Here is a 144,179-nt window from a genome sequence, read left to right as displayed (position 1 = left end):
ATATGGACCTGCACATGAACCCAGGACTTCCAGAGTGACTACAAGGGCTACTCTGATGGCCTCCTGTTCTGAGCCACAGGGACATAACAGGCTCCACACCACCTGCACTAGCACCCAGATCCAGCTGGAGAATGCCCCTAACCCCCAAATAGTGCCCATCAGGTCAGAACCCTTGGTGGGGCCTCGCAGAGGCTGAAGTGATGTTTTAGAGGTTCTTTGAGAGCACAAACAAGCCCATTGGAGCCAAATCATTGTTACTCGCACAGCTTGGCAACACAAAGTTCCATCAGCCCAACCCTAGTGATGACAGCAGGATCTTTGTGGTGCCTCGGCAACTGCCTCCAAATGTTCTTCTACTCATTGCAGCCCCCTCCAATGTGAACAGGACTCTGCTCTGGACTGAGAAGATATATTTTCAGCAAGACTAACCTGGTCTCTGTATCTGACCCATGATCCATTGCGGTCAGCCTGTACTTATTACTTTCATCTGGTCTTGCGCGGTTAGATAACTGCATTTGGCGCTTTGTGCTTTTTGGTGCTATTTTACACTTATTTAAACAATATCCTAAGCCAAATTACATACAATTTCTGTAAGTACTGTCGACACAATGATTTTCTTGATCTTTGTCTTTAATTTTCATAACTTTATGTGTCCAGCCAACATGTGTTTCGTCATTAGAGGAGTTCTCCACAACTTCTTCAGTGCTAAAAAATGTAATAAAACTACTTTCACGTATATTACAGATATAACACCAAATTCAGATAACCTATGTGTTAGTGGAATACATTTACATCTGTGAAATTAACTCAAAATGATATGTGTGATAGGTAGAAACCTATGCAATAAACATTGTACTTCCTTATATAATGGTTTATCTATATAATACCCTTCACTTACAATCCTCATTAAATATTTGCATGTTGATCTTATTTAATATGATTAATATATCCTAGTATCTAAGAGCATGGTGCAATCCTGAATGTATATCTATCTATCTATCTATATATATATATATATATATATATATATATATATATATATATATATTATCTACTGGCGGTCGCCAGTAGATAGTTATAGTTAGGACCTATTTTCCATAGGAAATCGGCAACATTCTATTTGGAATACCGTTAGCGCCGGTTGACGAATCCTCGCGAAATTTTCCAAACTTTTGGCCAGCTCCGCTCTGCTCCTACCCTAAAAGTTTTGCGGTGATCCGTGAAGCGGGGGCCGAGAAAAAAGGGGGGTCCCAAAACGCGTTTTCCCCATGCAATTTCCCATAGGATCTGTTGTCGCAGCTACAGCCCGAACCGCTGAACGGAATGACACCAAATTTGGCACAGAGGTAGTCCTCAGTTCGGACTCGTGCCTTTTGCATATATGGTGTGAATCTGTTCAGTAGTTCCTGAGAAAATTAGGGTAAAAATGTTAGTGATTTCTATGGCCGCGGAGGATCCGCGGACCGTACCCGCACCGTAAGCGCACCCTCCCTGAACCGAGCACGCACCCTCCCCGAATCGAGCGCGCACCTTCCCGATCGCGCGCTGAATGCTAATTGGCTGTCGAGTGTCTCTCTACATTCGAAACCAGGAACTGTTGGCGGCCATTTTCTGCCTCGGTAGAAGCGAGGCTGAAGATGCAAGGGGAATAAGTGTGTAAAACATATAAAGGGGGCAGAGTGGAAATACTTTGACCCTCTAGAGGTGCTTAGGGGGTCCCAGAAGGACCCCTTGGTGCCCCCTTTTTAAAAAAAAAAAAAACACAGGGAAATGCGCGCACGGTGCGCACATCCTATCGCGTTGGATGCACGGCATCTCTCGCGGTGGGTGCGCGGATCCACGGCAACGTTTTTTGAAAAACGACAAGAAATCATTGGTTGTATGACAACTTTCTACACTGAAAGGTAGGCTGTATATTTCTGTTTTTTAAAGGTATGATTGTTATTGGTTAACAAAAACAGATTGTAAGGAACATTATATATGATAAGCTGATATGTTGAAAAGTCAAGCACACTTGCTGTCTTGTGTAGGAACATTGTGTACTGAACTTGTGACCTGTGAGCTCAGTGCAGTGTTCCATGACCTGTTTCTATGGTAACAGGCAGAAGGCAGATTGGGGCAAGGGTTGAAAGGTATTTCAGTTGGAAAGGGTTGAAATGTTTAACCAATAGAAATGTGTGTTTGCTTTTGAGTTTATGTGCAAAGGATTGTGATTTGATGTTTACATGTATATGTGTGGAAAATAGATGAAGAAATGTGTTTTGGTATAGTGCAAGGGATAGTGTTGTTTGTCTAGAATCACACAGTGAGTCTGTGTGCATTTGGGAACCACTGTGACAGAAGCATTTGGTAACATCGTGTATTTGCTGACAGATAACTGTTTTAACTTGTCATGTTGTGAAGTTTTAGTAGCATTAGAAGACAGTTATGGCTTATGATTTCATTAAATGAGCCAGGCTTTGACACAAAAGTGCAGTCCTGGAATATGTAGATTGTGTGCAGTTCCCTTACCACTTGCACTGTAGTGAATAAGTTTTGGTAAACTCATAGGGATAGTGGTGCTTGTCTAGAATCACACTGTGAGTTAGCGTGTATTTGGGATCACTGTGAAAAAAGCATTTGGTAACATCATGTATTTGCTGACAGATAACTGTTTTAAAACCTGTCATGTTGTGAAGTTTTAGTAGGATTAGAATCCAGTCTTTGCTTATGCATTGATTAAATGAGTCATGCTTTGACACTGATGTGGTGTACTTAAATATGTAGATTGTGTGCAGTACCATTAACTCTTCCAGAGTAGTAAATGAGTTTTGGTAAACTCCTAGGATAGTGTTGCTTGTCTAAAATCACACTGTGAGTCTGTGTGCATTTGGGTAAGGATTGTGAGAGAAGCATTTGGTAACATCGTGTATTTGCTGACATATACCTGTTTTAAAACCGGTCATGTTGTGAAGTTTTAGTAGCATTAGAAGCCAGTCTTTGCTTATGCTTTTATTATATGAGTCAGGCTTTGACATAAAAGTGCAGTCCTGAAATATGAAGATTGTGTGCAGTTCGCTTACCACTTCCATAGTAGTGAATGATTTTAGGTAAACTCCTTGGTATAGTGGTTGTTGTCTAGAATCACACTGTGAGTCTGTGTGCATTTGAGAACCACTGTGAGAGAAGCTAGTCTTTGCTTATGCATTGACAAAATGAGTCAGGGTTTGACACTAAGGTGCAGTACCATGTACTATTCTGTTCACTGTGGCAGAACTGAAAATTTAAAAGTTTTACCTAAGCACTGTCCTAGAAGTAGTCTGATTATTTAGTCAGTTTCTAAGTACCAAATAGACTGCTTCAAATGTCTATGCAGTATGGAAATATCCTTTCGCTTTTTGCTTGCTCGGGAGAAAATATCGCGCGAACTTGCGCACGTGGTCGCAATGGGCGCAGCCATCTTGTTTTTCACTCTATTGCATGGTTCTGGGGCCTGATTTTGAATCCTCCCAAAATCTTTTCAATCCTTTGTTTATAGCCACTTTTTTTGGATCTTTATTACTTATTATTTCTCTAACTATTTTCCTGCCTCTATATTTTTGGTTTTTGTCTACTTTATTTTTGTTTTTTAGCTACTTTTTCTCTTTCTATTGCCTGCTATTTATTTCCTTTACTCCTTTATTTATTTTACCTTTTCTTTCCCGCCCCATCCCCAGAACCATGTCCAAGGGTAGGGCTGTTTGCCGGAGCAGCCAGAGCCGCGACCGCCTTCCTTGCGGAAGGCGGCGCCCACAAGGGGTGCAGGCAGGGCCTTATTTGGGGAAGTGGAGTTGGCTGCACTAATTTTCTTTGTGCAGCGCCACCTCCCCTCAACCCTGGCAGCAGGTGGCAGGCCTGGGTCCGGGTACGGCCTCCGGGAGCGTCGGCAGCGGTGGCGGAAGGTGCTCCGGGCAGTGTCACGCTTCTCTGGTGGTACAAAAGGGGGTGGTGATGGACGGAGTATCAGAACCAATCAAACGCTTCTCTGGTGTTCGGCGCACCCAGGCGCAGCTGACCCACCGGTGGTCCGACATCTTGGACCGTGAGCAGGACCTGCTGGACCTGCTGGGAGTGGAGGTCCCGGGGCTTGGTGAGTACCTATTTAATTATTACTACTTTGTGTCTGTTCTTCTGCTCTGTGTTATATATTGCGAATATCTTTTTTTTCTTCCAACCAGCTAGAATGTTGCTGCTTACATTCCAGGTTAATTACGTTTAAAAGTCTGTGATTTTTTTGACACAGGTGCTCTTCTGCGCTACTACTAATCTTACTTGTTTGCAGCTTTGCGTTTGCGCTTGCTTAGCGTGATTCTTTACTAGTTTATTTGAGAGAAAATAAGTTACGTAATGCTACAGTGACTCTAGTCCACTCCTTACTTTGTCCTGTCACTAATAGATGGGGCGGATTGATACTTCGGTTTAGGTACTTTGTATGAGCTTCTAATTTGTTAGTGGTATGCGTGATGCCCCCTCACTCAGTTACGTGACGTGCTGGTAGTACGGCTGTCTTTATTAGAACCTTTTCTAGTTTGTTCAATCAGTGGTGGTAGGCTTAGCAGTTACTTAGCACTAGCAGATCAGCATCAATCAATCAAACCCAAATTTGGTGTATACAAAACATTTAGTCATGTTCATGTGTCCTCCATTATTTGACCATATGCATTGTTGAGGAATACAGTGGAAATGCATACTTAATGTACAATTGGCATGCCTGGAATAGGTGGGCTAGGTTGGGTGGTACGTTGTACTTAGGCTTAGTTGTAACTTGGTATTCTGGAATCAGAATGGAAGACTGGATTACTGTTGATAAATAATAACTTAAGTAGTCGAACTGCGAATCCCCCGATATTACTTGTTGACCAGATGAGATCGGTCAATTTAGTTATTGCAATTGTTGTTTACATAAGTGTTTTTTGACCGTTGTTGAAAAATATTGTATTTGTTTGACACCATCCATCAATGTTTGTCTCTTTCTTATATCTTTCCTGTTCATCAGCACCCAGGGGCAGACCAACAGGGATTGGGCAGTCAGCGGGACACACAGAACACCACCAGGAGGACACCGCTGAGGGCTCCTCTGCTGGCCCCAGTAAGTCTTCTTGTTTTTAATAATATTTCTTATTCCATAACTTTTACTGCCCCATATTTTTCATGAACTATTGTTTGTTTCCAAATGCTATTTTTTTACCAACAATTATCCTTCGATCTGTACGGTTTCAAAAATCTTATCCCTGCCTCCGCTATGATGAATCTGAGTACTACTACTACTACATACTATCAGTCTGTCTGTACTGTAGTAGCTAGTCTTGCCCAGTTGGCCAGTGCCACTCTTTGTGAAAGGTTGTAATATAAAACTCATATTCTCCAGTAGCTCGAGCCATTGAGTCCAATCCGTTGGGTCGTTGTCTTGTACTACTTTTACTCTTATAGATCTTGAGGCTTTGAAAATTCACAGCAGCAGCCCTACCAGATTTATTACTATTTTGATATGATACCCTATAGTACATACTACTGTTGTAGGGATCTTGCACATACACAGACATTTGCACCAGAAAATAGGATGTTGGTGATGGTAGGTTGGACCTTCCTTGCACACCTCAATCAGAAATTCCGCACCCACCACAATTCCACTGCTTGACTATAGTACTGTCTTGTCATAACTATTAGGTCTCGGAACCCTCCCCCCAAGATACCCAACAAGTAGACAACCCAGAACATAACACACCCAACCTCTCAGTCGTGGAAGCAATTCACATGCACACCCTTACTTTAATTTGCTCACTTGTGTAAGTTAGTCCACACCAAATACCACCAAGTCTATGTAAGCTCAAAATGTTTATTTCAATTTGAGAAGGTCTGTACACTGTTTTCTTATAAATGCAGCACCAACCGGAAAATCAATAACATTAAAACAATGTACATTGCTACACTTATACAGTTGGGAATTAAATCATGATAACTGAACAGTGGTGGAAGGCAGCACCACCATCCCATAGCAATTTAGTTTATATAAATTCATAAATGAAGATGTGAGTGAAGGGACCCCTCACCTTAGAAGAACCTAGTACTGGTAGTTGTTGCATCATTCAGAAGCTCTGGTTCGTAGAAGGGAATCTTGCGTCTGTAATGCGAAAAATGAAATGGTGTGCGTTAGTATATTGCAACTTGCAAGCATTTCTCAGCCGTGCCAAAAAGTGTAGCATTTATTGATAAGCAATATGGACTAACAGTAACAGTAGTACACCAGTACTTCCTAAAAAAGTGGCTTGTTAATGTTTGTTGACCGCTTGTACGCAGCGCGTAGACTAGACAGTAGCAGTGTGAGGCAGGTCATGTGGGCTCAAAGGTGTCTTAAGCTGCAAGGTAAAGGTAACGTCAAATGTGCAAAAATAAACGACACAAAGGTAAAATGGTAGCATGGCTAGGGCTAATTAAGCAAAGGCTACAATGATCATATATAACTATTAGTGTCTACTCTACAACTACCTGATTTGTACTAGTGATGTATGTTAGTATTAACTAATTTTTCAACCTTGCTACTGATCAATAGGGGGGAGGTGTATATGACACCTAATAAATGTGTAATGTTTTCTAGGCGCACTACCGACCACCATTGCCAGGGCCAGCGAACAAGGCGACGCGGAGGGCGAGGATGCGGCAGTTGCTGCCGATACCGACGATGGAGCGGTAGGGGGAGTGGCAGCACCAGTGGCAGGCGGTGGTAAGTTAGATTCATAATCCTTAACTATTGTTGAACTTGACAGTACACTCACTGCAAGGGTGTACTGTATGTATATGTATAATGTACAGTTGTGATGACTTAGGGCCCCATTAGGATGGTGGGCGTATTGCCCCCGCCGGGCCGGCTGGAATTCACTGCCGACACCGCAGGGGCAAACCTCCCGCCATCCCTGTAGAAAATATTCAGACCCCCCACATGTCGACCAGGCGGAAAAGGGTTCAATATGCCAGTGGTGTCTCTCTGAAGACACCGCCAGCAATATAATCTGCATTTTGGAATGCCTTTGCGTAGCGGCATTGCCGTCCGCCACGGAAAGTCATGCAGACATTGCAGAGTATGCTTGGGTGCCCCCATGGAGGGTACCTACCTATGCTGTGGTACCCCCCCGCCTTTCAAAGCAAAACGTGACAGGCTCCGTGCGGGGCCCGTCATGTTGTGCTTGGAAAAGCAGCACAACATTTTAGCATTGCTTTCAGCAAAGCCAACCAGAATGTAAAAAAAAAACCAGGATGCACCCTCCACTGTGCCGGGCGCATCATCCTAATGAATTGTCCCCACGGGACCCCCACCCTTTTTAGCATGAGGATGGCGGGCGGACAAAGTCCGCCCGCTATCCGATGTCGTAAGTAAGTATGAGTTGTTGGGGACGTTTGAAGAGTGAACTAGAAGACTAGAATTCCCTTTAATTGGCATAGGAGCCGGAGTATTGAGTAACCAATGGCCTCATCTATCTGATTTCAACTCAGCTTTGAAAGTTTTATGGAGAAGACGAGCACCTGGTGCACTGTTCAACTAAAAAGTGAAAGACGGGTGGAAGGAAGAAGGACGGGCGACATTTAAAATGTTATGTACTACTGTGCTACTCTACCATGCCACTATGTGTATAAATAATTACCTTGTCCTACTGTTTTTCTAAGAGTATATTTTACAATTTTTGTTGTTTTTTTCTTTTTGCTACACAGCTACTCCGAAACAAAATCGGAAGGAGTTGGCTGCCAAGGCACGGCGCCGGAAGCTGGAGGCAATCCAGCGAGAATACCGGTGGCTGGTGGTCTTAGCCGAGGAGGAGGAGGAGACTGCGGCTGCAATTGTTGAAGCCTCCTCCCGTGGCCCGGGCCCCAGCCACCACCCTCCAGCGGTACGGCGCCACCGTCTGGCGACTGCCCGCCGCCACCGTTCCATCTCCGGTGCCCCCCTCACTGTGGCTGCAACTGCCGCACCCTTAGACGCCGCGTCGCCCGTTTAGAGGGCGAGATGCGCCAGATGCGTGTCCTCCTGGAGTCCTGCCCCACCACTTAGTCCCTGTCATCCTGTTCTGCCCCTTTTTTAATTCTTGTTTGGGTGGGTGGGAGCTAACTTGTTTGGGCGTTACGGACTTCTATGGACATTGGTTGGGGTTAGGGAGGGGGGTGGGTCAGCGTTTGTGGGTTTAAAAAGGTGATCATACTCATTGCGCAGATTGAGTGAGTCCCCTTCCTGTATTGAATTAAAAGCAATGGGTCACCAAGCTGCAGGAGAAGTACCAATTTCTTATTTGCAAGAAGGGGGAAATTAGTGTGTTCTGTAGAAAGTTGATTAGTGGCAGTGCACAATTACATAAATTCATGCACAACAAACACAACAAAATCTAAATCATTCAGTCTGCGACTCTGCGTCCAATGCATGGCATCAATCATTACCTGTTCCTTCTCATCTTAAGTTAACGGGCCGTCTATTTCGCCATCATCATGATGGACGGTGCTGTTGTGTCAATCATACTCATTGCGCAGATTGAGTGAGTCCCCTTCCTGTATTGAATTAAAAGCAATGGGTCACCAAGCTGCAGGAGAAGTACCAATTTCTTATTTGCAAGAAGGGGGAAATTAGTGTGTTCTGTAGAAAGTTGATTAGTGGCAGTGCACAATTACATAAATTCATGCACAACAAACACAACAACATCTAAATCATTCAGTCTGCGACTCTGCGTCCAATGCATGGCATCAATCATTACCTGTTCCATCTTATTTTCAGTTAATGGCCAGTCTCTCTCGGCTCTGAAAGGAGGATAGCTATAGTAGTCATCTGATTCATGGTCCACTTCTTTTGGAAGGACTAGGAAAGTTTGAATTTGTTGTTACCATCATCCAATCATCATTCATGAGGGAAATGGAATTGAGCAGGAGATTCAGTATGATGGAGCGGAGGAGCTGGATTCGGAGGACTGTACTGTCAAATAGCAGACACCTGAAACTTGTATATTAAATTAGAAGATTAGAAGACGGTGGTAATGGATTTGTTGTGATTCACAAGTTTATAACCGGAACGACAGACACATAAACAAAGGGGGAAAAAAGGGAGGAAGACAGTAAGTGCAAGCCTAATTGTCAGGGAAGTATAGCTCGTCCTCAAACTCTGGGGGTTCAGCCAGTAGTAGGTAATCATCTGACACAATACTTCCGTCACCTGAGCCGCTCTCCTCATCTTCCTCCGTTGATTCATGTATTGTTTAATTCGGTGGTATGAAGTGCTGATTCATTTTGATCATTGTTAACCTCTCCACGTTTTTTGGAGATAGACTGGTCCTTCTCAATGTTATAATGGAACCAGCAGCACTGAAAACACGTTTGGAAGAGACACTTGCGACAGGGCAAGCCAGATAGCTTATCGCCAGCCTGCTGAGCTGTGGCCATTCAGACCTTTTCCTATACCAATACTGTAATGGGTTTTGATCAACATACACCTCTGTTGGGTCGTCCAGATAGGCCTGGACCATCCGCTCAATGTTCAGGGTTGCTGCTGGGAAGCTTTTGTGCTGTTTTTTTTGTGCATCAGCACTGTGCTTACAATAGCCCATCTTTACATACCAATCCTGTAATGATAATGATTGTACTCGGCCTAATGATCCAGTTATTGTTTCTGTAGTCGATAGTGATGGTGAGTGTTGTGATTGTGAGCCAACCGCACTGCCCTCAGCCGATGAAGTTGCACTTGATTCTGCATGGCCTGCTTCAGTATCAGTACTTGTTGTGGGTTGATCTTGCGGGCTTTTAATTAGCAGCCATTCGTTTTCCAACTTACTGGCTGCTTCAGCTATACAACTTTTGTAGCGGGCAACATCATTGTCGGAAAAAGCATGGAATGTCTTCAGTAGTCCCAATTTTGCACGTGGATCCAGAATTGTGGCACACATGTAATGTTCTTGTGACAAAATTTTGTTTTGTAACCTTACATTTTCAGTTAAGCGCCGGGATAAGCTCTCCACCAAGTCATGGGCTTGCCTTCTGTCCTCTACACCTTTGTATGATTCAGACACATTATTCAGCTCATACTCTAGCATTTGCAATAAAGGGATAGCTTGGCCCATTGTACAGTCCTCCTTGCTGACTTCACGTGTGAAGACCTCAAAAGGAGAAAGCATCTCAGTCAGGCATTTAATTAGGCTCCATTGCTCCATGTCAAGGTTCATACCTTTAACAGTAGCACTAGCATCCCCTCTTCTTTTCCAGACATATTCATGGAGTGACATGTGCTGTTCGTACAGACGATCAAGCATGTAATACGTTGAGTTCCAACGAGTTGCCACCTCCTGGATGAGTGCCTTGACTGGCATCCTAAGTTCACGTTGGATGATCCTCAGCTGCTTCCGAGCTTTAAAAGAAGGGCTGAAATAAGTGCATATTCTTCGGCAGATGGCCAGTAAATTGCTGACTATGGGTTCTTTTTTCAGAAAGTCTAGAACTATAATGTTTATGCAGTGCGCCAAACACGGAACCCTGAAATAGGAACCAAGTTCCATGGCCTTAAGTACATTACTGCCATTGTCTGTGGCAACAAAACCAATACGAAGCCCTCTGGGCCGCAGCCATCCCAAAACCTTGGTGCGAAACTTGTGTAAAATGTTTTCAGCCGTATGAGATTTCTCCATGGCGAACATGGCTACAGTTGCATGTTTCCGAGTACCTTCAAAAATCGCGGCTGTGTCAACAACACCTCGTGCAGATAGTTTATCTTTAACCCTAACAAAAGAGATCCAGTGTGCAGTGATGCACATGTAATCTGTGGCTTGGCAACTTCTCCACATGTCTGTTGTCAGGTGGATATTGTGCACAGCACTCTTCTGCAAAGCTTGTCCAACCAATTCCAGCACATCATGATGTAGTGCGGGAACAGCAATTCTTGCGAAATAGGACCGGCTGGGAACTTTCCATTTCGGGCAGATGGCAGACACAAATTCAAGGAAACCCACCCCTTCCACAAATGAAAAAGGAAGAAGGTCCAACGCTAACATTTTAGCCAGCTTCGCATTGTACAATCGTGCCGTTGGGTGGTTGCGTTGGAACTGCCCCTCCAACCTAAACATGCTCTCAATGGTAGGCTGGCTTACTTTCCTTAGTGGTACTGTTTTCATTAACCCACTACGGCTCAACGACACAGATTGTCTCATTGAGGTACTCGCCGGTCACCTTGGTGTCTCACCCAGACTCTGAGTATGGCTCTTACTGCGGTGCCACTCTGATGTTACTGAGGAGGATGTGGGCGTTACCACCACTGCACTACTGGGGACAGGGCTAGAAATGCCTCCCTCTTCTTCACCTGCCACCGCAATAATATCACTCTCTGATTCATCCTGACCAACTTCAATGGGTTGACTTTTTCTACTTTCTTTTAACTTAAGTAGGTGATCCTCCCACACGATAGTGTGGTGTATTCTGAGATGACTTGCTTGTCCTCCGGTACCATAATTTGTACCAAGCTCACCACGCCGAACACCTTTCCGACAAATTGAGCATATAGCAACGTTCTCCTCCTTGGCGCTAACAGAAAAGAAGTCCCAAACTGGGGAGGAGAACTTTCTGGCACTGCTGGATGTGCCACTTTCAACACCAGATGAACTTGAGGGGGTGTTTGAAAATGTGTGACCCTGTGCACCTACACTGTGACTTTTACTACCACTACCTACTGAGATGGTTGAGCTTGATGTAGGTCCCTGCCGGACCTTGGAAAATATGGCAGCTGGAGGTAGTGGTGGTGTAACCTGTGTTGGTGAGATCCGTGCTACATCCCGCTCAGTAGCAGCCTTTCTGGATAGGGTGAGAATGTTGGTCTCCAATCCCTTTGGGGCGGAAGTAATGTGTGTGATGACTGGCTCGTCTTCATCAACATCATCACCCCCCTCTTCTACATCTAACCTCCATAACTCTAAGTTTTTCTGGGACCTTCCTTTTCAGAAGCATTGTCTTGTGGCGTATATCACTCTCAGACCGAGCTGGTGGGACCCAAGTGTCATCACGATCATCAGAAGCGGGGCTTGAAGAAGAAGATGATGGACTAAGCCTCCTTTTCCTTGCTGGTGGTCTTGAAGACAATAGATCTTCTGAAACAGTGGTTTGACTTTGCTCCACTTTGTCTGCAGGAAGCTCGATTTCCTGAAATGCCCCTACGTCAGGAGCAACAACTACTATGGTGGGCTGTTGCGGCAGCTGCTGCTGTTCTTGCTGCGGTGGCTGCTGCTGTTCTTGTTGCAGCGGCTGCTGCTGTTCTTGTTGCGGCGGCTGCTGCTGTTCTTGTTGTGGCGGCTGCTGCTTTTCTTGTTGCGCGTCTGCACACTGATCTGCTGAGTTTGCGCCTGCGTTGAACTTGATTGTGTACTACTTTGCGGTAATGACATTTCTCCAACATCGCTGCTCGTTAGTAGACTGGCTACCTCTGCGACACTAAAGCCCTTGGGCCTAGGTTGGTGGGGTTGGACTGCTGTGCTGCTCCCAGCTTGGTTCCCGGACAACGCTTTGGTGCCAAAAAATACATTGGCCGGCACACCACCAGTCGTGGTTAATGGCACTTCCTTATTCTGTTCCTTCTTCTCACCGGCAACTTTCTTGGTACTGGACCTGGTACCTTTCTTTGGGGCCATCTTCTTCAGATGTCAGGCAGGATGCAGATGCACAACAAGTTCTGGTCACACGTGGACGGGATGCGCAGCAGGACTTCTGTCTGGCTGGCAGTACAACGGGTAGCCGGGTGATGCTGATGACACCTCCTACTCTGTCTTTTGTGCACCTAAAAGCAAATAAGACAGGAGAAGAACATCAGTGAAATGTTGCATTTGTTGTTGTGGTTCAGTTACTTAGTACTGTACTAGTGCAAACAAAAGATAGTCTAGCCATTTATGACTTTTTTTTTTAACTAGAGCTATGTTATACTACTGTGTACAGCCACACACTACACTCTCAGGAAGGATAGGAAAGTTAATAATAACCACCAAAATAAAAATGTAATGAAAGTGGGGTGGACCATTAAATTATTTGAGCATCTCAGCATCCATGGAGCTGCTGCTGGCAAAGGAGGTGGATGGATGGAAGCAGTAAGCCAAATAGCCAATAGGAAAACCATGCAGGACACTAATAACTCACAGTCCAAACACCAAAAAAGGCCACCACCCACATGGACACTCACAAATCACAAACAAGCCGGGGGCCTGGGAAACACCAGGAGCTGACAAAAGGCCTATAAAAGCCAGGTAAAGGATGCATGCTAAAGCACACTGCTCTGCCTTTTTAATGCAACAAAATGTAAATACGAACATTCACAGGCCCCAAAAAGCTCTGCAGGGTGAATGCATTGCACACCAACACACCAGTGACCAGACACATACAAAAAAAGCATGTCTTTAAGACAACCAACATCAGGAAGGCCACCCCCAAAAAACACACTTCCCCAACTCAATCCAATGCCATCCATGCCCTAAATGATGTCTAAATTCAACAGATCACACAGAAAACACTTGATTAATAAAGCTGTGGCTACCTGCTCTGATCCTAGTGGATGAAAAAGCAGGCCTGTTGGCAGACAAGGCCAGGCAAGCTTGCAGGCCTAGGCTTCAAAATGGCCACCAGCCACATAGCCAGGCCCAACAACATCGCAAAGGCCACCCCCAAAAAACACACTTCCCCAACTCAATACAATGCCATCCATGCCCTAAATGATGTCTAAATTCAACAGATCACACAGAAAACACTTGATCAATAAAGCTGTGGCTACCTGCTCTGATCCTAGTGGATGAAAAAGCAGGCCTGTTGGCAGACAAGGCCAGGCAAGCTTGCAGGCCTAGGCTTCAAAATGGCCACCAGCCACATGGCCAGGCCCAGCAACATCACAAAGGCCACCCCCAAAAAACACACTTCCCCAACTCAATCCAATCTCATCCATGCCCTAAATGATGTCTAAATTCAACAGATCACACAGAAAACACTTGGTTAATAAAGCTGTGGCTACCTGCTCTGATCCTAGTGGATGAAAAAGCAGGCCTGTTGGCAGACAAGGCCAGGCAAGCTTGCAGGCCCAGGCTTCAAAATGGCCACCAGCCACATGGCCAGGCCCAACAACATCACAAAGGCCACCCCCAAAAAACACACATCCCCAACTCAATCCAATGCCATCCATGTCCTAAATGATGTCTAAATTCAACAGATCACACAGAAAACACTTGATTAATAAAGCTGTGGCTACCTGCTCTGATCCTAGTGGATGAAAAAGCAGGCCTGTTGGCAGACAAGGCCAGGAAAGCTTGCAGGCCTAGGCTTCAAAATGGCCACCAGCCACATGGCCAGGCCCAACAACATCAATCAATCAATCAATCACAGCATTTATATAGCACACTACTCACCCGGAGGGTCTCAAGGCGCTGGGGGAGGGGGGTCCGCTACCTGCTCTGATCCTAGTGGATGAAAAAAGCAGGCCTGTTGGCAGACAAGGCCAGACAAGCTTGCAGGCCTAGGCTTCAAAATGGCCACCAGCCACATGGCCAGGCCCAACAACATCACAAAGGCCACCCCCAAAAAACACACTTCCCCAACTCAATCCAATGCCATCCATGCCCTCAATGATGTCTAAATTCAACAGATCACACAGAAAACACTTGATTAATAAAGCTGTGGCTACCTGCTCTGATCCTAGTGGATGAAAAAGCAGGCCTGTTGGCATACAAGGCCAGGCAAGCTTGCAGGCCTAGGCTTCAAAATGGCCACCAGCCACATGGCCAGGCCCAACAACATCACAAAGACCACCCCAAAAAAACACACTTCCCCAACTCAATCCAATGCCATCCATGCCCTAAATGTGCTTGAAAATGAAATACATTCAAAAAACAACAAAAGGAACAGTTGCTTCATCATGCACACACCCATGAGGCCATGCCCATGGCTAGCTCGGGCCTACTACTACTACCCACAAAATTAAATTTAAAAAAAAGGAATGATGATAATTAATTATCAAAAATAAATTGTAGTTACAACAACTGCAATGCCCACAATCAAACAGACACAACAACCACTGACTTGTAAAATATCCTATTCCAAAAATCCTCAAATCCAATTGCAATGATGCAGCAGACAAAAAGAGTGATCTTTCCAGCTCCAAATCCAAAGGCAGAATGAGCAGGAGATGGACAAAGCACTGGGAGGAGCCTGCTGGACAGGAACAGGAAGTTGGAGATTCTGTGTCACTTCCTCCCTCTCTCCACCTTTTAAAAAAAGGACTCCTTGCACAAAAAAGGACAGCCAAATGTCAATGTAAGGAGTTGTTTTCATCCAAAATCAGCACTTGCAGAAGATTTCATGCTGCTAGAGCTGATATTGCTCTCCAAATTGAAAATTTTACATGTTCGAGTTCTCGAGCTTCACATTACTTCCGCCGGCGTGTCGAAAATGACATGATCGCGTTCTCTTTGTCCCTGTCGCGTTGGATATGACGTGTTCGGGGTTTCTTTCTCCTGTTCGCGTTCGATTAGACGTGCCCGCGTCCTCACCCTCTCGCTCGCGATGTAGAATGACGTGTTCGAGATCTCAATCTTCTCATACTCATGCGGTGCATGATCGCGAGAAGAAAGACGTGATCGTGCGACAAATGACGTGATCGCGTGACAAATGACGTTAATGTGGCTGCGAACTGTCGCGAGACAGCGCAAAATGGCTACCAACAATCCAACATCTCGTGGAGAACGCGACCGGGTCGGGAAAACTTGTCGGCGAACGCGGGGATTCAGGTAAGGCGATCGCGCGCATGCGAGAATGTATTTTTTTTAGAGCGCGAGCAAGAAACAAATTATCGCTAAGCTGCGGAATGCAGAAATTTTGACATTTTCACGCTTTCCGCGGAACGCGAAAATGCCAAAATATCGCAATTTCCGCGAACGGAATGGAATTTTGGCCCAGGCCTAGCCAAAACCCAAACACTTATAAATTCACCAAGACACTCTCTTTCCAGTACTCTAATGATTCAGTCACTGCCTAAGTATTCATGCAAACCCCTATTCACTATGCATACAGTCCTCTAAGCACCTACACACTTGTCTTTCACACCTTCAATTCCCCAGTCAGTATCCGTTCACTTCCAGCAAACAACCTGTCACTCCATTTGCACTCCTCTAGTGACCCATTCAGCATCATGTACTAATCCATTCACTGCGCCAAACCCTAATAAATTCACCCAGGCACTCTCCTTGCAGTACTCTAATCATTCAGTCAGTACCCAAGTACTCATCCAGTGACCCAGGCCTTAGTATATGGACTGCTTCAAACCCTTATCCACTATGCATGCAGTCCTCTAACCACCTACACAATTGTCTTTCTCACCTTCAATTCCCTAGTCAGTATCCATACACTTCCAGGAAATACCCTGTCACTCCCTTTGCAGTCCTCTAGTGACCCATTCAGCACCATGTACTACTCCATTCACTGTGCTAAAACCCAAACACTTACAAATTCACCAAGATACTATCTTTGCAGTACTTTAATCTTTCAGTCAGTGCCTAAGTATTCATACACTTAGCAGGCCTTAGCACATGGACTGCTTCAAACCCCTATGCGCTATGCACGCAGTCTTCTAACCACCTAGACACTTGTCTTTCACACTTTCAATTTGCTAGTCAGTATCCATACATTCCAGCACTTGTGACTGCCTCTGCACCCCTCTAGTGACCCATTCAGTACCAAGTACTAATCCATTCCCTGTGCGAAAAGCCTAGCACTTATAAATTCACCTGGGCACTTTCCTTGCTGTACTCTAATCATTCAGTCAGTACCCAAGTAGTCATGCAGTGAGCCAGGCCTTAGCACATGGACTGTTTTAAATGCCTATGCAGTATGGATGCAGTCTTCTAATCACCGATATAGTTGTGTTTCACACCTTCAATTCCCTAGTTAGTATTCATACTCTTCTAGCAAACACCCTGTCACTCACCCCGTGTGTCTCCTTATAGTACTGTAATCATTTAGTCAGTTAGCATGTAGTCTTTTAGTGAGGTAGGCTTTAGAGCATGAACTGCTTCAAAGTAGTATGCACTATGCATGTAGTGTTTTAACGATCGTCACACTTGTGGTTCAGGGCTATAGTTTCTTAGTCAGTTTTTATATCAAATGTGTTTGTACAGTAATGGAATAGTATACATTTGAAAGTTATTAATGTACATTTATTTGTGATTCTTTTTTACAGATACAGAACAGGAGTGTTTCTCATCTGTTTGCACTCTTCTCGTGCAAGATTGTTTGGATGAAGGGTCCTTAGGTGTTTCATCATACTTGCTGTGCCGCACAAGTATTTTTTGTTAGGATCCCCTCATAACAGAACTCTTTGGCAAATCTTGCGAATGAAGAAGGTGGCATTGGTCTTTGGTTGCCCCTTGGAAAAAGTTAAAAATTTCTTCACCACTGAAGAAAAACGTTGTGTGCGTGGGGCCTTCTGCAAAAAAAATTCCTCAGATTCGGTAAATATTTTAAAGCGGCAACATTTACAGTTTTTGTAAGTTAAACTTATAAAATTTTGTTAGTTGTATACATTTTATATATCTGTGATTTGTTTCTTGTGGTATTTTGTTGAGAATACCATGTTGTTTTTTTTTTTAACAATCTTTTTGATTTTCCAGGTCTGTCATCGACATCCGTGGTTCCCACAGGAGTGTTCCGCCTTGTTGTTTTGTATTATTGTTGTTACATTGTGTTTATTAGTTTATTGTTTATATTTATGTTAATAAATAAATAAAGTTTGAAAATAGTTTATCGTTTATATATTTATTATTATAAAAACTAAAGTTTGAAAAAAAAAATGTATAATGTTTTTGGTTGTTCTCTTAACTGCTGTGTGGCTCTTTCTTGTTCTTATTACTGTTATTTGATGGAGAAGGAGATTTTTTAGACTAAGTTTACACTTAGCTCTAACTTTTTTCAACCAAAAATGGCTTCAGGGCAGCAGGCATCACCTGCTTCACCTCATACTTCTGAGGATGAATTTTTGGCGGAGGCACCACCCAAAAAACGTTTTTCTTCAGAGGTGTGGAAATTTTTTACTTTTCCCGAGGGGCAGAATAAGACCAATGCCACCTTGGTCACGTGCAAGATTTGCAAAAGAGTCCTGTCGCAAGGGGATCCTAACAAGAAATACTTTTGCGGCACAGCAAGTATGCTGAAGCACATGAGGACCCTTCATCCGAACAATCTTGCACGAGAAGAGTGCTGACGGATGAGAAACACTCCTGCTCCTGCGCCATCCACCTCATCGCAGCCGAGCACATCAAGAGTGCATCCATCAGCCCAAACCTTGGACACCCGTCGTCAATTTCAATTTTTAAAAGTGCTCTGCACTAAGTGCAATGCGACTTTGTGCTATGGTGAGCAGTCGATCAATCTGATCTGCCGCCGCCAAGAAAGTCACATTTGATAGTTTTTTTTGTTTTTTTTTATTGTTCTCTGAAGCTCATTGTTTGTTTTCTCCTGTTTTTTTTTTTTTTTTTTTTTCAGCAAAACCAAAAAAAAAAAAAATTTGTTCAGAAAACCCCCAAAAAATTATAAAAGAAAAAAGAAGAAAAAAAAAAGTTCTTGTAAGAACTAACTTTCCTGGTTTAAAAAAAGGGCTACATTTCTTTGTTAGTGTTAGTTTAGATGAATGTATGTGAAGTACGTAATTGACTGAATGAATGCATTAGTAGCGTATGGTGAATGTATAAGTGCAGAAGTATGAGGAAGTGCTGCAGCATCACACAGTAACCTCTTTAACTGCAGTGTGCTGTAGTACTTCCGAAGCACAGAGATGCAACATATGTACATAAATATGTTGCAAATCTATGCTTCTGTCAGCACGGCTGCTTAAACTGCAGCCATGTGGTGACACAGGCACCCTTGCACCATAGTGCAAGGATATCTGTATCATGTGCTGTTTGTTTTTCTGCAGGAAGACACACCTTCCTGCACAAAAACAATGAGAAAATGCATTTTTCTCCTTCAATGTATGCTGAACATTTCAGCATGCATTGAAGATATAAAAATGTGGAGAAATGAAAACAATTCTCCTTGTTGTGCTTTCCTACACCAATTTTAGAATGGTGCACCATTCACACACATATCGAGATTTATGATTTCTGATAAATCTAGACATGTGTCTTGTTCTATGAGTATTCAGTGCAATCATGCACAACAACACTTATAGAACACCCTTTCAAAACAAAGTGGTCTGCATGATGAGGTTGTATTTACATGGAGTATAAAAAGTGCACAGAGTGCCTTTTCCTCTCTTTGTAAATATGAAAGAGTATCTTACACAATAACTATGTTCCAAAAAGTGACATATTTCCGTTTTTAAAATTCCTTGCGAATGATAAAAGGTAAGCACAGAGTTTTGTCTGCAAAGATGTTCAAAGAAGAACGATTGAAATAATTGCGGTACTTCAATAGCTAAAATAGGAAACATTATGAACCCCTCAAATCTCTTTTTTTGCAGGTCACATGATATCTGATTATGGTCAGATTTCAAAACTACATAGGTATAAACAGAGTGTTTTTAGAAACATGTTTCCACTTTGTAGCTTCTTGCAGACCTCCTTATTCTGCATATTGAGACTTAGTTAAACTAACCTTCACAGTAATTGGAATAGAAAATGGTACACATTTTTTTCACATTTTCATTCCAATCTAAATTCTTAAAAATTGCTTATTTTAAAATTTGGATCTGTGAAAGAAAAGGAAAAAAAATTATAACATGTAAGAATACATTTTTTACAACACAGCATAATTTCCACAAAGTAATTTTTTTGCCTTTTTTGCTGTTCTCAGAATATATTATAGTTCACTAAAAATAGTGATTTCAATCGTACTGATCACTTAAGAGCGAGCAAAAAAAAAACAATCACAAAGATTGTTAAAAAAACAACAACATGCTATTCTCAACAAAATACCACAAGATACAAATCACAGATATATAAAATGCTTACAGCTAACAAAATTTTATAAGTTTAACAAAAACTGTAAATGTTGTCGCTTTTAAATATTCACCAAATCTAAGGATGAAGTTTTGGAGGACGCACCACGCCCACAACGTTTTCCTTCAGTGAAGTGGATATTTTCTACTTTTCTCGAGGGGCAAACAAAGACCCATGCCACCTTTGTCACGCGCAAGATTTTCAAAAGAGTTACGTTACGAGGGGATCCTCACAAAAAAGACTCGAGCGGCACAGCAAGTATGATAAAACACCGAAGGACCCTTCATCCGAACAATCTTGCGTGAGAAGAGTGCAAACAGATGAGAAACACTCCTGTTCTGTACCTGTAAAAAAGAGTCACAAATAAATGTATATTAATAACTTTCAAATTTATACTATTCCATTACTGTACAAACACTTTTTATATAAATACTGACTAAGAAACTATATCCCTGAACCACAAGTGTGACGATGGTTAAAACACTACATGCATAGTGCATACTACTTTGAAGCAGTTCATGCCCTAAAGCCTACCTCACTAAAACACTACATGCTAACTGACTAAATGATTACAGTACTATAAGGAGACACACTGGGTGAGTGACAGGGTGTTTGCTAGAAGTGTATGAATACTAACTAGGGAGATGAAGGTGTAAAACACAACTGTGTAGGTGATTAGAGGCCTGCATGCATAGTGAATAGGCATTTAAAGCAGTCCATGTGGTAAGGCCTGGCTCACTGCATGACTACTTGGGTACTGACTGAATGATTAGAGTACAGCAAGGAGAGTGCCTAGGTGAATTTTTAAGTGGTAGGCTTTTCGCACAGGGAATGGATTAGTACTTGGTACTGGATGGGTCACTAGAGGAGTGCACAGGCAGTGACGGGATGTTTGCTGGACTGTACGGATACTGACAAGGGAATTGAAAGAGTGAAAGACAAGTGTCTAGGTGGTTAGAAGACTGCATAAATAGTGGATAGTGGTTTGAAGCAGTGCATGTGCTAACGCCTGGCTCAGTGCATGAATACTTAGGCACTGACTGAATGATTAGAGTACTGCAAAGATAGTATCTTAGTGAATTTATAAGTGTTTGAGTTTTCGCACAGTGAATGGATTAGTACATAATGATGAATGGGTCACTAGAGGACTGCAAAGGGAGTTACAGGGTGTTTCCTGGAAGTGTATGGATACTGACTAGCGAATTGAAAATGTGAAAGACAAGTGTATAGTATGTTAGAAGACTGCATGCATACTGCATAGACATTTGAAACAATCTATGTGATAATGTATGGTTCACAACATGAGGACTTGGAAACTGACTAAATCATCAGACTACTACTAGGTTAGTGCCTGGGTAAAACTTTAAATTTTCAGTTCTGGCACAGTGAATAGAATAGTACATGGTACTGCACTTTAGTGTCAAACCTTGACTTATTTTATCAATGCATAAGCAAAGAATAGCTTCTAAAGCTACTAAAACTTGACAACATGACCGATTTTAAAACAGTTATCTGTCATCAAATACACTATGTTACCAAATGCTTCTCTCACAATCCTTACCCAAATGTACACAGACTCACAGTGTGATTTTAGACAAGCAACACTATCCCTAGCAGTTTACCAAAACTCATTCATTAGTCTAGAAGAGGTAATGGTACTGCACACAATCTACATATTTCAGAACGGCACTTTTCTGTCAAAGCCTGACTCATTTAATCAAAGCATAAGTCATAACTGTCTTCTAATGCTACTAAAACTTGACAACATGACAGGTTTTAAAACAGTTATCTGTCAGCAAATACATGATGTTACCAAATGCTTCTCTCACAGTGATCCCAAATACACACTAACTCACAGTGTGATTCTAGACAAGCACCACTATCCCTAGCAGTTTACCAAAACTCATTCACTACAGTGCAGGTGGTAAGGGAACTGCACACAATCTACATATTTTAGTTCTGCACTTTAGTGTCAAAGCAAGAATCATTTTATCAATGCATAACCAAAGACTGGCTTCTAATGCTACTAAAACCTGACAACATGACTGGTTTTAAAAGAGTTATCTGCTAAAAAATACACAATATTACCAAATGCTTCTCTCACAGTGGTTCCCAAATGCACACAGACTCGCAGTGTGATTCTAGACAACAACCACTATACCTAGGACTTTACCAAAAATCATTCACTACTGTGGAACTGATAAGAGAACTGCACACAATCTACAGTACTGCACTTTTCTGTCAAAGCCTGACACATTTAATAAAAGCATAAGAAAAAACTGGCTTCTAATTCTACTAAAACTTGACAACATGACAGGTTTAAAAAAAGATATCTGTCAGAAAATACACAATGTTCCCAAATGCTTCTCTCACAGTGATCCCAAATACACACTAACTCACAGTATGATTCTAGACAAGCACCACTATCCCTAGAAGTTTACCAAAACTCTTTTACTACAGTGCAAGTGGTAAGGGAACTGCACACAATCCACATATTTCAGGACTGCACTTGTGTGTCAAAACCTAACTCATTTAATCAAAGCATAAGCAAAAACTGCCTTCTAATGCTACTAAAACTTGACAACAAGACAGATTTTAAAACATTTATCTGTCAGCAAATAAACAATGTTACCAAATGCTTCTCTCACAGTGGTTCCCAAATGCACACATACTCATTGTGTGATTCTAGACAAACAACACTATCCCTTGCACTATACCAAAACATATTTCTTCATCTAGAAGAAGTACTACATTTTAGTATAGAAACATAGCATAACTCATTTCACAAATTCATAAACAATGACTGGTTTCTAATTCTACCAAAATATAAAAAATGCACAGTTATCTGTCTGCAAACACATGAAAAACACAAATGCTTATCACAGAATGGTTTCTACAATAAGATTGTAGAGAAAAAAAAGTACTCCCTACACTTTAGCAGGAGAAAAACATTAGTCTGATTAAAATCAAAATAGTCTACATACATCCCCTCACAATTAAATAACTCATCTTTCAAGTTGTTTTGTAGATTAAGAAGTATATCAGTCACTCACCATATTTTCTTTTACAGAATCTCTGCACTGTGCACCTCTCAGCAAAAACAAAGAATGGAAAAGTTTCCCTTTCATTTTCCACACATATACACGTAAACATCAAATCACAATCCTTCACACATAAAGTCAAAAGCAAACACACATTTCTATTGGTTAAACATTTCAACCCTTTCCAACTGAAATACATTTCAACCCTTCCCCCAATCTGCCTTCTGCCTGTTACCATAGACACAGGTCATGGAACACTGCACTGAGCGCACAGGTCAGAAGTTCTGCTCACAATGTTGCTAAACAAGAGAGGAAGTGTGCTTCACTTTTCAACATATCAGATTATCATATATAATGTTCCTTACAATCTGTTTTTGTTAACCAATAAGAATCATACCTTTAAAAAACAGAAATATACACCCTACCTTTCAGTGCACAAAGTAGTCATATAACCAATGATTTCTTGTCTTTTTAAAAAAAAAAAATCAGTGGATCCGCACACCCAACGCGGTAGGATGCGCGCACCGTGCCCGCATTTCGCCGTTTTTTATTTTTAAAAGGGGGCGCCAGGGGGTCCTTCTGGGACCCCCTAAGCACCTCTAGAGGGTCAGAGTATTTCTACTCTGCCCCCTTTATATGTTTTACACACTTTTTCCCCTTGCTTCTTCAGCCTCGCTTCTACCGAGGCTGAAAATGGCTGCCAACAGTTCCTGGTTTCGAATGTAGACAGACACTCGACAGCCAATTAGCATTCAGCGCGTGATCGGGAGGGTGCGCGCTCGGTTCGGGGAGGTTGCGCCTACGGTGCGGGTAGGGTCCACGGATCCTCCCTGGCCATAGATATTTAAGTAATTTTAACTCTAATTTTCTCAGGAACTACTGAACGGATTCACACTAGGGGTGGGCGGAATTTGCGAAAGCGACTTTCTCAAATTCTCCGCAAACACGCGGAAATATCGCGAAGATGCAGAAGTTTTTTTCCCGCCCGTTCGCGGTATTTTGTGCGTGTTCGCGGCTCGCCAACTTACCCATGCGGTTGCTTGCGGGCGCGGCCATCTTGTTTTCACTCTTCTCGCGGTGCATGAATGTGAGACGAAAGACGTGATTGCGCGACGCATGATGTTACTGCGGGCGCGAACTGTCGCGAGACATCGCAAATGGCTACCAACAATCCAACATCTCGTGGAGAACGCGACCGGATCGGGAAAACTTGTCGGCGAACGCGGGGATTCAGGTAAGGCAATCGCGCGCGCGCGAGAATGTATTATTTTATAGCGCGAGCAAGAACCAAATTATCGCTAAGCTGCGGAATGCGGAAATTTTGACTTTTTCGCGCTCTCCGCGGAACGCGAAAATGTCAAATTATCGCAATTTCCGCGAGCGGAACGGAAATTTAGCCCAGGCCTAATTCACACCATTTATGCAAAAGGCACGAGTCTGAACTGAGGACTACCTCTTTGCCAAAATTGGTGTCATTCCGTTCAGCGGTTCAGGCTGTAGCTGCGACAACAGATCCTATGGGAAATTGCATGGGGAAAACGCATTTTGGGACCCCCTTTTTTCTCGGCCCCCGCTTGACGAATCACCACAAAACTTTCAGGGTAGGAGCGGAGCGGAGCTGGCCAAAAGTTTGGAAAATTTCGCGAGGATTCGTCAACCGGCACCAGACTTATTGGGAATAGAATGTTGCGGATTTCCTATGGATAATAGGTCCTAAGTATAACTATCTACTGGCGACCGCCAGTAGATAATATATATATATATATATATATATATATTATCAACTGGCGGTCGCCAGTAGATAGTGATAGTTAGGACCGAGTTCCGATAGGTAATCTGAAAATTCTATTTTGAATAACTTTGGTGCCGGTTGACTTATCTTCGTGCAATTTTCAAAACTAATGGGGCGCTCCGCTCAGCTCCTACCCTGAAAGTCTCGGGGTGATTCGTCAAGCGGGGGCTGAGAAAAAAGGGGGGTCCCAAAACGCGCTTTCCCCATGCATTTTCCCATAGGACCTTTAGTCGAAGGTACAGCTCGAACGTCTGAACAGAATTACTTGAAAATTGGGAAAGAGGTAGTCCTCAGGTCAGGCATGTGCCTTTTTGCATATATGGTGTCAATCTGTTCAGTAGTTCCTGAGAAAATCAAAAGTAAAATCACATATATATCTGGGCGGATCCTAACTACACATCTCATCGTGAGATCTGTTTGGCTGTCAGCACTTCATCCAAGAAGTGTTGGCAGCCATCTTGAGACCAATATACATGATAGCACCTCATTAAAAAGCATTGCAGTTAATAGAAGGTTTTAAGACTTTAGTTACATTATAAATCATTTTTTGATGGTACCATACTCATTTTAGGTATTGTGGTGTGTTCTAAGGTGATTTTACCATGTGAAAAAGCCTTCTGCTGTGATATCATGAATCATGTTTGAGAGAAAACTATTTCCTCATGCTTTTCCCACAGAGGTTTGGAAGGTGATCTATAAGCTAAACTGAGAGCATATGTTCTGTAAATTCACATTATCTTTCTCAGTCACGTGAGAATGAAGTCTGACATTCTCAATAAAACATGTACATCCAACAAGGGCAGAGACTGTCAGTTGATTCCTTTGTGTTCTACTGCAGCTTCCCAGAGTGTTCTAAAGAACAACTAGAGCGCTAACAGTCCTACTTATGACAAACGTATGGCACAACTGAAGCCATCTTGGTTGGAATAAAGTGGTAACTCTTAAAACATTTATTTTAAAAAGGAACAAAATGAGGGGGTTCATTTTGCCATAGAAAGTATGATTAGTGCTGCAGAAAGAAAAATTAGGGCACATTTTGAGTGACTTCTCAAATCCTCTTCTATTTCATTAAAAAATTTTGACATGCAGACTGAAACATGCACTTTCAATACCAGCAGCAGACTTCCCTGGTGAGCAGAAGCTTTACTACAGTGATCTAATGAGCAACTAGAGTGCTAACATTCAGAATTTTTGGCAAATGTGTGAAACATCTGAATGCCTTCTTGATGGAACCAAAGTAAAAAACTGAAAGTATTTCCTACTGAGGAGACTGCAGTAAATGAGGAAATTAGGAAACTTCATAACAAATAAATCTCCCAAGATGGCCACCAGAGACAAAAGAGCCCAAATGTAGCCCAAATATCACCCAGATGTAGCCCAAGTATAGCCCAATGACAGAATGTCCCAGAGTGTTCTAACGAACAACTAGAGCACTAACAGTCTTACTTATGACAAAAGTATGGCGCACCTGAAGCCATCTTGATTGTAATAAAGTGGTAACACTTAAAACATTTAATTTACAAAGGAACAAAATGAGGGGGTTCATTTTGCCATAGAAATGATGATTAGTTCTGCAGAAAAAAAAATTAGGGCACATTTTGACTTCTCAAATCCTCTTCTATTTCATAAACAAATTCTGACATGCAGACTGACACATGCACTTTGAATACCAGCAGCAGACTTCCCTGGTGAGCAGTAGTTTTACTACAGTGATCTAATGAGCAACTAGAGGGCTAACATTCAGAATTTATGTCAAATGTGTGACACATCTGAATGCCTTCTTGATGGAAACAAAATAAAAAACTGAATGTATTCCCACTGAGGAGACTGCAGTAAATGAGGAAATTAGGAAACTTCATAACAAATAAATCTCCCAAGATGGCCACCAGAGACAAAAGAGCCCAAATGTAGCCCAAATATCACCCAGATGTAGCCCAAGTATAGCCCGATGACAGAATGTCCCAGAGTGTTCTTAAGAACAACTAGAGCGCTTACTGTCTTACTTATGACAAAAGTATGGCGCACCTGAAGCCATCTTGATTGGAATAAACTGGTAATACTTAAAACTTCATAACAAATAAATCTCCCAAGATGGCCACCAGAGACAAAAGAGCCCAAATGCAGCACAAATATCACCCAGATGTAGCCCACATGTAGCCCAATGACAAAAGTGTGCAAAACACTTATTTTTTGTGTATTTGCAGTTTTATATAGTGCAGACTAGTCAGGTATTGGAGTGCTTTACATGAGCATGAGTTTGGTTGTAGCCATGGGGAGATTAAGTGATTTGACCAGAATCACAGAATGTTGAGATGAAGCAGAAACTCGAACCTGGTTCCCCAGTTGCAAAGTCTGCAGCTCTGGAAGTAACACCACATCCTCTCCCCTAGGTGCAACATTTAATCAAGTGGTCAACTGGATAAAAAAAATAAAGACTCCAAATAATTTAAAAGTTCTTTGTCGCTATTTGAAAACTCAGAAAATATGTCCTCATTTTTGTTTTTAAGAGCACTAACCATAATTTTGATGCAAATAAGACCCTCTCATATATGTAATTTCTAAAGGAAATACTCTAGGTATTACAGTTTTGATTACATCATGATGACGTCAGGCGTTCCACACTTTTGTAATAAATATAGAATGTTAGCAATCTAGTTGTTCATTGGGATACTGTTGAGAGGCAGAGGCCAGGGGCACGGACTCTGAAAATTGAAGGCAGGTAGGAGAGTGCAGAGGCAACAATTTTACCACACTGGGCAGGCAGGAAGGGCAGTGGCAGCACAACAGACTATGGAGGGCAGTGGATAGGGGGGCAGGGGCAACAAACCAACAATACAGGACTGACAAGAGAGGCTGTGGCAATATAATAGACCATTGTGTGCAGAAGGAAGAGGCAGTGGTAGTACAACCATACATGCCAACAGACCCGTTTCAGCCAGGAAACGTCCAATGTTTTTAAGCTCAAATGGGCTTTATTTGATCCGTCTCCTGTCTACAATCTCCTCTTTTTCAATGTAACTCAAAGGGGAAAATCAATACCCCAGTTTTTTTCAAAATCTCCCTCTTACCAAGTTCAAAATGTTCGCAAGTATGGTACATTGGATCATCGTAGGCAGGAGGAGTTGGGGTAGGGACATGGACTCGGATAACAGAGGACAGGAGGGACATGGAGAGTCGCACCAAACTGACCCTACAGGGCAGGCATCAGGGTTTGCAGCAGCACAATACACCACACAGCGCATGCGGGACGGGAGTGCAGCACAACAATCCATAGAAAGCAATAGGGAGGGGACAGGACCATGCAAATGGACAACAGAGAACAGAGGCAATGGTAGCTAGCTGACCATAATGGACAGACAGGAGAGAAAGCTGCAGCATAACAGACCATAAATGGCGGAGGGACGGATCAGGGGCATTACAATGGAACAGACAAGCCAGGAGGGAGGGAATAGGGGTCTGCACATGGAAACAGAGGGCTGGGGGCAAGGGGGCATGGCAGGTGCAGCAAGATGACCATGGAGGTCAGGCAGGATGGGCACTAGAAACAAGACACACCATGGAGAGCAACAATGAGACTATGATGGCATACACAAAGACCATGGAGGGAAGGTGGGAGGGGGTCAGGGGCAGCTAGCTGACCACACAGGGAAGGTGGGAGGGGCCATGGCAGCACAGAAGACCATGCATGGCAAGCGGGAGGGTTAGTGGCAGCACAATGGCTATGATGGGCAGGAAGGAGGGTGCAGGGGCATGCGCAAAGGACCATGGAGGATAGAAGGGAGGGTCAGGACCTCGCACAGACAAGAGAGTTCAGGGGAAAGGGCTTCTCAACAGACCGCGCAGGGCAGGCAGGAGGAGCAGTTGCAGCTCAACAGACCAGGGAGGGCAGAAGGGTGTGGCAGTAAAATGGACCTTGGAGGACAGGAGGAAGGGGATAGGGGCATGGCATGCGGACAGGCAGGGTGGACGTGGCAGGGACAAGTTACAGTCATCTGACAATGCTAGGCAGGTGGGAGGGGAGTGGCAGCTCAACAGAACACTCAGAGTAGATAGGAGTGGCAGGTCCATGGTACATGGTGGGCAAAAAGGATGGAGCAGGGGCATGCACAAAGACATCGGAGGGTCGGGGGATGGAGAATAGGGGCGGCAAGCTAAGCACAGAGGCTAAGCAGGAGGTCAATGATGGGCCATAGAATTGGGCAATGGAGGGCAGGTGGAGTGGACTGGTACATCATGCTAAATGGAGGGCAGTGGCAGCACATCAGACCATGCATGGCAGGAGGGAGGAGCCTAGTCCATGGATTCAGACAACAGAGGATAGGGAGGAGGTGAATGGGGCAGCAAGCTAACTGTTCAGAGAAGGTGGGTATTAGGAACTTTATTGTTTTTAAAATGCGTGTCTGTGCGAACTACTTAAAATATGAACAAGTATGCAGCATAATCTCACTTTTATTCAGAAAGAAGAGGATGTTTGTGACTGTGACTCTGGGCTCACTTGGCAGAAACACCCCCTCACCCTCCACCCCCCATCGCAAAATGTGATGCCAGTGAAAAGGGTAGGTGGACGCAGTGTTATATAGAACATAGTCCTGAGAGCACGATTGAAAATGAAAACTAGATATAGAATATGGTATAAACTATGCACCAAAAAGTGTGATATAAGATGAACCGGGGCTTGAAATATAAGATGCAATACATTGTGCACAATGACAGATTCATTGGAGAGCGCGAGATAGCACAGGCACTAGCGTGTGCTATGCAATATGCGCCTTGGAGTGTAATATGCACAGGGCAGTGTTGTGTAACCTAACTAGTCTCTAAAGTTGTAATATAAAATATGTGCTGGGGAGTGTAACGTTGCATATGCACTGTGACAAAGATATGGATCCCAGATTGTAATATGTATGGCATAGCGCTGTGCTTTATAACATAGGCATCGAGGAAGGCACGTTAGATGGGGCAATATAACCCGTGCGAAGGCAAGTGTGGCATGACATATTCACGGGGTGGTGTTACAGTGCACATGGGCTAGAGAGTGTCATAGCAAACGCACTAGCTGGTGGAATACAACACAGAGGTGTGAGGCACTCGGCGGGCACTGGTGGGTGTAACACAGCATTGGGCTCAGCCCGGAGCACGCTGTGACTCTCAAGTGATATTCATCTCCTTTCCAGAGAGTAAAATAAAAAGTATTACACATCCGGTGGTGGATGTGTAATTTATTAACCGTGAGGGGGGTTTCTTGCATAGTTTGGTCGAATTTTTGTCGAATCCCCTTTAAATGGCATGTATATTAAATGTGCCCGTCAATTGCTATCCATGTTTGTATAAATAAACAACAAGGGTGTCTACTTGGAGAGTACCCACCGGCGGGGGCGCCGGGATTAGGCACGGTTGGGCGTCAGACACGTCAGAGCTTTACTAGCGGTGTAAATACATTCCATGTGGATTCATTCTATGCATAGTCGCCTTTTAATGAATATCACGCAAATCGTCATGGTGATAGGTACATATGGTTTGTCCAGCATGTCCTAGGTGTTTCTCTGAATATATATATTTTTTAAATAATAAAAGACAAAGGCCGGCCCCGGGGGATGGGGTCCCCGGGGCCATAAGTGGCCTGAGGAGGGGGGCCATGCAGCCCCCTCCTAAAGAGTTTAAAAAAAAGGCCATGACCCGGGGGTTGGGGTCCCCGGGGCCGATTAAGACCTTGGGAGGGCCAAATTATTTTTTTTCAACAAAAAAAATTAGGGTGCAGACCCTGGGGGATGGGGTCCCCAAGGTCAGTAAATTAGACAAAGAAGGGGGGCCACACAGCCCTCCTTCTTAAAAAATAAAATAAATAAAAGACCGGCATCACACCGGAGGCCACGCCCCCTCCTTGCAGCACTCTGCAAAGGCACCCCCTGGCCAGTTGTAAGTTGGGGAATTAATTCCCCTTCATATTGAGGGTCCCTGAGGGCCAACTAGCCCAACAGGTATCTCCAGTATGCGCCAGGGAGCTGTGTTGCAGACAAGTGTTCTGAGGCCACGCCCCTTTTTACTCCTCTATGCAACGCAGCTCTGTGGCGCTTACTGTAGGTACCTAGTGGGCTAGTTTGACCCTAGGGACCCTAAGGATTCAAGGGGACTTAATCTCTCAATTTAGAACGGCCACAGGGCGCGTTTACAAAGTGGTGAAGGGAGGGGACGGGGCCTGAGGTGACGTGTGCAAACACGCCCTGTGGCGCGTTTTAAGTTGGGGAAATAATTCTCTTTCAATCCTGAGGGACCCTGGGGGCCAACTAGCCCACCAGGTGCTTCCAGTAAGCGCCACTGCGCTGCGTTGCAGAGAGGTGGTCTAGGCCGTGCCCCTTTTTACATCTCTCTGCAACGCAGCTCTGTGGTGCTTACTGGAGGTACCTAGTGGTCTAGTTGGACCCTAGGGACCCTCAGGATTCAAGGGGACTTAATCTCCCAACTTAAAACAGCCACAGGGCGTGTTTACACAGTGGGGAAGTGAGGGGACGGGCCTGAGGTGACGTGTGCAAACACGCCCTGTGGCGCGTTTTAAGAGGTAGTTTTAATCCCCTGCCCTATTATATACTAGGGGCTTACAGAGGAGGTCATGCTGATCACATGGTGATCCCAACGCATAGTGTTTTCTAGTGTATGTAGGTGGTTTCTCTGTATTCTGAGTGTCATTTAACATAGCACTGGCTCTAGGACTGGTTAGTCAGAATCAGTTACCACCAGTATCCGTCTGAAAAAGTTGAGGGTACAGGATGATTTTGCAACAAGGCTTCTTTCTGCTCTTCTGTTTGTTCTTTCTGCACGTTATCCTTCTTCCTGCACTTTTCTTCGTCTTTGAGGACTTCTGTTGCTTCTTTCTGCATTTCTTTTTTTCTTTCCGTGCGTTTTTTCTTCTTTCTTCACATGTCCTATCTCTGTAGGCATAGTTAGAAATTAGCATTTAAAAAACATTTGAAATTCACTGAAAAAACCATAGGTTTTAGGCACGTTATAGTTAGAAATTAGCATTTAAAAAACCTTAGAAATTCACTGAAAAAACCAAAGGTTTCAGGGGCGTTATAGTTAGCTGGAGTTTTCACTCGTACAAAACCATTGAAATTCCCCCGTTATAGTTAGTTCAGCTAACTATAATTCGCGCGCCCGCAATGCACTGCTGATGACGTCACATATTACATCACTCATGACATGGTCAGTGACATCACTCATGACATCACTGATGACATCTCAAATGACATCACTGATGACATCATCCTTGTGATAGTGTGGCAGACCTCCTCTTCCCCTAATATAGCCTTTGATACACACATTCAAAAATAGAAACTAAAATTTTCAAAACAATTGACATACCAATATCAGTTACAACAACCTATTCAGTAATTCTAAGATCCACATACACATCCACTCATTCACCAACAATCCTATACAGTCACTCATACATGTACTCACTCATCATATGTACTCATACACCTATACATCCTGTTACACAATGCCACTCATCCATAAAGTTACTCACACACATAGTCACTCATGCTAATAAAGAATAAAACATCCATTTACTTGCATATACAGTTTACACACACCACCACACTTACTTCTACAGAAACTTACACATACTTAGTCTTTTAAACAATCACTCATAGAAACACATACTTATTCATACAGGAACTCTTTCAATCTCTCACTCTCACATATACTCACTTATATACACCAATAGTCACATATACTATTTTAAAACATATGTAGTTACTCATACAGACACTATTGAGACAGTCATTCACTCACTAACACACCCATGCACACACTCATCCACCCATACAGTCCTGCACACATGCTGTCTTCAACACATACAAACAGTGAGTCACTCATTCATACACCTATGCACTACGTAATACCCCCACCGAACCATACAGACACTCAGACACTCATACTGATACTCAAAAAACCAACTAATAACCTATATAGACACTCATGTAGCTACTCACCAACCCATGCAGCCACTTATACACAAAGTGAGAGACTGATACAGATATTTACATATTTAAACATTACTCACTAAGCCATGTATTCACTAAGATACACTTAATCAGTCAGTTATACAATAAATTTTTCAAAAACAAATCATCCATTTAGACACTTATATACCCATTTATTCTTCCATCGACCTTGAGATATACATATATAAAACATATGTAATTTTCAGAAAAACACACATTCACTGGATGATGTTATCAGTGATGTCATCAGTGCTGTCATTTGAGATGTCATTAGTGATGTCATGAGTGATGTCACTGACCATGTCATGAGTGATGTAATATGTTACGTCATCAGCAGTGCATTGCGGGCACGCGAGTTATAGTTAGCTGAACTAACTATAACGGGGGAATTTCAATGATTTTGTACGAGTAAAAGTCCAGCTAACTATAACGCCCCTGAAACCTATGGTTTTTTCAGTGAATTTCAAAGGTTTTTTAAATGCTAATTTCTAACTATGCCTACAGAGATAGGACATGTGAAGCAAGAAGAAAAAACGCACAGAAAGAAAAAAAAGAAATGCAGAAAGAAGCAACAGAAGTCCTCAAAGACGAAGAAAAGTGCAGGAAGAAGGATAACGTGCAGAAAGAACAAACAGAAGAACAGAAAGAAGCCTTGTTGCAAAATCGTCCTGTACCCTCAACTTTTTCAGACGGATACTGGTGGTAACTGAGTCTGATTAACCAGTCTAGAGCCAGTGCTATGTTAAAAGAAACTCAGAATACAGTGAAAACGCCTACATACACTATAGAACACTATGCGTTGGGGTCCCCCTGTGATCAGCATGACCTCCTCTGTAAGCCCCTAGTATATAATAGGGCAGGGGATTAAAACTACCTCTCAAAACGCGCCACAGGACGTGTTTGCACACCTCACCTCAGGACCCGTCCCCTCACTTCCTCACTGTGTAAACACGCCCTGTGGCCATTTTAAGTTGGGAGATTAAGTCCCCTTGATTCCTGAGGATCCCTAGGGTCCAACTAGACCACTAGGTACCTCCAGTAAGCGCCACAGAGCTGCGTTGCAGAGAGATGTAAAATGGGGCACAGCCTAGACCACCTCTCTGCAACGCAGAGCAGTGGCGCTTACTGGAAGCACCTGGTGGGCTAGTCGGCCCCCTGGGTCCCTCAGGATTGAAAGGGAATTATTTCCCCAACTTAAAACGCGCCACAGGACATGTTTGCAAACGTCACCTCAGGCCCAGTCCCCTCCCTTCACCACTGTGTTAACGCGCCCTGTGGCCATTCTAAGTTGAGAGATTAAGTCCCCTTGAATCCTAAGGGTCCCTAGGGTCAAACTAGCCCACTAGGTACCTCCAGTAAGCGCCACAGAGCTGCGTTGCATAGAGGTGTAAAAAGGGGTGTGGCCTCAGAACACCTGTCTGCAACGCAGCTCCCTGGAGCATACTGGAGATACCTGTTGGGCTAGTTGGCCCTCAGGGACCCTCAGTATTGAAGGGGAATTGATTCCCCAACTTACAACTGGCCAGGGGGCGCGTTTGCAGAGTGCTGCAAGGAGGGGGCATGGCCTCCGGCGCGATGCCAGTCTTTTATTTATTTATTTATTTTAAGAAGGAGGGCTGTGTGGCCCCCCTTCTTTTTTTATATTACTGGCCCTGGGGACCCCATCCCCCAGGGCCTGCACCCTAATTTGTTTGGTCGAAAAAAATTAATTTGGCCTTCCCAAGGCCTTAATCGGCCCCTGGGATCCCAACCCTTGGATCATGGCCTTTTTTTGATTTTTAATTCTTTAGGAGGGGGCTGCGTTGCCCCCCTCCTCAGGCCACTTATGGCCCCGGGGACCCCATCCCCCGGGGCCGGCCTTTGTCTTTTATTATTTAAAAAAAATATATATTCAGAGAAACACCTAGGACATGCTGGACAAACCATATGTACCTATCACCATGATGATTTGCGTGATATTCATTAAAAGGCGACTATGCATAGAATGAATCCACATGGAATGTATTTACACCGCTAGTGAAGCTCTGACGTGTCTGACGCCCAACCGTGCCTAATCCCGGCGCCCCCGCCGGTGGGTACTCTCCAAGTAGACACCCTTGTCGTTTATTTATACAAACATGGGTAGCTATTGACGGGCACATTTAATATACACGCACACCAAGCCATTCAAAGGGGACTCGACAAAAATTCGATCAAACTATGCAAGAAACCCCCTCACGGTTAATAAAACACACATCCACCGCCGGATGTGTAATACTTTTTATCTTACTCTCTGGAAAGGAGACAAACCTCACTTGAGAGTCACAGCGTGCTCCTGGCTGAGCCCAATGCTGTGTTACACCCACCAGTGCCCGCCGAGTGCCTCACACCTCTGTGTTGTATTCCACCAGCTAGTGCGTATGCTATGACACTCTCTAGACCATGTGCACTGTAACACCACCCTGTGAATATGTCATGCCACACTTGCCTTAGCACGGGTTATATTGCCCCATCTAACGTGCCTTCCTCGATGCCTATGTTATAATGCACAGCGCTATGCCATACATATTACAATCTGGGATCCATATCTTTGTCACAGTGCATATGCAACGTTACACTCCCCAGCACATATTTTATATTACAACTTTAGAGACTAGTTAGGTTACACAACACTGCCCTGTGCATATTACACTCCAAGACGCATATCGCATAGTACGCGCTAGTGCCTGTGCTATCTCGCACTCTCCAATGAATCTGTCATTGCGCACAATGTATTGCATATTATATTTCACGCCCCAGTTCATCTTATATCACACTTTTTGGTGCATAGTTTATACCACATACCATGTCTAATTTTCATTTTCAATCGTGCTCTCAGGACTATGTTCTATATAACACTGCATCCACCTACCCTTTTCATGGGCATTACATTTTGCGATGGGGGGTGGGGGGTCAAGGGGAGTTTCTGCCAAGTGAGCCCTGAGTCACAGTCACAAACGTCCTCTTCTTCCTGAATAAAAGTGAGATTATGCTGCATACTTGTTCACATTTTAAGTAGTTCGCACAGACACACATTTTAAAAACAATAAAGTTCCTAATACCCACCTTCTCTGAACAGTTAGATTGCTGCCCCATCCACCTCCTCCCTATCCTCTGTTGTCTGAATCCATGGACTAGCCTACTCCCTCCTGCCATGCATGGTTTGATGTGCTGCCACTGCCCGTCATTTAGCATGATGTACCAGTCCACTCCTCCTGCCCTCCATTACACAATTCTATGGCCCATCATTGACCTCCTACTTAGCCTCTGTGCTTAGATTGCTGCCCCTATTCTCCTTCCCCCTGCCCTCCGATGTCTTTGTGAATGCCCCTGCTCCATCCTTTTTGCCCACCATGTTCCATGGACCTGCCACTCCTATCTACTCTGAGTGTTCTGTTGAGCTGCCACTCCCCTCCCACCTGCCTAGCATTGTCAGATGACTGTAACCTGTCCCTGCCACCTCCACCCTGCCTATCCACATGCCATGCCCCTATCCCCTTCCTCCTGTCCTCCATGGTCCATTTTACTGCCACACCCTTCTGCCCTCCCTGGTCTGTTGTGCTGCAACTGCTCCTCCTGCCTGCCCCGCGTGGTCTGTTGTGAGGCCCCTTCCCCTGAACTCTCTTGTCTGTGCCCAGGTCATGACCCGCCCTTCTATCCTCCATGGTCCTTTGTGCATGCCCCTGCACCCTCCTTCTTGCCCATCATAGCCATTGTGCTGTCACTAACCCTCCCGCTTGCCATGCATGGTCTTCTGTGCTACCATGGCCCCTCCCACCTTCCCTGTGTGGTCAGCTAGCTGCCCCTGACCCCTCCCACATTCCCTCCATGGTCTGTGTGTATGCCATCATAGTCTCACTGTTGCTCTCCATGGTGTGTCTTGTTTTTAGTGCCCATCCTGCCTGACCTCCATGGTCATCTTGCTGCTCCTGCCCTGCCCCCTTGCCCCCAGCCCTCTGTTTCCATGTGCAGACCCCTATTCCCTCCCTCCTGGCTTGTCTGTTCCATTGTAATGCCCCTGATCCGTCCCTCCTGCCCTTTTTGGTCTGTTATGCTGCAGCTTTCTCTCCTGTCTGTCCATTATGGTCAGCTAGCTACCATTGCCTCTTTCCCCTCAGTTCTCTGTTGTCCATGTGCATGGTCCTGTCCCCTCCCTATTGCTTTCTATGGATTGTTGTGCTGCACTCCAGTCCCGCATGCGCTGTGTGGTATATTGTGCTGCTGCAAACCCTGATGCCTGCCCTGTAGGGTCAGTTTGGTGCACCTCTCCATGTCCCTCCTGTCCTCTGTTATCCCAGGCCAAGTCCCTACCCCAATTCCTCCTGCCTACCATGATCCAATGTACCATACTTGCGAACATTTTGAACATGGTAAGAGGGAGATTTTGAAAAAAAACTGGGGTATTGATTTCCCCCTTTGAGTTACATTGAAAAAGAGGAGATTGTAGACAGGAAACAGATCGAATAAAGCCCATTTGAGCTTAAAAACATTGGACGTTTCCTGGCTGAAACGGGTCTGTTGGCATGTATGGTTGTACTACCACTGCCTCTTCCTTCTGCCCACAATGGACTATTATATTGCCACATCCTCTCTTGCCAGTCCTGTATTGTTGGTTTGTTGCCCCTGCCCCCATTTCCACTGCCCTCCATAGTCTGTTGTGCTGCCACTGCCCTTCCTGCCTGCCCAGTGTGGTCAAATTGTTGCATCTGCACTCTCCTACCTGCCTTCAATTTTCAGAGTCCGTGCCCCTGGCCTCTGCCTCTCAACAGTATCCCAATGAACAACTAGATTGCTAACATTCTATATTGATTACAAAAGTGTGGAACGCCTGACATCATCTTGATGTAATCAAAACTGTAATACCTAGAGTATTTCCTTTAGAAATTACATATTTGAGAGGGTCTTATTTGCATCAAAATTATGGTTAGTGCTCTAAAAAACTAAAATGAGGACATATTTTCTGAGTTTTCAAATAGCGACAAAGAACTTTTCAATTATTTGTAATCTTTATGTTTTTTATCCAGTTGACCACATGACTAAATGTTGCACCTAGGGGAGAGGATGTGGTGTTACTTCCAGAGCTGCAGACTTTGCAACTGGGGAACCAGGTTGGAGTTTCTGCTTCAGCTCAACATTCTGTGATTCTGGTCAAATCACTTAATCTCCCCATGGCTACAACCAAAATGAATTTGATCTTGTGTGATGTCACCAATGTCATGTAAAGCACTCCAATACCTGACTAGTCTGCCCTATATAAAACTGCAAATACACAAAAAAGAAGTGTTTTGCACACTTCTGTCATTGGGCTATACTTGGGCTACATCTGGGTGATATTTGGGCTACATTTGGGCTCTTTTGTCTCTGGTGGCCATCTTGGGAGATTTATTTGTTATGAAGTTTCCTAATTTTCTCATTTACTGCAGTCTCCTCAGTGGGATTACTTTCAGTTTTTTATTTTGGTTCCATCAAGAAGGCATTCAGATGTGTCACACATTTGCCATAAATTCTGAATGTTAGCACTCTAGTTCCTCATTAGATCACTGTAGTAAAACTACTGCTCACCACGGAAGTCTGCTGCTGGTATTCAAAGTGCATGTTTCAGTCTGCATGTCAGACTTTTTTTATGAAATAGAAGAGGATTTGAGAAGTCAAAATGTGCCCTAATTTTTCTTTCTGCAGAACTAATCATAATTTCTATGGCAAAATGAACCCCCTCATTTTGTTCCTTTGTAAATTAAATGTTTTAAGTGTTACCACTTTATTCCAATCAAGATGGCTTCAGGTGTGCCATACTTTTGTCATAAGTAAGACTGTTAGCGCTCCAGTTGTTCGTTAGAACACTCTGGGACATTCTGTCATTGGGTTATACTTGGGCTACATCTGGGTGATATTTGGGCTACATTTGGGCTCATTTGTCTCTGGTGGCCATCTTGGGAGATTTATTTGTTATGAAGTTTACTAATTTCCTCATTTACTGCAGTCTCTTCAGTGGGATTACTTTCAGTTTTTTATTTTGGTTCCATCAAGAAGGCATTCAGATGTGTCACACATTTGCCATAAATTCTGAATGTTAGCACTCTAGTTCCTCATTAGATCACTGTAGTAAAACTACTGCTCACCACGGAAGTCTGCTGCTGGTATTCAAAGTGCATGTTTCAGTCTGCATGTCAGAATTTTTTTATGAAATAGAAGAGGATTTGAGAAGTCAAAATGTGCCCTAATTTTTCTTTCTGCAGAACTAATCATAATTTCTATGGCAAAATGAACCCCCTCATTTTGTTCCTTTGTAAATTAAATGTTTTAAGTGTTACCACTTTATTCCAATCAAGATGGCTTCAGGTGTGCCATACTTTTGTCATAAGTAAGACTGTTAGCGCTCCAGTTGTTCGTTAGAACACTCTGGGACATTCTGTCATTGGGTTATACTTGGGCTACATCTGGGTGATATTTGGGCTACATTTGGGCTCATTTGTCTCTGGTGGCCATCTTGGGAGATTTATTTGTTATGAAGTTTCCTAATTTCCTCATTTACTGCAGTCTCCTCAGTAGGAAATACTTTCAGTTTTTACTTTGGTTCCATCAAGAAGGCATTCAGATGTGTCACACATTTGCCATAAATTCTGAATGTAAGCAGTCTAGTTGCTCATTAGATCACTGAAGTAAAGCTACTGCTCTCCAGGGAAGTCTGCTGCTGGTATTGAAAGTGCATGTTTCAGTCTGCATGTCAGAATTTTGTAATGAAATAGAAGAGGACTTGAGAAGTCACTCAAAATGTGCCCTAATTTTTCTTTCTGCAGCACTTATCATACTTTCTATGGCAAAATGAACCCCCTCATTTTGTTCCTTTTTAAATGAAATGTTTTAAGAGTTACCACTGTATTCCAACCAAGATGGCTTCAGGTGTGCCATACGTTTGTCATAAGTAGGACTGTTAGCGCTCTGGTGTTCTTTAGAACACTCTGGGAAGCTGCAGTAGAACACAAAGGAATCAATTGACAGTCTCTGCCCTTGTTGGATGCACATGTTTTACTGACAATGTCAGACTTCATTCTCACATGACTGAGAAAGATAATGTGAATTTACATAAAATATGCTCTCAGTTTAGCTTATAGATCACCTTCCAAACCTCTGTGGGAAAAGCATGAGAAAATAGTTTTCTCTCAAACATGATTCATGATATCACAGCGGAAGGCTTTTTCACATGGTAAAATCACCTTAGAACACACCACAATTCCTAAAATGAGTATCGTACCATCAACAAATTATTTATAATGTAACTAAAGTCTTAAAACCTTCTATTAACTGCAATGCTTTTTAATGAGGTGCTATTGGTGCAGATCGGATCTTCCGAATCCCCTCTACTTCCACGGACGGAGTGATTTCACAGTCACACATGCACACACACATCACACGCTGGTGGGGCCCATTACACCAACATTCAAACCTAAACCACCTTATCCGTGCCTTGCATAGGGGAAACACTTTTCAATATACCTAACCAATCTGCATTTACCTTGAGGTCAATGCGACCAACTAGTTGCTTATAAATCTAGCGAGAACATTTCACACAATATGCAAATAAATTCAATAATCATGACAAGAAATAACCACCCGAGACAGAAATTCAAACAGAATGTTCATTCATCTAAAATTGTAGGAAAAGCCAATTAAATGCAAATTCATTTCTCTCATATTTACCTATTCTGTCTAAATGTCAGATCCTAAGTCAGAACCGGTCCTCAGTAGAAGAAACAGAGTTTTCTGCAGTCATGTAGAGTCACCGTCCTCTCCGTCAGCATAGGGACCTTGGATCATCCGCTCGGGAAGAAGTGGCGCTAGACCTCTCTAGCCTACTATTATTTATACTAAAATTTACATTTTATAAAGTTACAATTCTTTGTTCAGAACGGATGAATGGCGGAAATATTGTCATCTTGGTACATTTTTGATATTGTGCGAGATCTTCTCACACATAGATAGTCCCAAATAATGAATAGAAAAATTGAATGTTCATGACTAATTTCGATACATCTACGGATGTCTCTACTGGGTAAATTTGTATTAAATGGTGGGATCATTATAAGTTCATGAAGTCAATATTTCAAATTTGCAACATCTCCATCTTCCAGGGGTACTTGGCAGATTTCCTGGACTTGTCATCATGCTCATGGCTTTTCAGTTCATCGGAGGTGCAAGGTCACAGGCAGTGCGAAGTCTTTTTGTAAAATTTCCATCTACTCGAATGCAGGCTGCGGGTGGCAGCTATCTTGCAGTAGGCCACATTAGTCAACTTAAGTAAAAATAAACATAAAACAGAATTACTGCACGGAAATGGTTATACAGTGTTATTCCCCTGCTAATACCCTTATGTGTGTGTATTTATCTAGCCATTTTCGACATCAAAAAGCCATTAATGCATATTAATTTAAGCGCAAACACAATAACATCACATAAGCAACATCAATTTCTGTCAGTTTGCTCACCAACTTAATTCACTTATTATTTTAGCCATGCAATAGCATTCCCACGTGTAATTCTCTTGTTAATAAGGTTGGTTAGACAACATTTGACAAACTTTTAATAATTAATAATTAATCATTAGTACTTTTAATTATAACATGCAAAAATGAAACAGGTATTCGGCTTTAAAGTAAAAACCCTGCTCCATCAATCCCCCCTTTGGTGATATCTGATCACCACAAAAATCAAAAACCACAAAAATCAATTTAGTTTCCCCTTTTGGAAGAATTCAAAATATCTTCTTGTTCATGTTTTTAAACCCTTGTTTCCATCTCATCTTCCTTTTTAGTTTCTATATACATGCTTTCTCTTAGCTCTTCTAAATCTATTTCTTGTGGATCTCTTTCTGGTTTCTTTTGTCTCCTTTTAACAATTTCTTTCGTATTTTTCTTTTTATTTCTTCTATATCTACAACACATACATCCTAATCTAAGGATCAATAATGCAACAATCACACAGGTTAATGGAAATAATATCTTACCAAAAATGGTACTACCTATTTTAGCTATAAAATTCTTAATAGCAATCATCTTATTAGCCATTCTAGTCCAGATACTTTCAGCTTCCAGTGGTACTAATTCTTCATGCAAATCAGTAATATTTTTGATATAAACCTTTAGATCTTTACTTTCGTCAGGAATGTAAGTGCAACAATGTTGAACTTTCAGCCTTCCACAGACTCCACCCTCTTTTGCCAAAAGAATGTCAAGGGCAAGTCGATTTTGCATTGCCATAGCACGCAAAGCAACCATTTCTGTATTAATCAAAAGAAAGCCTCCAGCGGTGCTTGTTGACAAGCGATCCACCACTGTTGACAGCTTCCGAATGCCAAATCCATTTAAAGAAATTCCTACTGCTGGAATTAAAGCTCCAAAAATATCTCCTACAATTTCTGTCCATGTTTCTCTTCTATAGCGTGTTAAAAAATTAGTTTGTTCAGCATCATCTACTCTATCCATGTGAAAAATCTTTGAAAAGACCAGGCCAACATAACATGTACCAAACCAATGGTCATGCAAACGGTAATAAGCCTTGTTCCCACAAATATAATACACTCCTGGGAAAACTGGATCTTCTCCTCCTCTAAATCCCCATCCGGTTGCAATAAAGTATGTATCATGGCACTCACTAGTCCCTATGAAATAATAATCATACTGGGATCTCTTCCTGGTAATGCACAGTTTTCCTTTCTGTGGGGCATCTATAGCCATAGTTGGACTGGCTCCATTTTTCAACTCCTTTTCTTTCTCAATATCCCACATTGTGTCACTCATTTTATGCCCTTCTGCGTTCTTGTGCATGTTCAATCTTCTTCTCTCAACCATGTCTAGAAAATTCTTCTCTTCTCCTTTCAAACTGCAAGTTAAATTATTTCTAAAAACATATTCTAATGTTAATTCTTTGGTTTCTAAAAAAATCTCACCTAAAGTGTTAGCTTCTTTTGCAGGATTCAGTGCTTTATTCATAGGCAACTGCCCAAGAATATTATCTACATTAGACATATTATAATCTAATTTCCCTAACTGGTAAAATATACTAATCAGCACACTACAGGAAATTCCATAAGTAGCCGGAAGATGATGATAAGTCACTCCTTCCGAAACAGAGGCAGGTAATTGCATGCAGACGTAGCAATCCCTTACTTCCATTGTCTTTACGTACTCATACAACAATTTAGAAAAAACATTGCTAGAAAAATCATTAATTGACCTATCCTTATGTATATGTATATTGCGAGTTCTAGTTGGTACTATTTTCTGAGAACTTTTCCCTATATTAGTTTTGTTCTCAGTATGACCTTCTAAAGTGTCTATAGTGACTCTAAATGAAATCAGTAGAGCAAGCATGCTCCAAAGCAGCATTAATAAACCTGTACAGCAGCAGCATATCTTGCACCATCTTTTCAGAAAGGTACATCTACTTTTATTATTCTCAGTGTAAGCCATTTTGTTAATTTGACCGTGTCTTTTGACTTAGCCTCTTCTACTCCTCTACTGAACTTTTAAGGGCAGCAAGTACCCAACAGATTTTTACAATCTACTAGTTTTAATATTACTTCTTCTTCTCTTCTCCAAGTGATTTTCCTTGGATTTACTCAATTTGGATTTTCATCACTTTTCACTGTCTCTTCATCATCATCATCAAACTGTATCAGGTCCTGAACATCCGTCTCTTCTCCAATATCTGACAAGATAACTCTCAGGATTCCCACAGCTTCTTCTTCAGCAACCTCCTTCAGCAAAGCCTCTTCTGGACTTTCTTGGCTGCCCGCCTCTTCTCCTTGTTCAGGCAGTGCCACATACGTCCATACCGGTGACTTGTACCTCTGGTTTGGTTTCCTTATTCTTTTAGTTCTTTCAGGTATTTTTATTTCTTCTTCTTTAGTTGGATTTTGACTCGACACTTTGTTCACTTGTTCAGCTTTTGAAGAGTTAACTCGTGTCAGTCTATACCTCAGTCTCTTTATCTTATTCGGCCAAAGATCTCCTTTAGCATTTCTCTTTTGTTTTCCTTCTTTATTGTTTCTTTCTCCAAGCCAAGTTCTCTTTCTCAGAACTCGTCCTCCATGTATCTCATTGTCACTTTCATCAGACTCTGTTTCAGTTGCCTCTTGTCCATCAACAGCTTTCTTTTCTCCAACAACTTCCTTTTCTCCAACAGTCTCTTTTTCCACCAATTGTGATTTCCCTACTTCTGTCCCTCCTCGGGTCTCCGACACGCAATCTTCTTGCTGTCTACTTGTCCCTTCACCTAGCTTGTTGTTGATGTTCCCTACACCTCCTCAGGGTTTTTCCGCAATCTGTCCCTCTCTGTCTTTGTCTGTCCCTTCTTCTTCAATATTTATCTCAGGTGGAACTTGTCCAATTTCCCCATGTGATTCAGGTGTCTCTTCTGTTGGAATGTTCTTTTCTTTTCTTTCTTTCTTTTTGTGTTGGTCACTGTCAATTGGGACCTCAGGTAATTCTTCTGAGTCTGTACTTGCTTCTGCAGTTTGCACTGTTCTCTTCAGAACCTCTTCAGGTGGGATGAAAATTTCTCTTGATTCACTTTCCCCACTTTCAGGATTCTTTTTCCTTCTTACTGCCTCACTGTCTGCATCATCACTGGAATCTGATTCTTCAAAGTATTCTTTTCCAGTACCATCTCTTGGATTTGGAACTCTCAGTGTGTGACTTGCATGTATCCAATTTTTCACTCCAGCACACTTCACAGCAGTCGTTGTGGTCAAGATGACTTGTCTTGGCCTTCCCCACCTTGGAACCAGGCAATTCCTTCTTCTGTGGACTTTTATTCTTACCCAGTCCCCTGGGCTCAGATCATGGGCTGGTTTCTTTTCAAGTGTGGTGGCGTCTTCTCCAACCTGGTGAAACACAGAATGAACTGCGTCAGCCAGGCCTTTGCAGTAATCCAAAATCATGTCATCAGTTATAGTCATCAGCTTGTACACTGGTACAAATGCATGTCTCATAGCACGTCCCATGATAATTTCAAGTGGACTCAAACCTGTTGTTCTGTCTGGAGTAGACCTAATGGTCATCAGGACTAGAGGCAAGACATCGGGCCATTTCATTCCTGTGGATAAGCACATTTTGCCAATTCTGTTTTTGATGGTACCATTCATTTGTTCAACCACACCAGAAGCCTCTGGTCGGTAAGCACAATGTAGCTTCTGCTGTACACTCAATGCTTCACAAATTAGACCCATGATTTCATTATAAAAATGTCCTCCTCTGTCTGATTCAATGGTTACTGGGAACCCGTACCTTGGGATGAACTCTCTTAACAGTAATTTGGCCACTGTTATCCCATCATTTCTTCTTGTCGGGTATGCCTCCACCCACCTGGAGAACAAACAGACCACCACCAGGACATACCTCAATCTGTTGACTGGGGGCATGTCAATGAAGTCTATCTGCATTCTTGTGAAGGGTCCTCCTTCCCTGCCTATTGTTCCTAGGCTCACCACTGTTTTTTTTCCAGGATTGAATTGCTGACATATCAGACATCTCTGGCAGAGACTTTCAGCTATCAGTCTGAACTTTGGACTGTACCAGGTCTGCTTAAATGCTCTTATCATAGCATCCCTTCCCAGGTGTCCTTGGCCATGATACATCCTTGCCATTGTTGATAGCATGCTATTTGGCATGACTGGTCTTCCATCCCTATAGACCCACACATGATCCTTTTCTCTAGGTGTACAACCTGCTTTCACCCAATCTCTCATTTCTTCATCTCCTGCCTCATCCTGCAGCTGTTTTACTTCCTCCCATGTTCCCACCTCATTAGTAAACATTAAGGAACAAGAAGACATTTCTCGCTCTTTACTCCTGTTAATCGAATGATTGTTTCTTGCACAGTATTGTGCTATGTCATTGGCAAACTTGTTTCCCACAGTTACAAAATCATCACCATGACCATGAGCAGCACATTTTACAACTGCTAGTTCTTTAGGCAGCTGTATCGCCTCTAGCAGTTTTCCAACCACTTCAGCATTCTTTATAGGAGTCCCACTTGAGGTCAGGAAACCTCTTTGTAGCCATAGCTGGCCAAAATCATGGACAACTCCGAAGCCATACTGGCTGTCAGTCATCACAGTCACTCTCACACTCCTCCCAATCTTGCATGCTTTTGTCAGTGCCACCAATTCTGCCACCTGAGCGGATTTAACTCCTTTCAAGGGTGATGCTTCCACAACTTCTGAGACTTTACACACAGCATATGCAGCACTCAATACTCCTTCATCTGTTCTCAGAAAAGATCCATCCACAAACAACACATGATCACTTTCAGGCAGTGGCAGATCTCTTATGTCTGGCCTTGGCTTTGTACAGTAATCAAGTACATCCAGGCAGTCATGATCAACGTCATTTCTCACTCCCACACATTCAGCATCAGGCAACAGTGTCGCTGGATTCACATTCACGCATCTTTCCAGGCTTACATTGGTTGCACCAAGAATGACTTTCTCATATTTAGTCAGCCGACTATGAGACATGAACTGTGTCCGGCTCCTTGTTAAAAGGATTGCCACATCATGAGGTATGAATACCCTTACAGGATATCCCATTATGATTCCTTCACTTTGTTCCAGACTTTTGCAGGTAGCAGCTACTGCTTTCAGGCAACCTGGCAAACTCACAGCTACTGGGTCAAGAGTTGCTGAGAAATAGGCAATTGGCCTCCTCAGACGTCCATGTTTCTGGATTAACACTGAAAGTGCACATCCATTTCTCTCACTACAATACAGCTAAAATTCCTTTTCATAAAAAGGCATTCCTAGGGCAGGAGCTTCACATAGTCTGTCTTTTAACTCTCTGAATGCAGCCATTTCATCTGGATTTAGTTCTAATGGGTCTTTCACCTCACTTTTGGTCAAGTTAATCAATGGTTTGGCAATCAGGGAAAAGTTACTTATCCACTGACGACAGTAACCCACCATTCCCAGGAACATTCTCACCTCTCTTTGTGTCATTGGGGCTCTCATTCCTCTAATGATTTTGATCCTGTCAATGGTCACTTTTCTCAGGCCTTTCTCAATATTGTGTCCCAGATACTGGACTTCCTTCTTACAGAACTGCAATTTTGCTGGAGATACTTTTAATCCTCCATCTGCCAAGTGATTCAGTAATGCAATGGTGTCTACTTCACAAGCTTCACGTGTTTTTGATGCCACAAGTAGGTCATCAATATACTGGACCAAGACTGAATTTTCAGGCATTTTCAGACTTTCCAGAGATTTCTTTAGCAATTGATTAAATATTGAAGGGCTCTCTGTATACCCCTGTGGAATTCGGCACCATGCCAAAATCCGTTCTCCAAATCTAAAAGAAAATATTGGCTGGCTGTCATGATGCAATGGGATTGAAAAGAAAGCATGACACAAATCAATCACCGTATACCATTCTGCATCATGGGGAATCTGATACAAAATCACTGATGGATTTGGTACAATAGGACAACATGGTACAACAATCTTGTTAATTTTTCTCAAATCATGTACTATTCTGAACTTTCCATTAGGTTTCTTCAGTCCCATTATTGGTGAATTACATGGGCTGCTCAATATTTCTCTTAACACCCCCTGCTGAATCATCTTCTCAATTATGGGTGTTATTCCTTCAACTATTTCAGGTGTCAATCTGTATTGCGGTATGTTTGGGTAAACCACTCCTTCTTTTACAGTAATCTTTACTGGATCTACATTTCTCATCAGACCCACATCTTCTCCAGTAAAATCCCAAACTGCTGCTTTCACTGTCTGTTTTAATTCTGGGGGCAATGCATCTGGGTTAAATATTGCATATGTTCCCAAAGCCTCACATTCTCTGTTATCCATGGTCATTCTGTATAGAACATCCTCATCTGGTGTTTCAAAAGTTATTCCATCTGGAGTACAGAAAATAGTGCAATTCATCTTGCATAGCAGGTCCCTGCCTAGCAAGTTCACAGGACTTGTGTCACACACCACGAATCGGTGCATGTCTGAAAATTTCCCTATTCTAACCCTTACTGGTTCAGTAAGTAGTGTTTTGATCTGTGTGTTGGACACACCAACTACTTGGATTGCTTCGTCCGAGAGAGGAAGGTTCTTTATATCAGCTGACCTGACAGTCGATCTCGTGGCTCCTGTGTCAACTAAAAAGGTAACACTTTCACCATTAATTTTCCCATCTACAAAAGGCCCTGCCTGGTCTATTTCTAGAGTTGCGCCAAGTACGCACTCCTCCTCCTCTCTTCGGCACCGTCAGAAGTCTCCCTCGGAGTCACTTCCCTCATTTTTCAGCCAGTAATGAGAAACAGCGCTTGCGCGTTTTGGTTTGATGACCTGCTCTTCATCGTAGAACCCTGATTCTTGGCTGTACTTCCCGGGATCCTTTTCTCTGTGGCAAGGGTGGTTTTGGCACCTGATTCTGCTGTTTAGCAGCCTTCTGCTGTGGCTGATGCTGACCACACCCTTCACTCTGCACCTGTGAATTCAATGATAGATTGTCATCATTAGTAGACGGTGGATTCTTACACTCGAATTTCCAGTGCCCTAATTTTCCACAGTTGTGACATGGGAACTTCTTTTTGGCCTCTTCTATGTTCCCTTTCCCTTTTCCTGGACCAAACTTGGGTTTATTTCCTGGGTTATTTGCTTTTTCAACCAATTGAGCTTCTTGTCTTTCTGCGACTTTCACCTGTGCCCACATTGCCTTTTCTTTTAACTTCCTCTGCTTTGCCTCAATCTCATCACTGAAGTATTTTGCATGTCTCAGAATCTCATCAATTTTCTTACTCTGCCAGTCTACGGTGTGCTGCCTTATCATGTCACTGATTTCCGGCCGCAAACCGTACACAAATCTATATACAAAATGGCTCAGATCCTTGTCACCCAGGTGTTCATCTCCACTGAACTGCTTAAAAGCTAGTATCAGTCTTTCATAGTAAGCATGGGCTGATTCTTTCAATTCTTGGTGTGTTCGATCTATTTTAACCCAGTCTGTTTCCTTGGGGGGTACTTTATTTTTCTAGAAGGCCATAACCTGCTCATATTTCTTCATTACCTCCGGATCTGGAGCTCCTGTTTTTGGATCTCTTGGGTATTCCTTAGTGGGCCAGTCTATGACTATTTTACATTCTGCCCACAGGTCTGCTGGTACAATTATATCAAACAGACTATTCAGGTCAATCCACAGCACTTTTGACAGCTTTACAAATCTGTCGACCTGTCTGTACCACTCAACGAGCTTTTCCCTTAGTCGAGGGAAATCATTTGTAAATGATAAAATATCCTGTCTGGTCCATGGAACATGTACGTACCCACCTCCTGGAATCTCTCTCATAGGGTAAGCTGTTACTGCCTTTTCTTTTTCTTTCAGAGTGAATGTCGAGTAAGTTCTATCTGCCCCATCCTCTCGCTTCCGGTACCATCTGTCTTTCCATTTGTCTACCTCTCCCCATTTCTTCAGCAAAGCAATCATTTCCTTAATCTGTCCTGTTCGGCCTGCATTGTTTAGATTCTCAATATCTTTATCTGTAAAATCCACTCGGTAAGGCTTTTGTAAAGCTTTTACCTAGTCCATGTCAATTCCCAATTCACTGGCTATTCCTTTCAACCTGTCATGTATATTCTTTGCTCTCCATGTGATGCTTTTGCACAGGAAGAGGATCTCCCCTTCCTGATAATTCTTCAGCGTTTCTGTAGGGAGTGTTCCTACAATCATCTCCTCCATTTCCATACGTAGCCTAGCTACATCAATTCCCTGTGATTCTCTTTCTTTCTTCTGCAAAGCCTTCAGCCAATCATTCAAATCTTCAGCAGTTATTCCCACAGATTTTTCTGCACCCCCTGGTTCTGTCATTCTTTGTGGTTCTAAGATCGATCCTCTGTTCCCTTCCACACATCCAGAATTCAAACTTGAGTTAGTCTGCACACTCAATTCTCCTCCACATAGGGTATGTCTCCACTGATTTTCTCCTGTTCTCCACTGGGTTTCTCCTGCTCTCATTTCTACTTGTTCCGGAGGAACAATCAATCTATTGCCCACATATGGTACCGTCAAACCACTTTCACCCGTCCTCTGCTTGTCAAAAATCGGCATAACCGGGCCTATTGTCACAGGCACTATCACTGCCTCAAGATTTTTAGTCAGCTCTCTGATTTTCTCTGTCAGTTCAAAAGTAGTTCTTGCTAGTTCTCCGGTCTTTTCATCCTCAAGTTCATTCTCCCTTTCTATCTCTCTATCTCTCTCTCTTTCTCTCTCTCTTTCTCTCTCTCTTTCTCTCTCTCTATCTCTCTCTTTTTCCCTTTCTCTATCTCTCTCTCTCTCTCTTTCCGCCAGAGAACAACTGCTTTTCAACCCAGGGTTGGTACCTTCTGTCTTAATAATCCGCAGGGTGTCTCTCATTGGGGTCACCGCTGTTCCTACCTCTGGTTCTCGTCTATACGGAGGTGGTCTTTTATAGAGCATGTCCTCCAAGACATCAACATCAGACTCATTTGCCCCATATCTCCTGGGTTCTACATTATGTTCTTTCTCTGTACACTTTCTCCCTCCTGATTATTCTGCAGTTCTTACAGGATATAATCCCTCGGTCATACTGGCATCACGCCACCTTCTCATCCGGTCATGATGGGTTTCGCGATCATACTTTCGCCCAAACATGTACCTATAGCTACCCCCACCTCTCTGCTTTTCTCGTTCATGCATTTCATCTTCCCATTCAGTCAGTGCCTCAAACTGTGTTGGCCTAGGCCGAGGCTCTAGATTCATCATCTGCTCCCATAAGTTCCTCAGTATGGCCAGATTAAATGAGCCATGTTCCGGGAACGCTAATACTCCATCGTCTTTGGTATACTTCACCCAGTTATCTAACCAAATACAGGTATGATACCCATACTTCGCAACCATGAAGGATGCCGGGGTTCTTATCGGGGGCAGTAACTGTCCTTCCCTAGTCACAATATCTTTATCCTTGTCGAACCAGTGCTTTACTTTACTAAGCAAGGATTTCTTCTTCTTTTCCTCAGCGTGGTAATACATCTTTCTTATTTTCCACAAGCTGTTTGCTCTTTCTACAACGGTACGATCTCTTGTCCAATTGCAGCACGACTCACACTAACGCACCAATCCTGGAGCGTCTACGTCACTGACTCAGTCTGCGAATCCCAGCGCGACTCACACTAACGCACCAATCCTGGAGCGTCTACGTCACCCTGTAGGTCTCCCAATCCTTGCGCGGCGTACACTAGCACACCAATCACCGTGCTTCCACTGTTCTAACCCACTGTCCAATCACAGCGCGGTCTTCCTGACGTCAGCAGTCGCTGCAGTCGCTTCTGCTCCTGTCTCCTGTCCTTCTCGTCTACCCCTCCTTTACAAGACTACTCGGTAGACTTTGTTTCAACTTCTACGAGTCTGTTAGTTACAACATATAAACATCACCATTGTCTACTTCGCTAGCCACAGAATAGCAAGGACCTTTCCCACGAGAATTCTGCCTTTCCCGAGAGGAGCGCTTACCTCTGCCCTACTACAGAATCGTTACTTCCGTTGATAAAGTAGCACATTCCTCTACTTTACCCTTCTAACAAGCACCAATTAACTGTTTTTCTCCGGAATGCTCCTAAGAGTTTCACAATTAACTAAAATGCCTTCTCATTCACGCACTTTCACACCAGAAAATGTAGTACATTCACACAGAATTGTGTCTTTCCCGAGAACAGCGAACAGTCTGTCCTACTACAGAATTATATCACACATTAACAAAGCAGCGCTTACCTCTGCTCTGTCCTTCTAACAAGCTCAGAGAATACCTATTACCTTCCTAGTGATAAGCTTTAACGGAATACCATACGGGTCCCTGGGACCTAAGTCCAGAACTTCACAGATAACCTTCGCTACCATATACACTTCTCTCACACAGAAAATACGTTTCTAATGGTAACACCCGACGATGCTACCGAGTCGAACCCAGACAATGCGACGCGCAACTTCTATTGTCACACGTTTTCCCCTGCCTGCATACAGGGTCAACAATTCCGCCTATTCCAAGAGCAGCACTTCCCTCTGCCCTACTACGGAACTGTCACCGACTCCCTACGTCCCAGAAGCCGTTCACAATACATAAAACTCAACACAACTTTAACATACAGTGTTAGTACAAATCTTAATCAATATTCAACAAGCCTATATACACGCAATTTCGCTAGACCAAGACAATAGTTAACCATCATTCTGCTACCAAGAAACTGGTGCAGATCAGATCTTCCGAATCCCCTCTACTTCCACGGACGGAGTGATTTCACAGTCACACACGCACACACACATCACACGCTGGTGGGGCCCATTACACCAACATTCAAACCTAAACCACCTTATCCGTGCCTTGCATAGGGGAATCACTTTTCAATATACCTAACCAATCTGCATATACCTTGAGGTCAATGCGACCAACTAGTTGCTTATAAATCTAGCGAGAACATTTCACACAATATGCAAATAAATTCAATAATCATGACAAGAAATAACCACCCGAGACAGAAATTCAAACAGAATGTTCATTTATCTAAAATTGTAGGAAAAGCCAATTAAATGCAAATTCATTTCTCTCATATTTACCTATTCTGTCTAAATGTCAGATCCTAAGTCAGAACCGGTCCTCAGTAGAAGAAACAGAGTTTTCTGCAGTCATGTAGAGTCACCGTCCTCTCCGTCAGCATAGGGACCTCGGATCATCAGCTCGGGAAGAAGTGGCGCTAGACCTCTCTAGCCTACTATTATTTATACTAAAATTTACATTTTATAAAGTTACAATTCTTTGTTCAGAACGGATGAATGGCGGAAATAATGTCATCTTGGTACATTTTTGATATTGTGCGAGATCTTCTCACACATAGATAGTCCCAAATAATGAATAGAAAAATTGAATATTCATGACTAATTTCGATACATCTACGGATGTCTCTACTGGGTAAATTTGTATCAAATGGTGGGATCATTATAAGTTCATGAAGTCAATATTTCAAATTTGCAACATCTCCATCTTCCAGGGGTACTTGGCAGATTTCCTGGACTTGTCATCATGCTCATGGCTTTTCAGTTCATCGGAGGTGCAAGGTCACAGACAGTGCGAAGTCTTTTTGTAAAATTTCCATCTACTCGAATGCAGGCTGCGGGTGGCAGCCATCTTGCAGTAGGCCACATTAGTCAACTTAAGTAAAAATAAACATAAAACAGAATTACTGCACGGAAATGATTATACAGTGTTATTCCCCTGCTAATACCCTTATGTGTGTGTATTTATCTAGCCATTTGCGACATCAAAAAGCCATTAATGCATATTAATTTAAGCGCAAACACAATAACATCACATAAGCAACACCAATTTCTGTCAGTTTGCTCACCAACTTAATTCACTTATTATTTTAGCCATGCAATAGCATTCCCACGTGTAATTCTCTTGTTAATAAGGTTGGTTAGACAACATTTGACAAACTTTTAATAATTAATAATTAATCATTAGTACTTTTAATTATAACATGCGAAAATGAAACAGGTATTCGGCTTTAAAGTAAAAACCCTGCTCCATCACTATCATGTATATTGTTCCCAAGATGGCTGCCAACACTTCTTTGATGAAGTGCTGACAGCCAATCAGATCTCACGATGAGATGTGTGGTTAGGGTCTGCCCAGATATATATGTGATTTTACTTTTGATTTTCTCAGGAACTACTGAACGGATTTACACCATTTAAGCAAAAGTCTTGAGTCTGAACTGAGGACTACCACTTTGCCAAATTTGGTGTAATTCCGTTCAGCACTTCGGGCTGTACCTTCGACTAAAGGTCCTATGGGAAAATGCATGGGGAAAACGCATTTTGGGACCCCACTTTTTTCTCAGCCCCCGCTTGACGAATCACTCCAAGACTTTCAGGGTAGGAGCTGAGCGGAGCGCCCCATTAGTTTTGAAAATTTCACGAAGATAAGTCAACCGGCGCCAAAGTTATTCAAAATAACATTTTCAGATTTCCTATGGGAACTCGGTCCTAACTATAACTATCTACTGGCCACCGCCAGTAGATAATATATATATATTTATTCCCACGAGGCACACAAAGCTGGTTCAAAGTAGGGTGGTTATGCTGCAAAATAGCGCACCGCCAGTAACTGCGGACGCATACTGAATGCGGCATGGTTCCTTTCCAGCCTCGAAAATAGGACTGTTTTGGGAGCAACACTGGAAGTAAAATGGGACCTGCCCTTTATACAGCAACAAACCTTGCCACAACCCACTGGAGGTTCATTATTTTAATCAATCACAGACCACGAGTCCCAGCATGCAACAACAACACACCCATTGGGGCAAGAAATCACATAAAATGCATTTGTTTCCTTGTGGTCAGTGTACAAGTATAAAAATTACACCAGAGCTACGTACCAACCCCAGACATCTGGAAATGCATGCCGCAGCGGTGCACAGAGGCGTCATGCCTCACCAAAACCTATTGGAAAAACCTTTAAAAAAGACCCCTTTATAATTATATTAGTATAGTAGGAAACTACATATCTTAAACAAACCTATAAAATGTAATACCGGTTTAAGTTCTGAAAAAACCACAACGGAGTTGCAAAGTCATCGCGCTGGGTGTGCGACAGGTATGCGACGCCCTTATTGGAAAAAATAATAATAATAATTCATATTATAAAGGGGCATTAGTCTGATATTTTCTTCAACAATTAAGGTCTCAATATAAGTGCAGGCTATAACAGTAATTCTTTGACAGCTCAACATTTTGGCGCTTCAAAAGCGGTGAACACACTACATGGTCGCAACGGATTCACACTGGCTTCCAAAACGTTGTTTTTCCCTCACCACTCCAGTGAGTGCATTCAATCAAACATGGATTATTGCAAGAATTATTTGAATAGCCATTGTGTTCCCAAAAGGCATTTAAGTTTATTTACATGACAGACTATTGAATTGCAGGTGCGTTCCTAATTTATGTTACACTGTCGTTAAGTATGAACATTCCTCACCGTTTGTGAAATGACTAGTGACACACAACATACCTTATTAAAATGGCACAGTGACTATGTAGAGCCATGTTGCTGTATTCTGGTATGTGAGGGTACCAGGACACTCACTTTACCTGAGATGTGCTTGCATTGAAGCTAGCAGTTTCTCCACAGCTTAAAGCAGGAAGTGGACTGCATTTTTAAAGACCATTACTTGCTCTTTATGCGGCCTGGGCCTTCTTTTGAAGCTGGACATTACCATTTTCAGCATCAAATTCTCAACGTATGCTCTCTCCCAATGCAGTTACTCTTCTTTAATGGACAATAAGAGGATGAAAGTACAGCTGTATCCATATTGGTAGCTGTGATCAGATTGCAGGGGCTAAGTACAGTATCCCAGTTTTAGCTTTTACTGTTAAGTACTAGGTGATAAGCTGTTTTATTTTTTAAGATATTAGCAGTGCAAGCAGCCTTGTTAGCCAAGATATAAGGAAGTGAGGTAATTTGACCGGCTTCTAAAATGGAGAACCAGGAAATAGAAGGAAGTAAGGCCCCTGGGTTTACTGTCTCAACGTTGGCCGCCATCCCTGAAATTCTTAGGTTCTAATAATTATTTTGTGTTGCCAGTGTTTGCAGGAAGCACACGCTATAGCTGAACTATTTTAGTTGATTAAGTGCCTGGAACCATTGACTCTTAGAAATGCCATTGAATTATATTTAATCTCATGACAGCTTGGTTTGAAGATGCACATCAGAGGAGGAGCACTCCTCCTGGGAGTCAGGTTTGACGCCTTTAACTCTGCAGTGACGCAGACAGAACCTAACAGACGAGCAGCCCCTGAGAGTTATTTTCACAGCATCTCTGTCTGCACAGGTCTCCATCTGTTCAGCAGTCACGGGAGTGAGGCTCTCAGTAGCTCTGACTGCAGCAGGCTGAATTTGGTCATCAACCCCTGAAAGTGAAGTTCTCAGCCCCTCTGTTTGCGCTAGGCTCCATCAGCAGCACCTAGGAGTGCTGCGAAAATTGCGCAAATACTGTACAACCCACTACAGGGCTAGGCCTTCCTTCTCTATGGTAGAATAAGTGCTTTCCGCTCCCCGAAGTGCTCTAGAGGCAAAAGCAATGGTCTCCTCCCTATTGTCAGATCTTTTTTGCATAAGAACAACACCAAGACTCGTATCAGTGGTAACAATGCAGTGATCATTGATATTAAATAACTTAAGTGGTTGTGCTTGCACAATTGCTTCTTTCAACAACTTAAAGTCACAAGAACATTGGTCTGACCATACATACTTCACATTCTGTCTTAGGAGCTCACGCTAAAACACTGTCTTGTCCGAGAAATTAGCCACAAATTTTGTGTAATACTCCACAAGCCCTAGAAAGGAACAACCCGATCTTTACGAAAGACGGGGTAACCCAATCTGGTCAAGGACCTGGGTAATGTATATTACAAAAAACAGTGGTCCTGGACCTATATTTTGAATGAATTAATCAAATCACTTGGTATTTTATGGTTCAGTTAACCATAACATTAAATGAATTAATACAGCAAAAAGGAAGAAAAACGACCTGGAAAGGAAATCATCATGTGTTTATTCAATGATATATTGGAAAAAAGCCATCCATGTTATATTTAATCAAATGAATTAATCAAAAGGAGGTTGCACCAGAAGAGAATGTGCGGTGAAAAGGAGAGGGTGCTCAAGTGTAAGGAAATCAGAGGAAAGAATACTTCAACATATTATCTAGAATTTAATATGTCAGGGCAAGGAAGCGCGGTTGCAAGTCACCGTCTTAGCTGGTCTGTCCCAATGTCATTCATATAATCTTTGACTTTTTGTTCAAACACAGAAATCAATTCTGATTCAGCACATGGAAGAGGATATTTCGGGTACAGACTGAATTCAAAGGGGGCGTCGACGTTTCGATCCGACTTTCGACCATAAGGGAAATTAAACAGCCTCGGTCTTGCGGATCTTCATCAGGACTTGGCCTGGGCAACCTAAAAGGCAATTGGCGCCGATTAGTAGGTCGTTGCATTAAAACGGGTATTAAAATCAATAAAAGGTTTTCAGGGGCTCACCTATCAGTTATAGGCGATTTGCAAATTCATGGTTCATACTTGGAGTCCAATAGAATGAATATAGTCAACCTTAAAAGACAAATGTGATCAATGTAGGATCAGTTAATTAACCTTCTAACTACTAAATCAGGATACAGAGAATTTATTACCTTCACAGTTAATGTCCAAAAGTGAACCACCAGAGGCTTCAAGGGACGATTACAGCCAACTGTGTAAACAAAGAGGGAGCTTGATTGTAGCCTCTGTGTATGTTGAATGGTATGATTTAATAACGTTACTAAGTGGGATTACAGTAAGCGCACTACCACAGCGACCCATTATATATAGTAGCAATGGAGTCTAAAGCTGGAAGGGGGCCGTATAACTCATAGCGTTCGGCATTAGTTGAAAACAGCGCTCAGAGGGTGACGGAATGTCAATTAAGGCCGGTGTACTACGTCTCACAGCGGTAGAAATGTATCGGATGCAAGTGAGAACTGAGCGCATTAATGAGGTTTCGCGTATCACGGCCGCGTCTATAATAATAATCCTCGCGATGAGCTGGGGAGGGTCTGGGAGTCTTTGAATAACTTACTGTTCAATTGTAAAGTTAAGCGGTCAACTGGGGTTCCGTTGATTGTTTGGTAAAGAGCGCCTCGTCAGTACGCGGTCGTCACTGTGGAGGCAGGCTCGAATGAAAGCGGGAGGAGAACGATGTGCACGTTAATTATAACGTTACCGGCAGCGTCAGGCAGTACGTGACCGGTGTGGGTGTAGGAAGGGAGGAAAGACTCCCGAAAGGATAGCGAATGACACAGCAAAAGACAGTAAGATATATACAATTGCATACAAACTTAATAGCAGTGTTATAACAGCACAAACCATGTTATAATTATGAGAGACCTGAGCAAAGAATATTAGATAGACCTCACAAGGAGGTATGGCAAAACCACAGTATTACAATTACATGAGGGCCATAAGAATGGAATATTTAAAAAACAGAATATTTAAAAAAAACAGACAACAATTCAATTAATGGTAGACACCAGAGCCCTAATGTCTAAACCGGTCAGATGTAGTGTAAGGGGATACAATTAAATTAGTAATTCGGGAGCATTGAGACCTGTCTACTGATCTCCTCAAATTCGTTAAGGCCTCGGGTTACTGTATTAAGAGAGTGTATCCATTTGCACTCGCGTTTATTGAGTGTTATACTGAAATCTCCCCCTCTGGGGTTGGGGCTAACTTTTTCTATGACCCACCATTGAAGACTGTTGGCCGCATGGTCGAATAGTGTAAAATGCTCCACTAAGGGGGCACCCTGTACTTTACAGCGAATACGGCTACAGTGTTGTAGTATACGGCACTTGACTTTTTGTATTGTTTGCCCAACATAGATGAACCCGCAAGGGCATTGGATAGCATAAATCACCCCGCTCGTATTACAATTACTGTGTTCCTTTAAGCTGTACGTGCACCCATTGTATGTGAAATCAGTCATTTCTTTGGACATAGAGCAGGCCTTACAAGTACCACACTTATGATGACCATGGATGGGTGGGAGACCCCATAGAGTTGTCTGTGCATCGATCCTGGGAGTATCTAACATGGATTTAACCACATTGTCCCTAATATTTTTGGCTTTTTTGAAAGCATGTAGGGGGAGTGGTATGTTTTTTAACTCATCGGAAACCAGATGCCAATGTTTGTTGATTACCTTCTTAATGGCGTTACTCTTTGTATTAAAGGTAGTGACACAAACCAGGCGTTCGTCATTATTCTCCATTCTGACCTTTGGGCTCAGCAGAAGGTCCCTAGGGTTGTGCCATGCCCGTTTGCGTGCCTTTTTAAGTAATCTGACGGGATAACCTCGTTCACTTAGTCTAGCAAGGAGACCCGCCGACTCCTCAACGAAGTCCTCTTTTTTGGAGCAGTTTCTCCTAAGTCTAAGGAACTGGCCAAAAGGCAGATTGTCTCGCAAATTACGTGGGTGGTGACTTGTGTATCTCAACAGAGTGTTTCGTTCACTGGTTTTTCTATATAGACCAGTGTGCAATTTATCTGATTGGGCATTTATGGTAATGTCCAGGAAATGGATAGTCGCCCTGCTGAAGTCAAGGGTAAACTGAATATCGGGGGAGCAGGTGTTAAGCCAATGATGAAAAGCAATCAGTTGTGCCTCATCCCCTTTCCAAAACATAAGGACGTCGTCTATATAACGACGCCACAACATGATGCAATCTCTGTGTGGGTTATATTCATTAAGAACATAGCATCGTTCATATTCATGCATGTATATGATTGCTAGATTCGGAGCGAAGCTAGCGCCCATAGCCACGCCTTTTGTTTGCAGGTAGTAGTCCCCCTGGAATGTACAAAAGTTACGTGTCATGGCAATTCTTAGAAGCTCAATAATGAATTCAGTAGGAACCCTGTGTGGTGTTGTACGGTTGTTCAGTACTGACTCAATACATGCAAGGGCGGTGTCCTGTGGGATATTCGTGTACAGTGATGTTATATCCATTGTAACCAAGATGTTAGTCGTGGGGTCATGATGACGCCCATCAACTAGCTGAATTGTTTGCATCGTGTCTCTTAAATATGTGGATGTGTCTTCAGCGATAGGTTTTAAGAACACGTCAACATATTTGCAAAGAGGTTCCAGGATGGAGCCACAACCAGAAATTATCGGTCTACCAGGTGGACACTCCATCCGCTTATGTATTTTGGGGAGAGTGTAGATGGTTGGTGTGCGGGGGTGTTTATTATTTAGGTAATCATACTCAGGTTTTTTGAGAATACCTAGCTCCAAAGCCTCTTGTGTGGTACGTCTGATTATGTTAGTGATTTCTAGGGTGGGGTCCCTCCTCAGTTTTTTATAGTTTCCTACCACAGACAGTTGTGCGAGAATCTCTTTCTTGTAATCCTCCACATTTTGCACCACAATTGCCCCCCCCTTGTCAGCTGGTTTTATGACTATTTCGGTGTTTGTTTTGAGGGAATCCAAACCTTCCCGTTCCGATTTGCTGATGTTGTACTTGACATATTGTCGGTTCGACAATATTTTGTCCACATCCCTCAATACCACCTGTTCAAAAGCTATAAGTTTGTGGGATAGTAGATGAGTCGGGGGGTTGAATTTCGAAGGAGGTCTTAATCCACTGCCAGAGAAAATTGGGTTAAATGGGATTTTTTGGAAATAGTGCTTCAGTCTAATCTTCCTAAAGAATTGATGAAGTTCTATTTTGAGATTAAAGTCATTAGGTAGGTTGGTTGGTACAAAAGAGAGACCTTTTTGCAGAACCATTTGTTCATTGGGTTTTAATGCATAAGAGGAGAGGTTAACTACAGGGTTAACTGGTTCATAAGTTACCATCTGTAGTGCTGACGGCGTGTCTGTATCTCTCCGTGGTTTTCCTGTTGGAATTGTACCTGTTTGTTTTGTCTCCCTCTGCCTCTGTTCCACCCTTGGTTCCTGTTCCCCCTGGATCTGCCCCAGGGGCGTGCGTGGCCTCGCTGTCCCCACCATTGGTCCTCTACTAAAAAAGGGGTCGTTGGGGCCTGCTGCTCAGTGTATGCGTGGCCTGAAGTGGATGTGGATGTGGATGTACTGGGGCCTGGCCTTTCAATGTCGCTATCCGAACCACTTCCTAGTGACGATCCAGAGAAGGTGGTGTACCTCCTATAGCCGCCTCTCCCTCTACTCGAGAAGGTACCCTGATGTTCCCTCATGTAGTAACCTTCCTGTAGATATGGATACGTGTTTTTCTTTTCATAGAATTTGATGTCTCTGGCTACCTTATCCAATTTGGTGGCCTGGGTGTAGATGTCAAAATCACGTATTGTTTTTTCTAACCTTTCTAGAGCCTCTTTAGCATTAACAAGGGCTCTATCTTCTGAGATCTCCTTTTTAAGGTCAAAGATCTCTTTAGTCAGACGTTCCACTTCCTCAACAGCTGTTTCAATCCCCAACACCATCCAATGTCTAGAACAATTGTTGGACACAAAACTAAAATTTTCTTTAAATTTGGGGTTGTCTAAGAAAATAGCTGGCTCGTTCCTAATTTGTAAACCCACTGGTATCACATTGGTTTGCAAGTATTTGGTCAAAGTATGTCCGTGAAGTCTGGTTCTAATAAGTTTCTTCTCGAGTCTCTCTAACTTTGATATCTTTTCATTCAGTGTCAGATCTATGCTCGGGGTTGCTCCACCCAGGAAAGTACCACCTCCCTGTGCCTGCAGGAGCTTTTCAATGTAATCCTCACTATAGGATAAGGTTTCTTTGTCAGACATAATACATTCACTCGAAAACAACAATAATTTCTTTCAAAAACACAAAGCAATAAATCTTTCAATGGAAAACACAATCAAATAATAAACAAATTAAACAATTATCGAGCAAAAACCCTCGCAGGACTTGCCTGCACAAAGGTGATCTTTACGAAAGACGGGGTAACCCAATCTGGTCAAGGACCTGGGTAATGTATATTACAAAAAACAGTGGTCCTGGACCTATATTTTGAATGAATTAATCAAATCACTTGGTATTTTATGGTTCAGTTAACCATAACATTAAATGAATTAATACAGCAAAAAGGAAGAAAAACGACCTGGAAAGGAAATCATCATGTGTTTATTCAATGATATATTGGAAAAAAGCCATCCATGTTATATTTAATCAAATGAATTAATCAAAAGGAGGTTGCACCAGAAGAGAATGTGCGGTGAAAAGGAGAGGGTGCTCAAGTGTAAGGAAATCAGAGGAAAGAATACTTCAACATATTATCTAGAATTTAATATGTCAGGGCAAGGAAGCGCGGTTGCAAGTCACCGTCTTAGCTGGTCTGTCCCAATGTCATTCATATAATCTTTGACTTTTTGTTCAAACACAGAAATCAATTCTGATTCAGCACATGGAAGAGGATATTTCGGGTACAGACTGAATTCAAAGGGGGCGTCGACGTTTCGATCCGACTTTCGACCATAAGGGAAATTAAACAGCCTCGGTCTTGCGGATCTTCATCAGGACTTGGCCTGGGCAACCTAAAAGGCAATTGGCGCCGATTAGTAGGTCGTTGCATTAAAACGGGTATTAAAATCAATAAAAGGTTTTCAGGGGCTCACCTATCAGTTATAGGCGATTTGCAAATTCATGGTTCATACTTGGAGTCCAATAGAATGGAACAAAGCTGATCTTTATTCTGTGGTTCAGGTGCATTTTGGATGGCATCCAGAAGTTTAACTTTGGGTTCTACCCCTTTCTCAGAAATGTGGTGCACAAGGTAGTCCACACCTTCCTGGAGAAATTTATGCTTGTCTTTTCTTAGTGTTAAACCCCTAGACTTGACAACATACCTCCTTGACTCTAGCATTGTGCTCTAACTCTGTTTTATCATAAATCAAAATGTCATCCTGGAAAAACACGACTCCTGCAGTGTTCTTAAACAAACTTCCCACGGGTCACTGGAACGCTGCAGAAGCCAATGCCAGACCAAACGGTATGCGTACATAACAAAATGCACCTTCGGGTGTCACAAAGGACGTGAGATGTCTCGAGTCCTTGTACAATTCTACTTGATGATAAGCAGAGGAAATATCAAGAGAAGAAAAATACTTTGCACCCTCAAGTGTAGACAGCATTTCATTGATGTTAGGCATGGGTTGGCGGTCCACCCATATGCAAGAATTTAGGTTGCGCAAGTCCACACACATTCTAAGAGACTTGTTGGCCTTGCGCACCAAAACAATGGGGGACAACCATTCAGACCCCTCAATGAGCTCAATTACACCCATGAAACACAATCGCTCAAGTTCCTGTTCGAGCTCACCACACATACTAAGGGGTACTTTACGTACTTTATGTGCAACAGCTCTTACACCTTCTTTTAAGACAATGCAGTGATGAAAACCCTTGAGTTTACCCAACTCACCATTAAAAATCTCTGGGTACCTTTCAATCCAATCACTCTTAGATAAAGATTTAGCAGTAACAGTATGCACAGGGGTAACCTCAGGAAGATTGGAGTAAAATTGCTGGGCTTCATGTTTCGATAAAACCATGTCCGGATGATTGGGGTCTAGGATGATCCCCAGCTCACCTTGCTCCTTCCAACCTAATAAATTCGCACCTTCCTTTACAATGTATACACTCCCTTGTGTTAAATCCCCCTTGAATTCCAACCTGGCCTCAAACTGGCCAAGAACCGCTACCCTTTTCCCACCATAAGCAAAGATTTTTATGTTGGACTGAACAGCAGGAATGTTGCCCAATTCCTCAAAGTCCTTGGCATTGATGAGGGTAAAAGGAGAACCGGAATCAGCGAGAAACCTAATACTTCTGCTGTTTAAATGTATGGCAGATGCAGGGGACTTACTCTTATGCGGTTCAACAATGGAAGCAATTTCCACCACACCATCCAATTGTGTAGAAGAAGACAACATTAACAATTCATAATTTTCATCATCATTCCCAAAGTCAACATTATCACCTTCGATAGCTTTCACAGCTCTTGATTGTCCCTTATTTGCAAGAGTAGCCTTACACATGCGTGCCAAGTGATCTTTCTTAACACATTTAAAGCAATTTTGATTAATGGAAAAACAAAATAAAAAATTGCCCAAATGAGATCTACTCCCCCATCGATAACAGGAGAGGTCAGATTTTCCAGGTCTTTCAGCTCTTTCATATTTTGATTTAGGCAAACTGGATGCAGAGAGAGAAATGCTAGGTACGTTTGTGTCGGTTCGTTTTGCAGGTTTACTCGTAGATTTAGCGCTGACTAACTGACTTCGTTGGACGCGCAGACCCACTCATCTATTTCATACATAGTTGAGAATGCTTAATAGTTCTGGCTAAAATGAGTGCAGTTTTTAGATCAGGGTCCTCGGAAGCCAGAAGATTCGACTGAATCTTTTTATTGCAAGTGCGCTCAATTAGCTGATTGCGGATAATTTCATCTCTGAACACTCTATAATTACAAGTGACTACTAGAGTTCTGAGAGCAGCTACAAAATCATCAATAGATTTGCCAGGGATCTGAGCACATTGCAAAAACTTATGAAGCTCCAGTACAATATTTCTTTTGGGATTAAATCTCGTATCCAAAGTTTTAATAAGTGTGGGGTAATCATCTTTTATTAAAGCGTCACCTTCATCACCACTACTGATACATGTTCTTAAAAGTTCTCGAGGTAAAGTCTTTAAAATGGTCCTATCTTCTGCGCCTAAATTGTATACAAGTAAGGCTTTCTTCTTCTTTGAAGTAGAAGTGTCACCATCAATCGCCTCAAGATAGGCTTCTAATGTCTCTTTCCATTGCTGCCAAATGACAGGAGGAGTACCAGGCAACTGCAAAAAGGGAGGTGGTACCACTACATGATCCATTGCGTGGGTGAGCTGCTGCCATGAAGATCACATGAACAAGTAGTTCACTTGCAGATTATATCAAGGGTTTTCAGTGCTGCGATGCAATTAAGCAGAAAGAATTGTGCACATTACTAACGTGCCAATGTGCGGTTGCCACAAGTTGCCTATTTAGAGAAAATGCATAACTTAACAGCAACTGAACATACCAGTACTATTAAAATAATGTAGGTTTCATTAATATTCACACAGAACGATAGTGTGTATGTCACTGAATAAACATGCAGACTTTGAATTCCAAAAGTAGTGTGCGCATCACTGAAGTAACACGCAAAACAAAATTAAAAGTGTGTGCATCACAGAATGAGCTTGCTGATGTTAATCACTAAAGCTCACTGACATTATTGCAAAATTAGTGTACGCATCACTGAAATGACACGCAGAGGAACTCAAATAGAATACTGTTGCGCGCGCCGGTATACGTGCCGGTTGAAACATTCACAACTCTCCTTAACTACGCGTACAGATACTTGCAGGGAATTCCAACTAGATCACGCACCGGTATGCACGCCAGTTGCCACAACAATAGGAACTCACCCTAGCAACGTTGAAAGCGCCGACAACTGCGCAGGTCGCTATTGTAACATAACTCTTCTCCGAAGATACACTCGCCGATCGTCACTACGCAATCACGCCCACAATGAAAAACAAAAAAAAAAAATGCTCACCGGACCTCACGAGGAAGGTGCGATTCACAAAGCAGAGGACAAGCGGCATCCAAGTCCTCACTGAGCACACCACGTCCATACGACACCTCCGACCAGGCTCAGCAGATGCGGGTTAGAGGCAGGGCAGATAGCAACCATGGCACGCAGCAACAGACAGTGGGGAAGACTGGGAACCGCACAACTCATCGCCAATGAAAGGAAGAGGGAGTCCAGGTAAGTTGCAGACCATCCTTTAATGTGTCCGATCTCCACAGCTCCCCGGCACCAACTGCCAGTGACCAGACATTCCATGTTCCATGCAGGGATGCAGGAGAGGAATGCAGGCACGAGATCCAGCACCAACACGAGAACCCAACAAGTTCATTCTGTAGAAGTTCAAAATCCCTATGAAAATTACTGTGGGAAATGCACTTTTTCGCCTCCCCCCCTTTTTCTCAGCTCCTGCATGACTGACCATCCTGAAACTTACGATGCACAACTATAATTAGGAAGACACCATTATTGGAACATTTCGTTAAGATTAATCAAACAGTGGCAAAGTTATAAGGAAGTCAAAAAAATATTTTGCTATGGAAACCAGGTCCTAACTATAAGTACCTAATGGTAACCCCACGTATTAGGTAACCCCCAGGATTATATGTATATATACATATTATCTACTGGCGGTCGCCAGTAGATAGTTATAGTTAGGTCCGAGTTCCCATAGGAAATCTGAAAATTCTATTTTGAATAACTTTGGCGCCGGTTGACGAATCCTCGCGAAATTTTCAAAACTAATGGGGCGCTCTGCTCAGCTCCTACCCTGAAAGTCTCGGGGTGATTCGTCAAGCAGGGGCTGAGAAAAAGGGGGGTCCCAAAACACATTTTCACCATGCATTTTCCCATAGGACCTTTAGTCGAAGGTACAGCCCGAACGGCTGAACAGAATTACTTGAAATTTGGCAAAGAGGTAGTCCTCAGGTCAGGCATGTGCCTTTTGCATATATGGTGTCAATCTGTTCAGTAGTTCCTGAGAAAATTGCAGTTAAAAGTACATAAATATCTATAAGCGCGCACCGTGCGCGCACCATAATGTGCGCGAGCGTAATTCTGATTGGGAGTTACATGTCAGTTAACATTCAAATCGGTCGAAATCAGGAAGTGTTGGCCGCCATTTTGTGTGTGACAGTGAAAAAGAAAGGTGGAGAACGTGAAAAGGGGGCAGGGTAGAGAGTTCCCGACCCCCTAGCCTTTGTCAGGGGGTCCCCGAAGGACCCCGAAGGGTGAAAAAAACATTATTTTTTTTCCAAAAAATCGTGTGGTGCGCGAATGGCGGCAAAAAATTCGTAAAAAAAGTAGAATTAAAAATCATGTGTAAGTGTTTAGATGTTGGTTGGCTCTAAAAAGAGCCGTTGTGTTCATTGAGTGTTTTTTGGTACCTATAATTAAATACCGATGCAGAGTCTTTAGTTCAAGAGGAAGACTCTGTTCCCTTCATCTGTGAAATGTACACCGTCTCCTCTATAAATGCCTTTCCACTCCTCTCACTATTTCTTCTTATAGTGAGAGGAAAACTGGATGCACTCAGAAGCATTGGTTCATAGTAGTGTCTGTTCCAGAATCTTCAAACACCACACCCACTCCCCTCACTATTTCTTCTTATTTCCTGGGACAAGGAGCTGAACAGGTATCAATTTTACTTGAAAATGGCAGAACAGCAGTCTACTTCAGGGAGTGAGGAGGAGACCTGGATGCACTCAGAAGGTGTCTTTCGGTAGAATGGCAATATGAAAAGAAAGATAGTTGTAAAATGGAGGCTTACATACTTTTTTTTTATAAAAAAAGCTCATTGGCTGTTTCAGACCATTCAACACTAAAAACTAGGCTGTATGTTTACATTTTTAAAAGCATGTTTTGTATTGGTTCAGAAAAATGTGTTCCCACAGAACATTACTTTGGATTTGCTGTTAGGTTTGAAAAGTCAAGCAATCTTGCTCTTTGGATTAGAAACATTGTGTACTGAACTTCTGACCTCTCTGCTCACACCAGTGTTCCATGATCTGTTGCTATGCTAGCAGGCAGAAGTCATGTTGGGGGTAGGAATCATTTGGAAAGGGTTGAAATTTGCAACCAATTGAAATGTGTGTTTCCATTTGAAAAAATGTGGGAAGGAATGTGATTTGAAGTTAACATGTATATGTGTGAAAAAAGAGAGGGAAAGTTTGCCATTTACTGGTTCTGGTGAGATGTGTACAGCTCAGAGATTCTGGCTCTGATAATCTGCTGCGTGAGTGCCACATTTCTTTCTCAACTAACTACTTTAAAGGTGAGTAATGAATTTGAGAGGGGATCGTGCATTTTGATATAAATAATAGAAATGTGTTTCTTCTTTTAAAGTTGTGTTTTACATTTTATGTTTTGGAAGATATTTAACTGCCTTGAACTTGTATTATGGAGTATGTCTTCACCATAAGTTAAGGTGTACTGGTATCACCCAGGAATACTGTTTTGTGTCTAGAATCACACCATGAGTCTGTCTGCACACAGGAATTTTTGTCAGAGATTTAATTTGTGTTGCTCTTGTTCTGTAAGACTTGCACTCGCAGGAAAGGGGCAGCTTGTTTTCTTGAACTGTGATGGTTAGCATTCAGCACAAATCACTATCTCACAAATGAGAGGCAAATGCTAACACATTTGAAATCAACATTGTAGATTTTCCTTCCACTCCTGCAATGGGTGAGGTAGTTCCTACATGTTCAAAACTCCAATTAACCCTTACCACACATGTACTCTTACATACATCTCTGCATTCTACATGCAGTTGTGCAAGCGTCCATGCAGATCTCTCTTGCACCTGACAATACACAGTCTCCAGAAACACACTCTTAGCACACAGGCAGCTGCTTGTCCTGCACTCCCATGCTTACTATTCAGCACTGTGTGGTATTTCAGATAGCAGTGTGTAACGCTAACACATTCAATGTCACAAAGGCTCATTTCCTTTGCTCTAGTCTAATCACTCACCCAGGTTTCACATGCTCATGGTCTCAAGTAGCTGTTAGGACATGTGCTCTTTTCTGCCTCTCTAAACTATAAGGAAAATGTGTCAGGCTGTTACAGTAATTATCACTTGCTCTGCCACAGTAGTAAATGTACTTTGAAATTGCCAATCAAATATCGTTTTCTGCCTAGAATCACACCATGAGTCTGTGTGCACACAGGAATTGTTGTCAGAGATTTAATTTGTGTTGCTCCTATTGTGTAAGACTTGCACTCATAGGAAAGGGGCAGATCATATGATAGGATTTGAAAAGCTCAAAAAAATATAGTAATATATTTAAATTACATAAAGGTATTTTTTTTTAGTTTATTTTAGGTATTGCTGAACAACACTGAAATAAATTAAACATGACTATAAAATCAAGAAAGAGAAAAGAACAGCAAAAACATCTATATTTGAAGACAACTGGACAACAGAAATTAGTTGAAGAACCTCATGTTGGAAAAAAGAAAAAGTCTTCTGGTAAGCAGACTAAGGATTTTCTTAAAAATATCCTCAAACATAGAAAAAATGTAAAAAATATATCCACTGCAAATAGTGTTTCAAGTAGAAAACAACAAGACAATAGAAAGAAAATACTAACTGCTAATGTACAATCAGAAGCAAGAAAGAATGACTTAAAAAGAAAAACAGAATTTCAAAACATTTGTAGAAAAATGTTTCAGAGAAGAGTGATGTTCAATTTGCTAAAGGATGTGAAAAAATATAGGAAGAAAGCAAAATTTATAAGAAAAAGAAACATATTGAATCAATTGTTGCAAAGGCTTTTGAATTAAAAAGAAAACTATTCATTTTAATTTTGAACAGGATCCGTACATTAGATAAAATAGTCAATGTAATGTAGTCAAAAAGCAAAAGGAAAAGAGTAGTGAAAAAAAAAAACTTTTGTAAAGTGTTCTTAGGAGAATGGAAGCATAGTTCAAGTACTGAACCATTTTTTAATGAAGAGAGTTATCTTCAAAGTAATAGTTTGCTGCATGCAGTTGACACCAGTGGTCGAGCTTATGAAGTTAAAGATGGTTGTGTAATGGAAAAGGAGAAAATGGTTCCAAGAAATGAGGAAGAAGTGTTAGCTGATGAGGTTATGGGGAAACGTCCTAAAGCCCCAGTGTACACTTGGAATTGTAGTAGTATTTGTACTGTACGACAAGAATCTGTTGATAAATTACGTGACTTTCTAAGATTATATAGTAAAAAAAAGTGTTAAACAGAAGATTAAGGTGCTTCAAAGACTAGATCCATGCAGAGTGAGAAAGAATACTGGTTTGCAAGGACATTCTCTGGGTTGTCTTTCTAGGAAAATTTGCCAAAGTGTTTTTCACCATTTTAGGATGCTGGTAGTACATCATACTGAAATGAGAAAGTTTGTGAGAAGATTGTATGTTGCTAAAAGTCCAGCACTAAAGTTAAATGAGTTGAATAGTGCTCTGTTCCATGGATCTGTAGCAGATGTAGAGAAGTTTACTGATGATATTCAGGTTTTTTACTTTGGTCCAGAGCAAGAAAGTGCAGGAATTGACACAGTTATTGAGGAAAATGTGGAAGAGAATGTAGAACTCACTGTTAGTAAAAATTTTGAAGATCAAATGACAAAATTTACTATCATCTCTAATGAAAGGCCAAATATTACTTGTATTTGTTGCCGGAGAAGCCATTATAAAACTCAAACAAGGAATGTTGATCTCTATAAAAAAAAGTGAAAAAGAAAATAATTATGAGTGGAAGGATTTTGCTACATATTTATTTCTGGAAAATTGTTTTGATTTGGGTGAAGATCAGCGTATTTGTAAATACTGTTATAACAAGTTAGAAGAAAATAAAATGCCAGCTAGAGCTGTACATAATAATTTAGAATTGGTTGATATTCCTCCAGAACTTAGTGATTTAAATACGTATGAGTCTATACTCATTCAATGTGTCCATCCGTTTCAGACTATAGTTCGTATGGAGCCCAAAACAGGTAAATTACCTTCTTCAGATTTACAAAGAGGTTTAAAAGGAAGAGTTGTCTATTTGCCATTAGATTTGAAAAAAAATATTGAAACAATTGATGCAGATAGTTTGGAAACTGAACCATTAGTTATTCTGGTTAATGGTGTACCTACAAAGAATAAGAACATTTTGCAGGAGCTAGTAGATGTACGAAAAGTTCAAAGAGCAAATTTATATTTGAAAAGAAATAATAAGTACTATGAATCAATTTATATGGATGAAGATGAAGAAGTTTTACTAGCAGACACAGGAATACCAACTGGGCAAATTGAAAAAGTGGATAAGTCAAAAGAAGAAGAAATTTATGAACATTTCCGCATACATCCTCTTCATTCTAAAGAAGTTATGGGAAACACTATTGATCTGTTTCAGATGAAAAAAGCAAAAGGAACTCCCGTGAGTGTATGGGAGGAGAGCTTGGAAACTCGTTGTTTTCCCCAGCTGTTTCCTACAGGAAAAGGTGGACGATATGATGAACGTCCAGTACAGATTCCTGCATCTGAGTATCAGACTACAAGATTATATGCAGAAGATCCAAGATTTCGTCAAAGTATTCCTTATATGTTCCATCTTTTATTTGAAAGTGACTTGTCTGCACTATCTTATGCAGTAAATCACATTTTAAAAACTGGAGTACATCTACATAATTTGTCTGCAAAGGATTTTATGAACATTTGCAACAGCGAGATGATGATTTGGAATCTCAATTGTTTAATCTGATGGCTTGTCAGCGTGGGACTAATGAATATTGGTACCGACGCCATGGAGAATTGAAATGTATGTTACGGAATTTAGGAACTCCTACATGGTTTCTTACCCTAAGCTGTGCTGAGTACGCTTGGGATGATTTACTGGATTTTCTTCGAGAGGCAAATTCAAATATTGAAAACATCCAATACAAGACAGCAGGAGAATTGTGCTCATTGGATCCGGTTAATGTTTGCAGATATTTCAATCATAGATTTGAGGCTATGATGTCCTTCATCTGCAATAAAAAAAAAATCCACCTCTTGGAGAAGTTGTGGATTTCTTTTGGAGAAAAGAGTACCAAGCAAGAGGTGCTCCTCATATTCATATGCTGTTGTGGATCAAGGATGCCCCAAAATTTGGAACAGATTCTGATGATGCAGTTGTATCTTTCATTGAAGAATATGCAACATGTGCTATACCTAAAAGCTCAGAAGAAAAAAACTTAAAAGAGCAAGTTTTACGTTTCCAAAGTAATCGGTGTGGAAAATACTGTCGACGAAAGTACAAGAATAAAGATAAATTCTACACAAAATGTCGATTTGGATTTCCACAACCTGTTCTTTCAAAAGGAAGAGTAAACAGTTTTATGTCAGCTGTGCGGCATACCATTACAAGAAAATCTCCGAAAAATACCTACAACCTAAGAAGAAAAGAAGAGTCAAAATATATAAATGACTACAACCCAGTCATTTTATCCATGTGGAATGCTAACATGGATATTCAGTATGTAGCTGACAATTCTATTGCTGTTGCTTGGTATGTCACATCTTACATCACTAAATCTGAGAAAACGGAATTGAAAGAAATGTGGGAAGAGATTTCTCACGAGAAAACTGTCAGTAAAAAGCTATACAGTTTCAGTTTAAAGATGTTATCGCATCGAGAAATTGGGTCATACGAATGCTCAGATAGGTTATCATCTGCAAGTCTGTTCTCCAAATCCAGAAGAATAATTTGGGTAAGTTTAGGCCTTGCAGGAATGCGAAATCGGGTACTGAAATCTATTCGAGAAATTGAATGTTTAGCAGAGAACAAACCAGAAAGTACAGACAATTTGAAAACAAACATGTTGGACACATATTACCCAAAGAGAAGTCATCATCTTGAGAACATCTGTCTCTATGAAGTGCTGCAGAACTACATTTTTAAACGGAATGCCACAGAAGACATCAACAATGGAAAATATAAAGTCATTGGTGAGGAAGGATGTTTGGTGAAACAAACAAAAGGAAGTTTGATTAATCACAGGAAGCTGAGTTGCGACACTACTGACAAAAAGGAATTTTACTACTTAGCACTTTTACTGCTGTTTAAACCATGGCGTTCATAGGATGAATTACTTGGAGATTTTCAGAGTTATGAAGATTCCTTTAATGCATGTAAAGATAGCATAGAATGCAGTATTTTCACAAATTATGTACAAATGTTAAATGAAGAAATTGAACAAGAAGCTACAATTGCATCTGAAGTAGCTAGAGACAGTTCTCAAGACAGTCAAAGTTCTGGTACGCTCAGTCAAGCTCCTCTAGGACAACCAAGCGTAGAAAATGAAGCTGCAATAGCCATGACTGAAGTGGAAACAGCTATGAATCAAGCTCAGGAAGATTTAATTGACTTACCAAATTTGGAACAACAACTGAATGATGAACAACAACAAATTTATGAAGAAGTCACAAAACAAATTGATCATGGATTACTACATGAAAATAAAGAGTGCTCATGCACATCATTTGAACCAATCAGAATGTATGTGAGTGGACAAGCTGGAACTGGAAAAAGTTTCTTAATTAAAGTAATTAGAAGCTACCTACAGAAAAAAACGGATTCAACTTTGTCTTGTGTTGTTACTGCTCCAACTGGGTTAGCAGCATATAGCATAAAAGGAATTACCTTACATCGTTTGCTAATGTTACCAGTAGAGCATGAGAACAAAAGAGAATACCACAAGCTAACAGGAGAAGCATGTTTTGAAGTTTAAAGAGTGTTGAAGAAATTGAAAGTTCTCATTATTGATGAGGTAAGCATGGTTTCAAACTTAATGCTTGCCTTTGTGCATTTAAGAATGCAGCAAATTCTAAAGACAGACTATGACGTGTTATTTGGAGGAAAACATGTTATAGTTTTTGGGGATCTACTGCAGCTCACTCCACTTAAAGGACAACCAGTATTTAATACTCTTGCACATGAAGACACGAAAAAGTCATTAGGAAGTATAGGTAATGTGAATATTTGGTCATACTTTGAGTACAAAGAACTCATTACCAATATGCGGCAAGCAAATGATGATGATTATGCAAGTATTCTCAAAGATATCAGAATTGGACTACTCACAGAACATGGCAGAAAAGCTTTACAGAGTCGATTGCTATGTAATTTGTTTCCAACAGAACAAATAGTTCCTGAGAAAATATACAAGAAAATTGCAGAAAAAACTACTGTAATCTGCTTAATGCCAACACTACATGAATGCTCTATATTCAATGAAGAACTTTTGAAATTGGAAAATGAAGAGATTCTGAAAATGGAAGCCGTGGATAAAATACAGCATGAAGGAATAACTATTATATTGACAGGCAAATTGAAAACTAAATTGGATTCTCTAGAGAAAAACATATCGAAAACAGATGGTTTAGAAAATAATCTTTATGTATGTATGAACTGTCGAGTAATTTTAAGACGTAATTTGAATGTAGAAAAAGGTTTAGTGAATGGAGCTATGGGTAAAGTTGTGGGTTTTGTTAACTACCAGAAAAAAGATGGAATTGAATTTTTAAAAATAAAATTTGATCAGATTGAAGAGGTTAAAGATATTAGTCGTTGTTCAGTTCGTTTTTTGCTTGTGAAAGACTTATATGTACGTAGGAAGCAGTTTCCGTTTTCTCTAGCATATGCTGTAACTATTCACAAATCTGAAGGATTAACTGTAGATAGTGCTTTTTTAAACATTGGATCTAGTGTGTTTAAAGAAGGTATGGCATATGTTGCTTTGTCACGAGTGAAAAAATTATCTGGTTTATTCATGATAGACTTTGATGACTCAAAAGTTAGTGCTGACGCAAATTGTGTAAAGGAGTATAATAGATTAAGAAGAAGCTATGCTCATCATTTAGGTCAGTATCCTGTGATTGAAAAACGTGTTGTTTGTCGGAAAAGGAGAATTGAGAATATCTGTAATGAGGATGTACAGAAGAGAAAACAAAAGGAGAGTGATGTGATTGCAAGCAAAAAGAAAAAGGACAATGTTGAAGAGGTTGTTCCTTGTCATTTTGAAAATAGCTCTGGTGTCAACTGCTACGCTAATGTAGTGCTGAATGTTGTATTTTATCTTGAAAGTTTGCAAGAGCAGATAATACTAAATCATGAAAAAAGATTTTGTTCTCTGCTGAGTTTCCTTTATGAGAAGTTGAGTAATGATAAAACTAAAATAGAAAGTGCTTCTGATGTTAGAAATCTTTTAGATGTATGTTCTGGATGTACACAGTTTACTCAAAATGTCCAGCAAGATGCACAGGAATTCTTAATGTATATTCTTATGGTACTGGAAGATGAAGGGGTAGAAATAGAAAATATGTTTGGTCTCTCTTATAAATGGGAACATTGTTGTAAAAACTGTATGAACACATGCAGCTCAAATGTTGATTCTGAAAGGTTCATACATTTAACATTACCAGAGAGTAAATCAGTGACTTTTAGTAAATTAGTTAAAGATGCAAATCACAACATGGAATGTTCTCAATGTAAATCAGAAATGTTATCAACGTTATTTGAAAAAAAATATGGACAGTAAATAATTTTAATGATGCAACGTTGTAGAGCTGATGGAACAAAATTGGACACTTTAATAAAGAAGTTTGGAGGAAATCAATTATCAATATCAGGAAAGACTTTTGTTGCAGTTGCAATAATTTTCCATGATGGACCTTCTATAACTTCTGGTCATTACACAGTTTATCTAAAATGTGAAAAAGGCTGGACACTGTGTAATGATTCTCAATTGATTTTCAAGCAACGTTTGCCTGCAGAATTACCAAATTGCTACTTAATTTTTCTAAAACCAAAACTTTGGATACAAATTTCAGCATCTGAAGAAACCATTATTTCGATTTTTATAGGATTATCATTGGATATTTCACCAAAAAAGGGTTTAAAAATTACCATTTGGCCTCATGGAAAGGTAAATGTTTCTATTGTGGACTTCTTTGACAGATATTATTTTGGTGTATGTGCTTAAGGAACAAGATTTACAGACATTATTTATTGCAAATACTTATTGTTCTTAGAAGATATTTTTAATATATATGTTACATTTCTATCAAGGTATGTTTTACTGAGGATAGATTCAGGGCTTTTTTAAACAATCTTTCAGATTGTTTATTTTTTTGCCCGCTGTTAAGTGATGAATACAATTGATATCACTATTTTCAGTGAAATTCAATATATTCTGAAAACAGCAAAAAAAGGGCAAAAAATTACTTTGTTAAATATGAAAATATGTGTACTGTTTTCTAAAATGTAGGAAATTGAATCCTTTTTTCTTGCAATTAAAAACAACCATTTATTTCTAATTAAGTTATTTTGTTGGTCAGGTAAGTTTGAAATATCTGTATTTCTCACCCCTTCACTTTCATGCTCCCTTTTCTTCACTTCTCCTCACTCTGCTTTTCTCATTCCCCTTCTCTCTCTCTTCTTCCTTTACTGCTCTTTCGTAACTCCCTCACTCCTTTTCTACTACTCCCCAAGGTTTACTGCCTCCATCACTATTTTTTCAACCATGTTTCTCTCCCAGTCTCCATATGTCTCAGTCATTCTAACTGCCTTGCTCCTTCTCAGTTCCTTGCTCTCTGTCTCTGTCTCCCTCCCTTTGTCTGTCTTACCCTAAATTTCCTTAAAATATCTGGGGCAGATTTACAAGCCCCCTGTGCCACCACTACGTCACTTTTCATGACGTACTGGTGGCGCAGGGGGCTCCTCCATATTTACAAGGAGAGGAAAAGCCACCCTGCGTGACTTTTCCTCTCGTCGTAAATACAGCCACTTCACACGCAGCACTGTGCATTGTAGGGGCGTTCCATGGGTGTTGTTGTGGGTGTTCCCACACAACACCCATAGAACTAGACACATCTTCAGATTTACGAGAAATCGTAACTCTGGAGATACGTGTGAATGCTACGCCACCCTAGAGGTGGCGTAGTGAGGCACAACGAGGAGAAATGTTTTCATTTCTCTTAGTTTTTTCATCTTTCAGTGCGTGCTGCATGCTACAGCATGCATTGAAAGAGGAAAAAGCCTCTTGTGATTGTTTTTCTGCAGGAAGGTGTCCCTTCCTGCAGAAGAACTATCTCCCCACCACGCAGGCATCCTTGCAGCATGGTGCAAGGGAGCCTGCGCTGGCGCATGGCTGCAGTTTGTGCGCCAGCGCAGGGGAAGCATAGAAATGCGACATATTCTTGTAAATATGTTGCATCTCTGTGCTTTGAAACTAACGCAGCACGGCGCAGCAAAATTACTTGCTGCACCGTGCTGCATTAGTTTGTTATAAATCTGCCCCTGTTGTAAATTGAAACAACGATGTGATTAAGCATTTACTAAAGACATTAGTTCCTCTGTTATAGATCGTGTTTTCTCTGTTATGTTGACCGAAGCTTGGACTCCATTTTGTATTGTCATGCCTCCACGTGTTCCCCACGAGAAGAGTCCAACCTCTGTGTTAGTTGCTCTTGTAATCTGCCCAGTAACAGTCTATAAATAGCTCCTTTGTCCATCTGGCGCATGCCCAGACTTGACCACATCTGTTATCAGTTAGCCTTGCTTGACCATGTTTTCGCGGGCTCAAGGAGTGCGTTAGCTCCGCCCACATATTGATTCAGTATCGAAAATGACCATAAATGGTAATGTTCTTCGTCTTCATGTTGTATCCACCCACTTATGAGCCCCTCTACTGTGTATAAAAGGGGACCATGTACGAAGGTTCTTTGTGCTACTCTATGCAATACTGAAGAGTGTTGTGTGGATTGTAGGACCACCCTTAAGGGTTAATAAATGCTGTCTTCCTTATAGATTCCATTACAGGAGAGCGAACCCTTGTGTCCTGCGGGCCTAGCTGGGGCCTGTATTCATCAATTGGCGCCCGTCACGTGGGGCTCATCGGCGACTCGGATGCTCGAAGGATTGGTCGCGACGAAGGTGAGGAATTGGGCCGGGGACGTGATCACTGCCAGCGGCGTCTTAGCCCTGGCATCCCAAGGTTTTTCTTCCTTCCCTTCCGAGCTGACCGTCTGGGTGGCGCCGGTCCTCGACTGAGACCTCTTCTGTCGGTCTTGCCGTGAAAGCCGTTTGGGCGATTGTGGAGCTTGGCAGTTGGAATCTGGACTCTTGATTGGTAAGAACCGGTGTACGGTACTTGCTCCGAGTTTTTGAAGCCTGATCTGGCTATTTGAGTTTGATTTGTGATGACTAGTCATATTTTGGATTTGTCTTTTTGAATATATATGCGTTGCAACACATATAGGCAGGTAATGTGGAGAGATTTCTCCAGAGCTGTGTAACTTTGAACGGCGCAACGATTAAGTGCCATTTTTTATAATATTGCATATTTTGCATTATTTCTGAGCATGCCTGCTTTCAGCGCACTCCGTAAGTGGTGCTGCTGTTTCGGGAACCGGTTGAACCTCGAGGAATCTGCTCCAGCTCCCCCAGAGGGGACTCCTAATAGGGATATGTATGTGAAGCATGGTCTTTCTTCCATAATGTACAGCACGGTATGGAGGAAATATACAAAAAAAGATCCTGAGTTGCGATGGCCTTTGTATGGATCGTTTGATATACGTAAGATTGAGTATGTGGAACAGTGCATGTGTAAGCGGCGGGCTCGTCAGGATATGTTTGAGTGTGTGCGGTTGTGGGTGAAGGAGGTGCGTGAGCGAGAGAAGCGTGAGAAAGCGCTGTTTGATAAAGAACAACGGAAGAATGATCATGTGCGAGCACAGGAAGCGAAGCGTCGGGAGGACAGGGAGCAGGCGGACAGGCAAGAGAAGGAGCGTAGGCTACAAGTTTCGGGTCAATACGTTGTTCGGCAGCCACTTTATCCTGTCCTTAATAATCTCGATGATGATTTTTCTTTACTAGATCGCCCTCCTCCCCCTTATGTCGGCGCATCTGCTCCGAGGCCGCAAGATTCTGTCCCGGGTCCGGGTAAGGTAGATACGCGGTCCATGTTATCAGCCGACCAAATGGCTGAGCTTCGGCAAATTTCCTTCCGTGCACTTAACGGCAAGATATCTATAGAGGAATTATTTCATACTTGGGGGTCGTGGCAGGAGAGAGATAAATTGTATTTTCTGGGTCATTTCGCGGATGAAGTGATTGATGCTTTCCGGAAACGTTCTGGTGTTTTTGAGCCCGACGAAGTATCATCGGATGCTAAAGCATTGCGTAATGGTGTTTTCTCTTTTTCTAAGGCTCCAGATACGGTTCGGCGGCTGTTCGCCTTGCGGGACGAGGTGCTGGTCTATAAAGAGAAAGCGCGCCAGCGAGCAGGGAAGGAGAAGCAGTCGGATTCGTGCACATCAGAGGGCCACTCACCCACCTCCCAGTCAGTTAAGGATGACATAGTGCATGTTAAACCAATGCGAGAGGCGGCGCCTTTGTATGTTCCTCCTAAAGGAGCGGGGACTAGCTCGGACATTACCTCCGCCGATGCTAAGGGATATTTCGTGTATAATTGGGTTTACACTCCGTGGCATAGAGCTGATGTTATGGCATTAAAGAATGCGCTGCCCGACCCCCGCAAGAACCCAGCGGCCTTCTATGAAGAAGTCGAGGGGGCCTTGAATTCTTGCGTTATGACTTTAGCAGATATAGACCTGTTCTTTGGCCTTATTTTACCACCAGATATGTGGCGATCTGTGCGGAAGGTAGATGATGTTGCCACTTTTAAGGCTCGATGGTCTGAACTGGAGGATGAGGATAGGGAGAGGAAGCCTGCGCAGAAACCGCCCCAGAATATTTTAGATCTCCCTGCTGCTATTGTGGCTAAGTTGAAGACAATTATCCCCCCTAAAAAGATTGACTGGAATATGTTAGCTGCATGTAAACAGAAAGTTGACGAGTCAGTTGCGGACTTCTTTACGCGCTTTGAGGAGACGTTTCATGATTTTAGTGGCCAGTCGCTTACCGACGATACGGGACGCCACCTTTTTGCGGATAAATATGTAGCTAATCTGCTGCCGGCAGTTGCGGCCCGTCTAAAAGCGAGTGAAAGTTCTTGGTCCTCCGCTACGCCGACGGCCCTCCTGACTATCGCTCAGTATTATGAGCGTCAGGAGCAAGAAGCAAAGGGCCAGGAGGAAAAGAAATCGAAAGATTTGAAAACAAAGGTGATGTTGGCGCAAGTCTATGGCCCGCCTCGACGGGGTAGTAATAGAGGTAGGGGAGGATCTTATGGTCCTCCCTCGGGCCGGTCTGATTTGAATAGGAATCAATGTGCGTATTGTAAGCAATCGGGTCATTGGGCTAGGGACTGCCCGGTGTTGCATGCATCGCGTCAGGGGCATACCCCCGGTGGCCCGCGAGGTAGAGGGGGTTTCTCCAACTTCCGAGGGAATTCTAACGAACAGGCTCGTTTTGACTCTGCTGGGCAGCACCGAGATAGATCAAATGTTTTCGATCGCCAGCATCAGTATCAAGCGTCAGGGATTGACCGGTCGGGGTACCATGACTCTCAGCATGCATAGGAATGTGTTGGATGGGGGTTAGAATCAGTTGAGGTGCCAGTCGATCAGAAGGGCCCTTATGTATCGGCTGAGGTTTTGGGCTCTATTGATCAGTTCCTAGTGGATACTGGAGCGACACGTAGTGCGCTATCTAAGCAATTGGTTCCGGGGGCTCCCCCATCCGGCTTAATGGTCACATCGGTAGGGTTTGATGGTACACTCTCCCGAAGCCCTCTTTCACAGCCCCTCATGTTTAAGGTTGATTCTTTTTCTGCACCCTGTCCGTTTTTGCTTGCCCCGTACACACCGGACAATATAATGGGTCTTGATATGTTAAAGCACTTCAGGGCTACTATCCGCTGCTCCCCTGCTGGTGTGCGGGTAATATTGAATGATAATTACCCCCGATCTGAACGGATGTGTACGGTGTCAGAGGATGCGCTGTTAGCTACCCTCCCTCGTGCTTTGTGGGCAACTTCGGATACTGATGTGGGACAAATGGTGATTCCGCCGGTCCACATTAGTGTCCAGGAGGGGGCGGTGTTACCACGCCTCCCACAGTACCGTATTTCCCAGGAGGGCGAGGAGGCTCTCATACAGATAGTGCAGGATTTGATAACGGTTGGGGTAGTCGAGGAAGTCCCCTACAACATTTGTAACAGTCCGATTCTTCCCATACTGAAAAAGGATACGGATGCCAGAGTTTATCGGTTTATAATTGATTTAAGAGAAGTGAACAAGATCGTGATACCTCAATACCCAGTGGTTTCCGATATCACGACGTTGCTTACCTTGGTCCCGCCTACGGCGACCATGTTTTCAGTGATTGATTTGACAAATGCCTTCTTTTCCATTCCCATTCACCCTGATAGCCGATATCTTTTTGGGTTTACACTGAATAATAGATCTTATCGTTTCTGTAGGATTCCCCAGGGCTATACAGAAAGCCCTAGCATTTACAGTCAGGCTTTGAAACGACAATTGGATTCCTTTGTCCTGCTCGAGGGTGTCGCCCTCATTCAATATGTCGATGATATCTTACTGGCGGCTGACACCCTGGAGTTATGTGAAAAAAGTACGTTATCTTTACTTTCCTTTCTAGCGTCCCGCAATCATAAGGTATCTAGGAAGAAATTGCAATTCTGTAGACCAAAGGTGACTTATCTGGGTCACCTTTTGTCTAAGGAGGGACGTGCACTCACACCGGATCGTATCCAAGTAATTTTGGATACACCGAGACCATCCACACAGAAGGATGTGCGTGCATTTTTGGGCCTTGTTTCTTTTTGTAGACAGTGGATATTGGGGTTCTCGCACATAGCTAAGCCATTGTTAGCCCTCTTGACAAAGGACACGCCTATCCCAATCCCTTGGTCAGATGAGTGTGATACTGCTTTTCAGCAACTACGACAGGCCCTTTGTTCAGCACCAGTGTTAGGAACCCCTGATTATGCAAAACCCTTTTCGTTGTATGTGCATGAGAAAGATGGATGTGCATTGTCAGTTTTAGTGCAGATGCACGGTGATAAGCAGCGCCCATGTGCATATTTTTCGGCTGTACTTGACCCTGTCGCCCGAGCATTACCAGGATGTTTTCGCTCGGTTGCGGCGACAGCTGTGTCAATACGCCAAAGCGAGGGAATTGTGTTATCTCATAAGCTGTTGGTATTAGTCCCCCATGCTGTTGATGCCCTGCTTAATCAAACAAAGACGCAGCATTTGACCAGTGCCCGTTTAACGGGATATGAGTTGACGCTTTTGGCTCCTCATATTACGTTGAAAAGGTGCGTAACGTTAAACCCGGCAACATTGTTGCCATACCCCGAAACCCAGCCTGAGGCGCGGAAAGCGCATGATTGTATTCTCGTGACTGAGGAACAAACAAAGGGTCGTATTGATCTCCAGGATACGCCCTTTCCAGATGTAGATGGAGAACTGTGGGTGGATGGATCCTGTCTGAAGCTACCAGATGGTACGGCTTCAGCAGCATATGCAATTACCACATTACAAACGATAGTGGAGACAGCACGCATACCACAGAAATCAGCTCAAGCAGCGGAACTGATAGCATTAACACGAGCATGTGAGCTCAGTACAGGATTATGTGTGAATGTTTATACAGATAGCCGCTATGCCTTCGGAGTAGCGCATGACTTCGGCCTACTCTGGAAGGAGAGAGGGTTTTTAACGTCACATGGAGCACAGATAATGCATGGAGAGTTAGTTCATAATCTTTTAACTGCATTGACATACCCAAAGAAAATTGCCATTGTTAAGTGTAGCGCCCATAGGAAAGTGGTTGATAAAGTTGGAGAAGGGAATGCGTTAGCGGATCGAGTAGCACGGGAGACTGCGATGCAGCCCGGTACTACTGCCATGTATGTGGTGAAGTCACAGGTGGAGAGATGGCATGATGCGAAGGAGGAAGTGCGAGAAATGCAAAGGACCGCTTCTGACAAAGAGCGGGAACAATGGGCTAGCGAGGGGGAACTGGATGATGAGGGTTGCTGGAGAAATAAGCAGATGGATAGATGGAAATTACCCACGGCCTTTGTACAACCTATGGTTCAGATGGCACATGGGCTAGCACATGTTGGAGCTTCCGCAATTGTGAAATTGCTTACCCAAGTCTGGGAGCATCCAGAGATTGCTAGCACGGCAAAGAGAGTGGTGCAGACCTGTATGATCTGCCTGAGGTACAACCCAGGAAAGGGTACTCGAACTCCAGCAGGAGGGTTTGTGACACCCACTGCACCCTTTGAGGTTCTGCAGATGGATTACATCCAGCTTGAGCGCTGTAATAATCTGAAGTATGTTCTAGTAGTGGTCTGCGCTTTCAGCAAATGGGTTGAAGCGTACCCTACGAAAGACAATACTGCAATGACTACTGCGAAGCTGCTGCTAAAGGAGTTTTTCCCCCGATATGGCGTTTGTAGACTTCTGTGGAGTGATAATGGCCCTCACTTTGTAGCGGATGTTATAAAGTATGTCTTGAAGGGTCTAGGCATCACTCAGAAGTTCCACGCCGTGTTTCACCCTCAGTCTGCAGGCCTAGTTGAGAAGTATAATGGTACACTGAAGCTTAAGATCGCCAAAATTCAAGCTTCGACGTCTTTGACTTGGCCAGACGCTCTGCCACTGGCGTTATTGTCAATTAGATCAGTACCGCACTCTCGAACTGGCCTTACGCCATACGAGATCGTTTTTGGACGCCCAATGAATATTTGGGGTCCACCAAGACCTAAGGCTGTGTATGATGTACCTTGTGTAATGATGAGCGATTATTTGGCACAGTTAACGGATAACTTGGTTTCTATCCATCAACAGGTCCGAGAGGCGCTCCCTGATCGGTCTTCCGGCGAAGGACATGGTCTCCGGCCTGGTGACCATGTCATGGTGAAAGTCTTCGACAGAACGAACAGCTTGGAGCCGAGATGGGTGGGCCCTGAGCAGGTCCTCCTCGCAACGAGGACGGCTGTGCGAGTCTCCAACCGAAAGAATTGGATCCACTCCCTGCACTGTAGGAAGGTGCCGCCCGGATTGGTGGAACCTGCCGTGCTGACCGATCAACGAGAAATTCTGGCTGCAGAGACAGGTCGTGCTGCGGAGCCAAACGCCACTGAGGAGCTCTTTCCGGACCACGTGACTCCTGGAGGAAGGCGATATCATCTTCGACCAAGGAAGTGAGTTTTCCAGTAGCGGGACATACTGTCAGAACGGCCCTTGGGTTAGTGAAACGGAGAGCCGATGAGGCAAGGGGGGGGGATCAGCCCTGCATTAGTGTAGCGACACCCGTCTTGGCCCGCTGGTGAAGAAATCAACCGCTGTCCAAGGGGAAGAGTTCTGACAGACTTTTAGTTTCAGGAAGATATTGGGTTTTATTTTTGTTTTGATATGGAGAAAAAGAAAATCCTTTGTGCATTAGGGTTCATGTTGACAGTAGCCATTGTTGGGATAACCACATGGTTCGTGGAGGATGTAACTCCCGCTCGGAAGATTCTTGTGTTGACAACTCCGGTGCCTGAGGAGCACTATTTTTATACATTACCGTATCAAGAGTTGAAGCATCGACAATCTTACTTGAATAACACTTTCATCCAGATGCTGCATCATACCCACGTTGCTACGAATGCTACGAACTGTTGGATATGTGGGATGATGCCAGCTCATCAGAAGAAAGGAGGAACGCCATTTATACCCCTTCCTTTCTCTCATAATGGCTCTTGTAGAGCATGGTATACTTTGCTTTTTGCCACTCGGAAACCGACAGTGGGACGATTGCTTTTTAGACTTAATAAAGAATGCCATCAAGACAAGAATGGGTATCCACAAGCGAATGGGACAATTTGGGAATGGGAAGAGTACCGACCAGACAATGAATCCATTCCCTACATCTTCACGAACACCAGAGATACTATGGGAAAAGACAAATTTGTGATTCAAGTAGCACAAGCTCAAGCGGACCTGTGTGTCCAGAGTGTGGGTTTCATCCCTGTTGGTGTCAGTGATTGCATTACTGTTTTGAATATTGATGGGTTGAACAATAGTACCTTTTTAGCCTCCCATAATACGTACTTTGTGTGTGGAAATAAAGGTTATTACCGTCTGCCGGCTGGGTGGTCTGGGGTATGCTATGTATCATTTCTATTACCTCCTGTATTCTTAGCACCCGCATCTTATCATAAGGATTTGAAATTATTAAATAATGTGACTGTAAATAGGTATAAACGTACTTTATCAATTGATGATGTAGATCAGACTGACACCAGTTTGCAACAGTATATTGATTTTAACTTAGGACTGTTTTTCTTTGTTGGAGCTGCCCTGAACAGTAGGAAGATCCGAAGATTAACAAGAGTGGTAGAAGCTGTGACAAATCAGACTGCTGCTGCTCTTGGGAATCTTACGGAGGAATTGCAGATCACAAGAATTGTTGCATTGCAGAATCGTATGGTATTAGACGTTATGCTAGCTGACAGAGGAGGAGCATGTAAAATTATTGGAAGTAGCTGTTGTGTGTTTATTCCTGATCATACGCCATCAGTTTATAATGCCATCAATAAACTGCATAAAATTGCAGCTGAGATCCATACAGAAAACGGCACTTGGTCTTTTTCTGGATGGTTTTGGGCGTTAATTACCGCCTGGGGATGGAAGGTTCTAACTGGTCTCTGCATTATTGTAGCGGTTCTGTTTTCATGCTGTATTTGTATCCAATGTGGTCCCTTGCTCTGCTCATTATGTGTATCATTCTGTATCCCTGATAAGAAAGCTATTGCCGATGTTGCCCACCAGAAACGTTTAGCTAAAGAAGTTGAAGAAATGATGACAATTGATATATATGATGATTATCCTAACAAGCCGGATGTCTTCAGTAAATGCTGAAAGGGTCGTCTGTTGTAAATTGAAACAACGATGTGATTAAGCATTTACTAAAGACATTAGTTCCTCTGTTATAGATCGTGTTTTCTCTGTTATGTTGACCGAAGCTTGGACTCCATTTTGTATTGTCATGCCTCCACGTGTTCCCCACGAGAAGAGTCCAACCTCTGTGTTAGTTGCTCTTGTAATCTGCCCAGTAACAGTCTATAAATAGCTCCTTTGTCCATCTGGCGCATGCCCAGACTTGACCACATCTGTTATCAGTTAGCCTTGCTTGACCATGTTTTCGCGGGCTCAAGGAGTGCGTTAGCTCCGCCCACATATTGATTCAGTATCGAAAATGACCATAAATGGTAATGTTCTTCGTCTTCATGTTGTATCCACCCACTTATGAGCCCCTCTACTGTGTATAAAAGGGGACCATGTACGAAGGTTCTTTGTGCTACTCTATGCAATACTGAAGAGTGTTGTGTGGATTGTAGGACCACCCTTAAGGGTTAATAAATGCTGTCTTTGTACTTTGCAGTTTCCGTGCCAACTTCCTTATAGATTCCATTACAGGAGAGCGAACCCTTGTGTCCTGCGGGCCTAGCTGGGGCCTGTATTCATCACCCCTCTGTTTCTACCACTCCTCCTCTCTCCATCACTCATTTTCCATCTATGTTAATTTTTTAACCTTCTCCGTCATTCTCCTTCCCTCACCTTCCCTAACTGTCACTATCCTTTTCTCATAGTCACTACTATTCTCCTACTTCACTTCCTCCTGTCTGTATCTCACACCCCTTCACCTTTTCGCATTCTTTCCTTCACTCTCCCTCACTCTGCTTTGCTCATTGAAATCCTGACTCCCTTTCTCTCACTCCAGTTTCCTAAATCCCTTCATCCCCTCACTCCCCATCTCTCACTTTTCCTTATCCCCTTTTCTAATCCTCATACCTGTTATCTCACCATCACTCCACTTCTCTTACTTTCAATCCCTTCACCCTGCTGTACTTCATCCACTTCATCTGTTACTCCCTTTTCCTATCTCCGTCCCTTACTCCCCTTTTCTCACTCCCCCCTCCCTCACTCTCCATTACTCACTGCCATTCCCTTACTCATTCACTCTTCTTACCTGTATCCTCTACCTTTAGTCCTTTTGTTGCAGTCAGTCTTTCACTTCCCTTTCATGACTGATCATACTTTCCTTTTCTCACTCATTCTCTCAGTCCTTTCCTCCTCTTCACTCAGTCATTTCAATCATTTCAATCATTCATGTATAGACTACACATTCATTCAATAAAATTACAACACAGTATATTAAGAATATAACTCTTCTTGGAGAAGTGAAGAGAGTTCTGAAAAGAACTGTTTTTTTTGTCTTTTTTGCTTTGTATTTTTGTTAAAGTTTTTCAAAAATGTTGTCTTTTTAATTTTTTTAGAGCAGCAAAAAGAAAAACAGGGAACAAAAAACTGTTCAACAGGAACAAAAAAAATAAAAAAATTATGGGGTGGAGCATGTGTGCTGTTGGATTTTGTTCTCTATCAGGTTAATGCTGCTCTCACCATAACAGAGAACAACATTGCACACATTGCAACGTATATGAACCTTCTCCAAAAGAGGGTTGATATCCAGAGGTCTGGAAGCAGGTGATTCTGCGGCCGCAGATGATGTGCTCGGCTGAGCAGCTGGAGGGTTGTCTCTCGTGGCTCTTCCAGACTCACGTGCATAAGCCACAGGATGCACTGTTTGGAAGTGCCTCAACATAGTATAAATACTAAAGGAGTAATTTTTTTTAGGATCTCCTCGAGACAAGACCACTCCACAAACAGCGCAGGTGACTTTTGGGGCATTCACCTTCTTCTGGCCCTCTGCAAAAGTAAAGAACTTCCATATAAATGAGTCCTTTTGTTTCCTCTGCCTTGCTGCCACAAAGGTCTCCTGCTCACTCCCTGAAGAAGACTGCTGTTCTGCCATTGCTGTTCAGCTCCTTCTCCCAGGAAATAAGAAGAAATAATGAGGGGAGTGGGTGTGGTGTTTGAAGATTCTGGAACTGAAACTACTATGAGCCAATGAAAAGTGTTGTTTCGTAATCACATGACTTGTCGTGCGCGCAACGTGCGCGCACGGAGCACGTACGCATGCGCACATGGAGCACGCACGCATGCGCACACGGAGCACGCACGCATGCTCGCACGGAGCACGTACGGAGCACGCCCGCATGCGCACACAAAGCACGCATGCATGCGCACACGGAGACGGTGTGTGTGCACGGTGCGCGCACCCCCGCGGAAGAGGATAGCCAAAGAGAAAACTTAAGAATGTGAAAACAAGTAATGGAAGACACTTCCTAACGCCCGAGGCCTTGTCACAGGCTCTCAAAAGGACCCACAAGAGCAAAAAAAATGCTTTTTATTTTGCGGGTATGCGCACCGTCAAAAACCCTAAAAAAAAAAAAAATTAACTGTTTATAAGTTTATAGAAGATATTAACTATGCTGTTCAAGTTTATCCAAATTCAAAAAAAAAAGAGCTGAGCCATTCCATATTACAGGATACAGTCAATCTATAACTATATACATAGGTAGTTTATTGTAAAATAAATATATAAAAAATATAATAATACATAGATAAATTAGCATTTAAAAAACCTTACAAATTCACTAAAAAAGCCATAGGTTTCACACACGTTATAGTTAGAAATTAGCATTTAAAAAACCTTGCAAATTCACTTAAAAAACCATAGATTTCACACACGTTATAGTTAGGAATTAGCATTTAAAAAACCTTGCAAATTCACTGAAAAAACCATAGGTTTCACACACGTTATAGTTAGGAATGAGCATTTAAAAAACCTTGCAAATTCACTGAAATAACCATAGGTTTCACACATGTTATAGTTAGCTGGACATTTCACTCGTACAAAACCATTGAAATTCCCCTGTTATAGTTAGTTCAGCTAACTATAACTCGTGCGACTGCAATCCACTGCTGATGACATCACATATTACATGACTCAAGACACTTCCTAACGCCCTAGGCCTTGTCACAGGCTCTCAAAAGACCCACAAGAGCAAAAAAAATGCTTTTTATTTTGCGGGTGCGCGCACCGTCAAAAACCCTAAAAAAAAAAAAATTAAACTGTTTGTAAGTTTATAGAAGATATTAACTATGCTGTTCAAGTTTATCCAAATTAAAAAAAAAAGAGTTTAGCCATTCCATATTACAGGATACAATCAATCTATAACTATATACATAGGTAGTTTATTGTAAAATAAATATATAAAAAATATAATAATACATAGATAAATTAGCATTTAAAAAACCTTACAAATTCACTAAAAAAGCCATAGGTTTCACACACGTTATAATTAGAAATTAGCATTTAAAAAACCTTGCAAATTCACTTAAAAAACCATAGGTTTCACACATGTTATAGTTAGGAATTAGCATTTAAAAAACCTTGCAAATTCACTGAAAAAACCATAGGTTTCACACACGTTATAGTTAGGAATGAGCATTTAAAAAACCTTGCAAATTCACTGAAAAAACCTTAGGTTTCACACATGTTATAGTTAGCTGGACATTTCACTCGTACAAAACCATTGAAATTCCCCCGTTATAGTTAGTTCAGCTAACTATAACTCGTGCGACTGCAATCCAGTGCTGATGACGTCACATATTACATGACTCATGACATGGTCAGTGACATCACTCATGACATCACTGATGACATCTCAAATGACATCACTGATGACATCATCCAGTGAATATGTGTCTTTCTGAAAAATAAATATTTTTTATATATGTATATCTAAAGGTTAATGGAAGAATAAATGGGTAAATAAGTGTCTAAATGGATGGTTTTTTTTGTAAAATTAATTGTATAACTGACTTATTAACAGTATCTTAGTGAATACAAGTATTAGTGAGTAATGTTTAAATATTTAAATATCTGTATCAGTGTCTCACTTTGTGTATAAGTGGCTGCATGGGTTGGTGAGTAGCTACATGAGTGTGTATATGGGTTATTAGTTCGTTTTTAGATTATCAGTGTGAGTGTCTGTATGGTTCAGTGGGGGATGTTACTTAGAGCATAGATGCATGAATGAGTAACTCACTGTTTGTATGTGTTTTGAAGACAGTATGTGAGCAGGACAGTATGGGTGGATGAGTGTGTGTATGGGTGAGTAAGAGAGTGAATGACTGTCTCAATATTGTCTTTATGAGTAAGTCCATATGTTTTAAACTAGTATATGTGAGTATTGATGTATATAAGTGAGGATCTATGAGAGTGAGGGATTGGAAGAGTTCCTGTATAAATAAGTATGTGTTTCTATAAGTGATTGTTTGAGAGAGTAAGTATGTGTATGTTTCTGTAGAAGTAAGTGTAGTGGTGTGTGTATAGCTGTATATACAAGTAGATTGATGTTTATTTGCATGTGTGAGTATGTGTGTGAGTAACTCTATGTATGAGTGTAGGTGTGTAACAGGATGTATAGGTGTATGAGTACATATGATGACTGAGTACATGTATGAGTGACTATATAGAAGTGTTGATGAATGAGTGGATGCGTATGTAGATTTTGGAATTACTGAATAGGTTGTTCTAACTGGTATTGGTATCTCTATAGTTTTAAAAACTTTGGTTTGTATTTTTCAATGTGTGTATCAAAGTTTATATTAGGATAAGAGGACGTCTGCCACCCTTACACAAGGAAGATGTCATCAGTGATGTAATTTGGGATGTCATCAGTGATGTCATGAGTGATGTCACTGACCATGTCATGAGTGATGTAATATGTAACGTCATCAGCAGTGGATTGCGGTCGCGCGAGTTATAGTTAGCTGAACTAACTATAACGGGGGAATTTCAATGGTTTTGTACGAGTGAAATGTCCAGCTAACTATAACATGTGTGAAACCTATGGTTTTTTCAGTGAATTTGCAAGGTTTTTTAAATGCTAATTCCTAACTATAACGTGTGTGAAACCTATAGTTTTTTCAGTGAATATATATATATATATATATATATATATATATATATATATATATATATATATATATATATATATAAATATTCACTGAAAAAAACATAGGTTTCAGGGGTGTTATAGTTAGCTGGACATTTCCCTCGTACAAAACCCTAGAAATTCCCCTATTATAGTTAGTTCAGCTAACTCTAACTTGTGCCCCCGCAATGCACTGCTGATGACGTCACATATTACATCACTCATGACATAGTCAGTGACATCACTGATGACATCTCAAATGACATCTCAAATGACATCACTGATGACGTCATCCATGTGATAAATTACTGCAACTTCTCACACCCTAATTTAACCGTTGATACACCAACTCAAAATTTCAGACGTCCATTCTCAAAACCATACATACTCCAATACCAATAACTACATATCCACTTATTCTATATACACCTCCACTCATTCACCAGTACAGTCACTCATACTTACAGTCACTCCATACAAGACTATCATATGCATTTATACACCTACATAGACCCTCACACACCACCAATCATCTATAGAGGTACTCTCACACCTAGTCAGTCATGCAAATAGTTAATTACACTCCCATTTACTCACCTATGCACTTCTACACACTCTAGTTCACTTACTCATAAAAATAGTACCACATTCTTACACTCTTATACAATCATTGATACAAGCACACACTCATCCATACAGCTACTCTCACATTCACACACTCTCACATATACCCACTTATATACTCTTACACGCATATCTACTGCCTTTCACATATGTAGTTAGTCACAAATGTACCACTGAGATATACATTCAATCCCTAACACACCCATACATACACTCACTCAACCATACAGTTCATCACAGATGCACTCTTAAAACCATGCACCCATAGAATCACCCACTCACACATCTATGCTCAGAGTCACACACATCCTACGCACACAAACACTCAGACACCTATACAGATACTCAGACAACCCATATAGACACTCATATAGCTATTCACAAAAACATGCAGCCACTTATACACCAACATACAGACACATACAGACATTCACACAGTTTAGTCACTAGTCTGTAGTAAGATACATTTAATGACTCACTTATAGGGTCAGTTACACACTTACAAAATCATCCATTCACACACTTGTACACCCACTCATTCTTCAACAGGCCTTTCCCTATATATAGTAAACATCTTAAAACTTTACAGAATCACATACTCACTGGATGACGTCATCAGTGATGTCATCAGTGATGTAATTTGAGATGTCATCAGTGATGTCATGAGTGATGTCACTGACCATGTCATGAGTGATGTAATATGTGACGTCATCAGCAGTGCATTGCGGGGGCGCGAGTTATAGTTAGCTGAACTAACTATAACAGGGGAATTTCTATGGTTTTGTACGAGGGAAATGTCCAGCTAACTATAACACCCATGGTTTTTTCAGTGAATTTCTAAGGTTTTTTAAATGCCAATTCCTAACTATAACGCCCCTGAAACCTTTGGTTTTTGTCAGTGAATTTCAAAGGTTTTTTAAATGCCAATTCCTAACTATAACGTGCATGAAACCTATGGTTTTTTCAGTGAATTTCAAAGGTTTTTTAAATGCTAATTCCTATCTATAACTTATCTCTGAAGATATCATGTTTAATGATTTTGATTGGATTTGTATATTTTTCAAATTCAGTGTGTCAATTTCATTAATTACATTTTTTTAAAATACTTTTTTATCACCATTTCTTAAACTTATTTTTCAATTAATTCTTTTAAAAATTAAAAAATATTATTTGAACTTAATGGGTTTTTCAAACATATTTTTTGTAAAATATTTTTTTAACTATATGTGCAAAACTTTATTTTATATATATTTTTCAATGTTTTTGGATCCGCGCACCCTAAGCGCACCGTTACCGATCCCTACGCGATAGCATACGCGTATGGTATGCGTTGGGTACGTGTTTAGTGCGCGATCTCAATGCGACCGGTACGCGACTCCCAGCGTATACGCGACACGTTCGATGTATGTAACGCGACGTTTACGCGCATCCGCGATGCGTCGTCTGCGTCTGTGACGCGGTAGGTGCGCGGATCCCGCAAAATATTTAACATTTAACCTCTTCGACGCCGATGACGGAACGGTTCCGTCATGCACGTCGGTTGGGCTGTGCTTATGACGGAACCGTTCCATCATGGCCCCGCCCGCGCTCAGAACTTTCGGCACCGCGCGGGAATCCGCGCAGCGCTGAAGAGGTTAAAAACACATATATATATATATGTATTTCATGTGAATATTAATTGAAGACAAACTCTAAACTAGTCTTAAAACTAATATATTTTTGCATCTAATCCTATAAAAAAATTTTAGTCAATTTCGCGGATGCGCGCTGGGTGCGTGCTGCGTAAGCGCAGGTTGCGCGGATCCCATGTGACCTGCAAAAAAATAGATTTGATTGGTTCATTACACTTCCTCTTCTAACTATTGAAAGACCCCACCCATTTCAATCATTCTTCTTTGACCTTCTTTAGAGCACCATCTCTTTGGAGAGAAGAAGATTTTTTAGACTAAGTGTACACTTAGCTCTAACTTTTTTCAACCAAAAATGGATTCAGGGCAGCAGGCATCACCTGCATCACCTCATACTTCTGAGGATGAATTTTTGGCGGAGGCACCACCCAAAGAACATTTTTCTTCAGTGTTGTGGAGATTTTTTACTTTTCCCGAGGGGCAGAATAAGACCAATGCCACCTTGGTCACGTGCAAGATTTGCAAAAGAGTCCTGTCGCGAGGGGATCCTAACAAGAAATACTCTTGCGGCACGGCATGTATGATGAATCACATGAGGACCCTTCATCCAAACAATCTTGCATGAGAAGAGTGCAGACGGATGAGAAACACTCCTGCTCCTGTGCCATCCACCTCGTCGCAGCCGAGCACATCAAGAGTCCATCCATCAGCCCAAACCTTGGACATCCGTCCTCAATTTCAATTTTTAAAAGTGCTCTGCACTAAGTGCAATGCGACTCTGTGCTATGGTGAGCAATCGATCGATCTGATCTGCCGCCGCCAAGAAAGTCACATTTGCTAGTTTTTAAAAAAAAAAATGTATTGTTCCCTGAAGTTCATTGTTTGGTTTCTCCTGTTTTTTTTTTTTTTTTTTGCAGAAAAACCCAAAAAATTAAAAAATTGTTCAGATAACCCCAAAAAAATTATAAAAGAAGAAAGAAGAAAAAAAAAAGTTCTTGTAAGAACTAACTATCCTGGTTTAAAAAAAGAGCTAAATTTCTTTGTTAGTGTTAGTTTAGATGAATGTATGTGTAGTACGTAATTGACTGAATGAATGCATTAGTAAAGTATGGTGAATGTATGAGTGCAGAAGTATGAGGAAGTGCTGCAGCATCACACAGTAACCTCTTTAACTGCAGTGTGCTGTAGTACTTCCGAAGCACAGGAATGCAACATATGTACATAAATATGTTGCGAATCTATGCTTCTGTCTGCACGGCTGTTTAAGCTGCAGCCATGTGGTGACCAGGCACCCTTGCACCATAGTGCAAGGATATCTGTGTCATGTGCTGTTTGTTTTTCTGCAGGAAGACACACCTTCCTGCACAAAAACAATGAGAAAATGCATTTTTCTCCTTCAATGTATGCTGAACATTTCAGCAGGCATTAAAGATATAAAAATGTGGAGAAATGAAAACAATTCTCCTTGTTGTGCTTTCCTACACCAATTTTAGAATGGTTCACCATTCACACACATATCGAGATTTATGATTTCTGATAAATCTAAACATGTTTCTTGTTCTAGGAGTATTCAGTGCAATCATGCACAACAACACTAATAGAACACCCTTTCAAAACAAAGTGGTCTGCATGATGAGGTTGTATTTACATGGGGTATAAAAAGTACACAGAGTGCCTTTTCCTCTCTTTGTAAATATGAAAGAGTATCGTACACAATAACTATGTTACAAAAAGTGACATATTTCCATCTTTAAAATTCCTTGTGAATGATAAAAGATAAGCTCAGAGTTTTGTCTGCAAAGATGTTCAAAGAAGAATGATTGAAATAATTGCAGTCCTTCAATAGCTAAAATAGGAAATATTATGAACCCCTCAAATCTCTTTATTTGCAGGTCACATGATATCTGATTATGGTCAGAGTTCAAAACTACATAGGTATAAACAGAGTGTTTTTAGAAACATGTTTCCACTTTGTAGCTTCTTGCAGACCTCCTCATTCAGCATATTGAGACTTAGTTAAACTTACCCTCACAGTAATAGGAATAAAAAATGGTACACATGTTTTTCACATTTTCATTCCAATCTAAATTCTTAAAAATTGCTTATTTTAAAATGTGGATCTGTGAAAGAAAAGGAAAAAAAAAATTATAACATGTAAAAATACATTTTTACAACACAGCATAATTTCCACAACGTAATTTTTCTGCCTTTTTTGCTGTTCTCAGAATATATTAAATTTCACTAAAAATAGTGATTTCAATCGTACTCATCACAAACAGCGGGCAAAAAAAACACAATCTCAAAGATTGTTAAAAAAAAACAACATGCTATTCTCAAAAAAAAAACAAGATACAAATCACAGATATATAAAATGCACACAGCTAACACATTTTTTTACTTTAACTTACAAAAACTGTAAATTATGTCTCTTTAAAATATTCACCGAATCTAAGGATGAATTTTTGGAGGATGCACCACGCCCACAACATTTTCCTTCAGTGATGGGAAGTTATCTACTTTTCTCGAGGGGCAAACAAAGACCAATGCCACCTTTGTCACGCGCAAGATTTTCAAAAGAGTTCTGTTACGAGGGGATCCTAACAAAAAATACTCGTGCAGCACAGCGAAGTATGATGAAACACCTAAGGACCCTTCATCCAAACAATCTTGCACGAGAAGAGTGCAAACAGATGAGAAACACTCCTGTTCTGTATCTGTAAAAAAGAATCACAAATAAATGTATATTAATAACTTTCAAATTTATACTATTCAATTACTGTACAAATACATTTATATAAATACTGACTAAGAAACTATAGCCCTGAACCACAAGTGTGATGATGGTTAAAACACTACATGCATAGTGCATACTACTTTGAAGCAGTTCATGCCCTAAAGCCTACCTCACTGAAACACTACATGCTAACTGACTAAATGATTACAGTACTATAAGGAGACACACTGGGTGAGTGACAGGGTGTTTGCTAGAAGTGTATGAATACTAACTAGGGAATTGAAGGTGTGAAACACAACTGTGTAGGTGATTAGAGGACTGCATCCATACTGCATAGGCATTTAAAGCAGTCCATGTGGTAAGACCTGGCTCACTGCATGACTACTTGGATACTGACTGAATGATTAGAGTACAGCAAGGAGAGTGCCTAGATGAATTTATAAGTGGTAGGCTTTTCGCACAGGGAATGGATTAGTACTTGGTACTGAATGGGTCACTAGAGGAGTGCAAAGGCAGTGACAGGATGTTTGCTGGACTGTATGGATACTGACTAGGGAATTGAAAGTGTGAAAGACAAGTGTCTAGGTGGTTAGAAGACTGCATACATAGTGGATAGGGGTTTGAAGCAGTCCATGTGCTAAGGCCTGGCTCAGTGCATGAATACTTAGGCACTGACTGAATGATTAGAGTTCTGCAAAGATAGTATCTTGGTGAATTTATAAGTGTTTGAGTTTTCGCACAGTGAATGGATTAGTACATGATGCTGAATGGGTCAGTAGAGGACTGCAAAGGGAGTTACAGGGTGTTTCCTGGAAGTGTATGGATACTGACTAGCGAATTGAAACTGTGAAAGACAAGTGTATAGTATGTTAGAAGACTGCATGCATACTGCATAGACATTTGAAACAATCTATGTGATAATTTATGGTTCACAACATGAGGACTTGATAACTGACTAAATCATCAGACTACTACTAGGTTAGTGCCTGGGTAAAACTTTTAAATTTTCAGTTCTGGCACAGTGAATAGAATAGTACATGGTCCTGCTCTTTAGTGTCAAACCCTGAATCATGTTATCAATGCATAAGCAAAGAAAAGCTTCTAAAGCTACTAAAACTTGTCAACATGACCGATTTTAAAACAGTTATCTGTCATCAAATACACTATGTTACCAAATGCTTCTCTCACAATCCTTACCCAAATGTACACAGACTCACAGTGTGATTTTAGACAAGCAACACTATCCCTAGCAGTTTACCAAAACTCATTCACTAGTCTAGAAGAGTTAATGGTACTGCACACAATCTACATATTTAAGTACAGCACATTAGTGTCAAAGCATGACTCATTTAATCAACGCATAAGCAAAGACTGGCTTCTAATCCTACTAAAACTTGACAACATGACAGGTTTTAAAACAGTTATCTGTCAGCAAATACATGATGTTACCAAATGCTTCTCTCACAGTGATCCCAAATACACACTAACTCACAGTGTGATTCTAGACAAGCACAACTATCCCTAGGAGTTTACCAAAACTCATTCACTACAGTGCAAGTGGTAAGGGAACTGCACACAATCTACATATTTCAGAACGGCACTTTTCTGTCAAAGCCTGACTCATTTAATCAAAGCATAAGTCATAACTGTCTTCTAATGCTACTAAAACTTCACAACATGACAGGTTAAAGCAGTTATCTGTCAGCAAATACACAATGTTACTAAATGCTTCTCTCACAGTGGTTCCCAAATACACACTAACTCACAGTGTGATTCTAGACAAGCACCACTATCCCTAGGAGTTTACCAAAACTCATTCACTACAGTGCAAGTGGTAAGGGAACTGCACACAATCTACATATTTCATGACTGCACTTTAGTGTCAAAGCAAGAATCATTTTATCAATGCATAACCAAAGACTGGCTTCTAATGCTACTAAAACTTGACAACATGACTGGTTTTAAAAGAGTTATCTGCTAAAAAATACACGATACTACCAAATGCTTCTCTCATAGTGGTTCCCAAATGCACACAGACTCACAGTGTGATTCTAGACAACAACCACTATACCTAGGACTTTACCAAAAATCATTCACTACTGTGGAACTGATAAGAGAACTGCACACAATCTACAGGACTGCACTAAAACTTGACAACATGACAGGTTTTAAAAGAGTTATCTGCTAAAAAATACACGATGTTACCAAATGCTTCTCTTACAGTGGTTCCCAAATGCACACATACTCACTGTGTGATTCTAGACAAACAACACTATCCCTTGCACTATACCAAAACACATTTCTTCATCTAGAAGAAGTACTACATTTTAATATAGAAACATAACATAACTCATTTCACAAATTCATAAACAATGACTGGTTTCTAATTCTACCAAAATATAAAAACTGTACAGTTATCTGTCTGCAAACACATGAAAAACACAAATGCTTATCACTGAATGGTTTCTACATGCACACACACACTGTCAATAAAATTGTAGAGAAAAAAAGTACTCCCTACAATTTAGCAGGAGAAAAACATTAGTCTGATTAAAATCAAAATAGTCTACATACATCCCCTCACAATTAAATAACTCATCTTTCAAGTTGTTTTGTAGATTAAGAAGTATATCAGTCAGTCACCATATTTTCTTTTACAGAATCTCTGCACTGTGCACCTTTCAGCAAAAACAAAGAATGGAAAAGTTTCCCTTTCATTTTCCACACATATACATGTAAACATCAAATCACAATCCTTCACACATAAACTCAAAACACACATTTCTATTAGTTAAAAATTTCAACCCTTTCCAACTGAAATACATTTCAACCCTTCCCCCAATCTGCCTTCTGCCAATTAGCATTCAGCGCGCGATCGGGAGGGTGCGCACTCGGTTCGGGGAGGGTGCGCTTACGGTGCGTGTAGGGTCCGCGGATCCTCCCCGGCCATAGATATTTATGTACTTTTAACTCTAATTTTCTCAGGAACTACTGAACGGATTTACACCATTTATGCAAAAGGCTAGGCCTGGGCGGTAAATTCCGTTCCGCTCGTGGAATTTGCGGAATTTCGGTAATTTCGCGTTCCGCGGAGAACGCAAAATTGCCAAAAATTCTGCTTTCCGCGACTTCGCGAAATTTATTCTTGTTCGCGTTCTCAAAATGCGTGTTCACGAGATATTTCTCCCCGAGCACGCAAACAGCAACTGTGAACAGAAAAAAGCATCGCGAACAAGCGTGTTCGCGGAATTTCTGCATGTTCGCGGAGATTTTTTACCGTTTCGCGGAGATTTGCGTAACGCGATTACGCAAATTCCGCCCACCCCTACAAAAGGCACAACTCTGAACTGAGGACTACCTCTTTGCCAAATTTGGTGTCATTCCGTTCAGCGGTTCAGGCTGTAGCTGCGACAACAGATCCTGTGGGAAATTGCATGGGGAAACGCGTTTTGGAACCCCCCTTTTTTTTTCGACCCCCGCTTGACGAATCACCACAAATCTTTCAGGGTAGGAGCAGAGCGGAGCTGGCCAAAAGTTTGGAAAATTCCACGAGGATTCATCAACAGGCGCCAGACTTATTGGGAATAGAATGTTGCGGATTTCCTATGGAAAATAGGTCCTAACTCTAACGATCTACTGGTGACCGCCAGTAGATAATATATATATATATATTCACTGAAAAAACCATAGGTTTTAGGCACGTTATAGTTAGGAATTAGCATTTAAAAAACCTTAGAAATGCACTGAAAAAACCATAGGTTTCAGGGGCGTTGTAGTTAGCTGGACTTTTCACTCGTACAAAACGATTGAAATTCCTCCGTTATAATTAGTTCAGCTAACTATAACTCGCGCGCCCGCAATGCACTGCTGATGACGTCACATATTACATCACTCATGACATGGTCAGTGACATCACTCATGACATCACTCAGTGAATTTCAAAGGTTTTTTAAATGCTAATTTCTAACTATGCCTACAGAGATAGGACATGTGAAGAAAGAAGAAAAAACGCACAGAAAGAAAAAAAAAGAAATGCAGAAAGAAGCAACAGAAGTCCTCAAAGACGAAGAAACGTGCAGGAAGAAGGATAACGTGCAGAAAGAACAAACAGAAGAGCAGAACGAAGCCTTGTTGCAAAATCATCCTGTACCCTCAACTTTTTCAGACGGATACTGGTGGTAACTGAGTCTGACTAACCAGTCCTAGAGCCAGTGCTATGTTAAAAGACACTCAGAATACAGTGAAACCACCTACATACACTAGGGAACACTATGCGTTGGGATCACCGTGTGATCAGCATGACCTCCTCTGTAAGCCCCTAGTATATAATAGGGCAGGGGATTAAAACTACCTCTTAAAACGCGCCACAGGGCGTGTTTGCACACGTCACCTCAGGCCCGTCCCCTCACTTCCCCACTGTGTAAACACACCCTGTGGCTGTTTTAAGTTGGGAGATTAAGTCCCCTTGAATCCTGAGGGTCCCTAGGGTCCAACTAGACCACTAGGTACCTCCAGTAAGCGCCACAGAGCTGCGTTGCAGAGAGATGTAAAAAGGGGCATGGCCTAGACCACCTCTCTGCAACGCAGCGCAGTGGCGCTTACTGGAAGCACCTGGTGGGCTAGTTGGCCCCCAGGGTCCCTCAGGATTGAAAGGGAATTATTTCCCCAATTTAAAACGCGCCACAGGGCGTGTTTGCACACGTCACCTCAGGCCCCGTCCCCTCCCTTCACCACTGTGTAAACGCGCCCTGTGGCCGTTCTAAGTTGAGAGATTAAGTCCCCTTGAATCCTAAGGGTCCCTAGGGTCAAACTAGCCGACTAGGTACCTCCAGTAAGCGCCACAGAGCTGCGCTGCATAGAGGTGTAAAAAGGGGCGTGGCCTCAGAACACCTGTCTGCAACGCAGCTCCCTGGCGCATTCTGGAGATACCTGTTGGGCTAGTTGGCCCTCAGGGACCCTCAGTATTGAAGGGGAATTAATTCCCCAACTTACAACTGGCCAGGGGGTGCATTTGCAGAGTGCTGCAATGAGGGGGCGTGGCCTCCGACGCGATGCTGGTCTTTTATTTATTTTATTTTTTAAGACGGAGGGCTGTGTGGCCCCCCTTCTTTTTCTAATTTACTGGCCCTGGGGACCCCATCCCCCAGGGTCTGCACCCTAATTTGTTTGGTTGAAAAAAATTAATTTGGCCCTCCCAAGGTCTTAATCGGCCCCGGGGACCCCAACCCCAGGGTCATTGCCTTTTTAAAAAAAAAATCTTTAGGAGGGGGCTGCGTGGCCCCCCTCCTCAGGCCACTTGTGACCCCGGGGACCCCATTCCCCGGGGCTGGCATTTGTTTTTTATTATTTATAAAAAAACACCTAGGACATGCTGGACAAACCGTATGTACCTATCACCATGACGATTTACGTGATATTTATTAAAAGGCGACTATGCATAGAATGAATCCACATGGAATGTATTTACACCGCTAGTGAAGCTCTGACGTGTCTGATGAACCACCGTGCCAAGTAGACACCCTTGTTGTTTATTTATACAAACATGGATAGCTATTGACGGGCACATTTAATATACACGCACACCAAGCCTTTCAAAGGGAATTCGACAAAAATTCGACCCAACTATGCAAGAAACCCCCCTCACGGTTAATAAAATACACATCCACCACCGGATGTGTAATACTTTTTATTTTACTCTCTGGAAAGGAGATGAATCTCACTTGAGAGTCACAGCGTTCTCCGGGCTCAGCCCAATGCTGTGTTACACCCACCAGTGCCCGCCGAGTGCCTCACACCTCTGTGTTATATTCCACCAGCTAGTGCGCATGCTATGACACTCTCTAGCCCATGTGCACTGTAACACCACCCCCACACTTGCCTTCGCACGGGTTATATTGCCCCATCTAGCGCACCTTCCTCGATGCCTATGTTATAACGCACAGCGCTATGCCATACATATTACAATCTGGGATCCATATCTTTGTCACAGTGCATATGCAACGTTACACTCCCCAGCACATATTTAATATTACAACTTTAGAGACTAGTTAGGTTACACAACACTGCCCTGTGCATATTACACTCCAAGGCGCATATTGCATAGCACACACTAGTGCCTGTGCTATCTCCCGCTCTCCAATGAATCTGTCATTGCGCACAATGTATAGCATATTATATTTCAAGCCCCGGTTCATCTTATATCACACTTTTTGGTGCATAGTTTATACCATATACTATATCTAGTTTTCATTTTCAATCGTGCTCTCAGGACTATGTTCTATATAACACTGCGTCCACCTACCCTTTTCACGGGCATTACATTTTGCAATGGGGGGTGGAGGGTCAGGGGCTGTTTCTGCCAAGTGAGCCCGGAGTCACAGTCACAAACGTCCTCTTCTTCCTGAATAAAAGTGAGATTATGCTGCATACTTGTTCATATTTTAAGTAGTTCGCACAGACACACATTTTAAAAACAATAAAGTTCCTAATACCCACCTTCTCTGAACAGTTAGCTTGCTGCCCCATCCACCTCCTCCCTATCCTCTGTTGTCTGAATCCATGGACTAGCCTCCTCCCTCATGCCATGCATGGTCTGATGTGCTGCCACTGCCCTCCATTTAGCATGATGTACCAGTCCACTCCACCTGCCCTCCATTGCCCAATTCTATGGCCCATCATTGACCTACTGCTTAGTCTCTGTGCTTAGCTTGCCGCCCCTATTCTCCTTCCCCCTGCTCTCCGATGTCTTTGTGCATGCCCCTGCTCCATCCTTTTTGCCCACCATGTACCATGGACTTTCCACTCCTATCTACTCTGAGTGTTCTGTTGAGCTGCCACTCCCCTCCCACCTGCTTAGCATTGTCAGATGACTGTAACTTGTCCCTGCCACCTCCACCCTGCCTGTCCACATGCCATGCCCATATCCCCTTGGTCCTGTCCTCCAAGGTTCATTTTACTGCCACATCCTTCTGCCCTCCCTGGTCTGTTGTGCTGCAACTGCTCCTGCCTGCCCCGCGCGGTCTGTTGAGAAGCCCCTTCCCCTGAACTCTCTTGTCTGTGCCAGGGCCTGACCCTCCCTTCTATCCTCCATGGTTCTTTGTGCATGCCCCTGCACCCTCCTTCCTGACCATCATAGCCATTGTGCTGTCACTAACCCTCCCGCTTGCCATGCATGGTCTTCTGTGCTGCCACGGCCCCTCCCACCTTCCCTGTGTGGTCAGCTAGCTGCCCCTGATACCCTCCCACCTTCCCTCCATGGTCTGTGTGTATGCCATCATAGTCTCATTGTTGCTCTCCATGGTATGTCTTGTTTCTAGTGCCCATCCTGCCTGACCTCCATGGTCATCTTGCTGCTCCTGCCCTGCCCCCTTGCCCCCAGCCCTCTGTTTCCATGTGCAGACCCCTATTCCCTCCCTCCTGGCTTGTCTGATCCATTGTAATGCCCCTGATCCGTCTCTCCGCCATTTATGGTCTGTTATGCTGCAGCTTTCTCTCCTGTCTGTCCATTATGGTCAGCTAGCTACCATTGCCTCTTTCCCCTCTGTTCTCTGTTGTCCATGTGCATGGTCCTGTCCCCTCCCTATTTTCTATGGATTGTTGTGCTGCACTCCCGTCCCGCATGCGCTGTGTGGTGTATTGTGCTGCTGCAAACCCTGATGCCTGCCCTGTAGGGTCAGTTTGGTGCACCTCTCCATGTCCCTCCTGTCCTCTGTTATCCGAGTCCATGTCCCTTCCCCAACTCCTCCTGCCTACCATGATCCAATGTACCATACTTGCGAACATTTTGAACTTGGTAAGAGGGAGATTTTGAAAAAACTGAGGTATTGATTTTCCCCTTTGAGTTACATTGAAAAAGAGGAGATTGTAGACAGGAGACAGATCAAATAAACGCAATTTGAGCTTAAAAACATTGGACGTTTCCTGGCTGAAATAGGTCTGTTGGCATGTATGGTTGTACTACCACTGCCTCTTCCTTCTGCCCACAATGGTCTATTATATTGCCACAGCCTCTCTTGCCAGTCCTGTATTGTTGGTTTGTTGCCCCTGCCCCCCTTTCCACTGCCCTCCATAGTCTGTTGTGCTGCCACTGCCCTTCCTGCCTGCCCAGTGTGGTAAAATTGTTGCCTCTGCACTCTCCTACCTCCCTTCAATTTTCAGAGTCCGTGCCCCTGGCCTCTGCCTCTCAACAGTATCCCAATGAACAACTAGATTTCTAACATTCTATATTTATTACAAAAGTGTGGAACGCCTGACGTCATCTTGATGTACTCAAAACTGTAATCCCTAGAGTATTTCCTTTAGAAATTACATATATGAGAGGGTCTTATTTGCATCAAAATTATGGTTAGTGCTCTAAAAAACTAAAATGAGGACATATTTTCTGAGTTTTCAAATAGCGACAAAGAACTTTTCAATTATTTGTAATCTTTATGTTTTTTTATCCAGTTGACCACTTGATTAAATGTTGCACCTAGGGGAGAGGATGTGGTGTTACTTCCAGAGCTGCAGACTTTGCAACTGGGGAACCAGGTTGGAGTTTCGGCTTCAGCTCAACATTCTGTGATTCTGGTCAAATCACTTGATCTCCCCATGTCTACAACCAAAATGAATTTGATCTTGTGTGATTTAATCAATGCTCATGTAAAGCACTCCAATACCTGACAAGTCTGCACTACATAAAACTGCAAATACACAAAAAATAAGTGTTTTGCACACTTCTGTCATTGGGCTACATGTGGGCTACATCTGGGTGACATTTGTGCTGCATTTGGGCTCTTTTGTCTCTGGTGGCCATCTTGGGAGATTTATTTGTTATGAAGTTTCCTAATTTCCTCATTTACTGCAGTCTCCTGGGAATACTTTCAGTTTTTTACTTTGGTTCCATCAAGAAGGCATTCAGATGTGTCACACATTTGCCATAAATTCTGAATGTAAGCACTCTAGTTGCTCATTAGATCACTGTAGTAAAGCTACTGCTCACCAGGGAAGTCTTCTGCTGGTATTCAAAGTGCATGTTTTAGTCTGCATGTCAGAATTTTATTATGAAATAGAAGAGGATTTGAGAAGTCAAAATGTGCCCTAATGTTTCTTTCTGTTTCAGTGAATTTCAAAGGTTTTTTAAATGCCAATTCCTAACTATAACGTGCATGAAACCTATGGTTTTTTCAGTGAATTTCAAAGGTTTTTTAAATGCTAATTCCTATCTATAACTTATCTCTGAAGATATCATGTTTAATGATTTTGATTGGATTTGTATATTTTTCAAATTCAGTGTGTCAATTTCATTAATTACATTTTTTTTAAATACTTTTTTATCACCATTTCTTAAACTTATTTTTCAATTAATTCTTTTAAAAATTAAAAAATATTATTTGAACTTAATGGGTTTTTCAAACATATTTTTTGTAAAATATTTTTTTAACTATATGTGCAAAACTTTATTTTATATATATTTTTCAATGTTTTTGGATCCGCGCACCCTAAGCGCACCGTTACCGATCCCTACGCGATAGCATACGCGTATGGTATGCGTTGGGTACGTGTTTAGTGCGCGATCTCAATGCGACCGGTACGCGACTCCCAGCGTATACGCGACACGTTCGATGTATGTAACGCGACGTTTACGCGCATCCGCGATGCGTCGTCTGCGTCTGTGACGCGGTAGGTGCGCGGATCCCGCAAAATATTTAACATTTAACCTCTTCGACGCCGATGACGGAACGGTTCCGTCATGCACGTCGGTTGGGCTGTGCTTATGACGGAACCGTTCCATCATGGCCCCGCCCGCGCTCAGAACTTTCGGCACCGCGCGGGAATCCGCGCAGCGCTGAAGAGGTTAAAAACACATATATATATATATGTATTTCATGTGAATATTAATTGAAGACAAACTCTAAACTAGTCTTAAAACTAATATATTTTTGCATCTAATCCTATAAAAAAATTTTAGTCAATTTCGCGGATGCGCGCTGGGTGCGTGCTGCGTAAGCGCAGGTTGCGCGGATCCCATGTGACCTGCAAAAAAATAGATTTGATTGGTTCATTACACTTCCTCTTCTAACTATTGAAAGACCCCACCCATTTCAATCATTCTTCTTTGACCTTCTTTAGAGCACCATCTCTTTGGAGAGAAGAAGATTTTTTAGACTAAGTGTACACTTAGCTCTAACTTTTTTCAACCAAAAATGGATTCAGGGCAGCAGGCATCACCTGCATCACCTCATACTTCTGAGGATGAATTTTTGGCGGAGGCACCACCCAAAGAACATTTTTCTTCAGTGTTGTGGAGATTTTTTACTTTTCCCGAGGGGCAGAATAAGACCAATGCCACCTTGGTCACGTGCAAGATTTGCAAAAGAGTCCTGTCGCGAGGGGATCCTAACAAGAAATACTCTTGCGGCACGGCATGTATGATGAATCACATGAGGACCCTTCATCCAAACAATCTTGCATGAGAAGAGTGCAGACGGATGAGAAACACTCCTGCTCCTGTGCCATCCACCTCGTCGCAGCCGAGCACATCAAGAGTCCATCCATCAGCCCAAACCTTGGACATCCGTCCTCAATTTCAATTTTTAAAAGTGCTCTGCACTAAGTGCAATGCGACTCTGTGCTATGGTGAGCAATCGATCGATCTGATCTGCCGCCGCCAAGAAAGTCACATTTGCTAGTTTTTAAAAAAAAAAATGTATTGTTCCCTGAAGTTCATTGTTTGGTTTCTCCTGTTTTTTTTTTTTTTTTTGCAGAAAAACCCAAAAAATTAAAAAATTGTTCAGATAACCCCAAAAAAATTATAAAAGAAGAAAGAAGAAAAAAAAAAAGTTCTTGTAAGAACTAACTATCCTGGTTTAAAAAAAGAGCTAAATTTCTTTGTTAGTGTTAGTTTAGATGAATGTATGTGTAGTACGTAATTGACTGAATGAATGCATTAGTAAAGTATGGTGAATGTATGAGTGCAGAAGTATGAGGAAGTGCTGCAGCATCACACAGTAACCTCTTTAACTGCAGTGTGCTGTAGTACTTCCGAAGCACAGGAATGCAACATATGTACATAAATATGTTGCGAATCTATGCTTCTGTCTGCACGGCTGTTTAAGCTGCAGCCATGTGTTGACCAGGCACCCTTGCACCATAGTGCAAGGATATCTGTGTCATGTGCTGTTTGTTTTTCTGCAGGAAGACACACCTTCCTGCACAAAAACAATGAGAAAATGCATTTTTCTCCTTCAATGTATGCTGAACATTTCAGCAGGCATTAAAGATATAAAAATGTGGAGAAATGAAAACAATTCTCCTTGTTGTGCTTTCCTACACCAATTTTAGAATGGTTCACCATTCACACACATATCGAGATTTATGATTTCTGATAAATCTAAACATGTTTCTTGTTCTAGGAGTATTCAGTGCAATCATGCACAACAACACTAATAGAACACCCTTTCAAAACAAAGTGGTCTGCATGATGAGGTTGTATTTACATGGAGTATAAAAAGTACACAGAGTGCCTTTTCCTCTCTTTGTAAATATGAAAGAGTATCGTACACAATAACTATGTTACAAAAAGTGACATATTTCCATCTTTAAAATTCCTTGTGAATGATAAAAGATAAGCTCAGAGTTTTGTCTGCAAAGATGTTCAAAGAAGAATGATTGAAATAATTGCAGTCCTTCAATAGCTAAAATAGGAAATATTATGAACCCCTCAAATCTCTTTATTTGCAGGTCACATGATATCTGATTATGGTCAGAGTTCAAAACTACATAGGTATAAACAAAGTGTTTTTAGAAACATGTTTCCACTTTGTAGCTTCTTGCAGACCTCCTCATTCAGCATATTGAGACTTAGTTAAACTTACCCTCACAGTAATAGGAATAAAAAATGGTACACATGTTTTTCACATTTTCATTCCAATCTAAATTCTTAAAAATTGCTTATTTTAAAATGTGGATCTGTGAAAGAAAAGGAAAAAAAAAATTATAACATGTAAAAATACATTTTTACAACACAGCATAATTTCCACAACGTAATTTTTCTGCCTTTTTTGCTGTTCTCAGAATATATTAAATTTCACTAAAAATAGTGATTTCAATCGTACTCATCACAAACAGCGGGCAAAAAAAACACAATCTCAAAGATTGTTAAAAAAAACCAACATGCTATTCTCAAAAAAAAAACAAGATACAAATCACAGATATATAAAATGCACACAGCTAACACATTTTTTTACTTTAACTTACAAAATCTGTAAATTATGTCTCTTTAAAATATTCACCGAATCTAAGGATGAATTTTTGGAGGATGCACCACGCCCACAACATTTTCCTTCAGTAATGGGAAGTTATCTACTTTTCTCGAGGGGCAAACAAAGACCAATGCCACCTTTGTCACGCGCAAGATTTTCAAAAGAGTTCTGTTACGAGGGGATCCTAACAAAAAATACTCGTGCAGCACAGCGAAGTATGATGAAACACCTAAGGACCCTTCATCCAAACAATCTTGCACGAGAAGAGTGCAAACAGATGAGAAACACTCCTGTTCTGTATCTGTAAAAAAGAATCACAAATAAATGTATATTAATAACTTTCAAATTTATACTATTCAATTACTGTACAAATACATTTATATAAATACTGACTAAGAAACTATAGCCCTGAACCACACGTGTGATGATGGTTAAAACACTACATGCATAGTGCATACTACTTTGAAGCAGTTCATGCCCTAAAGCCTACCTCACTGAAACACTACATGCTAACTGACTAAATGATTACAGTACTATAAGGAGACACACTGGGTGAGTGACAGGGTGTTTGCTAGAAGTGTATGAATACTAACTAGGGAATTGAAGGTGTGAAACACAACTGTGTAGGTGATTAGAGGACTGCATCCATACTGCATAGGCATTTAAAGCAGTCCATGTGGTAAGACCTGGCTCACTGCATGACTACTTGGATACTGACTGAATGATTAGAGTACAGCAAGGAGAGTGCCTAGATGAATTTATAAGTGGTAGGCTTTTCGCACAGGGAATGGATTAGTACTTGGTACTGAATGGGTCACTAGAGGAGTGCAAAGGCAGTGACAGGATGTTTGCTGGACTGTATGGATACTGACTAGGGAATTGAAAGTGTGAAAGACAAGTGTCTAGGTGGTTAGAAGACTGCATACATAGTGGATAGGGGTTTGAAGCAGTCCATGTGCTAAGGCCTGGCTCAGTGCATGAATACTTAGGCACTGACTGAATGATTAGAGTTCTGCAAAGATAGTATCTTGGTGAATTTATAAGTGTTTGAGTTTTCGCACAGTGAATGGATTAGTACATGATGCTGAATGGGTCAGTAGAGGACTGCAAAGGGAGTTACAGGGTGTTTCCTGGAAGTGTATGGATACTGACTAGCGAATTCAAACTGTGAAAGACAAGTGTATAGTATGTTAGAAGACTGCATGCATACTGCATAGACATTTGAAACAATCTATGTGATAATTTATGGTTCACAACATGAGGACTTGATAACTGACTAAATCATCAGACTACTACTAGGTTAGTGCCTGGGTAAAACTTTTAAATTTTCAGTTCTGGCACAGTGAATAGAATAGTACATGGTCCTGCTCTTTAGTGTCAAACCCTGAATCATGTTATCAATGCATAAGCAAAGAAAAGCTTCTAAAGCTACTAAAACTTGTCAACATGACCGATTTTAAAACAGTTATCTGTCATCAAATACACTATGTTACCAAATGCTTCTCTCACAATCCTTACCCAAATGTACACAGACTCACAGTGTGATTTTAGACAGGCAACACTATCCCTAGCAGTTTACCAAAACTCATTCACTAGTCTAGAAGAGTTAATGGTACTGCACACAATCTACATATTTAAGTACAGCACATTAGTGTCAAAGCATGACTCATTTAATCAACGCATAAGCAAAGACTGGCTTCTAATCCTACTAAAACTTGACAACATGACAGGTTTTAAAACAGTTATCTGTCAGCAAATACATGATGTTACCAAATGCTTCTCTCACAGTGATCCCAAATACACACTAACTCACAGTGTGATTCTAGACAAGCACAACTATCCCTAGGAGTTTACCAAAACTCATTCACTACAGTGCAAGTGGTAAGGGAACTGCACACAATCTACATATTTCAGAACGGCATTTTTCTGTCAAAGCCTGACTCATTTAATCAAAGCATAAGTCATAACTGTCTTCTAATGCTACTAAAACTTCACAACATGACAGGTTAAAGCAGTTATCTGTCAGCAAATACACAATGTTACCAAATGCTTCTCTCACAGTGGTTCCCAAATACACACTAACTCACAGTGTGATTCTAGACAAGCACCACTATCCCTAGGAGTTTACCAAAACTCATTCACTACAGTGCAAGTGGTAAGGGAACTGCACACAATCTACATATTTCATGACTGCACTTTAGTGTCAAAGCAAGAATCATTTTATCAATGCATAACCAAAGACTGGCTTCTAATGCTACTAAAACTTGACAAGATAACTTAAAAGAGTTATCTGCTAAAAAATACACGATACTACCAAATGCTTCTCTCATAGTGGTTCCCAAATGCACACAGACTCACAGTGTGATTCTAGACAACAACCACTATACCTAGGACTTTACCAAAAATCATTCACTACTGTGGAACTGATAAGAGAACTGCACACAATCTACAGGACTGCACTAAAACTTGACAACATGACAGGTTTTAAAAGAGTTATCTGCTAAAAAATACACGATGTTACCAAATGCTTCTCTTACAGTGGTTCCCAAATGCACACATACTCACTGTGTGATTCTAGACAAACAACACTATCCCTTGCACTATACCAAAACACATTTCTTCATCTAGAAGAAGTACTACATTTTAATATAGAAACATAACATAACTCATTTCACAAATTCATAAACAATGACTGGTTTCTAATTCTACCAAAATATAAAAACTGTACAGTTATCTGTCTGCAAACACATGAAAAACACAAATGCTTATCACTGAATGGTTTCTACATGCACACACACACTGTCAATAAAATTGTAGAGAAAAAAAGTACTCCCTACAATTTAGCAGGAGAAAAACATTAGTCTGATTAAAATCAAAATAGTCTACATACATCCCCTCACAATTAAATAACTCATCTTTCAAGTTGTTTTGTAGATTAAGAAGTATATCAGTCAGTCACCATATTTTCTTTTACAGAATCTCTGCACTGTGCACCTTTCAGCAAAAACAAAGAATGGAAAAGTTTCCCTTTCATTTTCCACACATATACATGTAAACATCAAATCACAATCCTTCACACATAAACTCAAAACACACATTTCTATTAGTTAAACATTTCAACCCTTTCCAACTGAAATACATTTCAACCCTTCCCCCAATCTGCCTTCTGCCAATTAGCATTCAGCGCGCGATCGGGAGGGTGCGCACTCGGTTCGGGGAGGGTGCGCTTACGGTGCGTGTAGGGTCCGCGGATCCTCCCCGGCCATAGATATTTATGTACTTTTAACTCTAATTTTCTCAGGAACTACTGAACGGATTTACACCATTTATGCAAAAGGCTAGGCCTGGGCGGTAAATTCCGTTCCGCTCGTGGAATTTGCGGAATTTCGGTAATTTCGCGTTCCGCGGAGAACGCGAAATTGCCAAAAATTCTGCTTTCCGCGACTTCGCGAAATTTATTCTTGTTCGCGTTCTCAAAATGCGTGTTCACGAGATATTTCTCCCCGAGCACGCAAACAGCAACTGTGAACAGAAAAAAGCATCGCGAACAAGCGTGTTCGCGGAATTTCTGCATGTTCGCGGAGATTTTTTACCGTTTCGCGGAGATTTGCGTAACGCGATTACGCAAATTCCGCCCACCCCTACAAAAGGCACAACTCTGAACTGAGGACTACCTCTTTGCCAAATTTGGTGTCATTCCGTTCAGCGGTTCAGGCTGTAGCTGCGACAACAGATCCTGTGGGAAATTGCATGGGGAAACGCGTTTTGGAACCCCCCTTTTTTTTTTCGACCCCCGCTTGACGAATCACCACAAATCTTTCAGTGTAGGAGCAGAGCGGAGCTGGCCAAAAGTTTGGAAAATTCCACGAGGATTCATCAACAGGCGCCAGACTTATTGGGAATAGAATGTTGCGGATTTCCTATGGAAAATAGGTCCTAACTCTAACGATCTACTGGTGACCGCCAGTAGATAATATATATATATATATTCACTGAAAAAACCATAGGTTTTAGGCACGTTATAGTTAGGAATTAGCATTTAAAAAACCTTAGAAATGCACTGAAAAAACCATAGGTTTCAGGGGCGTTGTAGTTAGCTGGACTTTTCACTCGTACAAAACGATTGAAATTCCTCCGTTATAATTAGTTCAGCTAACTATAACTCGCGCGCCCGCAATGCACTGCTGATGACGTCACATATTACATCACTCATGACATGGTCAGTGACATCACTCATGACATCACTCAGTGAATTTCAAAGGTTTTTTAAATGCTAATTTCTAACTATGCCTACAGAGATAGGACATGTGAAGAAAGAAGAAAAAACGCACAGAAAGAAAAAAAAAGAAATGCAGAAAGAAGCAACAGAAGTCCTCAAAGACGAAGAAACGTGCAGGAAGAAGGATAACGTGCAGAAAGAACAAACAGAAGAGCAGAACGAAGCCTTGTTGCAAAATCATCCTGTACCCTCAACTTTTTCAGACGGATACTGGTGGTAACTGAGTCTGACTAACCAGTCCTAGAGCCAGTGCTATGTTAAAAGACACTCAGAATACAGTGAAACCACCTACATACACTAGGGAACACTATGCGTTGGGATCACCGTGTGATCAGCATGACCTCCTCTGTAAGCCCCTAGTATATAATAGGGCAGGGGATTAAAACTACCTCTTAAAACGCGCCACAGGGCGTGTTTGCACACGTCACCTCAGGCCCGTCCCCTCACTTCCCCACTGTGTAAACACACCCTGTGGCTGTTTTAAGTTGGGAGATTAAGTCCCCTTGAATCCTGAGGGTCCCTAGGGTCCAACTAGACCACTAGGTACCTCCAGTAAGCGCCACAGAGCTGCGTTGCAGAGAGATGTAAAAAGGGGCATGGCCTAGACCACCTCTCTGCAACGCAGCGCAGTGGCGCTTACTGGAAGCACCTGGTGGGCTAGTTGGCCCCCAGGGTCCCTCAGGATTGAAAGGGAATTATTTCCCCAATTTAAAACGCGCCACAGGGCGTGTTTGCACACGTCACCTCAGGCCCCGTCCCCTCCCTTCACCACTGTGTAAACGCGCCCTGTGGCCGTTCTAAGTTGAGAGATTAAGTCCCCTTGAATCCTAAGGGTCCCTAGGGTCAAACTAGCCGACTAGGTACCTCCAGTAAGCGCCACAGAGCTGCGCTGCATAGAGGTGTAAAAAGGGGCGTGGCCTCAGAACACCTGTCTGCAACGCAGCTCCCTGGCGCATTCTGGAGATACCTGTTGGGCTAGTTGGCCCTCAGGGACCCTCAGTATTGAAGGGGAATTAATTCCCCAACTTACAACTGGCCAGGGGGTGCATTTGCAGAGTGCTGCAATGAGGGGGCGTGGCCTCCGACGCGATGCTGGTCTTTTATTTATTTTATTTTTTAAGACGGAGGGCTGTGTGGCCCCCCTTCTTTTTCTAATTTACTGGCCCTGGGGACCCCATCCCCCAGGGTCTGCACCCTAATTTGTTTGGTTGAAAAAAATTAATTTGGCCCTCCCAAGGTCTTAATCGGCCCCGGGGACCCCAACCCCAGGGTCATTGCCTTTTTAAAAAAAAAATCTTTAGGAGGGGGCTGCGTGGCCCCCCTCCTCAGGCCACTTGTGACCCCGGGGACCCCATTCCCCGGGGCTGGCATTTGTTTTTTATTATTTATAAAAAAACACCTAGGACATGCTGGACAAACCGTATGTACCTATCACCATGACGATTTACGTGATATTTATTAAAAGGCGACTATGCATAGAATGAATCCACATGGAATGTATTTACACCGCTAGTGAAGCTCTGACGTGTCTGATGAACCACCGTGCCAAGTAGACACCCTTGTTGTTTATTTATACAAACATGGATAGCTATTGACGGGCACATTTAATATACACGCACACCAAGCCTTTCAAAGGGAATTCGACAAAAATTCGACCCAACTATGCAAGAAACCCCCCTCACGGTTAATAAAATACACATCCACCACCGGATGTGTAATACTTTTTATTTTACTCTCTGGAAAGGAGATGAATCTCACTTGAGAGTCACAGCGTTCTCCGGGCTCAGCCCAATGCTGTGTTACACCCACCAGTGCCCGCCGAGTGCCTCACACCTCTGTGTTATATTCCACCAGCTAGTGCGCATGCTATGACACTCTCTAGCCCATGTGCACTGTAACACCACCCCCACACTTGCCTTCGCACGGGTTATATTGCCCCATCTAGCGCACCTTCCTCGATGCCTATGTTATAACGCACAGCGCTATGCCATACATATTACAATCTGGGATCCATATCTTTGTCACAGTGCATATGCAACGTTACACTCCCCAGCACATATTTAATATTACAACTTTAGAGACTAGTTAGGTTACACAACACTGCCCTGTGCATATTACACTCCAAGGCGCATATTGCATAGCACACACTAGTGCCTGTGCTATCTCGCGCTCTCCAATGAATCTGTCATTGCGCACAATGTATAGCATATTATATTTCAAGCCCCGGTTCATCTTATATCACACTTTTTGGTGCATAGTTTATACCATATACTATATCTAGTTTTCATTTTCAATCGTGCTCTCAGGACTATGTTCTATATAACACTGCGTCCACCTACCCTTTTCACGGGCATTACATTTTGCAATGGGGGGTGGAGGGTCAGGGGCTGTTTCTGCCAAGTGAGCCCGGAGTCACAGTCACAAACGTCCTCTTCTTCCTGAATAAAAGTGAGATTATGCTGCATACTTGTTCATATTTTAAGTAGTTCGCACAGACACACATTTTAAAAACAATAAAGTTCCTAATACCCACCTTCTCTGAACAGTTAGCTTGCTGCCCCATCCACCTCCTCCCTATCCTCTGTTGTCTGAATCCATGGACTAGCCTCCTCCCTCATGCCATGCATGGTCTGATGTGCTGCCACTGCCCTCCATTTAGCATGATGTACCAGTCCACTCCACCTGCCCTCCATTGCCCAATTCTATGGCCCATCATTGACCTACTGCTTAGTCTCTGTGCTTAGCTTGCCGCCCCTATTCTCCTTCCCCCTGCTCTCCGATGTCTTTGTGCATGCCCCTGCTCCATCCTTTTTGCCCACCATGTACCATGGACTTTCCACTCCTATCTACTCTGAGTGTTCTGTTGAGCTGCCACTCCCCTCCCACCTGCTTAGCATTGTCAGATGACTGTAACTTGTCCCTGCCACCTCCACCCTGCCTGTCCACATGCCATGCCCATATCCCCTTCCTCCTGTCCTCCAAGGTTCATTTTACTGCCACATCCTTCTGCCCTCCCTGGTCTGTTGTGCTGCAACTGCTCCTGCCTGCCCCGCGCGGTCTGTTGAGAAGCCCCTTCCCCTGAACTCTCTTGTCTGTGCCAGGGCCTGACCCTCCCTTCTATCCTCCATGGTTCTTTGTGCATGCCCCTGCACCCTCCTTCCTGCCCATCATAGCCATTGTGCTGTCACTAACCCTCCCGCTTGCCATGCATGGTCTTCTGTGCTGCCACGGCCCCTCCCACCTTCCCTGTGTGGTCAGCTAGCTGCCCCTGATACCCTCCCACCTTCCCTCCATGGTCTGTGTGTATGCCATCATAGTCTCATTGTTGCTCTCCATGGTATGTCTTGTTTCTAGTGCCCATCCTGCCTGACCTCCATGGTCATCTTGCTGCTCCTGCCCTGCCCCCTTGCCCCCAGCCCTCTGTTTCCATGTGCAGACCCCTATTCCCTCCCTCCTGGCTTGTCTGATCCATTGTAATGCCCCTGATCCGTCTCTCCGCCATTTATGGTCTGTTATGCTGCAGCTTTCTCTCCTGTCTGTCCATTATGGTCAGCTAGCTACCATTGCCTCTTTCCCCTCTGTTCTCTGTTGTCCATGTGCATGGTCCTGTCCCCTCCCTATTTTCTATGGATTGTTGTGCTGCACTCCCGTCCCGCATGCGCTGTGTGGTGTATTGTGCTGCTGCAAACCCTGATGCCTGCCCTGTAGGGTCAGTTTGGTGCACCTCTCCATGTCCCTCCTGTCCTCTGTTATCCGAGTCCATGTCCCTACCCCAACTCCTCCTGCCTACCATGATCCAATGTACCATACTTGCGAACATTTTGAACTTGGTAAGAGGGAGATTTTGAAAAAACTGAGGTATTGATTTTCCCCTTTGAGTGACATTGAAAAAGAGGAGATTGTAGACAGGAGACAGATCAAATAAACGCAATTTGAGCTTAAAAACATTGGACGTTTCCTGGCTGAAATAGGTCTGTTGGCATGTATGGTTGTACTACCACTGCCTCTTCCTTCTGCCCACAATGGTCTATTATATTGCCACAGCCTCTCTTGCCAGTCCTGTATTGTTGGTTTGTTGCCCCTGCCCCCCTTTCCACTGCCCTCCATAGTCTGTTGTGCTGCCACTGCCCTTCCTGCCTGCCCAGTGTGGTAAAATTGTTGCCTCTGCACTCTCCTACCTCCCTTCAATTTTCAGAGTCCGTGCCCCTGGCCTCTGCCTCTCAACAGTATCCCAATGAACAACTAGATTTCTAACATTCTATATTTATTACAAAAGTGTGGAACGCCTGACGTCATCTTGATGTACTCAAAACTGTAATCCCTAGAGTATTTCCTTTAGAAATTACATATATGAGAGGGTCTTATTTGCATCAAAATTATGGTTAGTGCTCTAAAAAACTAAAATGAGGACATATTTTCTGAGTTTTCAAATAGCGACAAAGAACTTTTCAATTATTTGTAATCTTTATGTTTTTTTATCCAGTTGACCACTTGATTAAATGTTGCACCTAGGGGAGAGGATGTGGTGTTACTTCCAGAGCTGCAGACTTTGCAACTGGGGAACCAGGTTGGAGTTTCGGCTTCAGCTCAACATTCTGTGATTCTGGTCAAATCACTTGATCTCCCCATGTCTACAACCAAAATGAATTTGATCTTGTGTGATTTAATCAATGCTCATGTAAAGCACTCCAATACCTGACAAGTCTGCACTACATAAAACTGCAAATACACAAAAAATAAGTGTTTTGCACACTTCTGTCATTGGGCTACATGTGGGCTACATCTGGGTGACATTTGTGCTGCATTTGGGCTCTTTTGTCTCTGGTGGCCATCTTGGGAGATTTATTTGTTATGAAGTTTCCTAATTTCCTCATTTACTGCAGTCTCCTGGGAATACTTTCAGTTTTTTACTTTGGTTCCATCAAGAAGGCATTCAGATGTGTCACACATTTGCCATAAATTCTGAATGTAAGCACTCTAGTTGCTCATTAGATCACTGTAGTAAAGCTACTGCTCACCAGGGAAGTCTTCTGCTGGTATTCAAAGTGCATGTTTTAGTCTGCATGTCAGAATTTTATTATGAAATAGAAGAGGATTTGAGAAGTCAAAATGTGCCCTAATGTTTCTTTCTGCAGCACTAATCATAATTTCTATGGCAAAATGAACCCCCTCATTTTGTTCCTTTGTAAATTAAATGTTTTAAGTGTTACCACTTTATTCCAATCAAGATGGCTTCTGGTGTGCCATACTTTTGTCATAAGTAAGACTGTTAGCGCTCTAGTTGTTCGTTAGAACACTCTGGGACATTCTGTCATTGGGCTATACTTGGGCTACATCTGGGTGATATTTGGGCTACATTTGGGCTCTTTTGTCTCTGGTGGCCATTTTGGGAGACTTATTTGTTATGATGTTTCCTAATTTCCTCATTTACTACAGTCTCCTCAGTAGGAAATACTTTCAGTTTTTTACTTTGATTCCATCAAGAAGGCATTCAGATGTGTCACACATTTGCCATAAATTCAGAATGTTAGCACTCTAGTTGCTTATTAGATCACTGTAGCAAAGCTACTGCTCACCAGGGAAGTCTGCTGCTGGTATTGAAAGTGCATGTTTCAGTCTGCATGTCAGAACTTTTAATGAAATAGAAGAGGATTTGAGAAGTCACTCAAAATGTGCCATAATTTTTCTTTCTGCAGCATTAATCATACTTTCTATGGCAAAATGAACCCCCTCATTTTGTTCCTTTTTAAATTAAATGTTTTAAGAGTTACCACTTTATTCCAACCAAGATGGCTTCAGGTGTGCCATACGTTTGTCATAAGTAGGACTGTTAGCACTCTAGTTGTTCTTTAGAACCCTCTGGGAAGCTGCAGTAGAACACAAAGGAATCAACTGACAGTCTCTGCCCTTGTTGGATGTACATGTTTTACTGAGAATGTCAGACTTCATTCTCACATGACTCAGAAAGATAATGTGAATTTACAGAAAATATGCTCTCAGTTTAGCTTATAGATCACCTTCCAAACCTCTGTGGGAAAAGCATGAGAAAATAGTTTTCTCTCAAACATGATTCATGATATCACAGTAGAAGGCTTTTCACATGGTAAAATCGCCTTAGAACACACCACAATTCCTAAAATGAGTATGGTACCATCAACAAATGATTTATAATGTAACTAAAGTCTTAAAACCTTCTATTAACTGCAATGCCTTTTAATGAGGTGCTATCATGTATATTGGTTCCAAGATGGCTGCCAACACTTCTTGGATGAAGTGCTGACAGCCAATCAGATCTCACGATGAGATGTGTGGTTAGGCTCCGCCCAGATATATATGTGATTTTACTTTAGATTTTCTCAGGAACTACTGAACGGATTTACACCATTTAAGCAAAAGGCACATGCCTGACCTGAGGACTACCTCTTTGCCAAATTTCAAGTATTTCTGTTCAGCCGTTCGGGCTGTACCTTCGACTAAAGGTCCTATGGGAAAATGCATGCTGAAAACGCGTTTTGGGACCTCCCTTTTTTCTCAGCCCCCGCTTGACGAATCACCCCGAGACTTTCAGGGTAAGAGCTGAGCGGAGCGCCCCATTAGTTTTGAAAATTTCACAAAGATAAGTCAACCGGCGCCAAAGTTATTCAAAATAGAATTTTCAGATTGCCTATGGGAACTCGGTCCTAACTATAACTATCTACAGGCGACCGCCAGTAGATAATATACACATACATATATATAAATGCATATGAATATATATGCATAAATATATGTGCATATGTGTGCATGTAGAGAGAGATAGAGAGAGGTAGAGGTGTAAAGGTGTAGAGGTAGAGGTGTAGAGGTAGAGAGGTAGAGGTAGAGGTAGGGAGTAGTAGACAGAGAGGTAGAGAGGAAGAGCGTAGAGGATGAGTAATAGAGAGTAGAGAATGAGTAGTAGAGATTAGTAGAGAGTAGTAGAGAGAGTAGCAGAGAGTGAGTAGTAGAGAGTAGTAGAGTGAGTAGAGTGAGTAGTAGAGAGTTAGTAGCAGAGAGTGAGTAGTAGAGAGAAGTAGAGAGTGGATAGTAGAGAGTGAGTAGTAGAGAGTAGTAAAGAGTGAGTAGTAGAGTGAGTAGTGGAGAGTGAGTAGTAGAGAGTTGTAGAGAGTGAGTAGTAGAGAGTAAGTAGTAGAGAGTAGTAGAGAGTGAGTAGTAGAGAGTGAGTAGTAGAGAGTGAGTAGTAGAGAGTAGTAGAGAATGAGTAGTAGAGTAAGTAGTAGAGTGAGTAGTAGAGTGAGCAGTAGACAGTAGTATAGAGAGATTAGTAGAGAGTGAGTAGTAGAGAGAGAGTAGTAGGGAGTAGTAGAGAAGTTGAGAGTGAGCAGTAGAGAGTGAGTAGTAGAGAGTAGTGGAGTAGTGGAGAGTGAGCAGTAGAGAGTAGAAGAGAGTGAGTAGTGGAGTGAGTAGTAGGGAGTAGTAGAGAGTGAGTAGTACAGTGAGTAGTGGAGAGTAGTAGAGAGCGAGTAGTAGAGAGCAAGTAGTAGAGAGGGTATAATAGAGAGTGAGTAGTAGAGGGTAGTAGAGAGTGAGTAGTAGAGAGTAGTAGAGTAGTAGAGAGTGAGTAGTAGAGAGTAGTAGAGAGCGAGTAGTAAAGAGCGAGTAGTGGAGAGTGAGTAGTGGAGAGTGCATAGTGGAGAGTGCGTAGTAGAGAGTAGTAGAGAGCGAGTAGTAGAGAGTGCATAGTAGAGAATGAGTAGTAGAGAGTAGTAGAGAGTTTAGAGAGTGAGTAGGAGAGAGTAGTAGAGTGAGCAGTAGAGAGTGAGTAGTAGAGAAAGAGTAGTAGAGAGTAGTAGAGAGTGAGTAGTAGAGTAGAAGAGAGTGAGTGGTAGAGAGTAGTAGAGTGAGTAGTAGAGAGTAGTAGAGAGTGAGTAGTAGAGAGAGTAGTAGATAGTAGTAGAGTAGTAGAGAGTGAGTAGTAGAGAGTGAGAAGTAGAGAGTGAATAATAGAGAGAGTAGTAGAGAATAGTAGAGTAGTAGAAAGTGAGTAGTAGAGAGTGAGTAGTAGAGAGTAGTAGAGAGTGATCAGTAGAGAGTGAGTAGTAGAGAGTGAGTAGTAGAGAGTGAGTAGTAGAGAGAGAGTATTAGAGAGTGAGTAGTAGAGAGTAGTAGAGAGTGAGTAGTAGAGTAGAAGAGAGTGAGTGGTAGAGAGTAGTAGAGTGAGTAGTAGAGAGTAGTAGAGTGAGTAGTAGAGAGAGTAGTAGATAGTAGTAGAGTAGTAGAGAGTGAGTAGTAGAGAGTGAGTAGTAGAGAGTGAGTAATAGAGAGAGTAGTAGAGAGTAGTAGAGTAGTAGAAAGTGAGTAGTAGAGAGTAGTAGAGAGTGAGCAGTAGAGAGTGAGTAGTGGAGAGTGGGCAGTACAGAGCAGTAGATAGCGAGTAGTAGAGAGTGAGTAGTAGAGAGAGAGTAGTAGAGAGTGAGTAGTAGAGAGTAGTAGAGTGAGTAGTAGAGAGTGAGTAGTAGAGACAGAGTTAGTAGAGAGTAGTAGAGAGTCAGTAGTAGAGAGTAGTAGAGAGTGAGTAGTAGCGTAGAAGAGAGTGAGTGGTAGAGAGTAGTAGAGTGAGTAGTAGAGAGTAGTAGAGAGTGAGTAGAGTAGTAGAGAGTGAGTAGTAGAGAGTGAGTAGTAGAGAGTGAGTAATAGAGAGAGTAGTAGAGAGTAGTAGAGTAGTAGAAAGTGAGTAGTAGAGAATGAGTAGTAGAGAGTAGTAGAGAGTGAGCATTAGAGAGTGAGTAGTGGAGAGTGAGTAGTAGAGAGCAGTAGATAGCGATTAGTAGATAGTGAGTAGTAGTGAGAGAGTAGTAGAGAGTGAGTAGTAGAGAGTAGTAGAGTGAGTAGTAGAGAGTGCATAGTAGAGAGAGAGTAGTAGAGAGTTGTAGAGAGTGAGTAGTAAAGTAGTGGAGAGTGAGTGGTATAGAGTAGTAGAGTGAGTAGTAGATAATAGTAGAGAGTGAGTAGTAGAGAGAGTAGTAGAGAGTAGTAGAGTAGTAGAGAGTGAGTAGTAGAGAGTGAGTAGTAGAGAGTGAGTAATAGAGAGAGTAGTAGAGAGTAGTAGAGTAGTAAAACGTGAGTAGTAGAGAGTGAGTAGTAGAGAGTAGTAGAAAGCGAGCAGTAGAGAGTGAGTAGTGGAGAGTGAGTAGTAGAGAGCAGTAGATAGCGAGTAGTAGAGAGTGAGTAGTAGAGAGAGAGTAGTAGAGAGTGAGTAGTAGAGTGAGTAGTGGAGAGGGAGTAGTAGAAAGTAGTAGAGTAGTAGAGAATGAGTAGTAGAGAGTGAGTAGTTGAGAGTAGTAGAGAGTGAGTAGTAGAGTGAGTACTAGAGAGTAGTAGAGAGCAAGTAGTAGTAAGCAAGTAGTAGAGAGTGTGTAGTAGAGAGTGAGTAGTAGAGAGTAGTAGTAAAGCAGTTCTGCTGACCTGGTTCTCTGCCTCTAGAGCAGCTCTGCTGACCTGGTTCTATGGCTCTAAAGCAGCTCTGCTGACCTGGTTCTCTGGCTCTAGAGCAGCTCTGCTGACCTGATTCTCTGGCTCTAAAGCAGTTCTGCTGACCTGTTTCTCTTCCTCTAAAGCAGCCCTGCTGACCTGGTTTCTCTGGCTCTACAGCAGCTCTGCTGACCTGGTTCTCTGCCTCTAGAGCAGCTCTTCTGATCTGGGTCTCTCGTTCTAGAGCAGCTCTGCTGACCTGCTTCTTAGGCTCTAGAGCAGCTCTGCTGACCTGGTTCTCTCACTCTAAAGCACCTCTGCTGACCTGGTTTCTCTGGCTCTACAGCAGCTCTGCTGACCTGGCTCTCTGCCTCTAGAGCAGCTCTGCTGACCTGGCTCTCTGGTTCTAGAGCAGCTCTGCTGTCCTGCTTCTTAGGCTCTAGAGCAGCTCTGCTGACCTGGTTCTCTGGCTCTACAACGGCTCTGCTGACCTGGTTTCTCTGGCTCTACAGCAGCTCTGCTGACCTGGTTCTATGGCTCTAAAGCAGCTCTGCTGACCTGGTTCTCTCCCTCTAAAGCAGCTCTGCTGACCTGGTTTCTCTGGCTCTACAGCAGCTCTGCTGACCTGGTTCTCGGCCTCTAGAGCAGCTCTGTTGACCTGGGTCTCTGGCTCTAGAGCAGCTCTGCTGACCTGGGTCTCTGGTTTTAGAGCAGCTCTGCTGACCTGCTGCTTAGGCTCTAGAGCAGCTCTGCTGACCTGGTTCTCTGGCTCTGCAACGGCTCTGCTGACCTGGTTTCTCTGGGCCTACAGCAGCTCTGCTGACCTTGTTCTCTGCGCTCACAATGCACGCACCCGACTTCGCGAAAATATATTTAAAAATAATATAAGTTTATCATAAGTACAAATATATTATTTTTATGAATATCTTAGATAATCTCTTGCCCTAATATGTATATTAAAGACACATACATATCATTTTGGAACATACAAGTTTTTTGCGGGAGTCGCACACCCGGCGCGCCCCAGCATGTATATGACGTCATGCGGGACCAGCCACCGCGCAAGCATCTCGTACCGTAATGCGCATGTGTCGCGAATGCGCGGGAGCAGGAGTAGCGGACTGGTCGCATACCATTCGCGCACATCACGTAATATTAAATGTATATGATGTAACTGAAAAACACGCAGCCGTCGCACACCGTACGCGGATCCTTCACAACTTTTCTAAAAGGGTGGCTAGAATCCACGCACCCACCGTGATGTGTACGCTTTGAGTGCACGACTCCGAAAAAAAATTGGAATATAATATAAATATATTAAAATAAAAATGAAAACAAAAAAAAAAATCAATATTTCAGTTTGAATGTTTTTTTTAATTTTTTTATGCAATTTTCAGAAAAATATATAATGTTATTTAATGTATAAAAGATTTATAAATAAACAGTAAAAAACTGTAGAAAATCAGTACAAAAAAATAGGTATAACTACCATCACACTTAAAAATTTGCATTTAAAAAACCTTTGAAATTCACTGAAAAAAACATAGGTTTCAGGTGTGCTATAGTTAGCTGGCCATTTCACTTGTACAAAACCATAGAAATTCCTCCGTTATAGTTAGTTCTGCTAATTATAACTCGCACGCCCGCAATGCACTGCTGATGATGTCACAGATTGCATCATTCTTGACATGGTCTGTGACATCACTGATGACATCTCAAATTACATCACTAATGACATCACTGATGACATCATTCACGTGACAATCTGATACACCTCATCTTACACTAGTATAACCTTTCATCACTCACTGCAAAATACAGAGTACCATATTTGAAACCATTGACACACCAATACCAGTTACTACATACCCACTCACTGATTCCTAAGTCTACACACACAACTCCCCATTCAACAAAAGAATCATTTATACATGCAGTCACTAATTAATAGAACACTATCAAATGCACTTATACACATATATAGACATTGACACATCAGCAGTCATCTTAGTCGGTTATGCAGTCATCCTACTCACTCATGATAAAAATGAATCACACTTACATTTACTCACTTACATAATTATCCGACAATGTCTCATTTATTCAAACACATAGTAACTCATAGTTAATATGTTAACAAATCAACATTACAAATATACACTCATTCATATAGTTAATCTCACAATCACTGACTCTTACACATACTTATTTATATATACCAACTCTCACATACAATGCCTTTTATTTTTTACTCTGTTGAAGATGTACAACTAAAACATATATTCGCTCACCAACACACAAATAAACACACTCAGTCACCCAAACAACTGTTTCCATATGCACTCTTAAACCTATACACCTAGTCAATCAACCATTCACACATCTATGCATAGAGTTACACACACCCCATCCAACCACGCACAAACTCAGTGTCCCATACAAATACTCACCCAACTAATCAATAACTAATATACACACTCATGTAGTTAGTGACCAACTGATGCAGCATGTTATACAACAACAGAGACAGTGATGCACACATTCACATAGTTTAGGTACTAATCCATGTATTAAGTGAGACACTTTTAATTACTCACTTAGACAGTTATATATCCACTCAATCTTCAATACAGATTGGTATATATATAATACCTATTTAAATTTCAAACTAAACCACATTCACTGGATGATGTCATCAGTGATGTCATCAGTGGTGTCATTTGAGATGTCATCAGTGATGTCATCAGTGATGACACTGTCCATGTCATGAATGATGCAATATGTGACATCATCAACAGTGCATTGCGGGCGCGCGAGTTATAGTTAGCAGAACTAACTATAACAGAGGAATTTCTATGGTTTTGTACGAGTGAAATGGCCAGCTAACTATAACACCCCTGAAACCTATGTTTTTTCTGTGAATTTCTAAGGTTTTTTAAATGCTAATTTCTAACTATAACATCTCTGAAACCTATGGTTTTTTCAGTGAATATATATATACATATATACATATATATATATATACATATTACCTACTGGCGGTCGCCAGTAGGTAGTTATAGTTAGGACCGTGTATCCATAGGAAATCTCAAAATTCTATTTTGAATAACTTTGGCACCGGTTGACGAATCCTCGCGAAATTTTCAAAACTAATGGGTCCCAAAACGCATTTTCCCTATGCATTTTTCCATAGGACCTTTAGACACAGCTACAGCCCGAACGGCTGAACAGAATTACTTGTAATTTGGCAGAGAGGTAGTCCGCAGGTCAAGGATGTGCCTTTTGTAGGTCTGGTGTAAATCTGTTCAGTAGTTCCTGAGAAAATAACATTTAAATCAATATATATATCTGTAAGCGCGCTCCGTGCGCTTACGGTAAGCTTACCGTACGCGTACGGTGACGTGCGCGAGCTCAATTCTGATTGGTGGTTACATGACTGTAAACATTTGAATCGGTCGAAATCAGGAAGTATCGGCCGCCATTTTCTGTCTCTCGCAGTGAAAAACAAAGGCTGATAACATGAAAAGGGGGCAACGAAGAGAGTTGCAGACCCCCTAGCGTTCGTCAGGGGGTTCACAAAGGACCAAAAAGTATGAAAAATAAATTTAATAATTTGAAAAAAAAATCGCGGAGTGCGCGTACGGTAAAAAAAAAAAAAAAAAAAAAGAATTAACAATCACATTTAATATATAAATCTAAGGACCCCCAAGGGAGGAAAAAACAATTGATATTTTGTAAAAAATGGCGAGGCGTGCACGGTACGAAATGCATGCACGGTGCGCAAAGCGCACCGTGCGTGCAAAAATTACAAATAAATACATAACTTAGCATTTAAAAAACCGTACAAATTCACTGAAAAAACCATAGGTTTCACACACGTTATAGTTAGGAATTAGCATTTAAAAAACCTTGCAAATTCACTTAAAAAACCATAGGTTTCACACAAGTTATAGTTAGCTGTACATTTCACTCGTAAAAAAACAATGAAATTCCACGTTATAGTTAGATCAGGTAACTATAACTTGCGCGACCGCAATGCACAATGTGTCATATCAGATGTCATCATTGATGTCATGAGTGATGTCACTGACCATGTCAGAAGTGATGTAATATGTCACGTCATCAGCAGTTTATTGTGGTCGCGCAAGTTATAGTTACCTGATCTAACTATAACGTGGAATTTCATTGGTTTTTTACGAGTGAAATGTACAGCTAACTATAACTTGTGTGAAACCTATGGTTTTTTAAGTGAATATATATATATATATATATATATATATATATATATATATAGATATATTCACTGAATAACCCATCAGGGGCGTTATAGTTAGCTGGACATTTCCCTCGTACAAAACCCTAGAAATTCCCCCGTTATAGTTAGTTCAGCTAACTAAAACTCGCGCCCCCGCAATGCACTGCTGATGACGTCACATATTACATCACTCATGACATGGTCAGTGACATCACTGATGACATCACTGATGACATCTCAAATGACATCACTGATGACAGAACAGTGCGCTATTAACTGTCATCTAAGAGCTGCATACAAACTGCAAGATATAAATTAGAGCATTGTGTTTTTCCCCCCAGTCTTTGGTTATCCCAATGTTGCAAAAAGTGTTCTTTTGGACATAAATCAATTCTGATTATTAAAGAGAACCCCCAACCACGGTATTACGTTTTAAATTCTTAGCTTGTGTTTCTCCAGACCAATCACTATTAACCTATATGGCCTACTAGTATTGTTGTCATGTGACTCCTACAACTTGTAGTCCTTAGTCTTATGTAACATTTTCTAGACAGTGATTTACACACATATTGATTGTCTCTGAGTAATGTGTGGGATGTAAACTGCTCTGACACCCTACACTGGTATGAGCGGCGCTGTAAATCAAATTAAATGCATCAGAGAGTGTGTGGTTCTGGAGACTTGAGGGGCACTGTTAAAGGGTGGTAGTGAGGGAATCCATGGCAGATGTGGTCATTAAGGGGGCAATTAAAAACATTAATGCACAGGGCACCACCAGTGCTAAGGCCGGCCCTGCCCTTGAGGCCAGTCTGCCTCACGCATAGGTACCTCCATTGGCCTTGTTTCAGCAGTAGTAGCTGCAACTCACCAGGGATTGGCAATGCAGGATTTGCACGCACACCAAACTAAGTTCACAAACTTCACAGTCTCTCTGCTTCATTCACAAGCACTTTTAACATGTACTGCTTGCTGTGGGGCCACTGGAATTAATTATGCAGCAAAGGAGGACAAAATCATGCCACAGTGTTGACTAAATTATGCATTTAAAAAAAGGCTGCCGCGTAATGCAGTATATTTTCTGACACTTTATTATTTTGACATGTGTACACATGCTAACAGTCTTTGGAAAGATGTTGCCTTATTAGTACCAGTGTAACATACAAATGCAACAGTGAGAAAGGTGATCAGTCAACCTTTGCAACAAGCCATCTACTCCGCAGCAAAACAAGTCACATTTCTTATTAACTTTTGATACGTTTGAGCTATAAACAATTTATTAGTTTAAATGGTCAGATCATGCAGCAGATCTTGCATTATGAGGCAAATATGGCAGAGCCATAATTATATAGAAAACATTGGCAAACAAGGATATTTTGCCATTTATGTTTGAACTGCTGTTGTGAAAAAAGGGAGAAGTGCTGATGACAAACTCCATGGCTTGGCGACAAATAGCTTGTGCTTTCACATTTTCTCGTATTTGGGACATTCTGTGATTAGAAGCATATCCCACTTTGTGAATGTGTTTTAATGTCAATAACTCATTATAACCTTAAATAATCATGTGTATCCATTGGTTGATTAAACTGGGCAGTGAAATGCCAAACAAATATTAAAAATTGGGATGTTTGCGCATTCTGGCCACACCTCCGGCTCCGCCCACTGATTCAATCCTTGGGTTATTCTCGCCCTCTGATTTTCCGCCCACAGTTCCCCTACTTTTTTTCCCCCACTTCGACCACTGCAGAAGCCCCTTTATGGGCGGCACCCCTTCTCTGGTCAAAATACACCACTGGGCCCAGCAGCTACCTCATCCCTCTGGTCATCACAACTGCAACTTGTCAACAGAGTATGCCTTTGTTCTGTATTTCTCTTAACTCTGATCCACACTTTGGGGACCCGCCTGCACCCACAGGGTGTGTCCGAACTGTGACCCTTTGCAAGTCAAAACTGGTCAGACAGGAGGTCCTGTATGTTTTTTTAAGGGCTTTGACATGGTTGCCGCCACCGATTCAGGTACTGTCAATTCACACATGATAAAATCCGTGTCCATAACATATCTTACTGTGGTGTCCTGCCTCACGTACCCATGCTCTTCAGCTATGTCTGTGCGGAGCTGAGTGTTGAAACATTTCAGGGAGGGCAGAGATTGAAATGGAACAGCTCACAGGGGAGACTGCCCACTGGAGCTCTCCTCGATCCATGTGACATCTAAATCCTGAAGCGTGGCTTTCTGCTGCAACATGTGCTGAAGCGATCAGTGTTAGGGTCAGCTCTGGCTGGGAGTCTTTGCCCCCCCACCCCCTGAAGTTCAGGTCTAGTTGCGCCCCATGTTGCTTCCCATGTCGGAAGTACGTTTCACTGCAAGGAGTTTACAACGGCTGTAACCTTCCTGAAGATTCCATTCTCTGGCAGGTAAGAGGGAAGAGCTTTTTGCATTATTTTTTTAAAGCCTCGCTCCGTTCCCCTTCGTCCCAATACTAGTGGGAACGTTGGATGTTTCAAGGAGGAGCGGATTTGGCATTAATGCCATAGGTGCTGACTTTGGTTCTGGGGACCTGGGTTCGAGTCCTGGTATCGGCTCAACATCTTGTGATCCTGGGCAAAATCACTTAATTTACCAGTGACTTATGAAAAATGAATTTGACCTTGATTAAAGTCATTGGTGCTTGTTTAACATGTTCCAATCCCTAGAGCAGAGTCCTCAAGCCAAATATAACAAATATTGTCAAGTATGCCTACCATCTGTCCTCGCTTCTTTCATAAACCAAATTTAAATGTTTTCTTGTGCAGTTATTTCTGAAGCTTTGTAAGGCGATCTTCTTTATAAGCCAACTATGCTAACAAATTGACTCTTGATGCTGCTAGAGAATAAAGATGTATATATCCTTTTGAATCACTTATATCACGTGTATGATGTAAATGTCCCCTGGGCCTACTTGGAAAACTGTGGCTGGCCTCCTACTGACATGGCAACACCTGGCCATACTCCACATAATCATGGATTTTTTAATTGTGTCAGAAAGCATGTTTTGTGGAACTTCTTTTTCTGATATCTTGTATAGGGGCAAGGATGTGGCGCAACAGCCAGAGCTGAAGACTGTGGAGTTGATGAGCCAGGTTCAATTCTTGATGTCTGCTCAACATCCTGTGATTCTGGGCAAATCACTAAATCTCCCTGTGCTTACAAAAAATGAATGTGTGCTTGTGTAATGTAAAAGATGCTCCTGCAAAGCGCTCCAATACCTTTGGGCCATGTTCACGCTATATAAAACTGAAAAAAATATATTACAACATTTTGTGAGCACTCCCGTTTCCAGGCACTGCTCAAAACTGGAAGTGGAGCACAACCTAAGGATGGCAGAAGCAAGAATCCATCCACACATTGTCTCTGTGGAGGAAAACATACACTCCCACACCTGAGTTTTGGGAGTGTTTTTGCTAATCTATCCTAAATTTTGTGTTTTATGTGAAAAATAGAGCACCAATGAATTTTTTTGTGATAATTGTTTTCTTTGATTTGAACTTTAGAATAAGCACATGTACCACAAAAACATCAGTTTACTAAACACTCTTACTTTATTTAATATTATTTGCCCTATACAAACTGGGCTCTGCAGGAGGGAATGGCCATCACTGATGCAGAGTACCAGCTTCCAAAACTTTATCAGGTGGTGGTGGGGGGGCTCGACGTGTAAAAAGGTTTAGATGGGGGGCTCAGCCAACAAAAGTTTGAAGACCTCTGTATTAGGGTGTGAGAAGATGCACTAATTTATCACATGGATGACATCATGAGTGATGTCATCAGTGATGTCATTTGAGATGTCATCAGTGATGTCATCAGTGATGTCACTGACCATGTCATGAGTGATGTAATATGTGACGTCATCAGCAGTGCATTAAGGGGGCGCGAGTTATAGTTAGCTGAACTAACTATAACGGGGGAATTTCTAGGGTTTTGTACGAGGGAAATGTCCAGCTAACTATAACGCCCCTGAAACTTATGTTTTTTTCAGTGAATTTCTAAGGTTTTTTAAATGCCAAATCCTAACTATAATGTGCATGAAACCTATGGTTTTTTCAGTGAATTGCAAAGGTTTTTTTTTAAATGCTAATTTATCTATAATTTATCACTAAAGCTATGATGTTTAATGATTTTCATTGGATCTCCAAAATTTTCTATTTCATTCTGTCAATTCCTTTAATTATGTTTTTTTTAAATTCATTTTTATCACCTTTTTTTTAACGTATTTTTTCAATTAATTCTTTTAAAAATTTAAAAATATTATTTGTTTTTATTGGGGTTTAAAAAAAAAATTGTTAATGTTTTAAAATGTATTTTTATACATTTTAAAAATATTTGTAAAACTATATTTTCAAAATGTTTTTTTTAATTCATTTTTTGAGGATCCGCGCACCCATGACCCGTACGCGTAAGCATCTGTGTACGGTATGCGAAGGGTACGTGTTTGGTGCACGAATACAATGCGACCAGTACGCGACTCAAAGCCTATATGCGACACGTACAATCCACATTACGCGACGCTTGTGCGCTTCCGTGATGTGTCATGTGCGTGCAAGACGCGGTAGGTGCGCGAATCCCACAAAATATTTAACATTTAAAAAACATATATATATGTATTTTATGTGAATATTAATTGAACACAAACTCTAAACTACTCATAAAAGTAATATATTTTTACATTTAATTCTATATTCTTTTTAAATTCAATTTCGCAGATACGTGCTGGGTGTGTGCTGCGTAAGCGTACGGTGCGCGGATCCCATGTGACGTGAAAAAAAGAGATTTGATTGGTTCATTACACTTCCTATTCTAACTATTGAAAGACCCCACCCATTTCAATCATTCTTCTTTGACCTTCTTGGAGGAGCATCTCTTTGCAGAGAAGAAGCTTTTTTGGACTAAGTTTACACTTAGCTCTAACTTTTTTTCTAACAAAACAATGGCTTCAGGGCAGCAGGCATCTCCTGTATCTCCTCATTCATCTGAGGATGAATTTTTGGAAGAGCCACCACGCCCACCCCGTTTTTCATCTGTGGTGTGGACATTTTTCACATATCCAGGGGGACAAACAAAGACCAATGCCACCTTGGTCACTTGCAAGATCTGCCAGAGAGTGCTGTCTCGTGGGGATCCAAACAATAAATATTCATGCGGCATGGCAAGCATGATGAAGCATCTGAGGACCCTTCATCCAGTAATTTTTGCTCGGGAGGAATGCCGAAGGATGAGAGTCGCTCCTGCTCGTACGGATTCATCGCAGCCAAGCACTTCAAGAGTGCATCCTTTTGCACAAAATTTGGACATCCGTCCGCAATTCCAATTTTTGAAAGTGCTCTGCACAAAATGCAATGCAACTTTATGCTACGGGGAGCAGTCTATCGATCTGATCTGCCGCAAGCAAGAAAGTCACCATTGCTAGTTTTTGGGGGGGTTTTTTCCCCTGAAAATCCCCCAAAAATTAAAAATTGTTCCAAAAAACAAAACAAAAAATAAAAGAAAAAAAAAGTTCTTCTAAGAACTAACTTTCCTGGTTTAAAAAAAGAGCTATATACTTGTATGTTGGTGTGTGAAAGTTTAGATGAATGTATGTGTAGAACGTAATTGACTGAATGAATGCATTAATAGCATATGGTGAATGTAATAGTGCAAAACTATGAGGAAGTGCTGCAGCATCACACAGTAATGTCTTTAACTGCAGTGTGCTGTAGTACTTCCGAAGCACAGGGATCCAACACATGTATATAAATATGTTGCACATCTATGCTTCTCTCTGCACGGCTGCTTAACCCCATCCACGCGCGGCAAATTCTGCCACGGTGTAAGGGCTGAGCGTGGCGCCCAGGTACTCAAGACGGCTCCCAGCCGTCATGAATCACGGTGGGCGTGTGCTCATGATGTCCGAGAGCTGTCCAAACTCTGCCCACTGATTAATTCGCCTGCACAGGCGGGGAATTAGCTGCGCGTGGGAAGAGCGGCAACGGTCGGACAGCTCCCGGCCGTCATGAGCACACGACTACCATGACTCATGATGGCCGGGAGCCGTCCTGAGCACGGAAGTGGTTAAATTGCAGCCATGTGGTGACACAGGCACCCTTGCACTATAGTGGAAGGATATCTGTCTCATGTGCTGTTTGTTTTTGTGCAGAAAGACACACATTCATGCACAAAAACAATCAATAAACGCACTTTTCTCTTTCAATGTATGCTGAACATTTTAGCATGCATTGAAGATTTAAAAATGAGGAGAAAAGAAAACAATTCTCCTTGTTCTGCTTTCGTACACTAATTAGAGAATGGTGCAGCATTCACACACATATCGAGATTTCTGATTTCTGATAAATCTGGAGATGTGTCTTGTTCTATGAGTATTCAGTGCAATCATACATAACAACACTTATAGAACAACCTTTCAACGCAAAGTGGTGCATATGATGAGGTTGTATGAGTAGAAAAAGTACACAGAGCGCCTTTTCCTCTCTTTTTAAATATGAAAGAGTATCTTGCGCAATAACTATGTTACAAAAACTGACATATTTCTGTTTTAAAATTGCTTCCGAATAATTTAAGGTAAGCACAGAGTTTTGTCTGCAAAGATGCTCAAAGAAGAATGATTGAAATGATTGCGGTCCTTCGATAGGTAAAATGGGAAATATTATGAACCACTCAAATCTGTTTTCTTGCAGGTCACATAATATCCGGTAACAGAGAGATTTCAAAACTACATTGGTATAAACAGAGTGTTTTTAAAAAGTTGTTCAATCTTTGTAGGTTCTTGCAGATCTGCCCATTCTGCATATTTATACTTACTTAAACTTACCTTCACAGTAATAGAAATTAAAAATGGTATACATTTTTTTCAGATTTTGTTTTGCAATAAAAATTGATGTAAACTGCTTATTTTAGAATTAGGATCTGTAAAGAAAAGAAAAAATAGTTATAACATGTAATAATACATTTTTTTACAACACAGCAAAGTAATTTGTTTGCCTTTTTTGCTGTTCTCAGAATAATACCACAAAATACAAATCACACATATATGAAATGCTGATGGCTAACAAAATTTTATAACATTAACTTATAAACACTGTAAATGTTCTCGCTTAAAATTATTCACCGAGTCAATGAGCACAAAAAAGTCCATAATTCAAACATATACCTTTCCTTGAGGCCAAATGGCATTTTTCACTCCTTTTTATGTAAATTGTCCAATGGTAGTCCTATTAAATTATAATAATAAATTACTCAGAGAGTGAATTATCTTCCTAAAACTTTGACTTCAAAAATACTAGGTAGGAATTTGGTAATTCCCTAGGCAAATGTTGTTTGAAAACCAACTGGGAATCATTACAAAGTGTCCAGCCTTTGTCACATTTTAGATAGGCAGTGTAATGTCCAGATGTGGTGGAAGGACCATCATGGAAAATTATTGCAATTGCTACAAAAGTCCTTCCTGATATTGATACTTGTGTTGCTACAAACTGCTTTATTAAAGTATCCAATTTTCTTCCATCAGCTGTACAACTTTGCATCATTAAAATTATGTATTGTCCATATTTTCTAAAACATAATGTGGATAATGTTTCTGATTTACATTGGCTACACTCCATGTTTTGATTTGCACCTTTAACTAATTTATTAAAAGAAACTAATTTACAGTCTGGTAATGTTAAATGCAGAAATCTTTCAGTGTCTACATTTGTGGAACATGTATACATGCAATTTTTACAATGATGTTCCCATTTGTAAGAAAGGCCAAAAATATTTTCTATTTCTACACCTTCATTTTCAAAAATGGTAAGCATATACATTAGAAATTCCTGAGTATCTTGTTGGATATTTTGTGTAAATTGTGTAGAACCAGAACACACATCCAAAAGATTACGAACATCTGAAACAGATTGTATTTTACTTGTATCTGTTGTCAATTTTTCAAAAACAGAATGCAACAGAGAACAAAATCTTTGTTGCCGACTCTGCATAATTTGTTCTTGCAAACCTTCAAGATAAAAAACAACATTGACCACTACATTAGCATAGCAGTTGACACCTGAACTATTTTCAAACTGATAACCAACAAACTCTTCAACAGTGTCCAATTTCTTTTTACTTGCAATCACAACATTATCTTGTTCTATTCCCTTCTCAACACCTTCAGAACAGATATTCTCAAATCTTCTTTTTCGACCAACCACACGCTTTTCAAATACAGGATATTGACCTAAATTTGGAACATACACCCTTCTTAACCTATTATACTCTTTTACACAGTTTGCATCTGCAGTATCTTTTGTCTCATCAGAATCAATCAAAAACAAACCAGATAATGTTCTGACTCACGACAAAGCAACATATGCCATACCCTCTTTAAATACAGTAGATCCAATGTTCACCAATGGTAGCTCTGAGCCAACATGTCATTCTCAATAACCATTTGCGGGTAATCCAGGACAATATGCAGCATGTTTACCTCATGGACTTTACTAGTGGTGGGCGGAATTTGCGAAATCCACTTTCGCAAATTATCGCGAAAATGTTTAAAATTATCGCAAACAAGCGGAAATATCACGAAGATGCGGATTTTTTTTCCCACATGTTCGCGAGATTTTTTGCATGGTTGCGGGTCGCCAACTTACAGATGTGGTTGCTCGCGGGCGTGGCCATCTTGTTTTGAGTTGTCTCGCGGTGCATGATCGCGAGAAGAAATACGTGATCGCGCGACGCACGACGTCACTGCGGGCGCGAACTGTCGCGAGACAGCGCAAATGGCTAAAAACAATCCAACATCTCATGGAGAACGCGACCGGATCAAGAAAACTTGTCGGCGAACGCAGGGATTCAGGTAAGGCGATCGCGCGCGCGCGAGAATGTATTATTTTACAGCGCGAGCAAGGAACACATTATCGCCAAGCTGCGGAAAGCAGAAATTTTGACATTTTTGCGCTCTCCGCGGAACGCGAAAATGTCAAATTATCGCAATTTCCGCGAACGGAATGAAATTTTTGCCCAGGCCTAGACTTTACATGTGGGCACCTGCTCACATGCAGCATTTGCCAGCCGTTACCTCTACGCAGCACTGACATCAATAAGATGACACATCAACAGACAAACTTGTATGAGAAGGTTACTGATATTTCAAGGAAGGGGATAAATGACCCGGACTCCTCCGCATTACACTGATTTCACCTTTGCCATTAAGACTTACATTTTTGCTGAGTGTAATGTTGTCTGTTGACAAGTCAGAAAGGGGTTCATGTGTGAGATGTGCAATAGTCAGGGACATGATGTTGCTCATTTGTGCTTCCCTACGCATGAAGTCACACAGCTCATTTTTGAATGAGAGAACACAGATTTCGTATGTCCATCCTTTGAGTGTCCTCTATTTGCATACTCTATTTCCAACATCATGGTACTACTTAGCTGACAACGATTGGTGTCTTGTACAGCAGACATCCAACCCTCATATGTCAAACACTCACCTATACATGTGAATACGGTAGGAGAGGAGGCAAGCAGAATGAAACATTTGGTTTTGCTCACACATTGCGGATAGGCTGAGAAGCTTTGATGCCTTCCGCCTGCACTGGATTAGCGTGTTGCTCTTCAGCCAAGTTATTTTGCATGTGTGACCGCATGAAGATTCACCTTAGCAGCCCCTACATCCATCTCAAAGGTACACAACTGGCATCAACGTTGGCCTCAGCCATACCAATTTCATCATGATTTAACCATATATATTTTGCCAGGGATTTTTTCCTATCATTGAATTGCAAGCCTGTTGTGGTTTGGTCACTCCATATGACACATTGTACTATTGTATGTCCATTCTGCACTCACTTGGCATACATTTTATGCCATCCTTTCATTAGCCACCAGGGTCTGATCTTGCATGGGTTCAAATGCCATATGTGAGCATATTGTGATGCAGAACAGTCTTGTACAACACATACAACATACGGTGGAGGTGAAAGGCACATTAAAGGAGCATTCAGCCTGATTTATTCTTGGGTTTACTTCCCTTGGCCCAGCACCGGAACAGTGTTTGGTCCCTGAACATATGTCACAGCCAACCTTGTAGCAGAAGTCAGTGTGTGTCTTTGATTCTGGGAGGACCTCGTTGTACCTAAATGATAAGTGTGTTTTGCAACTTCACATTTCTGCAGCTACATGTGATGCACTAAATTTCTGGCACAAAGGATGAGCACAAACAGTTGTAGGCACCAGAGTTGCAGAAGTGTGTTATACTTAATATCATGAGTGATCCCACATATAACTTAGAATGGGCCCACTACCTAGATGCAACCTATATCACAATGACATGTCTACGAATCCTGAGGTAAGGTCCACTATCGTGTTTTGTTGATGGCCAACAAAATAGCCAGCCAATGTGAGAGGTACATGACCAGCTGTGTGGACTGGGCATTTAATCGATATTGGAAACATTCGAAGTTGGACAGTGGATGCATTGTTAATACTACTGACCCTGGTATCTCACTTCTTGTTCATCATTACCATATTTCTGCAAATTGGATTTCTTGATTAGGTCTACAGACACTATTACAACATAGTGGGGACACCCTTTTGACTAGTTGTGGCACTCAATTACAGGATTGGATTCCCAGGTCTGGGACTGTTGGTGAAAAACATGTCATGTTCCACATTTACAAAGGTATGATGAGCCAAGACATGTTATATTTTGTCTTTCGCTGTTCACAAATATCGTTTGCTAAAGGTGGATGTCCATTGACAACTCCAATAGTAATGCAGCTATTTTTACATCTCTGGTAGACTTTCATATGTGGGCACTATATGTCCCTCTGTCACTCCTGAAAATGTATGCATTTTGACCATCTCCTGTCCAGTTTGACTTACCAGTAGGTGAGGGTGGCATGCCTTTCTCTGTACGATGTCGATTCCTCCCAGTAGATACAGGGACCTCTGCTACTGCAGTTGTCTGTGCTCTGGCTGAATGTGTCAATGGGTGAGAAGAGAGAAAAGTAACCAAATGGGAGATGTGCCTGTGGAACTTTTCAGGGATTTCCCCATTTCTTCTGCATGCTAACAGTGTTGTGCAGTACTGCCGCAGACTGGGCAGGTAGGAGCAGTGGTGCGTTGGGGATGTAATGGCGTGGCAGGGTGGGAAATATTCAACAGAATAGGTGTATGACTATTTTGATCTGATGATTCTCTCACCTTCTGCTTTGTGATTTAGGCTGGCACAGGGTGATTTACTTCTTGCATAATTTGTGGCAGGTTTACAAGCCCCTTGGAAAACATTTACACCGCCGTTGCGTCACTTCTGTGACACAGCGGTGGTGTAATACAGGTGACACATTTTGACGTATTCACAACGTGATGCATCTATGGGGATGCGTCACGTTGTGAAGCCCTGCACAACATTAAACCTGCGTCAGCTTTGATGTAGGCAGGGTGGGCGTTTCTTTGGGATATGCCTCGTAAAAGTGATGCAGTGCAATCGACGAGATTTCATGGAGTCACTTTTCATAGGCTGCTGCTACACAACCGTACGCCTGCTTGAAGCACACGTAATGAGTGGCACAGAACGTTAGGTATGGGCGGTCCATGGACATTGTTGGAGTTGCGTCACACTTGCGACACTAATCCAGCAAAGCACCCCCTAATGCCATCAGATGCAACACACATCTGTCTATCCCTGTGCCACAGTGCACCGCATTGTAAATGTGACGCATCTGCGGTTGGGCAAGAGTTGAATTGCGTGTCGCATTGTTACTGGCGCATACCTGCTAATATTTGTCAATTGCTACTGAGCAGGGTTGTGTATTACGGCAACAGTACAGTGCCCATGTTTTCAAAAGTGGGGGAGGGATTTGCCATTTCTAATGCAAAGGATTGTGGGACTTGTGGTGCTACATACAGAGGGTGACACGAGTCTCTGACTGACTAATTTTTATATACACTTTAGACAATTTCCTTACTCACAATGACAGTGCAACACAGACAATCTTTTCATGCACTTTTTCTTTTCATCCCACTAACCTGGTACCACGTAGCGGACGTCACTAACAGGTAGCCCATGGACCAAGTGGGGGTGTATTGTGGTAAGGATATCCTCCTCCAGTGGGGTGAGACGGATTCGGGGTCCAGAGTATACAACAGGGAGGATCCTGTTTAATTCGATCCTTGAGTACTTCTCCTTCACCCTCTGCCTTTCATCCTGCCAACTTTTCTTGATGTCCTGGACTGTGTGCCTCTCCTCCCCCAATGCTGTGACAGCAGTGGCTAATTGCTGCCATAGGGCTGCCTTCTGTGTGCCACTGGTGCAGTAGGGTGGGAGTACATATAGGCGTTTGTGGTGCCTCACTATAAACTCCACAAGCATGGTGGTCTCCTCTGCAGTGAAATTCTTCTTCCTCCTCAATGGTTCCATTTTCGCCTGGCAGTGTCAGTGTTGTGAATACAAACTCTCTGTGGCCAAACCTGTTCCTTCAGTGTGTGCTGCTTTTAAATGTTTTGTGGTGCTGGTCAATTAGTGTTAATTGGCTTCAGCTGGAGCGTGATGGGGGATGGTAGGCACTGAAAAACATTATGGAAAACTGGAGCTGTTGGCTGGGATTGGCTGTAGTGTGTCAGCTGATGCATGGTGGGGGATGGTAGGTACTTGGACAGGTGTTTACCCTTGGCTAAAATGATCAATGGCCACAGTTTGTGTATTCCGGCCCGGAATCGGAGCTTCTGGCCCGTGAGCGATGCTTCCGGCCAGGGAGCGGAATTACCGCTCCGGGTGCGGAATTTCCGCTTCAGGGTCGGAGATTACGGCCCGGTGCAGACGTAAAGTTAGTAGTCGTAAGTCCATTCTGTGAATATCAAAAGTAGTAAGTTCATTCTGTGAATGCCAAAAGTAGTAAGTGCATTCTGTGAATACCAAATTGGTAGTAAGTTTAGGATTTGGTCTTAAGTTAGTTCTGTGAATCGGGCCCCTCATGCAGATCCCCACTACCCCACTACCCAGCCCTCGCTTACTGACCACAAATCAGATCTGAAATGCATGTTACTCAACTGTAGATCAGTGGTGAAACATGCCACGGACCTTGCAGATCTTATCCTGGTTTAAGATCTTGTCCTCCTTATCCTCACCGTAACCTGGCTCACTGACTCTTCAGGTCCCATACTGGAGATTTTAGTCCCTCCCAGCCACAACATTATCAGACTCGATCAAGTTAGGAAAATGGGAGGTGGCATAGCCTGTATATACTACAATTCTCTGTCAGCAATACAGTCCCCATCAGTTAATCTCTCATCCTGTGAATATTTATGAGTAGACGTCTCTAGCACACAGACCCCTCTGCAGCCTGCACATCTTCTACCACCCCCCAGGAGAAAACCTCCCACTAATTGAACAAACTATGGAAACCATCTCCTCCAACCTTGACCGACACTGCCCCCAGATCTTCCTTGGTGACTTGAATCTCCATTGGAATGACCCGCATGATCAACCGGTTAACACTCTCAAAAACTTCCTAACTGACCTCTCCCTGTCCCAATTCTGTGACAGCCCCATGCACAACTTAGGATGGACCCTAGATCTAATAATCTCCAACCCCAACTCCATTCATCCCGAATCCATTCTCCCCTGTGACTGGTCGGACTATCACTATATCAACATCCGTATCCTTGAAAGTTGGAACGCCAAAAGATCACAACCACTAAAACAAAAACAATGGAAAAGATCGATCCATAATACAAATGTAACTAGCTCATATCTCGCTGCAATATCTCTCTCTCGCCACCTGCAAACATGGTCGATGTTCACGACCTCACTGAACACTATAACAACACCATGTTGTCTGCCCTGAACGCAACTGCACCCTTCAACTTAAAAGAATACCCATCAAAAACTCCAAACCATGGTTCAATGACAGCCTAAATGCTGACAGACGCAGCCTGAGACTAGCAGAACGCACCTGGAGATCCATCCCATCCACTGGTCATCTTAAAACTCCTAGAATAAAAAGAAGTATAAACAACAAACTCATTAGAACGGCGAAAGCAACCTTCTTCAGATCCCAACTTGGCAAAGCCAAATATCGCCAAAACAGCTATTTGAGCTGATTAAGTTACAATCCAATAACACTTCTGTCCAACCTCAGCACATCTCCTGCCCTCGGCCAAACTACAACGCAGTTGCTGACTTCTTCCTCGAAAAGGCTAGGAAGATCGAATCTGATCTAAAATCTGCTCTAACCGAACTCTCACCTTCTCCTGACCCCTCATTAAACACGCCCTCCCACGCCTCCTTGTCTCTCCCCCAAAAACAATGCCTTTTGGAGTCAATTCACACCCCTCAATGACACTGCCATCCTCAACGTACTCTCGACCCTTAAACCTTCAAATCCCTTCAATGACCCCCTTCCCCCCAAATTCTTTAAAGAAATAATAGGATCACAAGTCCCACTTTGGTCCAAGATCATCAACGCCTCTCTTCTCCAAGGTGAGATCCCGGACTGCCTGAAGGCTGGACTAGTCCTCACCAATTTTCAAAAACCCAATGGCGGACCCTGAATACCTGAATAACTAGCGACCAATCACAAACATTTCGAACTGACCACAGCCCTGAAACAGCCATCACTTATATATTGGACGATGCTCTAACTTTACTGGGCCAGAATGAAGCCTGCCTGCTAATACTACTCGATCTCTCATCTGCATTGGACAATGTCAAACATGACAATCTACTTAAACTCTTGGAATGCAGGATGGGGCTCTCTGGCACGGTTCTTAAATGGTTTTCATCTTTTCTCAATAACAGAATGCAAAGAATCAAATCCAATCAGTCACTTTCCAACACCAGTCCCTGCCCTCTGTGTGTCCCCCAAGGGTCTTCACTCCCCCCAACGCTTGTCAACCTCTTCATTGAACCACTGATTGTAATCCTCAGAGTATCCAACATCCAATATCACATGTATCCGGATGACACCCAACTCTTAATGAAAATATCCTCCCCCGAAGATATCAAGTCACTCAACGGAACCCAGCTCAAACCCCTAAATTGGCTAACCTCCAACCACCTCAAACTAAACGCCCTTAAAATGGAGTTCCTCTTCCTTTCACACACTAGACAAACCCCCACTGTTGTGGAATATCTAAGTAACCTAACCGCTCTCAACTGCACACCAAACATCATTGATTCCACTAAATCACTGGGAGTTGTGCTAGATAAGGACCTAGACATGCAAGGTCACATCAGAGCATCTATCAAAGGAGCGAACTTCCAGCTGAGCATTTTAAGAAAACTTAAACCCTACCTTCCCCAAGAGCACTTCAAAACGGCGGTACATGCACTAGTCATCTCTAGACTTGAATACGGCAGTGCTACTCTATGCGAACTGCAGACACTTAGTTTAGCCCCCATCAGAGCATCTGTGAATGCTGCGACTAGACTGATCATTGGTTCCAAGAAAACCAACCACATCTCTCCGGATCTGAAATCCCTCAACTGGCTTCCATTTGAGGCTAGGATCCAGCTATAAATTGCTTGTATGAGCCATAGAGCACTACACTTTAATACCCCACTCTATCTGACAAATAAGCTCAAACTCTCTGGTGGATCCTCCTGTCCCTCAAGGAACACCAGCACATTGCTCCTTAAGCCGAAGAAATTTAATTAACTAAAAACCTACAACCGTACTTTCTCTGGCATTGCTACAAGAATCTGGAACTCTCTATCCATGGAAACAAGGCTGATTCCCTCAACATTTGCCTTCAAAAGGGAAGTGAAAGCCCTACTAATGAACACGGCGCTGAACTAAAAGCTTTTCTCTTCTTGCCTACGAACTTATTTAGCTATTACCCAACATTTGTTACGGCCCATTGATGCCCGCCATTATGACATTGTTGTTCCTAATGTATACTGATTTACCTTTTTAATTTGTGTTCCCGATGTATATTGCTTTACTTTTATCTGCCTTTGTCTTCCATAATACGCATGTAAAACGCTCTGATACCCGCTTGGGTCATGTTCTCTCTATACAAAACTTTAAATTTATAAATAAATAAATGACAAAAAGCCATGGGTAGTGGAGTTGGTTACAGGGCCAGACCAAAAGCCAGGCCCTGCGGCCTACCTTTGCTCTGCATGGACTTCAGCTATGTGCCTTAGAGGTTGATCAACCACAGCCAGAGACTTTTAAGGCATGGGCAAAGGGGGCTCTGGCCCAGTGCCCCCACCTTTTCAGGGGACGCATCATTAAGCATCCAGGACAGTCCCAGACAGTGGCATAACCCAAAATGATGGGGCCGCCTGCACAACATGATAAGGGGGTTCCCAGGTCTCTAATATCTCATAAATGTTCAGAGCTTTGCACTGAATGGGGGGCCCCTGAAGGATTGGGGTCCCCTTAAAGGTTTTTTGAGCCAACAAAGAGGGTTGTGGATGTTCATACCATAGCTGCTGAGGGCTTAAATGATCTGAAAATGGATAATAAATTCAGAGTTGTTCTGAGCATGGGGGCCCAAAATAATGTTTGGCCCAGGGCCCACAAAATCCTTAAGATGCCCCTGACTACAGCATGTTGGCTGCAAGGCTTGGACCTGCAGCTAAATGCTACCATGCACTGCTACAAACTACGCTGAATGGAATGAGAATGTGCCAGTTGAGGGTAGTATATCATACAACGGCAATAAATTCACACATACAAATGGATTTAAAGACTGTTTATGGCTCAGCAAATGCAAATGGCTAACCTTTGGCAAAGTGGTGCACTAAGCATGACTGATGGTGTTGAGTTATGCTGCCTGCAATGCACACACACAGCTCACACCATAAATCTGGTTCTCAGCCATGTTCAGTGCACCACTTTGCAGATATCACAGTAAAGAAAAGGCTGTCTACTAAGTGCACAACATGCCAGGGACATGACACATGGCCCGTGTTGCCTACCATAATTGGTGGAGGTCTGTATTTTCAGGTTTTTGTTTGCTGAACTTCACATAACCTTTAAGAAGCCTTGAGTTCACCGGGGAACATGGCGGCTGCTAGTAAGTGCCGGGCCGTCGCGGTCTCTCCTAACGGAAGGGAAAATTACATCATAAATGGATGAAAAGCCTCGAAAATGACAACCTTGGGGGTATAACGTATAACGTAATACTTTGTGGATGGATTGATTACCTGTGTGTGTCGGCTTCTCCAGTGGTCTTTGACTCGCGACGTGAGATCGGCTGCCGCTGGGACGATTCTCGCTGTGGCCACGGTAGTTGGAGGTGCCGACCTGCCACTGAGAGGTGGGATCTGGGCGGAGGCAGCACTACGCATTGCCAGGCGTCGTCGTGCGGTAGCCAGGATTGGCTTCCCCGGATGCGGAAGCCCCTGCACGGCCCTAGTTGAGGTGGCGGCTGGCAAAAAACGAAATTCCCGGGGACAGGCAGGAAAGACGTCAAGGAGAAGCAGTCCCCCTTGCAGATGTCCCCGGTAATAAAAAAGAATAAGGGGGCACGGGGGCTGCACCTAGAGGGTGGGATTGTAGAGAACGAAGCCGGTAGCGGTGGCGCTCAACAGCCTTTAGGGAGTGCAGGGAGTGCAGGGAGCTTTGCGGTTGTAGGTACAGAGGGGAGTAGCAGTACCCTTAACAGATACACTCTGCGTCGGAGAGGTCTGTGGGAGCAGGACTTGTCTTGCACTAAAGTGCCACCTAATATATCACAAGTGGAGAAAACAACTATCCGACCTCAAGTAATAGAGAAAAAAAACACAAAACCCGCAAAATCTTTAAAAACGAAATATAATCAACCCAAGTTAACTAACCAAGGGGCACATGCATCAACCAAACCAAAAGCGATTCCTTAATAGCGAGAAATAAGGAATCGTTATTAAGGAATCGCTTTTGTGCATGCATCAACAGATTCGGTAAATTTTAGCGATTCCTTAAAAATCGCTATATTTACCGAATAATCAATAGCGGGGCATGCAAACTCCGATTAGCTATTAGCGAGTTTGGTAATACCGAATTAGCTATTAGCGAATTCGGTATTAGCGAAATCACAATTGACCGCGTCGCTCCGGGAACGTGCAGATGACATCACCAACCAGGAAATACTGCAGTCCCACCCTCATTGCCTCGACAGAGGAGCAAACAGGAGCTGTGAGTGAAGACTGCCTGTGCAGAGTGAAGCCACACCGACTGTGCAATTCGCAAAACCTATTTATCATGGAGAAGGAAGTACCATCCAGCGCTGAGTCAGCACGCAAGCGCAAGCGCAAGTTCTCTGACAGGGAGCTGGAGTACCTGATAGAGGGAGTCAGCAGCAAGCACGATCGCCTTTTCGGTAAGCTGTCCCTCAAGGTGCCTGAGCAAGAGAAGCGGCGCATATGGCTGCGCATCCGGGAGAGGGTGAATGCAGTTGGTGTAACGCCCCACAGCATCGACGACCTCAAGAAAAGGTGGTACGACCTGCGGAAGTGTGCCAAGGAGAGGATTGCGGAGAGGCTCCGGGAGGCGAGCAGGACCGGAGGCGGCCCTTCAGCGGTACAAGCCAACACTGCCCTGGAGGACCTGGTGGAAGGGACGATCGAGCGGGAAGCCGTCGTGGGAGTGACCAAGATGGACACGTCCGGCGCAGCCACAAGTGCCCAAGGTAAGATGCATGCCTGTGCCCATACCCAGCATAGCGTAAATCCATTCCCATGCCCCCAGCAGGACCTGAGTGTGTATGCAGCTTTGGGCCACACAGTTTTACTCTTAACACTAGTGCATCATGGGAGTTGTAGTCTAGTCAGCCCAGTGTGCATGTACAGGCGTAAATACAATTACGGATCACCACATCAGTTGAACATGGATATAGACTGTTTATTTAGTGGATCACAGAGGGACATGTATGTGTACAACACTACGGAGGTGTAACTATCCCACTAACCATGCACTGTTTCACACACAGATGCATCTCCTGGGGAATCGGACGACAGCGGCCAGCTGATCATATCCGAGACACCGGTGGATTCCGACATGGAGACAGCGCAGGATGCGCATCCATCACCTCCACCTGCCACCCCACCACCACCAGCACCAACACCACCAGCACCAGCACCACCAGA

Source organism: Triturus cristatus, chromosome 3_1 (genome assembly GCF_964204655.1).
Source record: "Triturus cristatus chromosome 3_1, aTriCri1.1, whole genome shotgun sequence".
NCBI lineage: Eukaryota > Metazoa > Chordata > Amphibia > Caudata > Salamandridae > Triturus > Triturus cristatus.
The sequence above is the reverse complement of the archived record's forward strand: the minus strand, read 5'-3'. Positions refer to the sequence as shown.